The sequence below is a fragment of the Zootoca vivipara genome, chromosome 8 (assembly GCF_963506605.1).
Source record: "Zootoca vivipara chromosome 8, rZooViv1.1, whole genome shotgun sequence".
Taxonomy (NCBI): Eukaryota; Metazoa; Chordata; class Lepidosauria; order Squamata; family Lacertidae; genus Zootoca; species Zootoca vivipara.
Window position 1 is genome coordinate 61,456,249 of NC_083283.1, and position 124,636 is coordinate 61,580,884.

Here is a 124,636-nt window from a genome sequence, read left to right on the forward strand (position 1 = left end):
TAAAATGCAAGCACAGTCACATTTCTCTACCATCTTTCTTCCTCCTCCCTTACTTTGAAGATGGGGGTTTCCTACATATTATAAGCACTGCAAGTAATGCATGCCTGCTGAGCTATGGGAATAGAATTAAGCTAGGGACCAAAGGCTGCGTGCATGAAACTAAATCCAGGCAAGAGAGAAATTCTTCGGTTTGAATGTTCAACAAGTGCTGGAAGGGGTTCACTCCTCCTAAAAAAGAAGGATCACACATTGGGGATACCCTTTCAGACCTCAGTTGCAGCAAGGCACCACTTTATTGGATGTGTGTAATTAGCCTGCATCTTATGGCCTCAACTGTGATGCATTTTTTGTTAAAAGTGTTGCTGCTGTTGCTCTTCATGAAATTTCCAATTTTATTTCACAAAGGCGAGAGGCTGTAACAGCACTTTCTAGGATAATCAAAGATTAGGCATTAGTGGCCGATTTCCCTTACCATATTTAGCAATTCACAAAGGTTATGTAATATATGATACAGAAAGACCCTCCCCCCCCCCACCTGCAGTCTACAAATCTATGTGATGACTATTCACTGTCTGCTTCCTCTGGGATACAAAGTCGGTGGGAATACATGCTTCCTACTGACTTGCATCGCTGAATGAAATAAAAAGTGCTTTCGAAATGGAAATATATTCTTATTGTCTAAAATATTCACCTGTGAAAGGCTCTTTGGAAACTATAGGGGGAGCTTGAGAAGATTAGCAACTGAAAAAAAAGGCTACAGCAACGTGGTTTTCATTTACTCTTGTGAATGAAAAAAGTGAGACACAAAAGCTATTCTTTTCTTTCTTAACCATATTTTAATTTAATAAAACATGGCTTTATGCTTCTGTTGGACAGCAAACATAAGAAAAATAACACGAAGTTTTTTTCATAGTCACAAATGTAAATATGCTTTCTTGTGACAGGCAGGCTTCAATTAAAATAGCTTTAATTTTACTTAACAGGTCCCTCAAATATGAAAATTAGGAGACTTGTGTCCCTTACAAGAAAAGGAACATTTGTTCCTTGTGAATTTTTTTTAAAAAAATAATGGTGGAAAGAAGGAAAAATGCCGCTACTGGAAGTTCTCTTTAAACCACTGCTAATAGACAGGTTCTTTAAAAGCTTTAGAAAATGGATGAACTAATGGTTGGGGGGAGGGCGCTAAGTGGGAAGTTAATTATTTCTTGCTGGCTCACTTGCATGAAGAAGGCACAACTTGAGCAGTGATAAAGTCAGTAAACAAAATTTTTACTGAAATAATTCAATAACACAGATACGGGAGTTTGTTTTTAAGTGTAAAGCTAAAGTCATACACAAGAAAGATGGACATACCCTTTCCCCAATACTAATATGGATACAATAAATATGGAGTTGTACATACTCAAATCTGTACACACAAACTTCGCCCCACAGCCATAAAAATTTACATTTAACAGTGCAACATATAATTTAATCATTTATTTCATCCGACGTAAGATTTTTTTATTTATTTTGTTTTACTTACGAAACACAAGTAACTACTTGGTTTTAATATACATATAATATATATATAATTTTGACAATCTGTACAGTATTCTAAAACATAAAACTCCAAAAAAAAGGCACAATTGTCTATACAACATGTACAAAAATGGCCGGAGCTGACAAGAAACAACAATTATTGGTCAAAAATTCATGATTGCACAAAGATTAGTAATGAGTTTGTGTCAGAAAAAAATGTGCTTTAAGTAAAAGGGAGGTTTGCAGGAAAACCTGTGTTACTTTAAAAAAAACGAAAAACAAACACTCACACACACACAACCCAACGTAAAACCAAAAAACCCTAGGTTTCTATTATAAGTCTGTCCTCATCGTCGCTGCTGCCGTCACTAAACTCCACAGTATTTTGCCTCTCGGGCAACCCTTTCCGCCTATGCGCTTGTCTATCTAGAGAGACAGTCCGATGTCTGGGGCAATTGGGTAAAACGTCAGAATTCACCTTCATAGGAGGCTCTGAAGCAGAAGCCTGTTCGACCTGAACAGAATTGATATTGCACTTTGGTTTCGTATGACTCTGTGAGTCAGGCTTTTCAGTGTCCAGTTTACCTGGGCTATCGTGCCGTTGGTACCCGCTTGAAGGATCAGCCTCCAAACGACTTTCAATGCTGTACTGCTGGTCGGTGGGTCCCACCTGAGGAGATGTAGCACTGGTGACTGGAGCAGCAGCAGCATCGCCAGCGACACTTGCAGGACCCTGATGTAGACGAGTTTCGGAGGCCTTGCTACTAGAAGCTGGTGTTTCTGGAATGCCCTGCCCATCTGCAGTCACAGGGCTGACCGAAGGGATTAAAGTCGGCAGTGCTATGTTTAATATTTGCAGACCTGGAATGTGCGTCTGAGGGCTTGAGTTGCTCTGAGGGGAAGGATTTGCAGTCAACACTTGTAGGCCTACAGCATTCAGCGTTAATCCCGAAGGGTGTATTTGCGGTGTGATGTTGGTGTTCGTCAGGCCTAAGATGTTCACCGTCTCCATGCTCAACGACGGAAGAGGCTGCAGGGTTGGTGCGCTCAGGCTCTGGATTCCTGGCACATTGATCTGGCCTATTGGGATGCAAGGAACAACGCTGTTCATTTCAGCAACGCTGAGATGATTTGCAGTGCCGGACATTGCACATGCTGGGTCGCCAAGTGCACTTGTAGTTCTGTGGATCACGCTAACGGCGGGAATAGTGAGCTGTACTGGCCCAGCCTGAATGGGGAGGAAAGTCGAGTATGTGGCCAAGCCAGCAGGTACCACATGGATTCCCCCCACTGGAATCATCCCGTAAGGGGTCTTGGTTTGTTGCTGTGAATGCAAAGGGAGGTGGCTAAACAGGTGAGTCTGAGGAGGTGCTGATTTCATGATCTGTTGCTGATGCTCCTCGGGCTTCTGCAGTTGCATCTCTGGGAAAGGCGAGGCCATTGAAGGAACAACCGTGGAGGTTTGTGTACTCTGGTCAACGGGTGGAGAAGGAAGTCTTGTAGAAGTTGTGCTCTAGTGTAACAAAAAGAATATTTTAAAAACCATCAATAAGAAGATACAGCCAGTTCAACATTGTCTAGCTTTTTATTATTATTATTATTATTATTATTATTATTATTATTATTATTATTGAAGAAGAGGAGGAGGAGGAGTTTGGATTTGATATCCCGCTTTATCACTACCCTAAGGAGTCTCAAAGTGGCTCACAATCTCCTTTCCCTTCCTCCCCCACAACAAACACTCTGTGAGGTGAGTGAGGCTGAGAGACTTCAGAGAAGTGTGACTAGCCCAAGGTCACCCAGCAGCTGCATGTGGAGGAGCAGGGAATCGAACCCGGTTCACCAGATTACGAGTCCACTGCTCTTAACAACTACACCGCACTGGCTCTCCATTGTCTAGCTTTATTTCTTAAAATGTGAGAGCAGCCAACCACAGGAGAGTTGGGCATCCGCTAAAAAACACTCCTCCCTAAGTGCTGTGTGTTTATTATTTTTGACAGATTCTGCTGGGTCTCCTGTGTTTTAGTTCCATTTGTGGCTCTTCTGCTTTGAACATTTGGAGCATTCTTTGCCCTTGGCAGCCCAGATTGCTTCCTCTATTGGCTAAAGTACAGCCACCTTTGTTTCAAGTTAAATACAAGAAGGCCCAAACCATTCTCTCCCTTCCTCCATCCCAACACAGCTCAAAACCTCTTCTCAAAAAGAGATGTTTGCTAATATTCTACTATTGTTAAAAAAAATTACAAGTCAACCAGAATGTGCTATTTCGTTGCATTTGATTTCCAAAGAGTCACATAGGTCACATGGATATATAGCAGCTTTAAAAGTACATCTATATGGTATAGTTTTGCAGGCTCGTCGTTCTTTGCATTGCTAGCTATGACAAAATTCACACTCTTTCCCCTTCTATTGCTGGAAATGAGGAAGCTCTGTTTCCAAGCATGGGTCAAGCCTCGCTGAATAGTAGTTTGTGAGTATTTATACATATATATGGATATTTATGTAAAATACACATGGCTATATAGTTCTACAACAAAGAGTTACATGCAGTCACAGCAGTGTATTTATTGGGAGACGGACTCCCATTAAATTCACTGTGCCAACGGTCCATGGCTAATGCACAGAAGAAATTTAATCGTGCAGCCCATTTTCACTGAAATCCTTCTAGGTCAATGTACTTAACAGACTAGAACACAGGTAGCATTCTTTGCCTCCCAGCAATGAACTTGGAAGAGTGTGTGTTAATCTGCTCTACATGAGCATGTGTGTTACTCTATCAATGGCTACTAACCATGATGGCTATGTTCTGCCTCCACTGTTGGAGGTGGCATGTCTCCGAATAACAGTTTCTGAGGATTAGCTGTAAGGAGAGCCCTGTTGTGCTCATGTCCTGCTTGTGAGCATCCCATGTGGGCACCTGGTAGGGTCTTTTGCAGGGTTCGAGTTAATTCTATAATTTGTGCAATTGGTGTACAGATTACATCTAATACAAGTGAAATGAATTATCTGCTCACCTTGGAAGTTACTGTCGTAACAGTAGGAGCAATAGCAGAACTTCCCAATGCTTCTTCTGGGTAGTCCACGTACATCTGATGGCATGGAGACTTGGGAACAGTCTCAGAGGAGACAGCAGGATCTGTGCTTGTTGCTCTGTCTTGCACATTTCCTTCGTTTGCTTCTCTGGGAACAGCTGTAACCAGTGGCCCTGAGCTCCTGCAGTCCGACTGCACTGTACTAAGTACCGTCATCTTTGTGAGAAGTGCTTTGGGCAGCCCATCCATAGAGTCTGTGTGAACCCCAGCAAAGCAATCTGCAATTCTGATTTCTTCATCAGCACTTGAGATCTCCTGAGAAATGTTTCTAGATGGATGATGTTGTGGGCTGGCTGAAACGGAGGGAGTGGCAGATAAAACTGATTCAGCTTGGCTGTCTTCGTCATCATCTTCGTTATCATTGTCATCATCATCTGGCCCTTCTGAATCCTCTGCATCAAATCCGGACCGATCATAACCCAGCCGCTGCTTTTCACCTATGAGAGGGCAAAATTAAATGCACACATTTAGAGCATGATTCAATATAATCTTGTTGCCTAAAATTTAAGAGTCTAGTTATGTTTAAAAATTATAACAAGAGGGATGTAGTCTTTTTCATTTCGCAACTTAACTGCATGTTAGTGCACTTACACCCATAGTCACCCCATTCAGTAGAAGGTCATCTGCTATTAGACCCCTTAAATTTTTTTTAAAGTGCCCAGCACAAAACCCCTGAACCTACCATAATTGTCTGTAATCTGACAGGCTTTGCCAACCTTGGAGAAGCTACTTTGACTGAAATTTTCATTCATGTCTGCCAAAAGGAAAACAGTCATCTTTTTCTAATTATTATTTCCTAGTAACAAATTGGAGGGGGGGCAGAGGGGAGAGGGCAAAGCCTTGTTTCCCCAGGGACAGACTCGAGACCAGGCTGGATCGAACAACCCCACAGTGCCTTGGACTGAGATGGGCTGTTTCCCAAAGTACTGAACAGGGGTCCAAACTCTGGTCTGTGCACACCCCAACAGGTTTGCATTCATGCATTTGTGAATATAATTTCTGCACATCATGTTTTAGCTCCTTTATATGCATTAGCTGGAACAAGCCCAAGGAAAGCCCCCTTTCTTGGTCTTCCTCCTCCTGGGTGGTTGGAAAAAAGGCTTCTATGGTGGTCAGCTTCACTTGCCACAAGCCATGGCCTATGATTCATACAAGCCATGTATGAATGAGAGATCGTGGTTTACAACAAAGTGGTTGGTTAAACAACCCAGCTTCATATCCCATGTTTTTCTATCTTTCTATCTTTTTTTGTTGTTGAACTATTTGAAATGTAAAGAACTTCTTACAATATATTGCTGTTAATAGAAAAGTTACTAAGGAAAGCAGACTGAGAACTTTGATCACACAGCAGAAATGCTTTCACACCCAAAGGCCAGGAACTTATAGATTTCGAGTAGGAACAGAATTAAGCGCAGATTTCAATGTTTACTTTTCTCCCCTACAGATTTTAAAATTAAAACCTCACTTTACCGAAAAAGAAAGAAACCCCAAACACCTTAATTCAAGCTGTAAGTTTTTATAGTTCCCAGGTGCTCAAGCTCATTCTATACAGGAACTACTCACAAATCTATTCTAGTGACTTTTTAAAGAGACCATAAAATATGGATATGTAAATGAGGGAAGGGTTGTATGTTATCTTAAAGGTGATTTTCTACAGGTGTTGCAAATTACAAACCAGAACAAGTTTCATTTAAATTGCTTGTCCTCCACAGTGTAACATGTGACCGTTCAACTGACAATCAACACATTAAGTACAGCAACAGTCTACGTGGTTCCTTGGAGAAAACAAGAAGGAATGATAAAATATTTCAATTTGAATTAGCTTGGAGGGAAGTTAAATTACAACAGGCTGGGGGAAAAGACACATGGATCCTGCACTATTGAGAAATGGCTATTTATTGCTCACAAACCTAATCCTAAATCATCTGAAATGATGAAATGACCTTTATGTATATTGCTACTTGTATCTGCCATGACAATTCTGAAAATAAGAATAATCCTTTAAATGCAGCACTGTTGGGCAGCAGTAAGTTGTGAAGCTCTCTTCTTGCTGCAGGTGTTTCCACTGATGTCTAAACTAAGCTGCTAATAATGGTGTTCGAAGACTTTGAAGCCTGTTCTTCCCTTCCAACTGCCAAAGCAACCCTTACAGCAGAGCTAAAAACATTCTGCTTAAAATTATCAGCAAAGTATTAACGGCTTCTGTTAAGCATTAGCAAAGATTGACAAACACAGTGTTCAAGATATGGTATGTATACAAATGGATAAAGCAAATGGTGTAGTACAGTACTTATGTCTCTTATATTTTTCAACTATTTTGATAGAGCTCGCGAAGCTTTATTCTGTATTAAGGCTCTTTGCAAACCTCAATAAATTGAGGCATGCTATTTTTTTAATTTAAAAATCCCACGGAAGTGGAATCAAAACTTTTAAACACTGTTACCCTCATTTTATATAGCCATTAAAACATAAAATTACCTACAGAATATCAAAATGAAGGTGTGCAGCTACCAATAACTATTTCATTCTGTATTGTTAAAAAACATGTCCACTGCAAAACACTTGACTGAACAGCAAAAGAGCCGTGAACAAGACAAAAGAAGGATCAGGCAATGGGGAAAAAATGGCAACCCTATGTTTAGTCCTGATATATCCAGCCAAATATAACTGGCTAGTCAAGGAACATCACAAAGCGTATTCTCTCCCTGCCTGCTCCTTCATTAGTTGTATCTATATTATTTAGACCAACGTAGTGCCCTCCATAAGTTGCTGGACTCCAATTCCCAATCAGCATGGTCAAGATCATGAGCTTATGGATAATGATTGGGATATTTTATTTATGTTTAGTATAAAGTATACATTTTTAAATAAGGGGCAATGATGACAAACTTCCAGAAGAGTAAGTCAAAGAAACCTATTAGGCAGCAGCAGTCACATTAGCACCAGCAACAACGCCATGAATTTTGGACACTATCCTTTGAAGAGAGGACATGGTGTAACGCCCAATTTAGCTGATTGTAAATAAATTGGTATGTCTTCATATCCTCCAATATAAACAACATCTACTGTCATGGAAATATCTTCTCATGCATTGTTTTAGGCTTTCAAAGCAGGCCTTTTGGAATATCAGAATGGATAGTTTGGCAGCCATATCTATTCTAGAGACTGGTTTTGGTAATAAAAGTCTTTTCTTTCATACACATAATTGAATATACCTAACCACTTAAGATTACACTTACTTTTAAAGCCTACTGACCAAATTATTTATTTTGATATTATCTTTACTGCATCACAGACTTATACTGACATCTGCTAAGGAAGCCCAGACTGGGGAAAAACAAAAAGCCCCTGATGATTAAGAGGCTTTGATGTTTGCCTTGAAATGATAATAAATAAAGGGCTTGATAGCTGCAGAAACTCTTTTTCATAAAAAGGAGTTTAAAGAGTTGTTTGAATGACTCCCTACTGACTGCTCTGTGCAGGCCTGCATTAAACAAGCCAAGCCCTTAGTCTCCTCCAACACTGTCTGTGCACCTGGCAGATACGGATCTCCTCACATAACTGTCTTGGTGGGGAACTGCAGCATACCCCATATCTATATCATAGGCTATTGCTGAAGCTACAAACAAACAAACCATTATTTATACCCCACCCAACTGGCTGGGTTTCCCCAGCCACTCTGGGCGACTTCCAACCGAACATTAAAATACAATAATCTATTAAACATTAAAAACTTCCCTAAACAGCGCTGCCTTCAGATGTCTCCTAAAAGTCTAGGATTATCTACAGTGGTACCTCTGGTTAAGAACTTAATTCGTTCCAGAGGTCCGTTCTTAACATGAAACTATTCTTAACCTGAAGCACCACTTTAGCTAATGGGGCCTCCTGCTGCCGATTTCTGTTCTCATCCTGGGGCAAAGTTCTTAACCCATGGTACTACTTCTGGGTTAGCGGAGTCTGTAACCCGAAGTGTTTGTAACCCGAGGTATCACTGTACTGCCAGTTCTCTGCTGCTGCTGCTGCTCAAGAGTGTATCTGTACAAGATTATCTTGTAAAGAACAAATAATAAGGATCATATTCTGTTGATTTAGAGTCCATCTTTATACATATATTTTTTTAAACTGCCAAAGTCCATTTGTTAATTTACTGCTGCTACCTCTAGATGCCAGCAGCTCCTCCTCCAGGCCTGTGCACCCACTGGCAACTCTTATAACTTGAACCCCCTTCTCATTAATGTTACTGATTGCCTTCCCAAATGCATTTACATGCAAAATACAGCTGCCTTCATATCCTGCCAGCCAAATGTTCCCATCATTCAGTTCTCTTCCTCCTCCATTGGCCACATCCTTCCTTCCTTGGCCAAAATGCAAGAAAATGGCTGATTCCATACACCTGCACTGACAATTTTAGGGGGCGGCGGTAATGTTGAGGTATGATGTAGCAGCAGCTTTTTGAAAGTCAGACCATTTCCCCTAGCCTCCTAACACTGCAATAAATCTATAAAGGTCTTGTGGACCACAATAGGGACACTAAAAGGGCCTGCTAAGTCTCCTGGGCCTTATGTTTGACAGCTCTGCCCTAAACATTAGGAAATAAGTTTCCCTGATAAGCGCCTTTAAGCTGCGATCCTTAACATACTTACATTGAAGAATGTCAAGTTCTACCAAACAGGACATTCCCCCTCAAAAATGTACACAGGATTGGGGCATTAATCACCTAATTTAGAGGAACACATAATGAAAACTTGGGCCAGCACTGTGAAAACTGATATCCCTAAGCTGAAGTATGTCACACTGAATGGTTCACCTGGCCTGACAGCATAGTTCAGAAGCCAGCATTCCAAACATAGTAGCCCTGTATTTTGGGCGTAAAGGGCATTCTTTGGATTAGGAGATGAAAGATGCAAGAGTGATTTGGAACATAAAAGGTGAAACTAAGTGGTATTCACCAATACCCAAATGGTGGCAAATCCAAAAACAAACAAAGAACACCGCCACAATCCACCCAGCCCTGTTGCCATAAATCTCCAATTCATATAGTGCTGAGAAGCCTCATGGAAAATAAATGGAATCAGTAGAAGTGTTGTTAAAAGAGCTTCACATAAATGCTCTCCACAAGCTATATTTGCCCCCTTCTGCCAACTGTCTCTGACAAACTCACATTCAAATTCTGTGCAACCTACCAAGTTTAGAATTAAAGCTATTACACTACACTGCCTTTGGCAGCGAAAATCAAACAGCAGAAATCTGAGTGTGTTGGAGACATGTGGATACAGTTGTTTTAATTTCTATTATGGTTTTAACTGCAGTCTGTTCCTGTCAACCCAATATTTTGCTACTGGGTTAGAACTTGAGAAAGGAGATATTCAAGAGTTTTATGTATCAGTGTATTTTAATAAAGCAATATCATTAACATTTTTCATCCACTATGATGATGAAGTATTGCAGGAGGTCTAAAAGCTTCCAGGATACTTTAAAGTATAATTGGCTCAATAAAAATACTGGCAGCAATTCAGATAATTGCATGTGCAGCAGAATCAGATTGTTGGCTGCAAAAAAAGAACTTTGAGAGCAAAAAGCCATCCCATAGCTTACAATGGGAAAGCTCTAACTATGATCAAGATTCTCATCTTGTCAAATCGTGACCTATGCAAGCCCTCCAATATCTAACACAGTAAACTTGAGAAGGAAGCTAGTATTTTTTCGCTTTAAGGTGGAGGTCTCCTTGCAGAGTCATGAAAGTGCCTATTGGGATACTTTTCAGAATGCAATGCTTCTATTAGTCTCTAAAGGAATGGTTTGTCCACTTGTTTTAAACTACAGGTATTGTAGTGACGTTGGGATGTGGGTTAAACCACAGAGCCTAGGGCTTGCCAATCAGAAGGTCGGCGGTTCGAATCCCCGCGACGGGGTGAGCTCGCGTTGCTCGATCCCAGCTCCTGCCAACCTAGCAGTTCGAAAGCATGTCAAAGTGCAAGTAGATAAATAGGTACTGCTACAGTGGGAAGGTAAACAGCGTTTCCATGTGCTGCTCTGGTTTGCCAGAAGTGGCTTAGTCATGCTGGCCACATGACCTGGAAGCTGTACGCCGGCTCCCTCGGTCTATAGAGTGAGATGAGCGCGCAACCCCAGAGTCGGTCATGACTGGACCTAATGGTCAGGGGTCCCTTTACCGTAGTGACACTGTAGCCAAGGAGAAAGAGCTGCTTGCGCCTGACACCTTGGGATGCAACAGTATACAGTCATACCTCGGTTTAAGTACGCTTCGGTTTGAGTACTTTCAGTTTAAGTACTCCGCGGACCTGTCTGGAATGGATTAATCCACTTTCCATTACTTTCAATGGGAAAGTTCGCTTCAGGTTAAGTACGCTTCAGGTTAAGTACAGACTTCTGGAACCAACTGTGTACTTAAACCGAGGTACCACTGTACATGCACAAATATTTGCCCCAAAATCTCACAGGAAGTCGCCAAACCATTAAAAAAGATATGGAGAGTTAAAGAGCAGTCTCATCGTTCTGTAGCACAACTGTCTACTGTGTCAAGTGGAGTACAATATCATTTGACATTTACAATTTCTAAAGCTAAAAAACCCCTAATGATCAATACAGCAAAAATCCACTTGGGTCTGCTGCGTTCGCAAGCGGAAAAGATGTAACCTGAAGCAGACGCAACATGAAGTAAACAATTTAACACAAATAAGAAAAATACTTAAAAAGGGGGGGTACCCCCCCCCAGAACAGACCAATGGTATCATATCATATTGACAAAAGCATGCACCAAACACACTGTACTCGTGGTTTGTTCTTTGTTTATTGTCCAGGAGACCTAAACCACAAGCCTGGTGGATTCAGATGACATTCTAAACCAAGGCATGGCTTATCTCAGCACGGTGCAATACAAGACAACTAGGGAAGAACAGAGTGGTCAAAGTCTCCACCCTGGAGGCCTAAACACTCACAAATTTTGCTAAGCCATACCTTGGTTGAAAGTTGGTTTAGAATGCAAACCTAATTTTAAAGTCCTTATTTTATTTCTTAAATTTCAGAAAGGTCAGCAAAATAATGCAGGCCTGAACATCTTTTATTACAACCATGTAATAATTTTTATGTTCATACCCCATCGTTATGACAATTTAATTTATTTGAATGAATTAGAATGCATTTTTCACAGATAGGAACTGCGCCGTTTATATAACCACCCTACCAAAAATGTTATGCGACATGTATCCTCTTACATACTCTATTCTTCTCCAGCATTCTGGGGACTGTGCCAGTTTTCCAATTAAAATTCAGTGCACAGTAAATCCTACAGAAATCATTGCAGATGAAGAGTGCCTGGTCTACATGAAGTGGAAGAGTAGACCATACAACTCAAGACTTGAGGTAGACAATGCAATTTTCGAATGCTCCCCTAAGAAAGAAAGAAAATCGACTTCCGGTCTGCCGCGCTGGCAGAGGCGCGCAGAAAACTCGAGCTCCGAGGTTTCTGGCTTAGTGGAGGGGGGGGGAAATCTGTGGGGGCGACGCAGACCCCCATAGAACCCCGGGTGGAGCATCCCGGGGGCAAAATAGCTCGGCAGAGCTCCAGGAGCGACTCCTCCGCTGCCCGGTAAGCTTATAAGAGCCCCGAGAGCCAGCAGAGTTGTAGTTGCGGGAGCCATTTTGAGCACCAACGTTACCTCCACGAAGCAAAGCTCCAAGCCTACAGCCTGCAAGTGGCGGATTCTTCCCTTCAAAAAGAAGAGATTTGGATCAAGTAAGTCAAAAATTTGTGAATTGGATTGGATAATTGGCGCTGGGAGGAGGCTTAAAAGGGAAGTCAGCCCCCCCACTTGAGTAATGGACGATGCAGTAGGGCTGTGGAAAGCTCAGAAATTTTCTTTTAAGGACTTTTTTTCCTGATGCAGAGTAAGGGAAAAGGATAAATTGTGCATAAATCTCTGCAAAAGACTGTGATTTGACAATGGGAACCCCCCCGTGAACTTGGAGTCGGGTCAAAGGAAGGACCGGCTAGCAGATTTTATGGTGTCACAATAGAAAGGAATGTGATTGTCTGTATGAGTCTGAGACTGAGAGCTGTAAACAAGCGAAAGAGGAAGCTTTAGAAATAAATTTCAAGGCTACTCAGTGTTGAATTTGAGACTGAATAATAAGGAAAAAAAGTAAAGAAATAGAGGTTGGATCCAGTTCAGATGGGACTTTATTCTTTTTATACTTGGAAAATATAAAACAAGGACAACAACAATACCACTTCCTGCTCTGCCACAATTATGGAGGTGGAAAGCATCAACAGGAAGGAAGTGAAGGTTCTGGACTGTGAGAAGAATGGTACACAGTGGGACTTGATTTTGACAACAATTCTGGAAATGACAGAGGAAATTCGCAATCCTAAAGGTGTTGCAACAAGCATGGATGAGAGGATTGATGAATTAATAGAACTGAATTTTGAAATGGATGATCCATATGAATACAGGGAGGAAGAAGAGGAAGAAGAATCAGGGGAAGGAGTAGAAGAAGACGCATGCTGTGATTTGATTTTAGGGGAAATTCTGGAAATGACAGAGGAGAACTGCAACCCTGAAGGAAAAGCAACAACTACGGGAAAGAAGACTGCTGAACCAACAGAACTGAATTTTGAGATAGAAGAGGAAGAAGAAATCACTGTTTCACCGGTGGGAGGGGTGGAACAGGAAAGGGACTTGACTCAAAAGTCCCCCCAAAAAGGGAAAAACAAAAAGGTTGTTATCCCAGTGAGAGAGGGGGAGAAGGAAGCATGTGGGGGGCAGAAAGAGAATGTGATTGAAGATAAAATGTCGGGAATACAGCAGGGGGGGAAGGGCTGAGCTAAGTTTGGATTGGGACAGAGCAGGAGTGGGATGAGGAAGATTCGGGGTGATTTTTATAGGTGGACAAAACACGGCCTGAACTCGGAAAGTATTAAGGAGCTGGCTGAAATCTCTGGAGACATCGATTGCAAGGAAAGGGGGTAGATTTAGTTTTGAGGGTGGGAATAAAAAGGGGGGAAAGATTTTGAAAATTAATTATGAATATTTTTGGGTAGAGAATAATGGGTAATAAAAGTAAAGAGAAGTATGAAGGGTAATTGATTAATAAGAAGTTATAAGTTGGGAGAAAGAATGTTATTTTAGATTTGGAAACTGCAATAATTAGTTATTAATAAGGAACTCAAGAAGGGGAAATGAGGAAGTCCGAAATGTTTAGATTAGAAATTGGAAAATATAAGTATGTCTTTTATATTTTTATTTTGGCTTTTTCTTGATATTTCTCTTCCACTTTTCTATATTGAATAAGAATTATTTAAGAATAAGGTTATGAATTGGGAGATAGGATGTAATTTTATGATGTTTAACCAAGATTTGGAAATGGTAAGAATTAATTATTAACAAGGATTGTAAGAAGGGGAAGTGAAGTAGTTTGAAGAGATAAGATGTGATAATATTGTCATTTTTGCCTTTCTTATTTCTGTATTGTTTTTTAAAAAAATCTTTTTTTCTTTTTTTCTTTATGTAAAATTCAATAAATATTATTTTTTTAAAAAGAAAGAAAGAAAATCTACTACCTTAGAGATTGACTTATCCTTTCTATGCTAGTTCTTTACTAGCAGGGAAGTTAAAAAACAACAACAAAGGATAATTCAACAAAGGATAATTCAAAATCAGTATCCCCTCCCTCCTCTCCATCTCCTAAAAGCAAACAAATCTGCAGCCAGAAACAGCTAAGCCCATTCAATTCTGTTAACTGAGAATTCCACCACCTCATTTGGGGCTTGTGAATAAATAAGATAATTATCTGCAAATTTGGCTAATGTATTCCTCTAGACTTTTTAGATGGATGTAATCAGGCTACTGGCACTAAAAGGCTGAGGCCCAGTATAATAAGCCAATTGATACACATATTCCATAGTGCATAGTCCCTCTAATATGTTGTGGGTACATGGCGACATCATTAGGTGTAGAATATATTGGCTGAATTGAGAGATAATGAACATGGGTTCTGTTGTGATTCAAATGAGATCTGGCTTCAGAGGAATCTCATACACATATATATGTAGGATCTCCTGGTACCGACACTACAGTATATGTGCATAGGGACTGAGAGGAAAGTGGGTTCCCAAATACCTTCTAGAACGTTATCATACAGGGAAAGTTAATAGGTGAGTGAAAATTATAACTCATAAGGCCTGTTCTGTGAAAGCAATATAATAAAAGGTTAGAACAGAGGATGGGAAATATTTAGAAAAGCAAAGCAAATACATGAAAAGTTCTAAATAAAAAAAACTGAATTTTTTACCGTATTCTTCTACATCCTGATCATCTATTAATCCCACTGAGACTCCCAGATCCATGCATTTTTTGCTATGTGCCTTGGACTTCATATGTTTTGTCAAGTTTCCTTAAGAAAAAACAAACAATGCACATTTTTACCAAAACCACATGACCGTAACATTCAGCATGTCACTCTCTGCAGCCAATGACACTTGGGCCATTATTTATCTGTTATTTTATTTAAAAGGTTGACACAAAGCTTTTACAAAGCTTCCAGAGCAGTCGGTATAAACACACAAAATATATAATAGCATGTTAAAAATCATAAAATGCATTTGAAAACTTGGGAGAATAAAAAATGGCCTTGGGTTGCATCCAACTAAGTTATTGTATGGGCAGAACAATTTCCGCTCATGTGGTGGAAATCCCCTTCTCTCCTCCTCCTCCTCCTGGGTGGCCCTGCAACCCCCAAATGTTTTGGGTCCCCCCCCAACTCTCTGGACCGGGGGGGGGGGGAGTGCAAGGAGGGGAAGAGAGGGAGGGGAAGTTCCATTGTGTGAATGGAATACCTGCTTGTGCAATGACTTTGTTGGATTCAACCATTTGACTTTTAAATAAAGTTAATTTAGATTTAGCTCAGCTTTGAAGATGTACTAAGTGCAGTGGTAGACAACATGTCTTAACACTGATGGCTATATCAGAGAATGTTGTATTCATTCCTAAGAACGATGCATTAATTCTTCTTCTTTAAATGAGGATTTCCAAGATGTAATATAATTTACGAAAACAAGTTCCAATTTGCATTAATAAATAGCTTCAACAGATGTTCTGCTATTTCCAACAAAAGACAACATTGTAAGAATCCACAATGACCTAAGAGACAAATACTTGCTAGGCACATTCTCTTCTGACATGCTACTGTTGAATGAACACATACTAAAATGGCAGAAGATGGATGTGGTAAGAATTGATGTATTAGGTGTGTCTTGTTTCTCCCCTGGATACAAATAGCAGCTCTAAAAGATTTGATATATTTGATATGTTGTTTGGTGACTTAACAATGAATGACAGTATTGTTCAGAAAGTTAGAAAATGACTTTCGCTCAATGGCTGCAACATCCATTTTGTTAGAGTACATACATAAACACAGTAAGTTTGAGCTTGGCCAGAATTTAACCAGGAAGCTGGTAAAGGAAGGCAGCGAAGGCTACACACAAATCATTTTTGTGTGCATTAGTACATTAGATTGTACTGAGAATGGCAGTGTAATAATTATAAGACCAAATCTTACAGTGATATGGAATGCATATTAATCTACAATCGTATGAAATGTAGTTTATATTTATGTTACATATATGCCAATCTTTATTAATAATATTGACATGAGGAAAACGTCATTACGTTGAAGCCCTGATATCTATTTCATCAAAATTAAATCATTTTAATTTAATTTTTAATATTTAGGCTTATAGTTGAGCATATAAACACAAGCATGCCATTAACACCAGTGCCTGCTAAATCTGCTCACAGGATAATCCATGAGCATAGGGAGAATGATTTACCGTATATTCCGGCGTATAAGACGACTGGGCGTATAAGACGACCACCAACTTTTCCAGTTAAAATATAGAGTTTGGGATATACTCGCTGTATAAGAAATACGACCCAGGGTGTAAGACGACCCCCGACTTTTGAGAAGATTTTCCTGAGTTAAAAAGTAGTCTTATACGCAGGAATATACAGTAATACTGAGTTCCTAGTATACAGAAGAGTTGTACAATATTCATGACCTTTTATTTATAAACATCTTAGTAAGGTCAGTTCAATTAAAACTAAGAAACAAGGTATGTGACAAATCTAGAATCTCAACCTATTTGCAAAAAAATGCTATCTCAAAACCAGTTCTGAAGGTATGTCTGCTTAGCAGCTGTAAAGGTAAAGGGATAAAGGGACCCCTGACCATTACGTCCAGTCGTGACCGACTCTGGGGTTGCAACACTCATCTCGCATTATTGGCTGAGTGAGCCGGCATACAGCTTCCAGGTCATGACTCATGTGGCCAGCATGACAAAGCCGCTTCTGGCGAACCAGAGCAGCGCACGGAAACGCCGTTTACCTTCCCACTGTAGCAGTACCTATTTATCTACTTGCACTTTGACATGCTTTCGAACTGCTAGGTTGGCAGGAGCTGGGACATGGTGCCAATTAAAACATGATGTGTCCTGGAAAAAGACACTCTTTTTCTCTTCTGGGACACATCCTTGTCCCAACAACTGGTCATGCAAACTTCACAGCCTTCACTGGCCTCATCATTGGCATCATCAGTCAGGAAGGAAAAGGGAAGTCAGTCAAATTCACACCAGTATGAAACTCAAAGACGGCAAATGTTAAAATGCTTTCCTGCAGGATATACTGTAAGCATCTACTACCTTCCCTGCAAAAGGGCTTTTGACTGCTCATTTCCTCCCCATGTCCTACCTCCCACCTTGCCCAATCTGATCTAATGAAGAGATTTGGAGAACTTGAAAGCTTGCATTTGAAAGTGTTACATTTTATCTGGTCTAAAAAGGATATTGCCCTTACTCTAGGTTTTGGAATATTTCTTACAAGCCAACATGGTTCTCCTTTTATTTTTGCGATTTGTTTAAGTTCCCACAGCTTTATTTTATACTTCCAACAGGCTTATTGGAAAAGCAACTGTCAGCAGGTTGAAAAAGAAAATCTATAAAGTCATGACAAGCTCACTTACCTTTGGTTTTGAAGGAAAAATTGCAATAGTTGCAGTGATAGGGACGGACGTCTGTGTGTGTGCGAATATGTTTCTTCAACATACTGGGCTTTTTACAGCGTATTCCACATTCTTCACATATATATTTTCCTCTTCCTCTCCCACGAACATAGACATATTCTTCATTTGACTTGTATCTAATTTAATCAAAACATACCAATAGAATCTATAGCAAACAACAGTGCATTACAGGTCAAGACAGGTTGGACACCTAATTTCCAGACACAGGAACTACCCACCCACAGCACTTCTGTATTAACAGGATTCAGCACTTCACAGCCTACAGACCAGGGGTCAGCAAACTTTTTCAGCAGCGGGCCGGTCCATTGTCCCTCAGACCTTGTGGGGGGCCGGACTATATTTTTATTGGGGTGGTGGTGAACGAATTCCTATGCCCCACAAATAACCCAGAGATGCATTTTAAATAAAAGCACACATTCAACTCATGTAAAACACACACTGATTCCCGGACCGTCCATGGGCCAGATTGAGAAGGCAGTTGGGCCAGATCCAGCCCCCGGGCCTTAGTTTGCCTACCCATGCTACAGACAGTCCAACACCTTAACAGCCTCTTCTGATTCCAATACAATGGAAAGAGAGAGCCACATATCATCAATGTTTTGATGGCAACATCCTCTAAATCCCTGGATGGCAGCTCCCAGAGGTTTTATATATGGTAATGTTAACTAGCATAGGTAGGTGAACGCACCCACATGAAATCACACATTCTAAAAACTGAGCAACAATATCCTAGTACTAATTTCTGGTAGAGATCCTGGTAGGAGCAGAAACCACAGTTATAGTTTGCAGGTCCTGTTTTCTAATCACAATGCATTCCCAGGAAATCGTTCATTAGGTGACAATTTCCATTATTTCCAATGGGAACATTTCTAATCCATGATCTCTCTCACCATGGTTTCGTCCTAAAATGGCTGCAGCCAACCAGCAAAAAAAGAGGGGGAAACTTATTTGTCCAATCTCTCCTACTCCCTGATGTGTCTGTTCTCTCTCCCACATCCCTCTCTCCATGGTTTCTGCTTGAAAATAGGTGCCATTGACCAGTGAAGCACAAACAAGTAAGGAAGGGGGCAAACTCTGGTTGTTTGAATATCTGAATCAGCCATGCATGTAGCGATGTTTGGGCACAATTCTTTATTTCCAGATAATGGAATGTGCAGATATTGAGTGTTCTGATGGCGGGAGCTGCATGTTCCTTCAACTACCACCTCCAAGTCAGTGCAGAAGAACACCATTGTCAATACCATCAAAAGCCACTGAGAGGTCAAGGAGAACGAAATGCCCTCTTGTCTGCGTCTACTGTTTTGATCTAAACCACCTATGGCCTACCACACAAGTAGTCATGATCTGGTTTCATCTGGTAAATATTTGTAGAAAATTAGTTGTTTAGAACTAAGGCTCTTGCTGTTTTGGTTTGCATTTGGGATATTTGACTCCAAGCTCACTAAAAAATCAGGTTGAAGAATTAAGTGTTAAAACACCAGGAGGGAAAAATAGCTATGTGGGTGAGAGATTTGACATCACAAGTGCTGAACGAAGGCCAGGGGTGGGAGGCAGGGGATACTGTGGAGCAAGTAATTTTGAACATACCAAGCCATTTTGGTTGTTTGTATGACTAGAATCTGGATCACGATCTAATCAGGTTCACAATAACACCTTATTCTACTGAGCTACCAAGAGATAATGACTTCCATACAAAATATTAATAAAGTATTGCATTACTTTTAGGGGGGGAATACTTACCCTCCATCAAATATTTTCACTCTTCTTGGCTCACTTTTGGCTAAGGAATTATCATTATCTTGATCAGTGCTTATTTCAGAGTTTTCTTTATTGCTGAATTCCCTTGCTGCCTTTTGTTTAACTAATGCCCGCTGAAAAAAATGTAAATTGTTACATTTCTTATTATAAGCAGCTTAATGTATCTACCGAAGTAGTATTGCTAGTGAGTATCTGGCAAAATTGAAGAGTTGAAGATTACCATTTTCAGGCACAGTTGTTTATGTGTTGACAATAAAACTAAGTTTTATTTTTGTGACAATTGCTACACCCAGTTCAATATGCTCATTAGAGGGAGAACAGGAAGAGAAAGTAATTACAAAAATGTTTATATGGTTATATACTTGAAGGAACATGTGTTTATGTTTTTGCCCAGAAGTAGCCGTCTGTAAATGATTTAGGAGTTATTGGGGAGGAGGGGGGAGAGATTCCCCAATGCAGTTTTTCAAGCTTATATCTATTGCCAGAGAAAATCAACATGCCAGTTGTATAAGGAAGTGAAATATGTTTAATATACTGCATTTAGGCTACACAAATAAAAGAAACAAAAACAAGTTTGTTTGGCAGTTTTCAGTCTGTTTTACAGTTCTATAGTTTTCAGTCTAGCATCTATCTTGGAACTACTCCCAAGAACACAAACCCTGATCATGCTCAGTTCCAACCCTCCTCAAGAAACACTTTTGAATTGGGGCTACTAGGTAGCAACCGCATAAAGGTATCTTACACTCCTTCCCCTTTTGTTTATACTGTCAATATATACTGTAATCTATATATTGGTAGTAAGAATGCAGAAGCCAGTGGGAAAAACAGAACAAAACAATAATTTCCTAAATACGAGACACTGGTCTTAACCCACAAAATCCCTTGTTTTTATAAATGCAACCTCTCCCTGGGCTTGGGGATTCTGTCTGAATGGCATAGTGCAGGCATCCCCAAACTGCGGCCCTCCATATGTTTTGGCCTACAACTCCCATGATCCCTAGCTAACAGGACCAGTGGTCGGGGAATTGTAGTCCAAAACATATGGAGGGCCGAAGTTTGGGGATGCCTGGCATAGTGTAACTGTGAGTGTTTCTGGCTCATCCAGATGTTCTATCTCTGAGTGTGTCTCAGAGACACACCTGAAACAGTTCTACGATCTGATGCAGGGGCTGTGGACTGGCATAATCAATGTGAAGTCTTGCCCAAGGTCATTATTATCATTCCCTTGGGTGTAAGGGTGCTTTTGAAGGAGCATGACGGATAGATTGACAAGCACCACTGCACTGCACTCCTGTCTCAATCTGCTGGTGGCCATCACACATAAACTACATGCTAATCTTTTCATACAATGCCAGGATGGACTTCATGCAACAAATTCAGCACAGCAGAAATTGCATAGTACAATTCCCTGGTAGTACAACAATCTGAGAGCCCAATAATACTCATCCATCCTGGATAGCCAATGACTCCCTATGCTGATAATTGGGTGTTAATATGTGCTCCCCGCCCCCCCCACAATCCAACAACTAATTATCTTCACCCTCTAAATAATAGAGAATCTTGGGTCAGTCACCCGTTTAATATTTGCTGGATCAGGGATGTGGATAGCAGTTCAATAAGAAAAACGGTTTCAGTAGGCTGAGGTACTGACTTTGATCGATCTGGCAGTGGAAATCTGCTAAAGGGATCAGCATTACCCAGGGCTTGACCTGGCTTATATTCAAATTTGTAGTCCTATGCAGACAACGTCAAGCCCATCTTGGGATTCTAGCAGACAGCACTGGCTTGTTCTCTCCCTGCAGACCCCGAAGAGGTTTATGATCAGATTGTATGACAAAACACCTGCCATCTAGATACGAATGGGATTTCTTTTCAGAAAACACTGTTAACACTTTACATTCTAGTTGTGAATAGTTTTCTCCCCCTGCTAAGGCCAGTGACCTTGATGCAAACTAATGGAGTGTTCTGGTCCAGTAGGCATTTGGTGGGCTAAAAGTGTTTCTTGAGAAGAACTGGAACCTGTTTATGTCATTCATGCTCCTTATTCCTTATAATGCCCATAAAGGACCTCTTTTGTCTTGTGATGCTTTGCCATATGAAGTTCTTTATGGTTATTATAATGGATAAGGAGCTTGGATGACTTAAATACAGTAGGTTCTATTTTTGCCTTGTGGCCACTAGGTGGCAACCACATAGCATTCTCCTTGATTGATGTTTCTCTCTCTCCCCACCCCCACCCTCCAACATTTCTCTTTGTATTGGTCAAACTCTACACTGACAAGCATTTGTCAACTGAAAACTAATCCTTACAATCCTTCCATAAACTGTAAAATGTCCAATTATTTGTCATTCAACAAATCTGTTGAATTTAATAGACAAATAACTTAAATCCATTTATTTCAATGGGTCTAGTCTGAGTATCGGTAACACGGGCTATCTCCCCATGGACTTGCTCTGCATCCAGCATCATAAAACGACATAAAACGTGTTTATTAGAAATCTAGTGACAATGTAGACAAGAAATCCTGGTTGGTTGGATTCAACAGAATAGGTCATCATGTATTTCCATCTTCTGAACAGATAGCAGAAAGATCACAGGAAGCATAAACCTCAAGTCAATGTAGAACACAAGCTTTTGATGCCTTGCAGCGAATTAGACAGAAAGCATGAAGTGCTAACTATACTATACATGTTGTATATTTCAATGGTATGACTTATAGCATTTACTACTGGTCACTGATGGGGCTAGCTGTGAACATCAACTGGGAACATGCTCTTTTTGCTGCTGCATAGCTGATGTCACATATGACATCCATGTTTGGGGAGAAATGGTCTTGTGGACTAAATTAGGATCCCTACTGGGTCTAATGAGGGCCATGGGCCTGAGGTTCTCCACTGTTGGACTATACCAACCAATACAGTACAGGAAATTTCATGCAACAATGCATAAACTTTAACAACACTTACTGAGACTTACACATGGTTTCAGAAAATGAAACATCACAAAAAATGAACTGTTCATGTAAAGCACCAGTAATGTTCATTTTTACACCACCTTGTTAAGATTCAAGTAATCAGGGCAAATATTTTTAAGGGTTACATGACCAGGCTGCAAGTGTGTTACACTGACTTTTTTGGTCAACTATTCCACATCTCAAAGAAATTTGTCTTGAGCATCAATGGCTGATAACTTTTCAGGCCAATTCAGAGATGGTTATGATGGAGGACTCTCTTTTACTCAAAGTGAATTCCTTCCTCATCTGTTAAATACTGTGAACGGGACAAAAATTAACTGAACAAATGAAGCCAGTTTTTTTTTGCTTAACAAGGACTGAAGCAGGTTAAGGACCTTGGTTAAGTGAGGAACTTAATCTTCACTTCAACTAACTTTGGCTCCAACATATCCAAAACTAGTTAAAACATGAGAAGAGGTAACCTCATTCAGGAGATGATGTGTGTGAGCCACTCCTGATCTCAAAAATTATGTCTGAACAAGCTCTGCATACACAATTAAGATTTTGCCCACCCCCAAATTCTCTTCTGCATTCATGGTCCATAGTTATAGTTTATAACTGGTTACAATGCTAAAAGTTTCCCTGTTTGCATTCTGAAAAACCCTTAAATAGTTGCAGACGTAAGATCTGGAAAGCTTCGCTGCAGTTCATATGCATCAGACTACCACACTTTTTTCTGAGGTAGGGGAAATTTATGTTGGACATGTACTTGAAAATCTCTCTTTAGAATCTGAAAGATATCTGCTTTTCGTTAAACAAGTTTCGACCCTTTAGGGATGTTGAAAATATCTTACAAACATGAAACTTTGAAAATGGCAGACAAAAGAATCTTACAATTATTTTCTCGCATAGCTAGTGAGAAATTTGGCATGTTCCACCCAAACTTGTAAAAAATATGTTTATCTAATAGTGAAATACAACAAAGGCACACATTCAAAGATTCAGCATATGGCTCTGGCAGAAAAACTGCAGGTAGTTTCTGAAAGGAGGTTTTTCTCCATTTAGAGAAGCTGGAAAACAGCATCTTTTATAGATTTATTTGAAGGAGAGCTTAAATTCTCTCTTTCCATTTTCAGACTTGCACTAGAAAATGAACTAAAGACACCAATTATCAATAACTGTGTTTTACTGCTAAGATTCACTGGCTCTTGTACTCTGGTGAACATCTAGAGCTTTGTGTATGCAGGGCCTGCCCTATTCTTTTCCAAGTTAAGAAATGCTCAAAGTGTAGAATGTGAATTTCTTCTTGCATTTGTAGAGCATTTCTGGGCTTCTGGACCTTGTGTGAGGTCTGGTCATTCCTTCAAAATCTCTAAATGGCACATCCTACTACAAGGAAATACATAGTTTTAGATGCTACTCCTCATGTTGTAAGATCTGCAGGTGAAGTATTAGACTGGGTCAGAAAGTAAGAACGATGAGCTTATTCAATGGAAGTGCCACATGATGTAAATACAGTCATTGGAATATTAGATATTGGGATGAAGTAAATATAAAAGGATCATTGGATGCAGGAATTCCTTCTGTGAGCGCAAGTGGATGAATGCAAAAAGGGATTTCATTGTCCCACTAGTTTTCAAAACCCAAAAATCCAACTTTGGTTTTTTTTAGGATCAGGCAGGGATTTCCATTCATCTATTCCACTGGCTTCAAAATTAATGCCCACATTTCTCTGTAAAATAAATTCTATTCAATAATACAACTCCCCCCCAAAATCTTCTCTTTTCCTTTATAAAAATTTTCTACAAGCCAACACAGTGCAGTACTATAATAAGATGTAATAAGATGTAAAAATATTTTAAAGAAAAGCAGCCCATGCATGCCTTTTGTTGCACAGACTCATGGCAAAGCAGAATGTCAATTTTGTTTTAGCTATGTGCATAAAATGCCTATTGCATTTTAGTGCAACTAAAACTTTCCTCTTCTCTGAGGTTTATGTAGCTAAACCTCTTGACCCCAATGAAGTGTTCATACAGAAAACTCCTCTGCAGTTCTGACATGACAGAACACTGCTATTCCTAAAGGATCTCAAGTTATGTGTCACTGTGTGTAGGCCTTGCCCTGTGGGGAAATGAGCTGTGAAGAAGTATAAGACACCTTAACATTACATTCCATGAAATTCAATAGAGGAATTTTAAAGAATAATATTAGCTCTTCTGGGAATTTCAAGTATCTAAACAATATCCAAGAGCTCTTTAAACAATTTTTTCTGCACAATTTTTAAAATTAGGATATGGCTTTCATGAGATGTGATAAATCTCTAAAATTTTAGCTAGGTAAAGATAGCTCAACATTTATACAGCGGTGCAATAAAGCAGTATTAACAATGCACCAACAGAGTTCAACGAGTTTTCCTCCCAAATGCAAATAAGTTATCCACATTTTTAAGAGCCTACGTATATACTTTAGTATAAACACTTGAATTCCCCCCTTAAAATAAATATGTTTTATGCATAGTACCTTAAGTAAGTTGTTCTTCCACTTGCTCGAGTAGACCAGTATGTCAGATTTGAAGTTGGTACTTATTGCTAGAGTATAAGATGGTTTTCCAGCTTTCTGTTTTGAATTCAGAAGGGAAAGAGCAAGTTTTGTCGGCAAACCAAGTGGATTGGGATTGTCAGGACTGACAGACCAAGAAGAATAAACTGAAGTCTTTTGGTCATTTTGCAACAGATGCACAGGCTTCCTTTTTAACAAGTAACACCATGTAAAGTTTGTTGTAGTCTTTAGGCTTGGAAAAGATAGTCGCTGTATATCATCCGCATTCACGACGGACAAAGCAGCTCCAGATTTTGCTTGGCTCAAAACACTGGACTGCTTATCATCATTCACTTCTGGGGACATCCTCTCTTGACTGTTATCTGGAACCTTTAGAAAGGAAGTCTGACTATTCAGTGAAGTAGATTCAGCTGACTTTCTGACTGCAAACCTTCCAGTTTCAGAGATCGATGGGTTATCGTATTCTAAAGGCTCCTTTATGAGTGAAGAAGCCCCACACCGAGCAGATTCAGCTGAACCAGGCAGCAGAAGATCTGACGAATCACCAGCTCCAGTGCTTTTATCATCTAGATCTAATGAGAAACCTTCTAGGGGCTCAACTGTGCAGATCTGCCGCACTAAGAGCGGCTTTTTTTGCTTGTTAGGTTCGCTAGCCTTTACGGTCAAAGGATGCAGTGACATAGTACCTGTAGTGCAAGCAGCTCCACTTTCATCTTTAACACGCTTCTGGTGTTTTTCCATGGCAATGTCTAAACTATTGGCTGGCGAGAGCATGCGCTTACTTGAGGCTGTGGCTTCCTGCTGAGGGAAAAGTCCACCAACTGGCACTTTCTGAATCATATTTGAGGACCCCAGGGAAGCTGAATTTTTGCTTTCTGTCTCACAAATCAAATTTTCAAACACAGATGCTGGCTGTGAACTTGGCAAACACCTCAGATGATCTTTGTGGGATTTTGGCAGCTGAGTTTGATCTTTGACTGTTGGCACTGATGCAGTGTTTATTTTACAGAGAGACTGGTTTACCTGATCCCGTGTTACCAAAATTTGAGGAAGGGGTGCAACAGCAGCCAAACCATATGATGGAATATTACTGTGAATGCGCACGGGGATGAAGGGTGCAACATGATACATTCCACCACTGCAATTATTGGGAGCAGTTCGTTGCAAGGGTGGTGCCACATATGGCTTGGACACTTTGTCATTCAGTTTAGTATGTATTTCAAATGAAGACCCAGTCTGCTCTGTGCCAGCTGCACCTGGAAGACCTAAAGGATATTGCTTTCCTATGTGCAGTGCTTTAACTTGAAGCTGATATTTGGGAGCAAAACAGTCTTCTTGCATACTATGCTGACCAGCAACCATGCTCATGCTTTTCTGAGTTCCAAGTGATGATCCCTTGAAAGCTGATTGGGAATACTGATTGAGTGAAGCTTGCTGACCAGGATGATGTAAACTAGAGCCTAAAGACCGTTCACTAGAAGGCGGGTTAAGAGAGTTGTTGCTCTTCACTGACTGCGACTCACGCAAAGGCTTGATGTAAGTCTGGGGGTTCTGAGAACTTGAAGACAATTCCTCGGGTTTCCCAGAGCCCTGCAACCTCTGCAAGGACACTGAGGAAATATCTGTTGCAGGACTTATTTGAAAAGAAGTACTTGACATGACATCAGGCTGATTCTTTTCTGGAGCAATATTTAAAGATATTTGTCTTACAAGGGGGCCCCTTCTCCTTTCTAACAAAGGTACATGTCCACTGCCAGAAGTCAGTTTAGAAGTAGATATCTCTAGAAGTGAGGCAGGCTTGGATGGAACTGCACTTCCACAGTCAAATGACTTGCTTCTGTAATCGGCAACTTCCATGGACGGCTGGGTACAGTTAATTTGTTCAGAAGCAGCACGTCGCATTTCTCTGAAATGAGGACCAGGCACACCAAGCGTATTTGAACTTGTAGGAATTGTGAGAAATTCCAAGGATTTATTTGTAGGCTCTGCTTTGGAAGCAATCTCATTCTTAGATACGTCATCTTTATCAAAAGAATTTGAGAAACTAGATGCACGTGACAAGCTACTCTCCCGACTGAGACTTCTAGAAAGCGTAGATTCAAAACTTGACTCAGCAGAAGAATGCTCCATTTCAGCCAAGCGAATTCTTTTCTTTTTTGGTGGAAGTTTTTCTGTGGGTAGCTTTGATAAGGTTTCACTACGCTGCGGCCAGTTAAATTTTTCTGTCTTGTCCTGATCACTGCATTGGCTTTCCTGATCTCTATCAGGCTCTTCTGTCACCAGTATTTCAGGAACCTGGATGTTATGCTGGCGAACAAGTCTTAGTGGTTGCATTGGTGCATTCTTTTCATTAGAAGTGACTTGACGTTCATGCAGCTGAACTCTTGAGGCTTCTGCTACTTGAGGACGGTGGGAGGGACTCAGGAGAGAATGTTTCTCCTCTTGAGCTATAATGGTACTCAAGGAATGGAGCTTCACAGATTTGTTAGCATCCTGAAGGGAAACTGGCGATACCCTTTCAAATGAATCTGATTTTTCAAATGAACTAGGTCTGCTTAAGGAGTTTGTGTGCTGAATTACTGAAATCCCGGCTTGTCTTTTCAGTTCTTTTTTTTCTGGTGCCACTGGAACAGCCTGATTCTCCCCATGCAACATCAACTTTGGCCCCACAGTCTGCTCTGCGCCATGAGTCTCCAGCTCATCTTGTGCCAGTTTCTGTAGGGAAATACTACGTGAACCTAGAACAGCGGCAGTGTGTTTGGAGACACTGATTGTATTTCCGAGTTTGTTTTGACACTCTGACCCAGCTATGCTCTTTGACAAACTACTACTTGTATCATTTGTCTGCAGTTCATCATCATCATCTCCCACACTTTTCATTTTCCTCCTTTTTCTTATCTGAGATGTCTGCTCCCAGACACCGGTTGAAGTGGCAACTCGATAGTGAAGAATTTGGGGTTGTGTACTGTTCAAGACCGTCTTGTGCTCAGAATCTCGTATAGCTGCCTTGGTTTTTGGTCCATGTAACTCTGAACAATAGAACTTTTTGTGGTTTTCAAAGTTTTCCAGTTTTCTATATCTGTTTCTGCAAGTCTCACACTCAAACATTGTCCCTCGGCCTTGTTGTGACTTTTTTTTATCCATAGTTGACCCTTGTACAAATGATTTGCTTCTTGACATTAAAAATTCACTTGATGTGCTGCATCCATAACTTTCATCTACAGATCGTGTTTGTCCAAAAGTGTGCCCTTCACTGACTGAAGAATCTTCTATTGCTGCTTGCCGAACAAGGGTGCGAGGGTGTCCACCTTGGAGCTGTGGAGTAGCAGGTCCTGGCACAAAGACATCATCATACAAGGAGCCAATTTTATCATCGAAAGACTGACTTCCACGTAGGGGGTGAGGGGGAGGTATTACATTTGTAGGTACAGCTGAATAACTGGTAGTTGGCATAGAATTACTTCTCGTTATAGGTAAACAGTCAAGAGTTGGTACAGACAGCAGAAAAACCTGCTTTGATTTCTCAGTAGGTGTAAAAGGAGACTTTGGAATATCGGAGCTTGAGCTAGTCCTTCTACTCATAGGCTTTAGGTCAAACTGAAATGAGTCTTTAAAAATGTAGGACTTTGGAGAATCAATACTGCCTCTTCTTGAAAGGGATGTTCTCCGTGGCTTCACACTATCCAACTGTTTGTCATCCACTACAGCCTCATTATCAGATATTAACTTTGAAATGCGTTCTTCAAGTGTTTTTGTGGCCAGAGGCGGTCTCATCTGGCCAGATGAAAGCAAGGTCTTGTCAGCACAAATGGTTTGCACAACAGATGCCACAGTGGTGCTCATTCGTGGCACACAACTTTTACTTGAGTCTTTTTCGGAAGAAGGCAGTCCTTTCATAAATGGAGCTGGTGGACTCATGGTCTGATCAGCACTTTCTGAACGTGAAAAGTAGCCTGAATCAGTGCTACCTAAACTTCTGGGGCTCAAGAGACATTTTACTTGCTGATCCTGAGAACAATCTGTTGCCTGCTGTCTTTGTAGTTGTGCATGTATTGCTGTCCCTACAGGGGTCCCAAGCTGTTCCTCGGAAACGCTTGTTTCAGTTTTCTGATGTTGCTTAGCATCAGATTCATTTACCAGCACACGTGTTAAATTTGGTTTCACATTTGTTACTTTCAAGTCCCCTTGTTGTTGTGTTTTAGAAAGTGTAGAGGTGGGATCTGCTACTTTGGGGCTATCTGATCTCAAAGGAGATACATTAGCAGGGCAAACAATCACCTTGGGTAAAGCTGTCCTTGGTTGCATAGATGAGTCCTGGAATGAGGAGTCACCCAGCATATATTCCGGATTCCTTAAAGAAATGGGACTACCTTTGTGCAATGAGTCAGAATTGGAAGGTATTTTCACTACATGCACAGGTTCAATTTCTAATGATCCTTGGTCTTCTTGTCTTTCATCAGCTGTGCCTTCATCATCACTGTCACCACTTTCTTCCACATCTGAATGGATGCTAAGTGCTTTGTCAGATTCATGGGAGAGAAACCCACTAGAATCTGGCTGGAGGACAAGTCCAAGTTTGATAGCATGAGCATGAGACTTCTTGTGCTTATACAGATTGCTTTTGGTCTTAAATGAAAATCCGCAAGTCTCACAAGGATATGGTCGTTCTCCTGTGTGGGAGCGGATGTGCTTTAGGAGAACACTGGGCTTGGCACAAGCCCTATTACAATACTCACAGACATATTTCCCTAGTTTTTTAGGCTTCTGGACTTTTAGAAGGTTACATATTTGTTCTACACCATGGCTGACAACTGAAGCTATCTGGGCTGAGTTGTACAAGGGAGCTATAGATAACTGGGTGGTAGAGCTAGAGGGATGAACTGACAACGGAGATTTTGCTACTAGCTGGTTTTGAGAAAAAGCCTGAGTAACAGAGGATTGGGGGCTCATTATTGAAGAGGTTACTGCTATGCTGTATATATTCTGGACTTTGAGATTTTCCAGGTTCGGCTGTTGCACCAGAGAATTAGTGAAGCTCTGACATGGAGCAATTTGTTGGTTTTGTTGCCCAGCTTTAGCAAGAACTTGCTCTTGTGAGTGATCAGCTGAGGGCATCTGTGCTTGTTCACTCTTCCCTGATGTTGCTACATGCACAGTCTGTGAAGTGCAAGGAAGAAATTGAGATCCAGCTACAAATTCTGGCTGCACCAAAGCGACATGACTTTGGACACTCAGTGTATTGGATGTGAGACAAGAAGAGGCGCTTGCAGTTTTATTTGGTCTCAGTTTTTCTATTTGCATCCCACTGAAAGGGCACTCTTGTGCTAAGGTGTTCAGCTCAGGCTCCATAGCTTTCAGTAAGACATCGAATGCAGTATTTGTACATGAGGATGAATGACTACAATCAACAAAAGTAATACATTCATTATTGTCAGCCTTGGCTGCACTTGAGCTAGTGGAACCCTTCTTCACTGTTAAGTTTAACTGGGATGAACTGTGGTCTTCTACTGGCCATTTATTCAAGTCCAAGGATTGAGGTAACAGAGACAATTTGGGGTGCACTGAAGTCTCAGGTTTGGATGTTTTAATAGCTACCTCACTGCTAAGCACCCCCTCATTTTGTTTGTTTTGTTTCCCATTCTGCGTTGCCAAACTGTGCACTTCTTTTAGGAGCTCTGAAGTATCAGGAAGGATGTTAGACAATGAAGAAGGCTCTTCTACTTTTTCTTTAGGCTTTGCCCGAGCTGGAGTTCTCAAAGGCGATTTTGGTATTTTCGTCAGGTGATTCTCAGTTACAATCTTTTTACGTTTCACACCTTTAACTGTGTCTGTGCTCCCTCTTGTAGCAGCCTTGGAGATTTCTGTCAAACACAAAGAAATAAAAGTCAAATGGTGAGTCTGCAAATATTACCAGCATCATTTACATAGTACTTTCAACATATTAAATGTTGCCCAGTCTTTATCCACACCTTGTTACCTATTTAATGCCATTCCATTTAGCAATTTAGGAACTGAGGCAGAAGATAGTAATTTGCTCAAGAGCACCTAAAGTTCGTGAGTCTGACTGAGTTTAAGTTTAATACAGCATTTTACTGAACCACACTAGTTTTAAGTACATTCTTAATTTACAGAATTTGCTTCAGAGACCCCTCTCAAACTTATTTCAGTTCTTGTACATATTAATTCTATTCCATTTTCATCATGTTTTCATTACTACTATACAAACCATTTGCTCAGTTAACTGAATTATATATGAATGAAATTCATTAGGATGAATCTTGGTCCAACAATGTTCCCTCATCTTGTCTCTGGGTGTACTCAAGAGTAACTCCATTAAAACCAATGCTTTTAGCTCATGATTAACTTAATTATTTCAGTGGGTCTATCTTGAGTGGATAACATATATACTAGTTCAGTTTGGACACTCTGGTCCTTGGTCCCCTCCAAAATCTATTATACAGGCCCTAGGGTGATAGATTGATAGATTGTCCAAAAACAGTTTGAAGTCCATATTGTGAAATTGGTTTCATAATTTTTGACCCGTCAATATATTGCGAATCATGGAGTGTGTGGGTGTGAAAAACCGTGAAACCAGCTAATGCCTTTACATAGCTCTATCCTTATTTTGGACATTGTGATATATCACAAAGTTCAGCTGGTGATATATCGTAATGTTGAAAACCGGATATTGCCCAGCCCTACTGTTCACCTCTACACAGTTCCATCCTTATTTCAGGCATCATGATATATTGATATATCACAATGTTTAACTGGTGAAATGTTGTGATGTTGAAAACCAGTTATCGTCCAGCCTTAATGGGCCCACCTTCAGCACATGGGTCTGTTTCTAAGCTGCTCTATTCAAATGGAATACTTCGTGAACAAGAAATACTACGGCAAAGATGGGGAACCAGTGGTTCTCCAAATGTTGCTGGACTCCCACCATCCTTGATGGCTGGGACTGCTGGGAGCTGGTGTTCAACTATATTTGGAAGGCCACATTTTCCCCATTCCTAAGAGAATACAAAACATAATTCTGCAACCAAGTTTTCATTTGAGTTAGGTGGGGAAGGCAAATATCTAAAAGGCATTTGCACTTCTGGCCTCTAGACCTTTAAAATATTCACTTGAAAACATTTGATTGGAAGTTTCTTTTGTTGAGACGTCGTTGTACTCAGCAAAAATCAATGCATTCATGTATTCTTTCTTCATGTTTAAGACAGAATTGTCAGAATAGCTTTGAAAGATTAAGTGCTAAATTAAGCATACTCAGTGTGTTTTCTTCTCTATTGTCAAAACAATCCCAGCTCTGCTGGGTCTGGCACCCGTTACTGATTTTCTGAGTAGATTTCAGCAGTGAGAGATTTAAAGCATATGCACTTACAAATGTTATGTTTTCTTCAAGAATCATCAGCAGAAATTAACTTCTCCATTCAGAGAAGAAGTTAAGAGCAATTATCTTGAATTAGAATTCTATGTCAATGGTATGGAAACAACTAAGACACTGAATTTAGATGGGGGAAAGGCAGCCGGGACTGGATATCAAACAAGTTGCAGGAAGACATGGCCTCAGTGAATACAATTGTGGACAACCCAATGCTTCTGAAAAGATATGAGCCCTATTCTTCCTCAGGCACAATATGTTTCAGCCTAGAAAACATGTAAAGTTGAGCAGTCAAAGGAATGAGGACTGGCTGAAATATACAGCAATATAGAGATTCACCCAACAAGAAACAGAATGGGATGAATGAAGCCTGACTGAGACAGAAGGAACAACCAGCTTGCTGTAGCCTAGGTTACATTGGGGAAACTGATACCTGTCAAGAATTTATTTTGCTTTTAAAATTAAGCTATGATCTGGGTTAGCAGAAATGGACAACAGTACATATTCATGCTTGGATAAAGCCAGTGATGTATAAAAGAAAGGATTTGATTACCTAAATACCCTTTAAAGTATTAACAAAATAAAAAAATCCTTCCAGTAGTACCTTAGAGACCAACTAAGTTTGTCATAGGTATGAGCTTTTGTGTGCATGCACACTTCTTCAGATACCTCTTCAGATACTTTAGATACTTCTTCAGATTTCATGCATGCACACGAAAGCTCATACCTATGACAAACTTAGTTGGTCTCTAAGGTGCTACTGGAAGGATTTTTTTATTTTGTTTTGACTGCATCAGACAAAACACGGCTACCTACCTGTAACTTTAAAGTATTAGTTATCTTTACTGGGCCATCACTGTTAATGTGGCACTAAATAAAGGTATTGCTGTATGTAGAGGTAGCTAAGGCTTATGTAAGTTGTGCCCTAGTACTAAAAGTGCAAAATAATATAAGTTATTCTAGGCGATTGATTTTTATTGAGTACTAACAAAATGCTGTAAGTTATATGTATTTGGAGGCGAGGCTTGCATATTGCTGGCAAATCACATTGAACTTTCTTATGCAACCCCTTTCAATGAGAGCCAGGCAATCCAGTGTCAGATACAGAGGGCAGGTTTTGGTTTTAAACCTGGCAATAATTTACAACGTAAAAGACCATAAACTAAGGGCTGATTTCACTTTTTGTGCTCTGGGACATATAACCAAGTATTCAATATATGCTGGCCCTTACAAGATGTTTGGAATCAGGGGAGAATGTGTGTCTTAAATTTAAAAGCCCTGAAGTTGTAGATTGAGCCCTTTCTGGCAGCTGCTCCAAAAGGGTTTATTTGGGTGTATGTGTGTTTTTAAAGAGACATACACAATGCAACACTAATACCCTTACGCAGAGACCTCAGCATGGAGGCCTTAGTTTCCTTCCCTTTCAAAGCTCTGCGAAAAATTCCCTGTGATGATCATTTACCAGTAACAGGTTTTTAGGAAACTTGAATGAAAATGGTCAAAATTTAAATTCCAAATCAACGCCCAGGTTTTCAAGACTGGTGGATGCTGATGATGGAAATACAAAATAATGATTAAGGAACATGGTAGTAACAACATCAACATATTCAAAGCAGCTAAAAGTATTCCAAGCCAGTTCAAAATGACGCACATATGGAGAGAACTTTAATAATTAAGAAACTAAGCTCACTGGAAGGACAGATTGTGAAGCTGAGGTTCCAATACTTTGGCCACCTCATGAGAAGAGAAGACTCCCTGGAAAAGACCCTGATGTTGGGAAAGATTGAGGGCACTAGGAGAAGGGGACGACAGAGGATGAGATGGTTGGACAGTGCTCTTGAAGCTACGAACATGAGTTTGACCAAACTGCGGGAGGCAGTGCAAGACAGGAGTGCCTGGCGTGCTCTGGTCCATGGGGTCACGAAGAGTCGGACACGACTAAACGACTAAACAACAACAACAAGTTCTTTCAGTCCATTTAGCAAGAATACTTTGAGGATAAGGTAATAAGATTGCACCATCAACAGCTGCTTAAAATTTAGGGAAGAGAAAACTATCACAGTTACCGGTAGTTTATTAGTCATTATAGCTCAGTGAAATCCCCATCTTCTTAGACATTCTGCTCCTGAACAATTTATGGTGGACAAGAACAAGGGAGGCATCTGATTGGCTACTGTGGGGAACAGGAGGTCGGAATGGGCTAGTCATCATGGTGCCCTCCAGGTGTTGTTGGACTCAGCCGCAGCCAACATGTCCAATGATCAGGAATGGCTGGCCACTGTATCTGCAATGTGAGCTGATGGTGGTCTTTCATTATTAGTATTATTTGCATATAATTATTTATCATTATTATTATGGAATTGCTGGAGAAAGGCTGCAGGAAGAGAAACAGTGGTGTGTTTTACCTTTCTGTGAGTCTTCCGTTTCATTAAGTTCTTTTTGTGCTTCTTCAATTTTGTCTAATGAAAACAAAAAATCAAAAAAGAGGGGAAAACATACTTTGATCACAAATGGTTTTAATTTCTTCCCCTCACTTTGTTGAAAAAGCACTTGTAAAGAAACCCAAAAAAACCCACCACTCTTTTTAACATTATTGAACAGTTTACCCATCCTCATATACAATGCAAACACTGTTCATTGGAGGTGTGAGGAAGGCAACCAAAATGATTTTGGCAAAATGATGGATGAACTGAAGCAACTCCCCAATGAGGAAAGTTTACAAGGCTTGGGGCTTTTTAGCTTATTATTTTTTATCATTTATTTTTATTACATTTCTATCTTGATCTCCCCCCCCCCCCAAGGAGTCTGGAGAGACAAAAGCATGGACAAAATGGTAAGTGGGGGGGTATTGTGGGAAAAGTAGATAAGTACATAAAAGTGAAGGCCCATTAACAAACCAGAAAAAATAGTTTGCCATCTATCCACCCCAAATTTTCTGGATTATTTTCCAGGCCTTCACATCTCTAGACAGGGATATGCTTTTTCATCTCTCATAGTGCACAGTACTTCTTCACACAACACATAGTCAAACTATGGGATTTCCTCCCACAAGATGTTGTGATGTGTACCAACTTGGAAGGCTTTAAAAGGGAATTAAGATGAGCTCATGGTGGATAAAGCTATTAATGGCTACTAGTCATGATGACTATATGTTACTTCCAGTGTCTGAAGCAGTATGCATCTGAATTCCAGTTGCTGTGAAACATGAGGAAGAGAGGGTTATTGTGCAAACAACCTGCCTATGGGCTTCCTGTGAGAATAGAATCCTGGACTAGATAGGCCTTTGATCTTATCTAGCAATGCTCTTACGTTCTTAGGGAAAACCATCTTACTCCAAAAGCTTAGGCCATGCAGCCCATTTAAAACTACATTAATATTAATGTCAATTAGCGCAGCCCATTAGTGGCTTTGCTTCTGGCTACAAGTGTATGTCTGAAGAAATGGGGCTTAATGATGTATCCATGAAAATACTCAGGCTGTAATAAAAATCCAGGAGGCAGGAGTTTCATGTTAAGGAATAATCACAAAGACTGATGCTATTCAAACACATAATGTGGGTGGGATTATGCGGTGCTTTCAGAGGATGTAAAAGATCAGAATGTGACAAAGGAAAATAGGTGGTTACAAATATATGTAAGATTCAAGTGGTCTGGGATTTCAATCACTGATACTTAAACTACTGGAGTAAAATCTTCAAAGTCTTAGTCCTGAAAATAAGAGGTGTCAGAAGTTAAGGGCCCTTACATCTGGATTCTACAGGAAAATGTTACCAGATGTCAAAATTGCAAGTAAGATATAAATGGGGGGGGGGGGAGAAAAACTTTAAAAGTTCTCCTCTGCACATCTTTGAAAATCTAAATGAACATAAGGTTTAAATAAATGCCTCTTTTTCTGAACAAAACAGTGGGAAACTCCTCAAAAAAGTCCCTGTAAATTTACTGGGTAAAGATCAGTAAATGCTAGTATACTTATAACGTCTCAATCACAATTGTTCTGGTACTGGCCGGAGTAACCTCAATATATTAACATACTGATCTGAACATTCACGCTGGCACAGCATCCCACTTCAGGTTATGGTACCAGCATTGTTGTAAGCATGTCCTCATTGTAAACACTTTCTGGCGTGATCCAGAACCTCATTTAATAAAAGTAATATTCTCACCCATCTGTGTTCACTGAATATTAACTGTCTCCTTCCTGGTTCTGATTATGGCAGAGAACAGATATGATGAAGAGTGGGTTAGAAATATTAGTATCATAGAATCGTAGAATGGAAGGGGCTCCAAGGGTCATCTAGTCCAATCCCCTGAAATGCAGGAATCTCAACCAAAGTGATGGCCAGGACCGTCTTAAGCATATGCGGCGCTGGGGTGCAAAGATCCGCCCGGTGCCCCTAGGGAATAGTTGTTTAGAACAGTTGTGGGACACAGGGAATCACAGCGCCAACCAACGGGGGTGCCCCATGCACAGGGCCGTATGAAGGTGGGTGCAGGTTCCATGTTGAGGGGCAAAATATCGGGTGGTACAGTCACCATGCTGTCTGCCCGCTGCCTTCCCCCCCCCCCCAGCTGCATGGCGGCTAACTGTTTTGGCTGTGTGTGCAGCACCCAGAACACCATGTAATGTTGTGGGTGCTGTGTGACACATCCTGTTGCGTGTGCCGAGCTGAGGGTTCCTTTGCTGGCTTTTCTGCTGTCGGCGGACACTCCCAGCACCGCCCAACGTGGGCTGCCAGCGCAGAACGACGGGGAATGCAAGCGGCGGCAGATCCCGTCCGGAGATGTTTCCTCTGCTGCCGTTTGCATTCGCCATCGTTCTGTACTGGCACCCCACGTTGGGCGGCGCTGGTGATGGCCTCCCAACCTCTGCTTAAAATCTCCAGGGAAGGAGAGTTCACAACCTCCTGAGGGTGTCCATTCCACTGTAAATAATAATAATTAGAGAGAGAGAGAGCGCACTACCATTATTTGTTGTGTATGTTTTCCAAGTGCTTCTGTCCCCAAAGGGCTCCCTTTCTCAGTGACTTTTCGGCACTCCTTGCGAAAATGTTTAGCTTTGAAGTGCCCTCTTGCCTATTACAATAAAGTGACAGAAGCTTTGTTTTGATCCAAGCCAAGGAGTATCTAAATAGTTCAGTGAACACTTCTGGAGAAACTTTATTATTTCTTATTATTTGATTTTCTAGTTGCCTTGCAGTCCCTGTTCTAACTCATCCCCATGACAACCACAGAGACAGGTTGCTATCCTTTTCATATCACCTTACAGAGACCAAAGAAGACTCGTTCAAGGTCATCCATGAAATCCCTGTCTGAGCTGGGATTTGATTCAAGACCAGGGACCAATGTTCTTTCCACATTTGCTGTATATGTGAGTGTTATAATCTCATTTCCAGAGTATGTTCACATTTATAATTTTTATTGATTGATTGATTGATTGATTGATTACGGTTCTTGACCAGCACACATAAATATGCAATACATAAAACAATAAAAGAAAAACAGTAATAATCTAAAAATAGGCAATAAATATAAGTTTTTAACAATTGTTTAAAAGAAAACTGATTAAAAGGAGTGTTACTACTTAGGGAGGTAGACTACAGCAATTAATAACACTGGGTCCTCTTTAGCTAGTCCTGAAGATGTTCTGAAGATATTTGGGCACTGCTAATTAATTAGACCGAATTTTTATGACTCTAGCACAGAATTTGGCTACCTTCGAGTTAGCGTCGGAAAGAAGCCACTCTATATAGAAATTATCCGAGCGTCCAGGTAGCTCTGCCAGTATAGTGTGGATAAGCTCGCCTCGCACCTCCTCGTAGAAGCAGCATCGCAAAAGTATATGGCCGATAGATTCCATTTCTCCTGATCCGCACAGGCAGCATCTCTCACATAAAGGGATCCATTTGTACTTCCCTTGGAGAACTGCTGAAGGCATTATGCGGTTACGGACCAAAGTGAATATGAGAGGGTATTTCCAGGTGGAATAAATATCTGGCTGGGCGGGCCAAGTATCTCCTTTCCTCCTCAATTAGAAAGTGAGGTACTTTACTCAAATCCTTCGGTCTTTCTATATCTATAATCCTCTGTTTAATAAGGGTCTTTGCTGTATTAAGATCACGTGACATAAGGCTGGATGGATTGAGGCCTATACTCAGCATCTTATTCACTATGGTCTTGGTCCAGAGGGATTCATAGTTATCTTTCACTAGCAACAGAAGTAGGCCCTGAGGGTTCATGTTAAGTTTCAGCCATAGATTACAAGCCTGCATTCACACTCTGGCCTCCACGCAGGTCAGGCCTGTTTCTAATCGTATGGCAGCGTTTGACACACACGGGGGCATTTGTAAAGCCGCTCTAAGGAATTTGGACTGTACTCTTTCGGCTGTCGTCAGATTAGGTGGCGGGATGTTAAGGTTGGCCCCAAAGAGCAGCTGAGCCATCACCTTAGCCTCATACAGTTTTAAAGCCGCAGGAATATACTGTTCCCCCCTTTGTTCTAAGAAAGCTTAGAATGGCTGTAGAGGATTTGTGGGCTGCTGTTACGGACTGTATTAAGTGGGCTTTCTTTAGCCCTTTATCATGAAAGACGACGCCTAGATATTTTAGGCAGTGGATCTGTTCAATTTTCTGGCCGCTTATGCTCCATGTATACAGTGGAACCTCGGTTTATGAACACCTCGGTTTATGAATTTTCGGTTTATGAACACCGCAGACCCATCCGGAACGGATTAATTCACTTTCCATTACTTTTAATGGGAAAGTTCGCTTCAGTTTATGAACGCTTCAGTTTATGAACAGACTTCCGGAACCAATTACACCCATGTTTCAGTTTATGAACGCTTCAGTTTAAGTACTCCGCGGACCCGTCTGGAACGGATTAATCCACTTTCCATTACTTTCAATGGGAAAGTTCGCTTCAGTTTATGAACGGTTACTCTGCGGACCGTCTGGAACGGATTAATCCACTTTCCATTACTTTCAATGGGAAAGTTCGCTTCAGTTTATGAACGCTTCAGTTTATGAACAGACTTCCGGAACCAATTGTGTTCATAAACCGAGGTACCACTGTAGTTCTTAGGACGTTTGGCGAAAGACATTGTTTTTGTCTTTTGATAATTAATAGTGAGATGGGCTTCTGTACAGTATTCCGCAAATGATTGTAGTGCCCTCCGTAGCCCAATTTGGGTATAATTTTCATTATTTTAAATTGTGGTAGAGGGGGAAAGACTGTTGAAGATTTGGATTTAATAATTAAAAAGTTTTATGAACAGTGAAAACAGACACACTACCTGTAGAGAAGATTATAGTCTGGGATAATCAAATCCAGCAAAAGGAAACCATACCTCAAATACTGATGTCCACTGTGTTTCAATATTACTGTGGGTGTGTAGGGCAGATACAATGTGACAGCATTACATATCTGTTCAAAACTCATTATACATCACCAATGATTTCTGATGGCAGTCGAGAGCACAACCCATTCCAAAGTGTTGTCACTCAAAAACAACTGGGGTGGGGGGAGCCGTTGTATTGTGATACCCGAAGAGAGCTAATTTTACCGTTATTAAGGAAATTACCTAGCCGCTCAGAGGAAACTTATGCTAAATACCTTCTTGCCAATAAAGATCAGGATATCATCAGGCCTGTTGCGAAATTCTGTTTTATAGCACCAAGGACAAGACAGGCTGTGGTGACAGTGATGGCCAGCGAACGAGTACTGATTTTAATCTCTGGCATGCAGATTTTAACTGAAGGAGGTTTATTTTTAAAGTAAATAAGTTTATAGGAAAAATTTAATTACATCCCCTTCTTCATGTGGTTGTGGCATAAGTTGTTGTTGTTGTTGTTAACTTTGCTGTCTGTCTGGTCTTTGACCGCAATAAAGATTGATTGATTGATCAGGGGTAGGGGATCTTTTCTATTCTGAGGGTCACTGTCCCTTCTGTGAAACTTTTCGGGGGCCACATGCTGGTGGGCAGGCATGAACAGCAGAACAACAAATGTAATTTTTATATCTGTACAACAAGCTAGTTTCTATATTCTCTCTCTCTCTCTTTCCTCCATTCAAATAATAAATACCATGAGCATTATCAGAGTTCATTCTAGCCAGGTCGTGGGTTACTTCACTTGGGTTGTGAAGGAAGGCCAATGCAGGGTGTGGCCAGGGGAGAGCTCTTTTACTGTTCTTTTGAATAATGTCCAACACTTTGGTACCCTTTACCTGTATGTGTTCTAGGAAAAGTATATCAACAGCAGAGCGATAATTTCACTTCACAAGTCTTAATAATGCTGCTGCTGTGCTGGTGTAGCCTTTGTAAATGTCATTTTATCTCAGCATCATTTTGTCAACTTGTGCTGAGGTTTTTACGTTGTATGTCATCTGTATTTCTCGCAGACGGTCTGCTGCCTGGTCCGTGATTTGCCATATTATGCTTGTGAGTTCAATTTATTTATCTCAGCTGAAAGCATTTAAAATCAACAGGAGCACATCAGCACAGCTTTCCAGTTTGCTGACATCAGTTTCTGACTGAACCTCTAAAATGTCAGCACTGTTGAAATTACTTCGGAGTAGTCGTTTAGAGGATTGCACCTTCCTTTTTATCCATGTAATCTCTAGACCAGGCACCCCCAAACTGTGGCCCTCCAGATGTTTTGGCCTACAACTCTCATGATCCCTAGCTAACAGGACCAGTGGTCGGGGAAGATGGGAATTGTAGTCCAAAACATCTGGAGGGCCGAAGTTTGGGGGTGCCTGCACTAGACCTAACACACACCATGACACTAGTGCTCACAATTTGAGTTTCTAAGTTTTTTTAGAACGAACTTTGGCAACCTGGCACCTTCCACATCCTTTGGACTACAATCTCCAACAGCCCTAGCCAGCATGGGTTGGTGAAGGCTGTCCTTGTGTTTCCAGCAGATAGAACAAATTACACTAGCAGTAAATAGAAACGGTAAATGAGCAAAACACATACAGTACTTCCAACTTCCAGTGCCCATATCGCCTATGCCGAATTTTAAGGATGACAATTAGCAACAAAAGGTAAAAGATGTATTGGGAACTGCACTTTCAAACTAGCAGACTAATGAGCAAAATAATTAGTCTGGAAATGCTAATTTGTACTGCTAGACAAACATTTGTTATAGTTAAGAAGAGAAGCCAAGGGAAAATGTATCCCTCCTATGTTCCGTATTTCTGCTTGTGACCTTGAATAAACTCTATACAAGAAAACATGTGGACTGCCCACATACAGCTAATTTGCAGCTGATAAGCAAGCATAATCATTCAGAGAGAATTTGAGAAAAGTGGACTCAAAAACTTGACTGAACTCTGAATCTGAAATGTGAAATGTTTTGATAACATTTTTGTTGAAACAATGACAGATGAAACTACAATTTCTGGGAAAGCTAAACAGCAACATTTAACAAGTATCTAGTCTCATATGTACAAGTTATTTAAAGCAACAAAAACAACCCCTAAATAGACCATTGGACATAGACCAGTGACGATGATACCAATGTAACTATGTTGTCAAAAGAACTGGTCTTATATGTGATCATGGCAACAAGAACAGTAATTGCAACTCAAGGGAAAACAGCTCAAAATCTTACACTGGACACTTGGTACCACTTACTCTGGAATAAATCTATAGCAGAGAAAACCATGCATAATCTGAAATTTTGGAAAGGACTAGAAGCTCCAGACACTTTTTATGTGATTTGGCATTCCTTTATGACATCACACCTGGCAAATCTGGAACTAGACTTGATGATCTGATAAAACTGATAATCTTTACATGCACTTCATATGCAACTACTCACTCTATGTGCCTATTTCTTAGTTTTGTTTCTAATCTTTTAATTTTTGTCTGCTGTTATAATGAAAAAGATAACGAAAAAGAAAAAGAAGATAAATCACTGCTCATTCTCATTGGTTTAGAAATGGAAACTGCAGCATCTTCCTGAAAGACACTGTGTCTGTGTTAATTGTTTTTTAAAATCTGACAAGCAGCCATTGGGTAGCAACATGGTAGCAAAGAAGGTGAAAGGTCACTAGTTGAATCAATAGATTAAGACATCCGTTTACAGCACACAAGTAGCATTACGTAACGGCTTTACTTCTCATTACTGTGAGCAACTCTTATATGTTTCCCAGAATAGGATCTGTTACTATATTCAATTCAGTAAGATATTATCTATGGCAACAAATGTTTTTTATTGATAATTTATTTTAATATTATTTCGATAATATAAACTACTCACAAAACTTCAAGGGGAGGGGGGAATTACACATGATAATGTATCAATCTATCTCCTAAATGACAAGTGTTTGAGAATAATGACATCTGGATGATTCCCAGGCTATAATCATGATTCCACTTGAGCTCATAGAAGTTCTATCGTTGATTACTGTAGCAATAGGAGTGATTCTTTGGTGTTTAAGAATGCACAACCAGGATGTACATCTGTGCGGGTTCCTTCCTGTGCTTACATTTGCTAACTTATTTTTAATTATATAATAAATCCTATTTGTGAAACGACAGGAATGAATTTCCTGGTGACATTACAGTCTCTCCAAAGCCAGGTAAGCTACCTGCAAAATGTGTAAACCAGCAAAGTAAAAATAAGCAATGTGACTTTTTTATAAAGAGCAGAAGGTATCAAAATGCACCTACAAAGGTCAGGCAGGCATCTGCACAATTTATGATGGAAAAATTCCTACATGTGTACTGGCATATTAATGATTTTGTTAAGTATACAACGTCTGTTACTAAGATGGTCTCATGTCTCTGTGGTATGAGACTCAAGAGCTTGTATTCCATTAGCAAGAAGGCTGTCATGATTTGTGGATTCAAAAGCCTTCTCTATCCTATTGATAGCAGGTTTATCAGGCCCCATATGGATTGGTAAACTCATCTTCTAATTTTTGAGGGTTCTAATTTCTGCCTTATGTCAAAGGTTCTTCTGAGAAGAGGAATAGCAGTCTACCACCTAGGTCTTAAGTATCAACTTTTGGCACCTTAATTCTTGAAGATGTTGTCCTAAGGGAGAAAATGATGTTGTTTTTAAGAACTGCATATGAAGGCTTAATTACGGTACGTTTTTGATGGTGGAGAAAATAAATTAGTACCTGTATAGTTCCATGGGAAACTGTGTTACAGTTGACCATGATCACAATATTATTACATTTTTTGCCCATCTTTCCTCCAGGGAGCTCAAGGTGGCTTACATGATTCTCCCCCTCCCCATGTTATCCTCACAACAACCCTGTGAGACAGATTAAGCTGAGAGACAGACAGTGAATGGCCCCAAATCACAGCTGAGTGGGGGGGGGGGGTTTGAATCCTGGACTAAACCACCATACTAAACTAGATTTGAAATATTTCATATGTAATTTTACATTTTAAAAAATAGTCCCCGTTGCTACTGGGTTGGCCTTTCAGATGGAGTTCATTTTCAAATACTAGCATGCCACATAAATGTGATATTCATCCATGCAGCTTCCCTTTTTCCTATAGAGAATACAACTTTGCTTTCTAATCTGAATATATATTATGCAACTTTGCTTTCTAATCTGAATATATATTATGCAACCTACTTGATAACAATCAAGTGCACATCACAGACGTATCTTACAATCCTACTAACACACATAAAAGTTACCTTGAAAACTGGCCCTCAGTTCAGTTTTATTAGCATTCAAGAACATACACCAAGCAGTCTCCAACCTTTCACATATGAAAACAGGGGAACTCCTGTATTCAAATGAATGGGGCTAGAGTCTATCAGCCCAGTTTAGGCCAATAGTAGGCTGAACACAACAGCAGGCCAAAGAAAATCCAGGCTTAAACATGCCAAAATCATAAAGTGGGAATTAAAAGCACAGACAAGCAGGTGGTTCATTTTATTAACAAAAATTTGGATTTCATTTGTCTCAGTAGAAACATATGTTTGGGCACCATCAGAAATATAAATATATCTCACAAATGCTTTACAGGGTTAGTTAGTCCCTTTGTGATGCCTGCTTTCTGGGCTTTAGCTACCATGTGTGTTTATTAGTATAAAAAAAGATTTAAAAATCAACAGGCACTTGGCTCGCTATAGCATCAACCGGTGAGAAGGGTGGAGAACCACCCTGCCAAAATTCAGCAGAAAGGAGGGCTGAGGAGAATTGCATGTTGAAGGTGCATCACAAAGAGTCCACCTAGATCAAGTGGAAATAGAAGGCCTAATTCTATTAATCTCATTATGGAATTTCTTAGGAAAAAAGCTTATTTCTAAGAGGAAAGTATCAGATTCACTATGATCAAAGTGGCTACCTGGCAAAGCTAAATAGTCCAAATCAAGAACCTGCCAGCTATTCTGTACATGAAATACCAAGGGCACTGACTATTTTGGAGCCTTTTCAGAGGAATGTTTTACTACTTCAGTGTTCTTTTTTCACCAAGGGTAAAATTGTAAATATTTGTGTAAGCTTCCCAGAGCCCTTCATAATAGCCCCATCAATTAGTCTAAACAAGCAGTTGTGTGCACATAAAGGAAGCAAAGGTTTCCATCAATGACATTTACATCTATATCTTCCATCTCAAAAGGTTCCAAATGGATATATACAGGAAAGAGTGAAATAAAATGGTGCATCAGGCCAATATCTGTAATTTTACTGTTGTTGGTTCAGTTATTGACCACCTTAAGTACAGTTTCTGTAGAAAGGCAGAGTATAAATTGTAACAAATTAAGTTATGAAGGAGGAGAATTACACTGAGTACATTTCCCTATCCTACTTACTATAAACATACATAGAAATGTTATACTGCATTTGGACCACCCCACTTTGGTGCTGCAAACACAGCAAAAACCACATGGGAGGCAGCAGTTATGAGTTACCAGTCTCTGCTGCCACAGCAGGCGCTGTGATTCTTCAGTGGTTTGACTTCACCCCCGGAAGTATGGTCGTCTCTCAAGACAGATGTCAACAAAAATTTGATGCTATTCTTGGTAATCCAGCAAGGTGTCAGTGGTCTGGTTTGTATATAAACCATTGGTTAATATTATGTATGAACCTTGCCCAGCAAATTAACTATGATTTATTAGCTATGGTTAAGGCTTGCTTGTTAATTAAGGTTTGCTGGTTGATAAAATTTAGTTACAGTTAACCGTAGCTTAGCATTTTGAGAACCCGGACATCCTCCTTACTTATGGGAGCTGTCGCCACTCAAAAACTACAAAACCTGTGATGGAAGAGAGAGAGAAAAAATATTATTTATTGAATTTATATACCATCCTAAACCAGGAGGTCTCAGGGCGGTTCACAGAACAAATTCAAACCACTCTCAAGGCTTGACTGCTCTTGCTGCTGTTCTTAATTATTATGTGATATACAACCTCAGGTTTAACTCTGGTTAATATTAACTATGGTTAACGTTTACCATGGTGTTGTTATGTGTGAACCAGGCCTGTATCTGCTAGTCACCCAACCCTCATTACTAACAGACCATAGGGAGGGGATTTCTGGCTTAGCATTACAGTCATGTGGCTACCCCCTGGCCACAATGATAATGATATTTGCTTTAGTCAAATATGCAGGGGTTTCACATCACTGGCCACTACCTCTATTTACAGATGCTTGGTAATTGCAATCTAAACGGAGTATTTAGAATTGCACTTTTAGTGATTTGTCACAGGTTGAGGGGAAACAGATGGGATCAAACAGATGGTGCTTCAAGAATATCTTGAAACTCTCATACCGTCAAGACGCATAGGTTCTTGTTTTAATTCTGTTTCTCCAAACAGGATTTCCTACACCATTGTGATAGTATTTATATTTTAAAAATCAGAAGATTAGCTCCCCCCCCCAATCATACATAACACACTGACAAAATATGCTCTCTGAAACCTGAAAAGGAGATGGTTCAAGTTAACCAGAATAATGTAACTTGGATCTAAATCCAAGTGTAGTGTAGTTATTATAAATTAAGACTTCTCCCGTGCCTATTGAAGCATTTGCAAAAAATTGTAAACTGCATGTATAACGTGCATGTTTTACTTAAAAGCTAGGATTTAATGGCTGTATTTGTGTATAATACAGGAATTAAAGATGGTATCCAAAACAGACCTGACTCTGGAAACAAAGAAACCTGTACCACCTTAGATTTACCACTAGGAGTCAGCTTTGCACAGGTCAGAATGAGCACCAGGCTCTAATGTACCTAATATATGAAAAATAGTGAATAAGCTAATAGTACTGAGCATTTAATTAGAAACTTTTTACACACAATTCTGTTGTCTTCCTAGCACTGTAAAGAGATTATCAGTCTACACTCGACTGAGCTCTTTGCCAAAAACACTCTTAAATTCCTCATCTAGTAGAATTCATATGCCAATTCAGAAGCAGATCATGTCCACAACTTAGCTTAAATCTGCTTGAGACAGAATGCGCAAAGTTTGCTTTGAGACTAAGTAACTTGCCCAGTTACCAAACTGTGGGAGGCAGTGGAAGACAGGCGTGCCAGGCGTGCTCTTGTCCATGGGGTCATGAAGAGTTGGACACGACTAAACAACAACAACTTGCCCAGTCTGGTACAGGAATAGTCCTGGGGCAAAACTGGTCATTTCAGTTGCAGAAAATTCTCTTTGCAGGGAAGAATTGGGGTGCTTAACTCTCCCCCAGTCAGGCATTTTCCTCCTGAAACTTCCCCCCGTTTCTACTTATTCCTGGCATTAGTGCTACAGATTGGTGCTGACCTCACAAACATAGGTACAGAACTTGGGGTTGGGGGCAGCATTTGGGAGAAAAAAATGTGGCAGAAAAAAATTCCAGCCTTTCTCTGCAACGAGAGATAAAAGACTTTCAAGCTAATGCAGGTTTCCTCAACCTTGGCCCTCCAGATGTTTTTGGCCTACAACTCTCATGATCCCTAGCTAGCAGGACCAGTGGTCAGGGATGATGGGAAATGTAGTCTCAAAACATCTGGAGGGCTGAGGTTGAGGAAGCCTGAGCTAATGATTACATGCCCAAACAGTGTAATATGTAGTTTGATCTTTGCTGTGAATACTGCTGCAGTTCTAATAAATAATAATTATTTATTTATTTATACCCCGCCCATCTAGCTGGGTTTCCCCAGCCACCCTGGACAGCTCTCAACAGAATTAAAAAGCTATAAAATATCAAACATTAAAAACTTCCCCAAACAGGGTTGCCTTCAGATGTCTTCTAAAAGTCATAGTTGTTTATTTCCTTGAAATCTGACGGGAGAGCATTCCACAGGGCAGGCACCACTACCGAGAAGGCCCTCTGCCTGGTTCCCTGCAACCTCACTTTTCGCAGTGAGGGAACTGCCAGAAGGCCCTTGGAGCTGGACCTCAGTGTCCAGGCTGAAAGATGGGGGTGGAAACGCTCCTTCAGGCTGTTTAGGGCTTTAAAGGTCAGTACCAACACTTTGAATTGTGCTTGGAAACGTACTGGGAGCCAAGTCCTTGATGGCTAAGTTTGACATGATGGCCAGTAAGCTGAACAAAACATTGGACCTATACTAAAACCCCAATACTCTACAAAGGAGAGGTTATTCCTAGGAAGAACATTCTTGTTCCAAAACCTATTTCCATATGAGTTTCACTAAAGCAATAAGTTACTTAGCAGCAGCTGTTACATGAGCACACCATGAATGTATGTGTACTAGCTCTAGCAGAATCATGGATGCAAGTACATTATCCCTCAACTGAATGCATCTCTAGCCCTAACTGCCACCATAAGCATTACCACAGCCTCTGCAGCTCCTCCATCCATGGCTTCAAGGTTTCTCCTCTCCAGGGGCCGATGAGCTCTGGCATCATGAACGGATATCAGAACTCCAAACGTGTGCACGTGTTGTCTGACATGCTTTAAAAAATCCTAATTAAAAATTGTCAAGCCTGCTAGAGTTGTTTCTTAGAACGGGTGATTTTATATACACATGTACAGGCAAAAGTGGGGCTCAAAAGCATGAAGGGCAAGTAGTATAGTCCATGGCAATGCAAGATAAGCCTAAAATTGTCACAGGTTCTTCTTTGCTTTTTTTTGTTCTTGTTGCTATTTTGCCATTTCTCTCTCAATTTCCCATGTTTTTTCTGTATGTACATACAACATGATAACATTTCCATGCATCTGATGTGTATGAAGGGGATTCTAGTGTACAAAAGCTTTTGCCACAATCTATTCGTGTTCAACGCGCCACAAGCCTTTGTTTTAATGTCATAGAGAATGCCATGCTAGAAATCTCCCTAAGATGCCTAGTGTGTGTAGGGAGCCTTTTCAAATGGGAAATTGCTCAAGCATTCCAAAGTGGTAGTGGTTCTCCAAAGGGCTGTACCATGCAATTTCCCCCCTCAAAAGTACAGATTGTTTTTTACCTTTTTCAGCCGGTCCAATGTACCTCAGACCATGTGGTGGACCGGACTATATTGGGGGGGGGGAAACAAATTCCTATGCCCCACAAATAACCCAGAGATGCATTTTAAATAAAAGGACACATTCTACTCATGTAAAAACACGCTGATTCCCAGACCATCCATGGGACTGAGAAGGCGATTGGGCCGCATCCGGCCCACGGCCTTAGGTTGCATACCCCTGGGTAACATTCTGCTGCAGTTGCCACTGAATTACCTGTGCTTCTAGAAGACTAAGATGTAGTCACTCCCTAGGAACTCCCTTTGGTTCCTATGCCTTTTTAAATGTGTTTGTGGGAAGGGATAGGGGAGTTATTTGTGTGTGTGTGTGTGTGTGTGTGTGTGTGTGTGTGTGTGTGTGTTTGTTCTTATTATGCATTTTGTATTTTTATGTTGTGAACTGTCCTGATATCCACAAATGAAGGGCGGCATATAAATTTAATAAACAAATAAAACATAATTAAACATCACAAGTTGGTGCTTTACAGCCTGCACAAAGGCAATCTTTAAGCCACTCTTTAGACACAGACAAAATATTGGAAAGAAGGCAGATGGACAAGGTACTTGTCCTTTTGGAAGTTTATTGTTTATTTTATTTATGAATTGCTCCCCACGAGGCATCCCAAAGCAGTGTCAGAAACTCAGATATATAAGCTAGGCTCCAAATGGCTAATTAAACCATGGTAACAATTGCCAAAATGGAATGTCTAGTTGCCATTTGGGGGCCAGTTGGCTCAAAAGTCGTATTTTTCAATACAACTGAAAATTGTTCTGATTGTGGAGACAAAATATCACAGATAGGATTCTAAATGATGTGTTGTTAGTGTGTGAAAACAGGAAAGAGTCAAGGATCCCCAGGCATGCACTTCCAGATGGTGGAAATATCAGGTGCCATCCTGGCACCCGGGCGTCTTCACTTGGTTGGAAGTGGCTAATAGCCAGATGCAAAATATGCCTGGTACCTGGCAAATTTTGAACAGTGTCTCAAAGTGAATGAAAATATAGTAATATAAATAAAACAGTTACTAATATAAAAACAATTAAAACATTTGCATTTATAAAAAAGATTTTAAAACAACAACGGCACATACTTAAAATCAATTCAAATCCCAGTTGGGATAAGGATTTTAAGAAGCTTGTTGAATGAAGAATATCTTTAGCAGGTGCTGAAAAGGCAATAAAAATGGATGTGTAATATGCATTACTGGGGAGTTCCAAAGGATAGCTGCTGCCACATTAAGGGCCTGATTCAGACATCATGCGGAATAGACCTCCTGAATAGGATGGTATATGCAGAATGCCCTCTCTTGCACAAGGCAGCAATCAGTTGTGTGTGTAAGGGATAAGGTGATCTTTTAGGCAAGACGTTAGTGACAGGAATATCATTCATCCACTAGTGGAAAGGCTCTCCTGAGAAAACATGCATTTTGATGTTTATATCCTACCTTTCTATTAAAAAAATTAAAATCAAGGCACCTATCAAACATAAAACTAAAATTAAAAACATTCCTAACAAACGAAACTGGAATTTTCATATAATATAAGTTAGAGGCCACCTTAGGGTTACCCTATGGTTGCAATGGAGGCAAAGTAATCCTCCTTCTCTGTTACCATTGTGCCTGCACAATTAACAAGCAGAGCTATTAGTTGTCCTGTGGACTTTGATAATATGATTGACTAGGAGCTCTTCTTCAGGAAGACATCTTCAAAATTAGGGTTGCATCCTAATCTCCTGAAACGGTTCTTTCTCCCTGTAACTGATGAAAATGTAGGTACAGAATGACCAAATTTAACATTCATGGTTACAAAAGGAGTTAAAAGTAATTGGTAGTCCGGTATATGAAATGTGACAACAGAGTGGAAAACAGCTGGCTATGAGAGTAGATTGAAGGTGCCAATAACTTTCAACTCTTGATGGGCATTTTTATGCTCTGGCCAAAACCTGAATGGAAGACCTCAAGGAAATGCAATTTTCTATTTTATTTCCAGATTACCAAGTAGAAATCTTTCTAATGCAACTTATAAGTGTTACCATTGAAATTTAAGCTTTAGATGAACAAAACAAATGGCAACAGAATAAAAATATGAAGGGCAACAAAGCCCAAACTGATTGCTAAGCTGGACAGAACAGGATGCCTGCCTTTATTTAATAGTTTATGCTAAGTGGGTTGTTGTTGTTTTTACTGTCACTTCATTAGCAGTGTATCTCTATAACCAGCAGTGTTAATTTGCATAAGCAATATATATTTCGTATTAGACTTTTTGTATATGTTCACAGCTAAAGCCAAACCATGGCCAGAGAAGATGCCAACTTTATCTTTGACAGTACATATTGGGCTTAAAAAAACCAGTTTATTACAACATATGTCTAAGCCTTTTCATTCCTTTTACATCATACAAATTTTCTCACTCTTCTCCTCCAACTCATTCACCAGGCACACCCAGCATGAACTAAAACAGACTGTATACGCAATAAATATATGATGAAATATTATTTTCAACATGGTTCATCAGATCCTAGTTTTAAAATATTCCAATCATGTTAATCGATTAAGGACCCCTAAGCATCAAGGTGTCTTCACAGCTGTTAAGGCAGAATTCCATAGAGAATGTGCATGGAATTCCCTTCAGACAAGTTTGCAGGCTGGCAAAGGATGGAGAGAACAATCTCTCCCACCTTTACCAGCCCGTGGCTTCTCTCCTGGCCTTGGAGGAAGGGAAATAGAACGTCATTGGATTGGCCAAAGAGCAATGGATTGATCTGCAACTCAGTTGTCAGTTCACTGAGCTTTTATGCATATAAATCAAGTGGGCTACTGAGAAGGCAAAGAGTGCTCCATGATTCCTCCACCACCCTGTTGCATTTCTAGTCCAGTCAGTGCCTGCTTTTTACTCATAAGAAGGGCCCACATTTTGATTAAAAAGCAAGCAAGTAAAAAGTGTGCAGCAAGTCATTTGCGGGGAGCTAACTAGCAAGTTCCGCAGATTTTTGGCTTCATCTTCTGAAGTCTACTCTTATGTTCTCTAACTCTCAATTGTTTGAATGCACACATATTAAACCAACCTACCTTTCTCCAGTCCATTGACCAGGAAACTTCTAAATTGATTAGTTCAATAAATTTGTATTTGTGAGATCATTCATACAGTATGCAACTAAATCAAAAACAGGAAATGGGTAGCAAGTTGTGACAATAGGGGCTTGATATTAGGTAAAATAGGGACAGGGAGAAGAGGGTTTCTTTTATAAGGTCTGAAGGGTTGATATACTTGATAAATTGTTCTGTTTCAGGAAAAAAATATGGTGCTACAACTAACAGCATAATTTTACAAGTGTGCTTGGAAATAATCCCCATCGAATTTTGTGGGTTATACTGCATACAAAGATGCCTGCAAGATGAAGAATAACTAACACAGAGAGACACTTAAGTATTGATAATCTGAAACATTAATAAATGTTATTAAAATAAACCAAGCTTCACAAAAGGATAAGATACACTGGTCACAATGTTCATCTGGTTACATAACTTTATCGAACACATAACAGATGAGACATGAAATTCCCAGAAGACCCCGTTTATTAAGCTGATCACTCATTATATATTTGACTTTATAAAAATTAGGTCAATGGCCTCCCCAAATGATGATGTAATCTAGAGAAACACTTTGACCAATTACCTTTATGTGGGAGGAGATGGACAGATGACAGGGAAAGTATGCAGTTCTTATCAATTCTGACCTAGCTGTGCTGTAATTAGACTAGGACATGAAGCATTTTCTTAATTGTTCAATCAGTACCACTCACTCATCATTCTAATGAGTGTTTTTCCTGTTCCAGGAAACAGTAGTCGTACATTTTCCATATACTTTTTGCTTCTCCTATTGGTCAGAGTATGCTATATGTAATGACTCTTCCCCACCCCTTTTCTTTTGACCAACATAATTCTGGGTCATGAATAAACAGTTGGCATGGATAGAAATGTCAATCTTTATGAGAGATAATTTGGGCAGCAGTCAGTTGTGGTGATGCTATTTTAATTTAGGGATGCTAACCATGAGAAATTTGCACATTTCTCTTCTATGTGAAAGGCTAAATAAAAAGGACACCAAGTCCCTGTGCCCCACAAGTACCTTGCAAATCAGTAATAAGATCTCCAACAAACTTGTAATTTCACATTCCCCTGTATGAATTCCAACTCTAGCAAAAGAGTCAGATTTTTAACAACTAAAAATATGTACACTTTCTTTACAGAATAAGAATATTTTTGCTCACATTTATGCTTTTAATTCACAAATTCTATCAACAATTTTTCTGAAGAGGCACTTCAGAATTTGAAACTTTCGGGAGTATGTTCAGGGGGGTGCAAGAACTGGATTTCTAGCTTCTTAAAATGGCCTAGAGAATGGCAAGTGCATTGACCCAGGATGACAATATTTGTATGGTACACTAACCAGGCACTTTTTGTTTCTAAACTATAGCAAATAAATTCCCTGCAATTATTTGTTTTTCATTAGGTCATCATGTAGTCTAGGTACAATCTGTTGTTGTTTTTTTAATTAAGATGAAGTTCTAATACGTTCTGCTAGAATGCCAGAATTCACAATTTACTATTTGCTATTCAATCTCAATTAGATCTGCAGAACTACCTCTTCAAATATAATATATAACATGGACAAGGACCTTCGACAAATCCATTAAGCTTCAGAGGAACTTTGGAACTAAATCAGGAGATGTGTCATGCATTGCTTCCTTTCCACAGGAAGTATTTACTGAAATCCTACACTGTCAAAGGTCACTGTCAAACAAACAATTCATTTTTTGCTTTCAGCTGTATAGGGCTACTGCAGCCAAAAATAATTTTAAGGTCAAGTAACACAATCTTGATTTTGATCCATTTGCCAAATAACTCTCATAACCCTAGCTAATATTCAGTCAAAAATACTTAACAAGAGATGTATCCCAAGAAAAGCTAATATCATAGAACTGTGTGTCCTTAACAAGCGTTGTAGTAGAGTATCCTGGCTTTGGAAAATGTTATATTTAAAAATGAATCTTCCAAAGGTAACAATATAATACAGACAAATGAGTTATAAAAAAGGAGCTAGTCGATAAAATAAAGCAGTGCTATGTTTCATAGAACTACACAATATCCCCCATCACATCACTGAAGCAGAACAGTTGGATATTAACCTTTAAATAGCTGGAAAGAATCACACCACCAAGCACCAACCCCCACAGTATTTAAAATGGTAATATTCCTAATACTAGTTTTATACTTGAACAAGTATCTGCAGAAATGATAAATCTGATTGTTACTTAGGTAACTTGTTGAATGACAAGTAAAAGCATACATTCTGCTTTTAAACAATTATCTATTAATAATCTCAGTCTCTTTACTATATCATCCCACCATAACCAAACTGTTCCTTCACTTCTCTTCCACACTACTTAGACCATGAAATATTGCATAACACTACTGCAATAAATCAAAGAGTTTCTGAGCCACCTTCTTGCTAAGATTCATGCACCTTTGTCAACATTTATTTCATCCTTTTAGAAGTATTGTCTATTAAGATCTTCAATATGGCTGGAGTGGCAGGGCAAAAAGTAAAGCAACTTTGGGACATTTATTTATTTATTATTGTGATTTATTGTTATAGATTTTTATTCAACTTCTTTCTAGCTATAAATACCACCTATTTTACCGAGAGAATTTCAGAAGTCTACACTTGTTACTCTCCCTTTATATATATTACATATACACACTGCACAAATTCAAATATCACTTTTCACATGGAGCACTGGAAGGTTCCGTCAACAAGCAGCATGACACTATTCCACACAACAATTTTAGTACAATGAAGTCCTACTAGTGACTGTTAATATATAGACAGTGGATTAATCACCATGCATTTCACAAAGTTACACCTGCACTGTCTACAATATTTCTCAATATTTGTAGTAAGGAAAGCAAAAGCTTTCTAAATCCAGGATGAAATGCTAATATGCTTAACCTGCAGTTTCAATCACACTGGGAAAAGATCGGGCAATTAATTGTCACCAACAGGAACAACAAGGTTATAACTAATGTACAGTAAAATGCTATGTGCTCTCAAGTTTATTGCCCACCATTCCATACCTTTTTTCATCTGATTGCCACCATTCCATACCATTTTTCATCTGATTGCCATAGGATTAATTTAGTGTTTTGCATTCACTTATATAGCAAATCAAAGTGGTATGAATTTGCCGTATGCTTATGTTATACCCAGGAATGCCCAAGCCACAAGATATGAAGAACTGATTCTGATTAACATCAAAACAATTTAAAAACATTCCTAACTAATTTTAGATACACAAGGCCAGTGTTCTGTTGTTGTTTCTACTGTTACTATTTCAAGAGATAGCTACTGGAGAAAAAGGTTACAGGGAAATAATTCCCCCAGACCCATAATAATTTTGAAGGCAAGAATTTACTCATGACTGGAGAACTCAGAGCTTTAAAAAGATCTGATTAGCAACAGCTATTCTTATTCTAACGCCCAGCCAGAGCCCAAGTATATGACTGAAGAATTCAAAAAATGACCAGAAAAACTTACCAAAGCAGACAAAGCCTTCCTCTGTTCCTGCTTCCATTCATGCTACAAATCCCTCAATGACTAGCTCTTGGGCTGGCACAACATTTGCTGCACTGAGATAGTATTTACTAACAGCCTCCACATAAATAGAGATTTATTTCGGGTTACATGCACTTATAAAACTTTCACTATAGGCAATTACCAAATGTAACCTCTTACGAGATTGAAAACAATTGAACTACCATCGTAAAATCTGCAGATTTTAAAGTTTGACCATGTGACAGCCAAATCTATAACAAGTACAAGATAGAGGCAACATAGGTGTGTTCTCCTTTTCCTTATACCCACCACAATATTGCAAACTTCTCCATTTTACCCAAGGAATGCAACATTGTTTAAGAGACACCCACCAACACAACAATTCATAATCCTCTCCCTTTTGAAACCAACTCATATGCACGGCTTTATTCCTTTCCCCATTTTCTATTACAATAGAGCATTTGATAGTCACATTACCCAACAGCTGACAGGTCATTCCCCATTATCAGTGCCATAATACACCTGAATTGCCCTGCCACTTCTCATGCTATATTCGGAGAGCAATTCTAAAACGTAATCTCTCACAGGCTTAGGGATCCTAGGAATCCTCCCCCGCTATCTCTCCATGGCAACAGTAGCTACAGTAGAGCCGGTCCACCTCTTACGCAAGCGAAAGGAATATGAAACACTGCCAAGAGGCCACAAATGCCAGCAGTCAAAACATTACCCTCACCCCTCCCTATTTAATTGTTGCCTTAAAGAAACAGCAATCTATTTCTTTTCACAACAAATCTGCATTTGAGCAGATGGAAGAAAGCATACCAAAAGATACTTGCAAATTAGGGCTGCAAGCACTTTCAAAGTAAATAAACCACATAAAGGGGAAGAACACTTGGGTACCAGGCGCTTCAAATCAAATATATTGTACCCTTTATGTGTGATTATAATATTAATACAATCTACTATAGTGTGTTAAAAGATTTCAAAGCACAAAACCAGAAACTGTATTTATATTTTAATTTGACAGAACAACACCTACTGAATTATTATTTCACTCCAGATGTTGTTGGTCTCTAGCTCCCATCAGCCCCAGTCAGTGTGTCCACTGGTCAGGGAGTGGTAGAGAACATCTGGAGAGCAACAGATTTGGAAAGGCTGAACTTGCAGACATCAGATGTTCTCACAAGAATTTGCCTAAAATAGAATGTGGAGCGAGAGGGAAGTCCCAATTCACATTGTAATCTACCTACAAAAGATAGCCCATTCATTCTCACCTGATGAAAATAAACTGCTCTCATCTGGCCACTCATTATCTGACCATACTTTTCCCTATTAGTCATGAGCATTCCGTTTGTTTACCACTTTAATTTTTGTGAGGGTGGAGTTGAAGCAAGGCAGTGAAGCAGAAAGGAACAAAACTGGAAAAAGAGAAGACAAAGTTGTCCAGTGTACAAGATAGAATAGAAATAGAAATACTTTATTGTCACTGTACCACTTGTTTACAGTGAGATTAAACGAGCCCCCTCCCCCCACAATCTCTCAGTCCTTGGTTGGGTAGGATGGGAAGATCCTATATTCCCATACTTAAGTTGAAATTCTGGGAGTAAGCCCTATTGACTTACTTCAATAGGGCTGTGGTGCTAACCCGGGCATCCCCAAACTTCGGCCCTCCAGATGTTTTGGACTACAATCTCCATCATCCCTGACCACTGGTCCTGTTAGCTAGGGATCATGGAAGTTGTAGGCCAAAACATCCGGAGGGCCGCAGTTTGGGGGGATCATCTAGTCCACGGGTCCCCAGACTTACCCGGCTTTGGGCCGGTGCCCGCCGCGCCGATTGCGCAGCGGGCCGGAGGGCGGGGGAGTGCGCGCCCGTGCGCATGCGCACACACACACTTACTGGCGCAGTGGCGCGCTTCCAGGTCAGAAAAATCGCCGAAAATCGTTTGTGCACATGCGTATGGGCCTCCCCCCGACCCAGAAGTGCACCGAAAATGACCTCTTCTGGGTCGGGAGAGGCCCATACGCATGCGCACAAACAAATTTCGGCACTTTTTTCCGATCTGGAAGTGCGCTGCCGCGCTGTGCACCGCAAGAGCGGGCGCCGGCAGCGGGCGGCAGGGGTCGTCGCGGGCCGGATTGGGAGGCCAATTGGGCCGCATCTGGCCCGCGGGCCGTAGTTTGGGGACCCCTGATCTAGTCCAATCCCCTGTAATGCAGGAATATGCAACTGTCCCATATGGGGATCAAACTTGCAACCTTGGCATTAACAGCACCATGTTCTAACCAACTGAGCTATCCAAGCCAGGATATATTGCATTTTAGGGATTTGCCTTGAAACAGAAGCCCCCAAAAAACAAAAACTTGTTAATAAAGAATACTCAGTTTGTTATTTTTTTTAATAAAAAAAACTAACCACAACCTGGTACAAAAGACAAAGTCATACCCAGCAACATCATTTCAATCTACCGTAATATAGACACACTTAGCACTACCAGCAGCAGTTGAAGCTTTAAGATACTGTTCGCTGCTATGAAAGATTTCATGCCTGCTATGAAAGATTTCATGCCTGCAGTGCCTAACAGTCTATGATTCACAATGACATTAACATTAGGGCTCCCTCAGACTCTCCTCTGAGTTAGCTGCTGTCATCATCAGGCATTCCAGAAATCAATGGCTTTATCAATGGCAAGATAGCACTGCAGCCGGTGTCCAAGGCAATTCTTTCCCTCCAACATAATGATAGGCTTTTCTAAAGTTCAAAAGTAAAAAACCTGTCTAGTCAGTTAAGATCTCTACTACACCAACAGTACATAGCAGTGGGGTGGATGAGGGGTCTTTTGAGGGGGGGGGGTGAACCTTATCCCCATCATCCTAGCTCCCACTGGTGTATCACTCACCCTCTTTAAAAATCAGATCCCACCCTCTACCCACTTCTCTGCCTTACATATAAAAAGGGCAGACTAGTGAACAACCAACCATGTCCACCCCAAAGTCAAATGGAATTTCAGACCCAGCTAAAAGACATTTAAATTATTCAGACACAAAATACTTAAAAGTGTTTTAAAATTCTGGTCCACCGGCTATTAAACATCCCCAAACAGAAATACAGTATACAGAAAGAAAGAATTTGGATTCTTACATTTGTTTTCCATAGTATGATTCCAAGAACAATAATCCAAAGCTGCATGCTTAACACACTAAGCAAGTCTCTTTAAAGAATATATTACATATTTTAAATATTTCATTCTGCATTGGCCATCTTTCCTTCAATCAATATACAGAACTTCTCAAATATTTTAATTGCACCAAGCCTAGCCAATTCTTGGAACTTTTGATTTGCAAGCAGCATATTTTCTTCTAAGTGTAACTTTCTACTTGAAAAAAGAACTGTTCCATGCAATAAATCTTAAAACTGACACAGAACGGAACACAACAGCACTGAGCGAAAGATTTTCCACAAGCTATGCAAATGCTTGCTTCTCAAGGCATAGGGCCGGAGACTGTTTTGCAAATTTGGTGACAAAACAAGTTATTGCTTTGCAATGCCAACAGTACTAAGAAATACATTGTAGGTGTGATTGTCTACAATTTTGCCTTTGAGAAGAGGCAAGTTACTGCTTCTAGTGTTCCCTCAGTCTTTAAGTTTGTTTATATTTCCAGTGTAGTCCACATAGTTGAACAAGTTCCCCATTACTCTTCTACATCTGGGCTGCCCGAGTGTCAGGTGCTACAAGAGAACATAGTCATGCTACTAAAAACAGCTTTCAGTTTTCACCATCAGATGTATATGTCTGTGTGACATTATACCGTATTTTAATTGGCTGGAAGAAATGCTGCCATAAGTACTGCTCCACTACTTCATCTGGGTGACAACACTAGTCTAATTGTGTGCTTTTGTCCTTTCGTCTGAATTTCTTGAAAATGAAAGCAGTGATGGGAAGAGGTCTATTAAATTAAGTTCCAGTAAAGCTCAAGGTACTCCTCCCACTAACTACAGAAATTAGTATGAGTAGCTTCTACCAAATACCCTCAGGCTATAAGAACGGGAAACTTCAGTGAAACAAGCCTTGCTTTATAAAACAAGAAATACAAATGTAAGACACTCTCAAATTGCACCACGGTGATAAATATCTAAGCAAGTGCTTTTCATTAATACCCAGGAGAAAGAGTTATCTGGTGTTTCACATAAGCAACAGATAATGGAAATAAAGACTCTGCAAAGCTCTTACAATGATGTAAAATGCAGGCTGATCCTTAAAAGCAGATACAAAATGCAAGGAAGACTGGCAAATGGCTAAAGCTCAGAGATAGAGCACATACATTATTTTCAAAAGATGTCAGGCTTGATTCCTGGCTGGGGAAGACCTCTATGAAACCCTGGATAACTGTGGCTAGTAAGCAACAGTGAGCTAGAAGAACTATGGGTCAGACTTGCTCTAAGGCAGCTTCTATGTTCCTATGAAGCATATTCTAAGAATTTTGCAAATGACTGATTTGACAGATTGCAAGTTACAACCTATAAGGGTGGATTGCAAAGTTTGGTCAGTGACTTCAATGCTATTAAGAGCTGTCTTCCAGAAAGCAACCCCACAGGCACATACTAAGTTGAAAAAGTTTACAATCTCAATTTGCATGCATCATAACCACATTGGATATTGCATTCTTTTTTGTTTGTTTCAAAACATCTGAGTGATGCCTACTTGATTATATAATAATAATTTATTATTTATACCCCACCCATCTGGCTGAGTTTCCCCAGCCACTCTGGGCGGCTCCCAGTCGAGTGTTAAAAATACAGCATTAAATATTAAAAACTTCCCTAAACAGGGCTGCCTTCAGATGTCTTTTAAAAATAGGATAGCTGCTTATTTCCTTGACATCTGATGGGAGGGCGTTCCACAGGGAGGGGGTCACTACCCGGAAGGCCCTTTGTCTGTTTCCCTGTAACCTCACATCTCGCAACGAGGGAACCGTCAGAAGGCCCTTGGCGCTGGACCTGTGTCCGGGCTGAACGATGGAGGTGAAGACGCTCCTTCAGGTATACAGGACCGAGGCCATTTAGGGATTTAAAGGTCAGCACCAACACTTTGAATTGTGCTCGGAAACGTACTTTGTGAGGAATTGTGCTACAGCCTGACTTGCATTGTTTTGCCAACAACCTTTTACTCAAAGTGTTACAAGTGTCACCTACATTCAGATACAAGTCACAATGACACAAACCTTTTGGGTGAATTTATGCAGAACTAAAATTGATGATATGTGGCAAAGATGCAATATGGAAGCAGCCATTTGCATGGAATGCTCCAAGTCTGACTGTACACAGTAATGGTTACAGGTAGGTAGGTAGCCGTGTTGGTCTGACGCAGTCAAAATAAAATTAAAAAGTGTGCATGCACACTTCTTCAGATACACTGAAACAGAAGTCACATTGTATGTATATATATATGTATAGCCTGGCGTGCTATGGTCCATGGGGTCATGAAGAGTCGGACACGACTAAACAACAACAACATGTATGTATTTTCTTTTGTGCAATAAAATTTAAAAAGAAGAAGAAGAAGAAGAAGAAGAAGAAGAAGAAGAAGAAGAAGAAGAAGAAGAAGAAGAAGAAGAAGAAGAAGAAGTCCCCAGACTTCCCATCACCCCCCACCCACCCTCTGACTATACATAAGGGCCTGGTGACTTCTGTTTCAGTGTATCTGAAGAAGTGTGCATGCACACGAAAGCTCATACCTATGACAAACTTAGTTGGTCTCTAAGGTGCTACTGGAAGGATTTTTTATTTTTATTTGTACACAGTAATGTGATGAAATCACAGTCCATATCCTAGCTGGCTGGGATAAACCAGGAGATGACAAGCTAGAGTCTTGCCAGACACCTACAATGTGACAATGGATTCAGATGAATGGTCACCGAAAAAAATCCTATGGTGGCTTCACTATCACTACTGCCTCTCTCTCATTTGTTGACCACCAGTAATCCTGGCTCTAGCCTACAGCTTCCCAGAATGTTGGTGCTTAGTTGTCTCAGGAATCAGCTTTGTTCATATTCCTAGCACTGAGTTTGGTAAAAATACTGCAGCGGTGTGAAGAAAGAAATAGTCTGCTACTAAGATTCAGTACCCACAGCAAACAAAGCCATTTTAAGTACAGGTTTAATGAATGCCCAAGATGGAGCCAAGAAGAACAGTAGCATATCCTAGCTCATACTCTTACTGACTGAACTTGGGGAAGGATTGGGAAAGTAAACCCTGAAAAGAAGCGACCTACTTTGTCAACTTGTAAAATGCTTCAGTTTTCAGATCAAGCTACTACAATGTCGGAGGGGGGAAGTCTGCTCAGGCTCCCAAGAGAGATTTTGCACTTTCCAAATAAAATTAGGTACAAACTCAGTATTATAGCTCCACATACAGAGTAAATTCAGTATATTACAACAGAAAGGGAAAACTTGTACCACAGTGGAAGTATGCAGAAGCAACCTAGTATATTTCTATACCCATCTCAGACATCTGCATGCTGCCCATAATGTTAATTTATCTGGGTGACTTACAAAAAACAATAAATGGTGTGTGTGTGTGTGTGTGTGTGTGTGTGTGAGAGAGAGAGAGAGAGAGAGAGAGAGAGAGAGAGAGAGAGAGAGAGAGAGAGCTTTGCAATAGCTTCCAAGGCCAGATTTTAAGGTTCCAGGGAACTAAACAGTCCCAAAGGGTTCAGTTCAATAAAGGATCTGTGCAATCCCTGAGCTTGCCTAACCAAGCTCAGACTAGTTTCCTGATATAACAGAGCTAAAGTTTAGGCAGAGTCCCTTTCTGTAACTCCCTCTCCCAGATCACCCAAACTTCCTACAATTGCATGGACTTGTAGCCAGACACATAAAGAGTCTATAAAGTACTCTGCTTAAATTATGGTTAAGTCAGGTTGAAAACTTGTCCAAGCTTGGTCTGAGCGGTTCAAAAATCACAGTTTTTATTGGCTCTTATGGGACTGTTCAAGGACTACAGAGTTCCCAGGTGTCTTTAGAATCAATTTTGGGGGGGCTCACGTGTTCAGAAACTGGACAGATGTCATGGGGGATGTTTTTCAAAAACAAAGCCTAAAAAACCAAATACAGTTTTGTCTTAGCTCTACTATACAGGATGCAGGCTGGACCTTCCAGTTGCCCAAGGCAGTGATGAAAAATCAGAAGAACTAGGTTAGGCATTAAAGATAGCATTTCTGTAATTCTCCCAAGGCAGCTATGAACAAAGCATGCAAATGAAGTCAGAATCTTTTCAAACACTTTCAAACTGCTCAGTCTTTAAGCAATTAAAGAAAACTATAGAGGCAAGCAACAGCTCTATAAAACCACAAATACACTCATCCTGATGTGCTTTCTTTGCAGTTCTATTCAGAATCCCATGAGGTGCTGATCTGTCTAAAGTCACCTAGTTATGAAAAACTGCCCACATGAGAACATTTTCAGCTGTGCTATCAAAAGAGACCATCAATTCACAACAAATACATTTTTTTTAAAATGGACACAAAATAGATTTATCTAATAAAACCCTAGAGACTGCACTTCTGAAAAGTAATTACCCCTATAAAGTAATCTTTAAAAAACCCCACTGACATGCTTTCCCTTATTTTCTGCCTTTCCCCCAGCATGGCAAAGGGTGGTATCATTGGTCATGCTAACCTCCACACATGATTACCATGGGACTTCAGTTGAAGATTGCCTAGAAGCTATAGGCAGCATTTTAGCAGTTGCATTTTGTACTACCTGAGATTGGATTAGCTGTTGGGAACATATATGGTATTTAACTTATGCTTAAATAACTCCACAAGCTCGTTTCAAAGCACTGCTGTTTACCCTTAAAATCCCTAAGTGGCTTGGGATCCAGGTACCTAAAGGTCTGTCTGCTTCTACATCAAGCTGGAGAGGTCCTTCTCTGGGTGCCCTTGTGATCAGGGAGAAAGCCTCTTCTGTTGTGTCATCCCATTTGTGGAACTCTCCCTGGGGAACATCACCCAACACCTACTTTGATGTCTTTTTAGGGCCAGGTACAGATTTTTTTAATTTATTTCCCCTGGGCTTTATCACCCAAGGAGTTTCTCACTTGGTCCTTTTACACTACAGTTTTGTTTTGTTTTATTGTACAGTATTTCTATTATTACTTCGTAAACTACCCTGGACATTTTTAAAATAAAAATGGTACAGAAGTCCAATACATAAACTTTTGAACCAGGAGACTAAATAGAGCCATACATACAGACATGTATGCAAACATGAATAGATTATGGAGCGCTGCTGTGGAACAATGAAACAAATAGGAAAGGGTCAGTGTATGTTATGGGTATGCTATTCGCACAGCAGTTAAGGTAGTGAAGTAATGGTGGCCTGTCAAATGTTTTTGGACAACAACTCCAGTCATTGCTGACCACTAACTATGCTCACTGTGGCTGATAGGAATCAAACAACATCTGGAAGACTGCCACAGGATCCTCATCTACGGGGTAGGAAGCAATTCACCACTGTGAGCAACACTGCCTAAGAGAAACAGCCAATGAAGGGAATATACAGGTGAAACTCGGAAAATTAGAATATCGTCGAAAAGTGCATTTATTTCAGTAATGCAACTTATTATTTTATTTTAATTTTAATTTTTACAAAGCTTTCTTTTGGAAATTCCACAGTAATAAAACAAATAATTACAAAAATACAAAAATAAACAAAAATAAACATCGCTATTACATTTCATTAATTACATTCCATTTATAATTGACCCGCCTAACAACAAATAATTACAACAAATAAAGGCTTGACATATCTTGCTTTGCATGTCATGCATCTATCTCATATATTGGTTTCACCTTTTAAGTTGCGTTACTGAAATAAATGCACTTTTCGGCGATATTCTAATTTTCCGAGTTTCACCTGTAATATTATTATGGGACCCCCATATCCTTCAATTGCATTTCTACACAAAACTCCTACGTTGCTAGTGTATGTAGGAGTTCATGAATGTACCTTCTAATAAAATGTTCATACCTACAACAATATAAAAACCCCAGAGAGTACTCTCCATAAAATCGCAGAAAGTACTCTCCAATAAATCCTTAATACATCTACCATAAAATTCCCCTTAGATCAGGGATAGCTAACCTGTGTCCCTTCAGGTGTTATTGGACTCCAACTTCCATCAGCCCCAGTCAACATCATCAATGGACAGAAATGATGGGAGTTGTAGTCCAACAACATCAGCAGAGCCAAAGGTTAGTCACCCAAGCCATAGATCATGGCTGGAGCATAAATATTTAAATTATCCAGGTCTCTCCAGATTTTATCATCCTAGTCTTGTGGGATCTGGAAACCTGCTGATGGAAGGAAGAACTGCTGCAGCATTGCTACGCATAGTCTCAAAGTGGTTGGCAGATTTTTATCTCCCTAAATAAGGCACAAAAAGGCACACATGGACCCAAAAACTCAGGCTAGGAGGTCTCAAGGCAAAGAGAAAAGAGAAATCTTGGGAAACCCACCAGCTGGTATGTAAGGGGTCACAACATCGGGAAAAATGCAAAGAGCAAAGTTAAATGAGATTTTCTCCTCCCTTCCCCTCATTCCTCTGTTTGCTTTGCTACAAAGTTCCTGTTGCATAAGCTTCTGAAGAAAAGGTCAGGGAAGTTCCACTACTTCAGCTAGGAATCATATTTTAAAAGGAAGAAAACTGTAATGACTGTGCTTAAATGGCAGGCGAAGGTCACCATTTAGAAAGCAATACTTAAATGAGTCTTGAGAGAGAGAAAATCCAACTAGGATCTCAAAACACGTAAAACGAGTAACATATTAAGGAGCAAACCAAATTGGTCTTGTACATCTAAAAATATTAACACTGAGGATGTTTTTGTTTTAAGCCAAAGACAATGGCTTGCATCTCAACTTTCCTTCCTTCCACAAACAGAACAGAGTTCACATTCATGCAACATGCCTTCCCTGCTTCCCCCTCTCTCTATGGCACCCTGCCCCATCTGCTCCTAGGGGACTCTTGAAAATGGTGAAGGGTTTACCGTGGGGACCTGCAGGTGGAGGTGAAGTTGTCAGAACCACCACCACCCTTTGCAAGTACAGAGGAGCAACTCGGATCTAACCCAAAAGTGTAATGTGGGGAAATGCTCTCTCTTACTTACACACACACACACAGGCATTATCCAAGGAACGGAGAGGACAGTCATACAAATGTCTGTGCATGCAACTCAGCTCAGCTATAAGCAAGCACACACACACACACTCTTTCAGCCCCAAGATGTGGTGTTTTGACTTTGCATCTGTTTTACCTTAACAGCTGAGAGGAAATGTCCACAAGCCCTCTAGAAGTTGTGGACAACAGTTCTCATTAGTCCCTGGCAGCATATCCAATGTCAGGAAGGATGGGACTTCATAGAATCATAGCAAATGGTTAATGAACAGCAGCTTATGATTGGAGAGGGGGTTGAAAATAAGAGGATTGGAGAGACAATTTTGTAGATTGGGATAGAGGTTGGGAGAATAGGTTGGGAGATAGGGAGTGGGAGGAGAGAGTTGGTTCTGGGTAGAAAAATCCACTTTGAGGAATATATCACAAGTTAGAAAAAGGAGTCTCTGAGCTTAGTGTGAAGGACAGTGTATGGTGTCCAGTAAGAGTAATAGCCCAGGAATTAACTAGGAGGCTGAGGCTGACCCAAGAGAAGTAGAATCGGGAAAGATACAGTCTACCTAGGTCTCATTCCAGTCAGGAGGGGAGAGATTCTTCTACAAAAAGACTCCCAAACCAATTAAGAGGGATATGGTGATCCCTTGTGTTTGTTACTTGGAGTACCTCAGGAGTAGGGTTGTCAAAGGGGTGTGTAACTGACAGAAAATACCACCTTGTTTAAGAACCAAAGTATTAAGTGGCAACAGCTATGCAACAACTGAGAAAGAACTGAAGTGAAATAACATTATAATCTGAAGTATCTTATGTTTTACCCATTTTGTGTCATAAACTTCCTTTATTTAATAAAATCATTCTTGTTTATTTGAACAAATCCTGCCTGAGACTCCAAATTATTAAGTTTTCCCTCATACAAGTCACCCACAAGATAATCTGGGGTAGTTTGTAGGAATTCGTGGAATTGGTGTTCTGTGAGGTGGGTGCACTATATTTAAGTGGGGGCGGGCCCAACTGCGCCAGGGGGAAAGTGCCGTTGCAGGGACCATGAAGGTCTACTAGTCCAACCACCTGCAATGCAGGAATCTTTTGTGCAACATGGGGCTCAAACCCATGACCCTGAGATTAAGGGTCTCATGCTCTACTGACTGAACCAACTCTTGAGATTCTGGCCCACAACATCTGGCACCACACTGGCTACTCCTGCCCTGAATTCTTGCATATTCCTCCTATCCCTTTGATTTTTAGTATTTGCTGTTTATCAGCATAGTTTAATAAGTGTTCTGGGAACCCACACTTCATTTATAATGGAACGGAATCAACTATTTGATTCAAGAGGAACTAGATATTTAGAGACAAAATTTGGATAATTTCTCAAAAATGCCAAGAGCCTTTCATTTAGAAAAGACTCTCCCCCACCTTGCCATCCTAAACTGTCTTTGTTACTATTGTCAGTGTTGAGTTTCTAAAGCCTGAGGGAGAGAACACTGATTAGTTATAGTACTGGCTCAAGAGACACATTTGCAGCAGTGTTTACTAGAAACGCAGGATTCAAATTAACATGCAGGTACAAGTCCATGACTGTATCTAGCTGCCTGTTTCTTAAACTGTGAGGTGAGCCTCCCTAAGGACGTATGAGTAGTTGCTAAGCAAAGACAGAGAACGAGGCAGAAAAAGGAAGAGAATGCAAAAAGCAGATTCCAGAAAATATACAGGGGTGGGGGGTGGAGAATAACAGAAACAGAATCTCTGATAAAAGAACATAATTAGGAGTATAAGGAACTGCATTGTGCAGTTGTCTTTCCTCCCTATTAGAGTATGCAACTGACTGCCATTGACTGTTCATCATCTTCAGCTCTCCCATCAACTACTGCCTGATTCTTTTCAATGGCAAATTATGGGAACTGAACTTGGGGCCCTTAGCATGCTCCATGTTCTCTGCAACTGGTCTAGTTGCCATGGGGGGGGGGGTCAGCAGTACTTTTATTAATTTGATAAGCATGAACTAATACACAATTCACATAAATGACACATTGTTAATATCACATTTTTAACAGAAAATGTTAATAAATATTTAATTCGGTGTTTACAATAAAAATATTGCTACCATACTTCAGTATTCAAAACACTCTACTCTTTATTGTTAAACGCCTTAACATATTGTCTATCCTTAACATATACTTCCAGGCTTCGAAACATACACATTTCAGTAATCCTTGAGTGTCAGCCAGGTGCAAAAAAAAAAATGGCACCCAAACTTTTTGAGGTGATCGCAAATAGAGAATCTTTAGGCACAAAATGCCTGTGTCGCCCTGCTAGTTTTTAACCCTGAATGGGGACTAGGATCCTTGCAGGGCAAGCTAGTTAAGAGGTTCAGCCCATGTTAAGACCTGCTGAGATGAGTAACACATTTCTTTCCATGAGGAGTCCTTGTTTCAGAGTCCCCTTGATTGAGCGGTCATCATACCTGCCAAGTTGCTGTCAGAGAAATAAGGGACCGGGTGGAAATAGCAGGCCGGAAGTAGCGCTGCCGCCATTTTGGAACTGGGCGGAGCATGCTCAGAAGTGACTTTTGATGCTGCTTTGCCCAGTTCCAAAATGGCCGCCACGCAGGAAGTCGCACTGCAGCCATTTTGGAACTGGGCAAAGCAGCATCAAAAGTCGCTTCTGAGCATGCTCCACCCAGTTCCAAAATGGCCGTCGCGCCAGAATAAACCGGGGAAAACAAAAAAAAATCCGTTTTTTCAGCTAGGAACAGCTGGAAAAACGGGGATTTCTCGGGGGAAACGGGAGACTTGGCAGCTATGGCGGTCATGTCTTGCTGAATGAAGATGTCTCCTGGCTATCTGAGTCTCTGTGCATTTGCTGGAGTAGCTCCAGTTGTCCCCACAGCTAATCTTAAAACCCTTAGCAAGCTCCACACTAGGCAAAAGATTCCTGCACTGCGGAGAGTTGGACTAGATGATCACTGTGGTCCCTTCCAATTCTACAATTCTATGGTTCCATGGTCCTGATTCTGACCTTTAAATGGAATACACATCAGAGTTGTCAGCAATATTTAAATTAGCCCTGACTAGATTTCTATTTTTTGTACTAAGGCCCACATTTAGCACCATGAAAGTGCCAATTCCAGATATGTATACAAAAAAAGGCTTAAGCAAACAAGACAAAAGACAAAAAAACAAAAACATCCTTCATCTCAATGAATTAAAAGTCAATAATTTGTTTTGTATCCTTTTGGTTTGGGTTTAATTGTTTACTTGTGTTGTATCTTGTATTTTATTCTGTGAACCACTCTGAGATCTTTTGATGAAGGGCAGTATGATTGATTGATTGATTGATAAATAAATACATACATACTTACATACAGTCATACACACACACACAAACACATATTCTGTTTTCTCAAGAATTGAGAGATGGCCCAATGCAATCCCATGGCCAATCACAGCTTTTCCACAAGTTAGGGGGTCAAATCTGCAAACAAAGATTTTAATAGCAGCACATGACATTTTCCCTATGCGTGTATGCCAGGGCATGGGAGAACATGAGCACCAGGGACCTATACAAGCACTTTACACTTCCTCATGGAAGTGAGAGCTGGACCATAAAGAAGGCTGATCACCGAAGAATTGATGCTTTTGAATTATGGTGCTGGAGAAGACTCTTGAGAGTCCCATGGACTGCAAGAAGATCAAACCTATCCATTCTGAAGGAAATCAGCCCTGAGTGCTCACTGGAAGGACAGATCGTGAAGCTGAGGCTCCAATACTTTGGCCACATCATGAGAAGACTCCCTGGAAAAGACCCTGATGTTGAGGGCACAAGGAGAAGGGGACGACAGAGGACGAGATGGTTGGACAGTGCTCTCGAAGCTACCAACATGAGTTTGACCAAACTGCGGGAGGCAGTGCAAGACAGGAGTGCCTGGCGTGCTATGGTCCATGGGGTCACGAAGAGTCGGACACGACTAAACAACAATTTTGCCCTCTAGAACTTTGTTTGTCTCAGACACAATGACCCAATTAAAAAATGAATTGGCAGACACAGACAATCTAATATGGAATCTAACCCCTTCCTATGGAGATTATAGAATTCTCCATAATCTTTAGGCCCAGTGCTGCCCTTAAACTACAGTATATTGTACCTAGGAATATTGCATTTATTTATTTTTTAAAAGGACAAAATAGAGAGAAGCTCCATAATCAATTCTGGTTGTTGGAGGTGGGATGATTCTGATGGAGAATGCAACTGGGAAAGGTTAACCCTTCCCTCCCCAGTTGCAGAGGATACCGGTAGCAACTATCTGGGGTGCAACACCTTTCCCACATAGCATTTAGGAATGAAAGCTTTATTGCTATTAGGGGGGGGGCACGGAGAAGCAACAAGGAGGGGAGGCTGTGGGACCAGACTGGCAAGCCCCACAGGCTGCATTCAGGCCACTGAAAATCCATCCCTCCCTTAGAAGCTGCTTAAGCAGCAGCACAGCAAACATAGGTTTGTTCTGCTGTTGCTAAAAAGCATAGCAGCAGACTGTGAGACTGTTGCCCAGAGTTGTTTACAGATAGTTAACCTTTTCTGGAATGACATACATTAGGATATTGCGGATCTACAGTCTGGAACAAACACCATCCTAATGCAAAAGCATATTCTTTCCTCAACTGCAGACAGGCCTTTAAGTGGCACCTCTCCCTTCTGTTCTTTTCAAGGGCTTCCTCTTCATTCCTCTCATTTCTGAGAAGATACAAAACAAGAAGCAAGTGTTTGTAGGGTTTTGGATAGCACAGACTTCTTTTGCTCTACCACATTAATGCTGGAACTGAAACACTGATTATTTCGGCTTTCCCATTTTGGAATGAGGGCTTTCCTTTGCTCCCTGCTTTTCAATCCTATATTCCCAATTCAAAACAGGACCACTGTGCTATAATTCTCCAAGCCACCCAACGCAAAGAGTTTCTACTAGTACAAAGTTTTCCTTGAATATTCAGGGTGATCTCAAAATATACATACTTATTGATTCTCTCCAATAAAATGACTGTTAGAAAGGAACTTGAGGTGCTTTCTTTGAGCCTCAATGAAGCTTTTGGACTCTCGATTTTCCAAGTTTTCATTTTAAAAAAAAACCCATAAACTATTATTGGTCAGGAAGTTACTTGGGAAATTTAAATTTATTCTCAGAATGTACTTTTTCCAATTCTCAGGGAAAGTGTTACTCATTATTTCTCCAGCTTCACTACCAACAAAGCCTTTACGATTCTCATGAGGCATGAACTGCAAAAAGAAACCACCTTGTTAAAATTTTGCAAATGCTTTTTAACTCTTTCCCCAGTGTTCTTGATTAATAAAACCACGGACTGTTTAATATTATACCTCATTTCATAACAAAATTTCAGTGGAAAACAGAAGGTCTTTGAGACAAATTGTACGCAGCTTTGAGAGATATACAGCTTATGCAACAAATCCACAAAGAGTCATAGGGCTAGCCTGCAAGACTTCAAGCTACCAATCTATTATTGGGGGCACAAGTCCTACAGTGACCATCACACTTTGCAAAACTGACTCTATACATCATACAAGACACATGCAGATATTTTGGGAGATCAATAGCACTACAGGCACAACTGCTTTGACACAACACCTGTAGGGGAAAAAGATCCTCTCATTTATATAATATTTTGTTACAGAACCTAAAAGGCTTGCATATTTATTGTGGCAAAAAATTTCATAGACTACAGCATCTCACTAGTTTACAAAAGCTTATGCAAGAAATATATATATCAGTATTTAGGATGTCAAAATACTAAGTTGTTTTTGCTGCAAAAGACTAATACAGAACCCCATGTGAAACTCATTTTACAAGTTAAAAATATTTAGCATTGGAGTTCCGCTAATAAATATTCTCTACCCACTAACTACCTATGAGATTAACAACCCCTCCTAAATTCTGGACCACTGGCACATTTAAATGTTTCACAGTCCCAGTTGACCTTGGCATTGTCTTTTGGAGGAAAAGAGCCCTCCACATATAGAAATTTAAAAGAATGCATGAAGCGTTAACATTAAAGTATCCAGTCCAGGACAACTTACATAAGAATTGATGTGAGGTAGTGGCTAGGAGCATGAATGAGGACTAGAAATACTCATCCTGTGTCTCTGCTCAGACATGCACCACTGATCTCAGGGAAGCCACTACGCCTCTCAGCTGCAGCTCTCCAGGATGACAACACTGTTATACACGTCAGCAACGTGTTTAACACTCCAGTAGTGCCCATGAAGTGCTTGGAGCTCTTGGTAAAATGAACCTGTGTTTTTTTTAAAAAAACAAAACAACAACCCTGCTCCTGTTTTAGCCCTGCATCTCAGCTCTATCCTTCCCATTGGGGTGCTATTATTCATTCATAGTGGTGAAAGAGACATCCAGTTCTTCCCAGCCCTTACGTTGCCTCTTCACACACATTCTTCTGGGTCCTGAGATCTGGCCTGAAAAGGCTCTATGAAAACAGTACACACATGTCAATATATGAAATAAAAATATTGATCCTAACAGGACTAAATATTTCCCTCCAGACTGAAGCACAGATTTTGCAATAGAGCCTAGACCTGATCCATTGCAAGCACAGATGGGGTTGCATCAAGATGTTCCACAGTATGTTCACTCCAAAACTGAAATATGTTTATACTGGAATCAGACTGCCAAAAAGAGCCTCCCTAGCTTTAATATTAAACAACCATTTTTTTTAAAGCCCTTGTCTATATAGGCTGCCAGTATACATATATATATACCGGTATTTCCCCATGTCATGACTTTTTTTCCAGCTTTTGCAATATACATGTTCTCTTTTAGCCGAGTGTTAACGATGCTAAAGAAACGTTAATTTCTAGAAGCAAGACTGGCCAAGTAACGTGACCAAAAAAACCCTGTTTGGCATACTGATCAAATAACGGCCCACTGGCACGCCTAATCCTTCAGACGATTTTTGCAACCCATTCCACAGTCCTTCCTTTGGTACACAGTGAAGAGTTCAGCCAATCCAGGATCAGTATCTTTAGTCTAGACAGCACCATGCCCACAAAAAGGGGCAGCCTTTTATTTTGTTCGGGGAATAGCACTACCCAGATTACAAGTGGCGCAACAATCCCTCCTGCTGCTTTTAGCATGGACAGTGCTTCTACCAAAGGAAACAAAATATGCACTGTAGAGACTTGCACATCATTTCCAGCCTGCCAGACACTAATCTCAATGCCACAGATGCTTCTGAGCCACTGCAAATGCTTCCACTCAACCCCAAAGCAGACAGCACACTGCTTCTCAAGAGATGAGAGTACAGTACCATGCAAAATGACAACACTGCTACCCTGTTCTCTTCCAAAAGGAGCCATCCTAGCTGAGGAGAACACCAGCATCACCACCAGGCATCCTGAACAGATTGGCCTTTGTGCATCCAGCCTCCCAGGCCGTAGGTGTATTAAATTTATAATAACTATACTGGAGAGATTTGTGCTACAGTGAAATTAAATTCTGAACGACTGCAATGAATTAGTCACCAATAATGGGCATATTCACCAATAAATGCATATTAACAATGTTCTGGTGGAAACATACAATTGTAGGATCTGGAAGGGACGCTGAGGGTAATCTAGTCCAACCCCTTGCAATGCAGGAATCGCAAACCTCTAATGGAGGAGAGTCTGTTCTTCTTGATGTTTAGTCAGAATCTCCTTTCTTATAACTTGAAGCCCTTGGTTTAGGTCCCACCCTTCAGAGCAGGAGAAAACAAGCTTACTCCATCGCCCATGTGACAGGCCTTGAAATATTTGAAGATGGCTATCATATCTCATCTCTTTCCCAGGTTAAACATACCCAACTCCCTCAACCGTTCCTGGTAAGGCTTGGTTTCCAGACCCTTGATAATCTTTGTTACCCTCTTCTGCACACATTCCAGCTTGTCAATATCCTTCTTAAATTGTGGTGCCCAGAACTGGACACAGTATTCCAGCTGTGGTTTGAGCAAGGCAGAATAGAGCAGGACTATGACTTCCCTTTATTGTGACACTATACTTGTTGATGCAGCCTAGAACTGCATTCACTTTTTCGCTGCAGCATCACACTGCTGACTAAAGTTAAGCTTGTGGCCTACTAAGACCCCTAGATCCTTTTCACATGTACTTGTGGCAAGCCAGTTGTCCCCCATCTTATATTTGTGCAGCAGGTTCTTCCTAAGTGTAGAACCTTACATTTGTGCCTACTGAAATCAATTTCATTACTTTGGGTCCAATTCTCTCTCTTTTAAAATAAGATTTTATTAAAGCTTTTTCAGAATACAATAGGATAAAAAACCTTATCTTAAAAAAAAAAAGAAACAGAAAAGGAAAAAAGACAGAGTCCTCTCTCAAAGGCAGTTCTTAACCCTTGTCCTTTCTTCTGCATCCTGAGAGATCTTCACTTCCCTGCCTCTCACTCAGGGTCCTTTCACCAACCATCTATCACCTTCCTGTCTGTGTAATCCTTGGACCCCAATAACAGTCCAAAGCAGAGGACACCAAGGGGAAAAGAAAAAAGAGAAGAAAGGAAAGGAATAAAACAAAGAAAAAAAAGAAAAAAAGGAAATTAAAATAAAAAGGGCTTTTTTATTTATTTACTTGATTTAGGGGGGCACCTGCCACCACCACCCTGACTACACCCATGCATCCTTCTCTAAGTGCTCACAGACCGACTAGTAAATTATCTGTTCTAAGACCTTTCCTGGTATTGATGTCAAACTCACCAGTCGGTAGTTACCTAGGTCTTCTTTTTCTCCCTTTTTGAAAATGGGGACATTTGCCTGCCTCCAGTCTGCAGGGATCTCACTCATTCTCTAAAAATTCTCAGAGATTACTTCTGAAAGGTCCTTTTGTACTGTTGGGTGCAGCTCAACAGGCCCTGGAGGTCTGAATTTACTGAAAGCAGCTAGGTGTTCCCTTACCACCTCTCTTCTCATATCTTTGGCTGCAGCTCCCTCCTTGCCTCGTTTATTCTGCTATCAGCAGGTATCCTTTCGGTTGAAGACAGAGTCAGAGTAGGTGTTGAGCAAAGATACCACCAAAGTAGGTAGCATTTTAACAGTTTCTCTTAGCTTCTATCTCAGCAGCCCAAATAGTTACCATTAAATAAATAAATGCAAATCAGTACATACATATCAAAATGCATACATACAAAAGGACATGACTGGGTTTTTTTTAAATGCAGATATAGTAACATCACATTCTAAAGTGAGGACTAACTGAAGATAGGATAACTTCCTGATTCCTGAATGACCAAAGCAGCAGGAATTCTCACTTTTACTCTATTTGGTTGGTTGAAAGTCGCTTTGGCTTGCCCTGGGCAAAAAAAAAGCAACTGACAAATTTAATCAATCCATCAATCATTTAATAAAATATTTGCATTCTGTCAGATGCAAATAGCATGTAATAAAAAAGGCTGTCTACTACGTCTATACAATGGCTGTTAGAAAAGATGACGGTGCACTGTACACTCAATTTCTAATATATTTAATCAGTCTGCACTTTTCATATTCCATTGCTATTTCACTCCATGTTTCCGTTTACACCCACATGTATATATAACTGCCAGCTTATGACTACACTTTATGCATCTGATGTCATGGAGTCTAGTCCACATAAGCTTGTGCCATAATGAATTTGGTAGTCTTTAAGGTACTGCACTACTCTGGACCTGATGGTCAGGGGCCCCTTTACCCCTTTACCTTTTAAGGTACTGCACTACTCTGCCGTTTATATTTGACCTTACAGACCAATACACTTAGTCATTTGTTCAGTCTCAGGGATTAGCCGGTACAACTGTGTACTTCAGTCAGAACCTTTTCGGACAGTTAGATTTCATTAACTCAGCAGTTATCTTTAGACCCAAGAAACAGCAAAACAAAACAAAAAATACTGCAAGATCTGCAAAAATCAATAAGAAAGCTAACAAATATTGGGTATAGGCTTTAGCAAGAAAATTTTGCACAATATCCTAGGACGTACAAATGGAAAATCTGAGAAATTTGCTTTCCTTCAGCTCAGCCAGTATTTTCATATATAAAAAAAGGAAAAGTGCGAATGAAGCGGAAAATGAATAGATGGGGGAAATGACAGCAGAAAATCTTCACTTCTATTTCAAATAAGAATCATTGTACAAAAATTTCTTATTAACACTCAAGTACAGTATATATTTACAGAACACACTGAAAGCAATATTTCGAATAACTGGGTATTTATATAAATTGGTCTGAATGATTCCATACTATAAATGCTATGATGTTTTCATGATTTTAAGACAAAAGGCTTAGGCTATAATCAGGATTATATACCTCACAGAATCTTGAAGAATGTGCAAGAACTTTTTAATATGTAGCAGAATTTACCCTTTCTTAACCTTAACATTAGCAAGAGATAGAATACAGTGGTACCTTGGGTTACAAATGCTTCAGGTTACAGGCACTTCAGGCTACAGTCTCCGCTAACCCAGAAATAGTACCTCGGGTTAAGAACTTTGCTTCAGGATGAGAACAGAAATCACGCACAGGTGGCGTGGCGGCAGTGGGAGGCCCCATTAGCAAAAGTGGTACCTCAGGTTAAGAACAGTTTCAGGTTGAGAACGGACCTCCAGAACTAATTAAGTTCTTAACCCAAGGTACCACAGTATTATTGTTTTAATTCTGTAAATTGGAATGGAGGCTAAGGGATAATGATTTGCCTCTGGCTATGCAGACAAACACCAAAAGCCAGAAACAACGGGCACCTCCAAATTTTACCTGGCAAACAAGATTGCTTCAATAAATACTGGTGTACATGGAAGCAAGCCTTTGGGATGTAATGGGTTTGAAATTTAGCAAATGTAAAGTTAGAATCTAAACTGACAGACTTCTGATGAAGACCTTATTGGTGAGCATAAGGTATTCCTATAGGATGGAATGTAGAGAAGTCAAAAAAATTTTGAGAGATGATATATAATGAATTGAAAAAAATGTTTAAAAGAACATTTGTAAAAAAAACCAATGCATTTTTATTAGGAATTTTGGGACAAAACCTGCCAAGGAAAATGAAGAACATATTCATGTATGCTACAACAGCGGCAAGAGTCTTGTTAGCACAAGGATTGAAGAAGGAGGAAGCCCCAATGAAAGAACAATGGCAAGAAAAATTGATGAGCTATGCGGAACTGGCAAAGTTAACATACAAACTACGAGAGAAGGACAATCGTGAAAAGACAACAAAAGGATTTGGACTCCTTGGCAGGTTTTGAATAAACATAGTAGAACATAGCATATATAAGGCAAGGATATGTACAATTTTATAACATGCAGAGAACAACATATGTAAACAAACCGGGGGGGGGGGCTGAGGGAAGTCTTGGGAGGGAGGGAGGGGAGGGTATAAAAAGGGGGGAAATGTAATTGGCTATATTGATTGATGGTATGTTTTGTTAAATTTGTTTAATAAAAAAAAGATATTCCTATAGGGTAAGGAGAAAGATCCCCAAAATATTCTAAAATACTTGCATTCAGAAAGGATTTTTAGCATCAGGGCAACTTGTAAACAAGTTGTCCCTAGTAGAGTGACTATTATTAGAAGTACTTCTTAGCAGCCTTCCTATTTTTGATATTATTAGAACAAATACAAGCTAAAAAACAAAATGTTTAAAAGGAAAAATTAAGAAAAAAATAGTGTCCTACTGAAGCTTAAAACAATCCAAGTTTTTACCTAGTCTACTTACATTCCATTTTGTTCATCTGACACACCTTCAGTTACATGTTTTCTTGGTCTCCTCTGATTAATATACCGCACACACATACAATATAGCTGATGAACTCCCTTCCCAAAAGGTAGTTGCAACAGGCAAGTTTGTTTATTAACATAATAACATCCTTAAAGCATCATAACAAACTCTTCTGTAGTTCTAAGAATTTTTGTTGATGGCATTTGAGTTTACCCTTAAGACTAAAGACTTAAATCACTAGTTAAAATTAGGAAAGCATTGCATCCTTGTTTGCTTCACTTAACAACTTCAGTTCAGCAAAATATGAACTTAAGACCTTTTCTAAAGTGTCAAGGTCCAAAATAGAGCCGTGGTGACTTTTAGGGACTGGTCTACAACCAAACAAATTTTAGCTAATAAAGACAAGCTTCAAAAGGCTGGACTGCTGGTGATCCATCTCTTTGAAGAGTCCGGTGACCCTTTACCGCTCATAGAAACACACAAGTTCGTTAGACCAAAATCAAAACCAGTAAAGTCTAACACTGCCGAGAATTGCAAGCCGGTTTTAGACCCGGCAGGTCCACGTTAGATCACTGCCTAACGCTACAACACCTTATAGAAAAATATAACTCAGGGGGGCAGGCCTCACTATATGCAGCCTTTGTTGATCTAAAAGCAGCCTTTGACTCAGTCCCCAGAACCAGCCCCTGGGACAAGCTTCCGGCCACTACCATCAATAGAAGGCTACTATATTTAATTCAGGTAGTACATTCAAACACGGCCCTCAGAGTCAGGTGCAGCCGGCTGGGGGACTTAACAGATCCCATCAAAACATTTAAGGGTGTGGGTGGTTGTTAATTAAAAATAATTTTAAAAAAAAACCATTTAAGGGTGTTAGGCAAGGATGCCTTTTGGCCCCTTTATTATTTAATTTTTATTTAAACAACATGGTAACCACTCTCCATAACCTCAACTTCCACCCTCCAAAGTTAGCAACCGGCACATCACTACTCAGCTTTACGTAATACTATCCAGAACCCCTATAAGACTTAGAAGAGCACTAAGAAAATTTGCTGCCTATTGTGAGATGGAATGCCACAAAATAAATTACCAGAAGACCAAAATTCTTGCTTCTGGGGAAAAAACAAAGCTCAGAAACTGGAAACTTCAAGACCAAAATTTAGAACAAGTCTCGAATTATAAATATTTAGGAATGGCGGTCCAGGAATCAGAATCCAACAAAATGCATACCAACTCAAATGGGTGTGCCGGAGAAAGATCTGCAAATGCTCTTCTTAAATTTTTTAGAACTCAAGGGGGGGTTTCTGTCCCCACGGCACTAAAATTATACAAAGCCAAAACACTGGCACAGCTCCTTTACGGATCCTTTCTGAGTCCGCCTCCCTCCTCGTCCATTCCCCTTGAAAAAGTGCAATCCAAACTCCTCAGAGCCCTTCTACAAATTCCCAGATAAAAACCACTTCAGTCCCTATAAAAAGCAATGCAATGCAAGTGCAAAGCTCCACTGAGGTAACATTAAGTATCAACCTGCTAAGTGCCTACGGCTAAAATCCTAATCACACTTACTACAGAGTAAGCACCAGAGCAACACAGTGGGACTTACTTCCAAGTAAGTATAGATAGCATTGCACTGAGTTTATGGAATAATGTCTTAATTCTTCAACTGGCATCATGAAGAGGCATAAATACAGTATGAGGAACCTAAATGTGACACATAAATATTAATGAAAGCAAAGGCTGTTAACAGATCCTAAAAACTCATGCAAATCTGCTTATCAGATCCAGTTATCTCATTTGATCTGCCACAATACACTGTTCTCAAAGTGGTGAATATAATCAGGATTTGAAAAATCCTAAATGCCTCAATAGACAGGTCGACTGGTAATTTGGAAATACTCATTTGACTGTATGCAAGGCTTGTAGCTAAAAATGGTACACTTGCCGCCTATGAAACGGAAATACTTTTCCAGCTCCAAACACAACGTATGTTTTGCAATGTTCCACTGACAGAGCAGACCGTGCCCCACACCCCTGTTCTCTGGCTGACAGTGCTTTTAATCCAAAAGTAAGGAAAAACTGGCCACAAAGTCCATTCCCTTCCCTTTTTTTTTTAAAAAAAAGATGGTACAATATTCATGCCATGTGGCTACAAGTAGGTTCAAAAGCCAAAGAACCACTTCAGTCCCTATTAATATCTATATGCCCATAATATTTAACTCACAATATATAATATAAGTATATTTCTGAATGGTTCCACCCTAGGGACTTGAGGCAACTTGCAGCGTATTAACAATGCAATAAGGAGTGTGAAGTAAGATAATTAGTTGCTACATAAAACCAGGTTAAAACTACTCCACTGTTGGTTAGGCTCCAGTCATCACATACCAGGCCAAATCAGAAGTTACATTACTTTTGGAAGATGCTTGGATTCAAACTCTAGTAAATGCCCAGATACATTTAAAAGCAGAGTGCTTCCAAATTGGGGTTGGAAACCCTTGAGAGTTTTATGTAAGCTGCTGGATCCTGTGAGAATCCAGTGAACCACATCTTCACTTAAAACACATGCCTTGCTGTCCTAAATGGTTACAGATTTCAGTATGGACACCTTGCTGAAAATGTTGCCCAGGTGTTGACAGTGTACGGTGCATTGAAAAATCCTAATATCTGAGTTACAGTTACACAGAGCAGATGGCATGCCCCATCTTTATCTAAGCAAAATATCAAAAATAAGATATTATACAGTGCATAAACATTACAGTGGCATTAGAGGCACAGAGATTCACAGTTGCAAATGTTTAGAATCAGAGTGCTAATCTCAGTGAACAAATTTGGGCTCAAGTTTATACCAGGAAGATTTTCTTAATTTAATGAATGACAGCTGTAGAGCAGCATGGCAGGAATAGCTTTTGAACATTAAAGGAAGTGACTGAGAAGGTACAGGGAATGCAACCAGTACAAAACCAAGCTTTGTAGATGATTTTCTTCCATCCTCCAACTCTATTTTCCACTGCAGTTACTTAAATCAACTATCCAAAATTAATTTAAGCTCACTGGCCCTAATCTGGAGAGCTGTATGTGTGATGTTCCTAAACACTTAACACATGTTCAAGGCTAATCAGCCAGACCAAGAGGAAGAAGGATCTAATTTAGTTCCCACCCATCCAAACAAGGAGCTGTGTGCACTGTCAAAGCTGACAGTACTGAACACCTGCAACTGCATGCATGGCTACTAAATCCAGCAAGGGAAACTGCATATGTAGCCAATCATTGTTGAATGCAGGGCCAGGAAATCTTATAAAAATCCAGGTGACTTTGGTGGCATGTGTCATATCATCTTTTGACTGTTCCTTCAGCATAGTTTAACTGAAAACAGGATGGCTTCTGAAAACAGCAAAATCTTTTTCAAATGCCACAGATGCTTCAAGAAAAACCTTAAGAAAGCTTATACTCAGTAAATGTCAGGCCACACACCTATTTTGACTTTAGCAGAAACCTGTGACAATTTGGCACTCTAATAATTATGCTTTTTTAAAAAAGAAGTTATCACCAACACCAGAGAAGTGATAAACTATCCCACTATCATCAGTTAAACAGAACCTACTTCATTAACATGCATGGAAAGTTTCTACCAGTCCTCACAAATTTCAGGCTACTTACCGTACTATGAACCAGCCAACAGAAACACAGAAGAACCAAACAGATAAGGGAAAGAGAGAGAATTGGTATTTCAACTACCTATCATCCATGTGTGTAAAATGCTATGAAACTGAAGCTGGATCTAGGAAAGAGCCCATGTTGAAAGTTTTGAGTCTGTGTGTTTGAAAGAAATGGAATTTGGATTACACTGCTAAAATGTAATTTAAGTTTTTTAAGTCCACTGATTTCAATGGGTACACTAGGAATATGACTTAGATATCATTCAATGAACATTTCTTCTAAATTATTTTAAGTACAATGATCAATACAGTATCTGCAAGCATTTCTACGCTGCACTTTAGCCAGCGTTCACCAGGCAATTCACATCAACACAAGAAAAGCAATCTAATTTGTTAAGGTCTATGATGATTTGATTTGATTTGATTTTTTACAATGGTTTCGGTTTTGTGTATTTTATCTTATCAAAGCAGAACTCTTTTCTTACCTCTCAGATTTCTAGGATTTATTTGTTTTGTTCGAGGCATTCTCATCCAGTCATAGGCGGTTTTCCAGAAGTGGAGAATAGACCGAAAGCAGCTCCATAAACATGCCAATGGGGTCAGTCAATCCACATACTGGGGGGAAAGATGATAAGATTAGGTAAGGTCATAAGCAGATCTAGAACTATCATGTTGATTTAATGAAGTTACCATGGGCTGCTATTAATCAATCACATTAGACTGGGTTAAACTTTTTACACACACAAAAGTCACTATTTCATACTCACAAGTTCGGACAGAATATTAGTGGTATGCAAAAGCATTTAGAAATATATATCCCAATCAACTATCCCACCCCCCAGTATCATACAAACATTTAGAAATGCCACAAAAGGACTAAAAATAGAACTATGGCAATATTCTAGCTTTACCACTTAACATGCTTTATTTATACAATACTAAGTCACCTGCTCAAGTCAGGACCATGGTTTAAAACCACACTTGCAACTTAGCAAATACATTAATCCTGACTTACTAAAATCATTTATTTAGAACAATCCCAAACTGAGTCAACTCTTTTGGTAAGAACTGAAATAGTTCTACTTGTTGCAATTCATAAATAATGTAGTATCTGGATAGGCTAGCCTATTTCCACTGTCATGAGCTATGCCTTGGCCTTCAAAACTTAACAAATGCAACTATAATCATGCTAAAAATGTAGTAACTCCCTGCTCAATTGGGCCAAAGGGTCATCAAATCTAGAATACGCACTCCTTCCAACAAGCATCTGTTTGACAACTTTTGGAAGCTCCAACAGGGCATGAAAGAAAGGTATTTCTTACAGCATTTAAAATGTTGTGGTCCAAACACAATATTTACTATATAGACCTAATGAGCTATCCAACTCAATCATACAATTTTGTCTGGCTGCTGTTTTCCAGGGTCTCACACACTATCCCAAGAAAAGAAGTGCTGACAACCAACCCAGATATTCATAGATTGCATACCCTATTGAGCTACAGCTTTTCCTTTAAAGTGCACGTGTGATAGGTGACAACCTGTCTTTTTTCTCTGGCAGGGTCCCTGTGCCTTTAAGAGCTGCAACAAGAAGCAAGAAAAAGGTGTGATGGGGAAAGGTAGATCTGAAGAACAGAATACCCTAGCGATAACAAGCTGACAAATGAAACAAAGTGCAGTAGGATGAATTCACTATATATATTTTGAAAACAAATAATTTTCAATATTTATATACCACCTAATGACAAAGTTCTGAGCAGTTCACAAAATTTTAAAACATAAAATACAATAGGAAACAAAAATCTATCACAGAATAAAGCTAGCAACAGAGAATGACATAAGTACAACAAATGTAAAAAAGCAGAAAAAGAATATCCATGACTGGAAAATGTTTTCAACTGGCACCTAAAAAGGTCATCAGACCTCTCTGGGGGTGCAAACCCCGAAAGGGCACTCTTTTATAACTTAGAGCTAAGCAAATATTTGCTTAGAAGCACATTCATTTCTCGCTTAATACAAATACTCATTGTTTTAAAGAAGGAATACCACTCTAACCCACACACCCTGTCACAGAAACACAAGAAGAGCCTGCTGGATCAGATGGTCCCTTCTAGTCCAGCATCCTGCTCTCACAGTGGCTGATGATACCCATGGAAAGCTTGCAAGCTGGACATAAGTGCAATAGCACTTTGCTCACCTGTAATTATAATACAGGTAAAAATACAACAACAACATATATTGTGTGTAAAAAAAAAAGTCACAAGATCTCTGCTTTGTGAATTGCTAGGCTCACCCTACTGGTCTTTGGACAGCATGTTACAAAAAGTTAAGAGGGTAATAAGTTGGCTATTAAGTTGAAACAGGAAGATCTTGGAGGGAGACAGAATGTCCTTTTTGTTTTTGTTTTAAATGAATGAGGGCTATAAGCAGTCAATCTGAAAATAATCAAGCAGGGTGGCCAGTGTCTGTACCTAACAGGCACACTGTCACTAACATCATGCAACATTTATTCATGGAAAGGATTGCAAATATAACATGTATCAGACTCCTTTCTCTTGGGTGCTATTTGTTTTAGCTGGATGAACCATTTTGTTGTTGTTGTTGTTGTTTAGTCGTTTAGTCGTGTCCGACTCTTCGTGACCCCATGGACCATAGCACGCCAGGCACTCCTGTCTTCCACTGCCTCCCGTAGTTTGGTCAAACTCATGTTCGTAGCTTCGAGAACACTGTCCAACCATCTTGTCCTCTGTCGTCCCCTTCTCCTAGTGCCCTCAATCTTTCCCAACATCAGGGTCTTTTCCAAGGATTCTTCTCTTCTCATGAGGTGGCCAAAGTATTGGAGCCTCAGCTTCACGATCTGTCCTTCCAGGGAGCACTCAGGGCTGATTTCCTTAAGAATGGATAGGTTTGATCTTCTAGCAGTCCATGGGACTCTCAAGAGTCTCCTCCAGCACCATAATTCAAAAGCATCAATTCTTCGGCGATCAGCCTTCTTTATGGTCCAGCTCTCACTTCCATACATCACTACTGGGAAAACCATAGCTTTAACTATACGGACCTTTGTCGGCAAGGTGATGTCTCTGCTTTTTAAGATGCTGTCTAGGTTTGTCATTGCTTTTCTCCCAAGAAGCAGGCGTCTTTTAATTTCGTGACTGCTGTCACCATCTGCAGTGATCAAGGAGCCCAAGAAAGTAAAATCTCTCACTGCCTCCATTTCTTCCCCTTCTATTTGCCAGGAGGTGATGGGACCAGTGGCCATGATCTTGGTTTTTTTGATGTTGAGCTTCAGACCATATTTTGCGCTCTCCTCTTTCACCCTCATTAAAAGGTTCTTTAATTCCTCCTCACTTTCTGCCATCAAGGTTGTGTCATCTGCATATCTGAGGTTGTTGATATTTCTTCCGGCAATCTTAATTCCTGCTTGGGATTCATCTAGTCCAGCCTTTCGCATGATGAATTCTGCATATAAGTTAAATAAGCAGGGAGACAATATACAACCTTGTCGTACTCCTTTCCCAATTTTGAACCAATCAGTTGTTCCATATCCAGTTCTAACTGTAGCTTCTTGTCCCACATAGAGATTTCTCAGGAGACAGATGAGGTGATCAGGCACTCCCATTTCTTTAAGAACTTGCCATAGTTTGCTGTGGTCGACACAGTCAAAGGCTTTTGCATAGTCAATGAAGCAGAAGTAGACGTTTTTCTGGAACTCTCTAGCTTTCTCCATAATCCAGCGCATGTTTGCTATTTGGTCTCTGGTTCCTCTGCCCTTTCGAAATCCAGCTTGCACTTCTGGGAGTTCTCGGTCCACATACTGCCTAAGCCTGCCTTGTAGAATTTTAAGCATAACCTTGCTAGCGTGTGAAATGAGGGCAATTGTGCGGTAGTTGGAGCATTCTTTGGCACTGCCCTTCTTTGGAATTGGGATGTAGACTGATCTTCTCCAATCCTCTGGCCATTGCTGAGTTTTCCAAACTTGCTGGCATATTGGGTGTAGCACCTTAACAGCATCATCTTTTAAAATTTTAAATAGTTCAGCTGGAATATCATCACTTCCACTGGCCTTGTTACGGTATTAGCAGTGCTTTCTAAGGCCCATTTGACTTCACTCTCCAAGATGAACCATTTTTATTAATCTGTAATGCTTAGAATAGTAAAATCTTTGTAAAATGTTTAGAAAACTGGGTTTTGGCCTCCAAATCTACATAATGAACAAACTGAGGACCAGCAAAATCTCAAGGGGGAACTCTGTCCCTTGTTCCCTGAAACAACTGTTGGGAGGGGCAGCTCCACAATCATAGTAGTGCAGGGCAGAGAGTGTGGTTTTGCAGCTGGCTGCACAATTCCCAGTCTGAGGAGTATAGTAGGGATTACTCCTTTTTCCTCCTCTTGTTGAAGGGGTGAAGAAAAAAGCCCTGGACATGTCAACTGTTCACCCTTTAAATGTTTTAATTGATTGGAATAGTTAAAAGGTGAGCCAGTTATTCAATGTTATTTTCCTGGGACTAGACTGCACTAAGTTCCCAAAACTCCCTTGATGGGACTCTCTCTCTCTGTGTGTGTCCCATTACTCTGTCAACTGAGCAAGGCCCCAACCATGGAGACTCCCATAGTACCCATCTGTTCTACAGGGGTACTATGTGATGTCAACAACCTAGAACAAATAGCAATGCCTACAAATTTCAGCCTCCTACTTATTGTAACACTCAGTACCACTGGTTAATTAAGCCCAACTACTGGATCACCAACAATTAATAATAAGAACTGGCATATGTTTGCTTAACAGTAATAATTCAGGGGTGTTTGAATACAACATACAAAAAGCACATTACATAATATTTACACTTTAAAAGTAGTACTTCCGTCGGCCACCAGCAGGATCCTCCTCCCACCTTCTCTTTTCAGACTCTGGGAAAGCATAGCAGGCGCAAGACAAACAATCATTTTAAATACGAAGAGATCAGGGATCTCTTTTTCCGTATTCATTAGTTGGGGGAGGTCAAAGGGAAGGACGGGAGAGGAAACCCTGCTTTGTTTAACAAGACAGTGTTACGGAAAAGATGGAAATGAGAACGAGAGAGACGCAATGACGGCGGGCAGCCCTGTGAGCAGTACTGTTGCAAAGGGAAAAACATGAATGAATAAAGAAAGAGGGTGGAGCTTGGGAAAACCCCTCTGCAACGCTGCACTGAACAAAGCACAGCACACATGCCAGGAGGTGGAGGAGAACGAGTGCAAACCGGGACCGACCCAAGGGAGGGGAGGGATCATCAAGAATGCCTTCTCACCACAACACAGCAAAGCCCAGGCGCGAAAGCCTACCTTGCAGGATTTGCAAGCGCCAGCGAATACAAACGCACGCAGCCGGGAAAAGGACAGAAGCAAACAGGAGCGTGCACGCAAATGCAAGCAAACACAAACCTCGCCAGCCGGAGCCGCCAAGGCAGGCAGGCTTCTCCCCGGGCCCATCTCTTTCGCCACCCATCCCCCGACTCTCCCCTGCCCCGCTGCGCTCCTTATTAAGGGAGACTTTGTGGAGGGCTGTCTGCCCCCGCCGTTGCAAGCAGAAAGGGCTCAGGAGGCGGCTCTCCAGTCTTATAGCGGGGATGTTTGCACAGCGTGCGTGCGCGCTCGGGTCCCTTCTCTTTCTCTCCCCCTACCCCGCCTCCCACCACCCTTCCTGGATCCCCCAGCAAACCTGCTCAGAAGGTAGCCGGAGCTGCTGCTGCTGCTGCTGCTCTTGCTCATGGCGGCAGCGCTAGCGCGAAGGAGCACCGGCCGCGGCGGCAGCAACAGCAGCAGCTGGGAAGCTCAGCGACCCCTGCGCGGCGGCGGCGGCGGCTGGGATCCTCCTCCACTTGACAACCTCCAACACAAACATGACCCGGCGCTAAACCCCCCTCCCCAGCATCCTCTTCTTCCTCCCCCTCTCCCTCTCTCTCAGACACACACACACAGTCTTCGCCACAACCTGATTCCGCACAGACACAAACACGGCAGCGCCCCCGCCCCCACACGCGCAGGAGGAGCACCGAGATCCCTCTCTCTCCACGCAACTCTCGCCCCAGCCAGCTCCTGAGCATGTCAAGATGGGCCAGCGAGACGGTTGTCCTCGTGAAGGGGAAGTGGGCGAAATCTCATCCCCGGCAGATGCCCGAAATCTCCAGCCAGCCTCGAGCCCATTGTTCACCCTCCACACCCGTTTCTGATCCGGCGTCAGGTGGCCGCACGGCGGTGCCAGCTCTGCCCTCTCTTTCCTCGGCAGCCCGGGGCCCTCGCCAAAAGCCTCACCCAGAGAAGCCGTCGAGGAGGACATCCATTCTTCCCACCTCCCCACGCCAAGTCCGACACCTTTCCCCCACCCCCTGCGTGCCAAGCGCCACCGGCTCTCCTCGCACATTTTCACCAATACACCCCCCCACGAGCTTCTCCCTCCGTTTACCTCACCACATACACACGTTCAGTAGTGTAACGCGCGTGTCAAATCGGCTCCCGCTATCTACACAGATAACAATCCCTGCACCTCGCTCCCCCTGAGGAACATTTCAGAAATTAGCCTCTCCACACCCGAATACTTTTCCTTTCACTCCACACAGCGTCAAGTGCGAGTGCACCCACTAGTGTTTTCCTCCCCTCAGAGAGACTCCGAATATCCCGCCATTTCGCAAATACTCTACGCGGCCACGCTTCGGTAGAAAGCCGCTGTTCCCAACCTTCCTCAGGGAACTTGTAATTCCTCTGTGGGGTGCCCTTCGCCCAGCCCCACAGCGCTGACCCCCCAAGAGGGGGCTGTCCCCCACCTCCCCTCTGACAACGCAAAACCACCACACACCGTCGCCGCCCCCTCGCTTCCATCCTTCGTCTCCCCCAACCCCAAATTACTCAAACCCACCTTCCCAGCCCCCCCATAAGCCTCTTCCCCTCCCCCCTCAGCGAAACCCTGATATGTGAAGGGGGTGTGTGAGAGCGAGTGAGATACTGTTGTGTGTGGGGGGGGGTCACACTTAGGCACTAGGTGAGAAGGAAGTCCCTGATTACAGGGGTCGGCGGGGAGAGAAGGGGAAGAAGGGGGGGCATATGTGAGGCAGACACCGTGTTGCGGGGTGGGGGAGAGATTAGGGTCTGGGCACCCGAGTTTAAGAGATAAAGGTGGGGAGGAAGGCGGTTGTAGGGACGAACAAGCTGGAGTAGTTGGGGGGTGAGATGTGGGGCGTTGAAAGAAGGGGTCAATGGGCGGGGACGCGCCGGAAGGCGAGGGGAGCTGGGCAGGTCTCTCTGCTGCTGCTTCCCCCTTTTTTCTTTCTTCCTCCCCCCCCCGTCTCTCCGCGCCCCCCGCCCCCCGCGTTACAAGGAGGGGAGTGAGGCAAGCGCGCGACCGGCGGCTGCACCTCCGCCCCCCCCACGGGAAGGGGGGAGGGGTGAAGGGAGGGAGAGGAGATAATTGGAAAAGGGGGTTGCTTTACCTTCCCTCACTTTCTATTGCAGGAAGCGGGCCGGGTGACGTCAGCGGGTCTCCCGGGCCCCGCCCCCTTCGCCCTGTCTGCCTCGCCGAGGAGCGAAAGGGGAGGGGCTTGGCAGAGGGAGGGGGAGGGGTCGCCGAGGGGGTTTCCTTGTTTCCTCACTCGGGCGCGTCGAGAAAGCGTAGAACCGAAACTAAAAAGGAAGAAAAGTTTATAACAGGAAGGAGGGGGGAGGGGGGAATTCCTTCCTAGCCCGTCCACTTCCGCAACGCAGAAAGGTTTCAGAAGCTTCTAGCGTTTTCACAGCCGCGCGCCCCGACGCTGAGGGAAGGTCTGGTTAGGAGGGTTGCTGAGCACCTTCTTGGGCTTGCAATGCCCTCTGATCAGGTGTCTTGCGGCACCTTCAGATTAATCATTGGCGTCTATTTGGGTTAGGATCCCAATTCCCACCCCCGAAAGTTTTTATTACTAATTTGTTCTGGCCGCCCCCACTTCTTTTCAACAGGTATCCCCATAGTCTGCCAGTATTGTTTTAAACGAAGCAAGCGTCTGTACTGGAGATTTCTAAACGATTAAGGCATTTAAAAAAATTAACCTGCAAACTAGTTAAAAGAACATAGTGTTTTGCTAGATCAGATTAAAGCCCACCATTCTATTTAACAAGAAAGCCACCAGTCCACGAGTGTTAACAGTGGGGAGGGGTGATTGTTTTACATGCATAAAATCTAGCATAGCCTTGGGTTAAAAGCATAGGATTCCACGCAATTTTTCAATGGCACAACATGGAGAAGAGCAAAAGATGGGAAATTGTGGAAACACTGAAACACCGGTGGGAAGCAGCAGCGTTGGGTAGCTTCTTCTGCTAGCATCAGTTATATCTAGTACACTAAAAATATTGTAACTCACCTTGAACGTTCAAGAAATGAGTGGGGTACAAATCAAAATAAGTAATAAGCTAGTATGTCATTTGATGCATTATAAGGAGAATGTTAGGATATATAGGGGCAGACAGCAGGCTAATCACACAACCCTGTGAGGCACTTATATTTGAGTTAATGCTCCCACCAGACAGCTGAACCAGGAAAGGATACATTTGTGAAGCTAAGATCGGATTAGGCCAGCAAAGATAGATGCCAAGTTTGTTACCTGTAAGGCCTTGGTGGACAGAAATTCAGAATCAAGGTGAATTGTGTCAGACCACAAGACTAACTCCCATGACTCCTGACTATTAGCCGATAGGGAGTTGGAGGGCACCATGTTGGCTAGCCCTGAAAGTGAGAAACTGTGTCACGCAGTACCTAAATGATTATGCAGGTGAGCCCTTTATCTTCTAACATGGAGCGGTCCTGCCCAACGACCACTTTGACACCTGTGCAAAACTGCAGTGTCTACACTGCAAGGTTGTCAGGTTCCGAAGTGAGAGGCACCTAGACTTTTCTGTTAGATCAGTGTTTCCCTAACTTGGTTTTCCAGCTGTTTTGGGACTACAATTCCCATCATCCCTGACCACCAGTCTGCTAGCTAAGGATGATGGGAGTTGTAGTCCAAAAAACAGCTGGTTTGGGAAACCCTGTTGGATCAAGGGCAGGCAACCTGTGGCCCTCCAGATGTAGCTGGACTCCCAACTCCCATCAACGCTAGCCAGCAAGGCCAATAGTGACATCTGATGGGTACTTTAGTCCACCCATGTCCAGACGGTCACTGGTTCCCCATTTGTGTGTTAAACCACAGCACTGTGGAATACTGTATGAAAAATATTCTGCAAAAGAAAATACTTCCCTTCCAGTTTATGTTGCTATTGTCGAAAGGGGAGGGCGCTTCCACATACTTTTAATATCCTGCTATTAGTGCCTTCCAATATTTATTCTGCGTCAGGCATATCTTAGAGACAGTAGAGTGGACCATATTCTGTTGCAGATGGTGCTAGCTTCAAATACCACAACAGAGGGAAGTCAGATAAGGCATAATTTCTGCAATTGCCAGAGCTTCCCATTATGACAGGGACCCAGGTGGCGCTGTGGTTAAACCACTGAGCCTAGGGCTTGATGATCAGAAGGTCGGCGGTTCGAATCCCTGTGATGGGGTGAGCTCCCGTTGATTGGTCCCAGCTCCTGCCAACCTAGCAGTTCGAAAGCACGTCAAAATGCAAGTAGATAAATAGGAACTGCTACAGCTGGAAGGTAAACGGCGTTTCCATGTGCTGCTCTGGTTTGCCAGAAGCGGCTTTGTCATGCTGGCCACATGACCTGGAAGCTATACGCCGGCTCCCTCGGCCAATAATGCGAGATGAGCGCGCAACCCCAGAGTCGGTCATGACTGGACCTAATGGTCAGGGGTCCCTTTACCTTTACCTTTTACCCATTATGACCACCACAACCAACCCCCTTCACACAGAGCACATGCCATGGCATTGGCGTAGCCAGAATTTATGTTTGGGGGTGCAGGACTTTTGTTGGGGGGGCAGAACCCAGATATCTGTGACTCGATTGGTCAGTTAGCTAAGGATTTTTATTTACTTAATTTAGGGGGTCAGCTGCTGCCCCCTCTGCATGGCTACGCACATGTGGCATGTCACGTTTCCTCAGACCAAAGTTCAGCTGCGCTCCTTCCCAGCCCCAGCTAAGCGGGCACAGAATCGCGCTTCGGAGATCTTGACAAGTGCACCCACTTCAGTCAGGGAAATAAAGGCTTGAAGCAGTCAAGGCAAAACCTATCTGCGCCTCCCGTCCCGCACCTTTGCAAAAGAAGGTGGGGGGAGGCGGACACAAAACCACCCAGAAAAAACTCGACGGGCAAAGTTCTTACCAAGTAAGCGGAGCCTCCCGCGCAGATGCCCGTCGCACGCCCCCCTGCCGAGGCCCGTCCCTCCAACGCAGCCACACGCGCACCCTCCCATGTATGCACATAGCTGGGGCTGTTGCTGCTGACGCGGAGATCCCGGAGGTTCCTCCTTGTTGCTGCTGGAGGGTCATGCAGGCTGCGTCCCTCCTCCTCTTCGCCGAGGCGCCTCCTCCCCCTCCTGCTTCCTTTTGCCCTCGCTGGGTTTTCCCGTTCGCTCCCAGCCACGCTTGAATCCCCTCCTCCTTCCCGTGGCAACAGACCGAGCAGGCGGCAGCCAGAAATACACACCCCACAATGCAAGAGGGCGCCTCGTGGGTGAGGGCGCGCAAAGCCCGGCTTCCCACCCCCCTCCACCGCCACCCAACCCCCCTCTCGCTCCCCTCCAGCCTCGCCCAGCCCGGGCCGCGAAACGGAGAAATAAACTCACCCCGGGAACAAAAAAGAAAAGAAAGGGAAAGTCCGCGCTGGGTCTCGCCGGGGAAGTTTTCACAGAAAACGAGCAAAGCCGAAGGCAGTCCCCTCCGCGCTTGGAAGTGGGCGTGAGAGGAAATACGAAGGGGAGGCGCCTAAGGCTCGCTTTTCTTTCTGGCTCGCTCCTACCCGCGCTTGCTCCCCTTCTTTGGCCCTGGCTGGGGTTTCTTGGCTGCGCTCCTTTGATTGGTTTGCACCCTCGGCTGTTTCTAGGGATGGAGCGAGTCGGGGGGCGTCTGGGGCGGTTTCCTTCTGGGCAGGAGGCGAGGGGCACAGCAGTGACGAGAAGTCCTTGCTAAGCAGAAAGCATTGTTATTTTTCCAAGAGGATTCCTGCAACGCGTTGCCCCGGGTTTGCAGCCGACTCGGTTGCATGATGCTAACGGTTCTAGCACTGCTTTACGAGTTATCAGATTATATGTGTGTGCGCGTGTGTGTAGAGAGAGTAAATTAATGCTGGTACATTTCCAAACAAATCTCAAAAATTACTCCGAGTTTACATTTCCCCCCTTTTAACTTGCTTAAAATATTTTATCCTATCTTTCTGTAAAATGGCCAAGGCAGCTAACAGCAGCCAAAGCCAATAAAAGGATAATTTATTTCAAACTTTCATTCTGCCCCACCTCCCCACACACAGATTTTGCATGGCATAATGTGATTTATTTATGCCACCCCGTTTAAGCCTTTGGACCACCAAACTCATCTCTTCCAGACTGCTTTTACTTAAAAGATTTTAGGTGTTGATTTTTGAAAGTGCTTCTGTTTAAAATGGTTTTATGCTAACTTACTGGAAGAAAAACCATCTTAATTGTACCTTCTCTCTATTTATAGGAATATAGGTTTACCTAGATGGGTATAATAAAGTCTGTCAGTTTCAGACATCCCATAACATCTCAACTCTCATTCTCTGGTATTTTGGACAGACTGAATTTTCCTGATACTGTACAATTAAGCATCCTGTTACCATCAATAAATGGGCCCAATCAAATCCGTAAAGGTCTATTTCTGTCCCTGCATAGAGAGCCAAGCTCTTGGCTTTGTGCAAGACCCAGCCCAGTGTTTGCATTAATCATACAAGGGCTGCTGTATTCTTTCCCTCTTGAGCTAAGCCTTTTTCAGGTGCTCCACCTCATGTGATAACCTGTCGCTCATCATATTACAGTTGGCATGCCTGCAGCCCTCTGCGTGCTCAGTCCCAACTTCTGCAGGAGCGAGCCCTGTCTACTTACGCAGCCCCCCCCCCTTGCAATTCAGAACCAGTCTTCCAGGGTTCTGAATTGTACAGGGAGCCCCCACAAATAGAGCAAGCTTCCTGCTGCAGAGGTTCAGCCCCAATGAATAGAAGGCAGGGAGAACAGCCCGATTGACAGGGAGTATGCTTCTGTTCTCATGACGGTAATCAGGCAGGAGGTGGGTTGGGCGGGGGAGAATAGGCCTCAATCTAGTCATGCTCTTTTCTGTTTTGTTGGGGAACATTTTATACACTGATAATTGTAAATCTCAAAAGTAAAGAATGAGTTCTACAACATAATTCCATTCATTCAAGAGGCTCAAGAGATTTCTCAAGGCCTTCACATGAATAAAGTAGATTAGGATTGCTCTAGACATACGATTTGAAAAATACTTCCATTCACATTTTTTGAAGTATTATGGTTCTGAGGGTAAGCTTCATCGTGTTAGGCAGCTTTGAGACTGGAGGCGGGGAAAACATGCATTTGGAGGTTATCGTTTAGGGGGAAAGACAAGGGGACAGGATAGAGATGCATAATATTACACTGCTGTTGAGAAAGCGGAGATTGTTGTTGCTGGCATTGTCGAGAGACAATGGAGTGTGCCTCTGGAGGTGAAGTCAAACTGCTGTGTTAGCAGCACCAAAATGACCTCCCCAGGGCGCAAGCCTGGGCAGTGTGTATAGAGGTCCTGGGCTGCCCAGATGACAAGACCCCCCCTCTTTGCCTCGTTGAGGTGGCCCAAAGGAAAGCAGAGCAAGACATTTGGCACCAGCTTGGCTGCAGGAGCTGCTGGAATGAGGGACTCCACTTCAGATTCGTGTAGGGTTTACTCCTTAGTCTTTTCTTCTCCTGAAGATATCCTGCAGGGCAGCAAGGGTTTAGAGTCAGCGCAAGGAGCTGCTATCGGGTGCTGCATGAGTGCTCCATCCTTAAGCAGTACTGAAAACACTCACCACCTATAATAATAATTATTTTATTGTTTACACCCCACTCATCTGGTTGGGTTCACCCAGCCACTTTTGACCTAAGGATCTTTTAAAATGGAAATGCAACATTAAAAAGTACACAAGCATTGGAATGAGGGTAGCTGTGCTGCACTTTACTATGTCAGAAGCAATATTGAAGACATTTCTATGAAATATAACCACCAGCCATACAGCATTCACAACCTCAATGGATACACTGTCTGAAGGATTGTTTCCCACCCCCCAGCAACAAATTTAGAGATGAGTGCAACAGGCAGGTTGATTTATAATTAATTTGGCATCTCAGATTAATCTTCTTGATGTCTGCTGGACATCCAGAAAATCAATCTAGGATTTTGAATTAATTATGAAATTAGGTCAGGCTCACTGAATCTCAGGGCTGATTCACACACAAATGTATCATCACTCGATTGCCCGTGTCACAGGGAAGGTGGCATCATCTGATACTCAACTTCTGTCTGCAGAAGCTCCACAGTGACACATGTATGTGGAAGTCACCTCTTGATGTTGCAGTTAGTAAGAGAAGTGCATATGTGAACTATCTCAGAGATTACATTTGCGTGTGCCTGACTCTCATCAAAAACTATCTTTACAACACAGACCAACATTCTCTTGACCCCAGTCCCACGGTTTATGGATCATCTGATGCCCTAAGAATGAAGTAGATCCAAGCATTACGTTAAAATATACAGGTAGGTAGCTGTGTTGGTCTGAGTCGAAACAAAATTTAAAAATTCCTTCAGTAGCACCTTAAAGACCAACTAAGTTTTTATTTTGGTATGAGCTTTCATGTGCATGCACATTTCTTCGGATACCTGCATGCACACGAAAGCTCATACCAAAATAAAAACTTAGTTGGTCTTTAAGGTGCTACTGAAGGAATTTTTAAATTTTGTTAAAATATACGTTTGTATTCCTTTAATATTAATAGCCTGTTTAAAAAACCCAAGACCTTACACGACATCATTTTCTCCTGGCGAAATTCAGTCATGTGTGGAATTCACATTTCTTGTTTTCCAGTGTTTTATATTTTATCTCTCAGACTTCCACTGATTTCTCAAGGTCTATAAACTAGAATTCATCTGAACTTTGGCTTTTCCTTTCAAAAGCTCACATCCATGCCCATATAGAATCTAACACAACTTACTGTACTTTTTAGCCATGGTATTTGTCTGGCTTTTGTTTGTTCAAGTTACTCAATCGACAGGTTCCTCAGCAGGTTTTGTAGCATTTCAATGCACTCAGAATGTATCCAGTCCAATCATCCACAGTCCGTACCAAAACATTAGTAAGCTATATTATTGAGATGATAATGTGTCAGATAGAGGAGAGCTGGGATGCCCAAGGATTGCTATGATAGGAGCAATTTAGATATATTTCCCCCATGAATTTTTTAGAAAAATCATTCTGTGGTATTAGCTTAAAACGGTATTTTAATGCTATACTTTCCTTTCATCTCTTGACCAGACAAACTCATCAAGTGCCGGAAGATAAAATCATTGAGCAACTCACAGAAAAGCCCAAATCAATTCTATAGAAATCTTATGACTTCAGTAACCCATCGAGATCACAATCTGTTACATCATTGATTTTTCTTCTGCATATGAACAAGGACAATGATTTTAAAGCCGTAGCAGGGGCAGGGGGAAAAATGGCTAGACTCTTCTACCATATTTGTAATTTTCATTAGTTGGGCACTTAACATAGTTGTGATAATGGAAAACATAAGGCAAATTTTAGTAAACGTTCCTTGTGAAATACCAGACATGCAGAGAAAATGCATGTTTCCTGTTACAAAATTAAACGTTAGAAATGAAAGGGTTTGCAGCCTATCTCTCTCAAAGTGAAATGCAGGCCCTAAATGGGTGTCTTGCTGTGGTCTGTCAGAAAGTAGTAATAAGCCGTTTTGAAGGGTTGAGCCTGCATGTTTGTGCCATTTCCCACAGTTTGTGTTATAAAGCTGCTAGCTGGTCTTCAATTAAATAGAGAGGGGGAGTATTAAACCACCGTACATATGTATTATTTCATTTCAGACCATCTTTGCATCCCTTTCTCCGTAACTGTTAATTTATTGCAATGATTTAGTACCCTGACAATTTTACTACACCTAACATTTACTACACCAGTAATACACTAAGCATTGCAATGGACACAGATGAACCCCACCATCCTTGCCCTTTAGGCTTCTGAATCTGATTCAGAGCTCCGCTATGCACACCTTTTATTGTTTAGCATTGTATTTTTAATAATGGCTGATATTCATTTTTTTTCCAACATACTTTTTATTAATTTTACAAAATACAAAAAACGGTACATACATAAACACCTTTTCCACCTCCTTCCTACCCACCCACATGGGTCCTCCCCTGCCACAGAAGTATCCCATGTATGTGAACAGTCCGAGATGGTCCATTTTATGCTTGGATTTCTGTCCTCCTCCCCCTCCCCTGACCCCAAAGCCCCCCCCCTGCCACCAGGGAGCTCCAGCAAACCAGGGCAGTACGCAGGAGGCCATCCATCCAACCATCTATTGTCATACCAAAAAAAGAAAAAAATAGAAATAGGAAAAAAGAGAAAAAAGAAAGGGCAAAAAAAGAGAAAAAAACAATACAAAACAGAAAAAAATTTCTTACATTCATAATTGTAAAACCATATTTTGTGGGCTTCCCCTCCCCCCCCTTCCCTGGTTTTCATCCCTTTTTTATCATCTGCAACAGTTTCTTACTTTATAAAAATACACCTTTGTATCTTATACAACTTATAAATCAATTGTTAACATTTTCATCTAATATTCAAATCACTGAAAAATCAAACTCCCATTTTGTCTTCCCGTGCCTAATTTTTACTCCCTCTATAAGCCTCCATATTTTCACATTTTTCCAAAATCCATTCACTTTTAAAACTATAACTATTCTCAGTTTAACCTTACATCCCCGATTACCGGCTCCACCCCCCCAATCCAGCAAATTCCATAATCAGCAGACCAGTTATAAACCTGTTAATCCATCCTTATAATCACAACATCACTTTCCCTTCACCCCACCCCCTGTTTATAGTCTTTTGCCATCCAGGCCACCATACAAGACCCCTGAATTTCTTTTCTTCTCTGCATATTTTTTCCTTCTTCCCTGTGGGCGTTCTGGAGTTCCAGTAATACCAATCGTGCCCTCCTCAAAGGCAGGGCACTCCATCCAACTTTTTGTAGGGTAAAGTCATCATTTTTTCCGTGGTGTGTTTCATTTTGTGTTGAATCATCACAGTCCTCATCTTCATCTTTTCCTTCCAAATCACAGTCACCATCATTGTCATTCTCACACTCATCTTTTTCAGTGTCAAAGGCTTCATCTTCTAAAAAATCATATTCTGCCATCACCATCTGAAATTGTTGCTGTAACTCTTGCCGTCGTATCTCCTCTTGACATAGTTCTATTCTTGTTTCCCACATTAAGGTCAAAACAGACCGCTGGAACTCAGGGGAACACTTTTTTGTTGACATAGTTCAATCCTGCCAAGGTCAAAACTTGTCACGTGGGGTGGAGTATGATCACAGTTTATTTTCTCGACTCCATTTTAACAAACTGTCTGCATTCTTCAAGTCTTATTAACAATAAAGTTCGAACTCACATTTCACAAACATTTAAACCAAAAAAGAAATTCCACAAGGTCCAGAAATACAAAGTCCAGAAATACAAAGTGAAATAAAAATTGACTTATAAATCCTGATCAACTCACTGGGTTGTCTGGGCTGCCGGCTCCCAAGGAAAAGAAAGGTTTTTCTTAGTCTTTACCTCTTGCTGCAGGGCACTCACAACCACAGTCTCTCTCCCCTTTCACCCTGCATCAAAGGGGCGATTCTCTTTGATGCCTTTGAGGGATCCTTTTGAATTGCAAATCGTCTGTTTACGGCTTCGGGTTTCTATTTACTGTCTCTTTTATTGCCGTGGGGGGGGGTGGCTTCCTCTTTTCTCCCCTCTCTCCCAGATCCAAATTGTTTTATAATCCAAATCGTGAGGTTACTTACAATCTTGTTTCCAATCGTTTTATTTTCGGAAGAATCCAGCGCTCTCCGCCTTCGGCTTGAAGCTTCTCCCTGCTAGAATAACGTTGCCGCTCAAAATGGCCCCCGCGACTTCTACCCTCCTCGCTCCGGAGCTCTTATTAGAGCTAGCCGAAGGGTTGGGGAGTCCGGATTGGGGCTGTGCCGAGCAAATTAGCCCCCGGGACGCCCTTCCCGAGGTTCTAAGGGGCGCAGCGTCGCTCTCGCTGCCCTCCCCACTCCTAGCAGGGACGGGCCGTCTCGGAGACGAGACGAAACCCCGCCGATCGGCGCTGGCGCTGAACCCGGAAGCCAATAATGGCTGGTATTCACCTGCAAGCAGAACAGACTGCAAACAGATTGAGGCTTCGCTTTTCTTTCCTCCCCGCCTTTAGCCTCCCATGCGATCTCCCAAAACCTGTTCTAGAGGGTCGAGGTGCCTTCTGGAGCAGAAGCAGAAGCCCTATTTCATGAGTGGACTTCCATTCACATCATGTTGGTTATCGCTCATTCTATTTTATACTCTTAGTTTGGGTGAACTACCTAGAAAACATGTTACTGGGCAGCCATACAAATATAGTATGTAAGTAATTTCCTACACACACACACACACCCCACCTTTTTATTTTTTCTAAGTTAGATTGGCTCTCAAGTTCAGTTCTGTTAACAGACAGGCAGTGCCCCACTTAAGTCAATAGGGGAAATGTGTAATAAACTTTCACCAATGCCAAAGCCACCTACCCACCTTAGCTATTGAGTTGCAGAAAACTCTGCAGCCACAGCAAAGTGGGCAGTCAAAGAAGCAGGAAGCAATGCCCCACTTTCTATCTAAACACTCCCTGTAGACTGACTAGAAATTCCTGAACTAGTTTGGCTACCAGAATACAAGAAGGCTTCCCATAGAAGCCAGGGCTGGCCCATGACATTTTGCTGCCTGAGGCAAAGGGCTAGAGGGTGATTCCTTGCCTGGTACCCTGCCCACATATACATTCTATGGATCCAGCACAACTGTGTGAAGCAAGTTACTTAGGGGGAATGGTCAGAGATGTAGATAGGGGGGCGGGAGGGCACACCGGCGTCACATATCCAGGTGGCTTCACTTACTGCGGGGCCTGCAGCGCACCCGAGCCACGTCTCTCCTGGGAGTGATGCAGTTGCTCAGGCGCCTGCAAACTCCATGGGCCCTGCCTTTGGTCACCTTGCCTAGTGGGTGGCTCGCCCTGCCCCCGGGCATGTGCACCGCCCCGGGCACCCAAGTGGCTAGCTACGCCGCTGGGCATGGTCGTAGCCATGGGGCAGGGGAGGCAGCTGTCTCCCTCCAAATCAATAAATAAAAATGCTTAACTAAAATTAGAAATAATCAGAATATTTTAAAAGCTCTCTGAGGTCACTTAAATGATGGTGTGGCACATTCTAGTGACACAACTGACAACCCAACTGAGCAATGGGTATGGCTTCCGTGAACTGACCAATTGTGTCACAGGTAGCTTGGTTCTGGAAGTTTATAATAGTTTCTGGCATTTTCTCTTAAGAGTGTGCACCTACAGGGCTTGTCTAGAAATGACTGTAAGTTTCTCACAGCCTATTTATAGCATAATGCAAAAAACCCTCAGACCTCAGCCAATGATATAGTTCAGTTTATTCAAGTTCACAATTTAGATCAGTGCAGAGCTCATAGCTAATGTTTGTTGTGAACCAGTATTTTATTTCATTATAATGTAGTTTCCTGGCTATCATTGGTGTTCAATTGTTTTGAATGGATATAAGAAAGTTGTTTACTGCCTCTCCCAACATAAATCCTGGCTGCACCCATGTTAGGGGGTGCAAGACAGGTTGTGTGGCTCATACAGTTCTATCCTACAAGAGAGGGGGAATGGCTGGGGGATGTGGGAGAAACGGGCAGGTGGCTGCTGCCCCTGCCCCACATTACCTAATGCATGAGGCAGTTGCCTCCCTCTGCCAAACGATACGGCTCATCCTGATACAAATTGATAGAAACAATAAAGGGCATGATGTGTTTGTCCACAGACAGCTTTCCAGGTCATGTGGCCAGCATGACTAAACCACTTCTGGAGCAACGGAACACTGTGGGTTAAAGCATAATGAGAAGTTGAACTCAGCATATAAGATCAATTTAGAGAAAAAGTGTTCATAACTTAAGTCCTATGTTTCATTTAGAAGCTGTGAGTGGGAAGTGGAAAAGAAACTACATTTGCCACCCATCCCTTAATTTAAAATAAAATCAAAGGACAGAACAGATTGCATAACAGCAACAAGCATACCAGACGAGGCAGTAAAATAACCTGGAAATTCCTAGCGGAAATACAGCAGGTAGAAAATTTAGGAAGCCAAAACTTAAGTAAAACCAAAAAATGAGCTGCCGTAAATTCTCCCCTTTACATATCTCTGAATGAATCACAGTAATGTGCAAGAGGAAGCTCATTTTACAGTAATGTGTAAGCTGAATGAACCCACCCAATCAGTATCAGAAATATCAAGGAAGAGGAATCTGTGGGCAGGAAGAAAGCAGCATTCTGAGACCAGCTTTTTATGAAAAACAATGGGTCAAGTAGACAAAACTATTTTCTACAAGTGTTTATGTTACGTCACCCTACAGTTGTGGTTGTGAGTGAGTGTTCACTCAATATAGCCTCTGCAAAGAAGGAAACCGTTTCCTTGTTTGGCCTTGTCTTATATATCTGTATGTATGCTTAGTAAGTTCATGTATTTGTAGGGGACTGGTTTGGCTTTTGGAGAAATTCCTGGTGTGCATGATGTTTAAATTGTCTCATGAGCAGACCAATAAAATTTCTGACATTTTCAACTCTGCTGGAAATGAGTATTTAGAATCAGTCTTTTTATAGAATAAAGTCAGGCTAGACCATTTTCCTGCAACAACTCCTGTTGGTACCTAATGCGGAGCAAGAGGAACAAGTTACACTGCCATATCTTCAGCTGAGCTGGAGTTGGGGACTGGCTGAGCCCAGCTGAGCCAACTCAGATGGAAATCTGCTATATCCTAAGCTACTCATTCCAGTGGATCTTGCCATGCGATTGCTCCCTGAGCCTCTGAGAAAGCTCCTTTCTGGGTGCTCATCTACTGCCACTTGGAAAACACTGAAAATTTATTGAAAATATGACATGACTGTATGCTGGGTTAATAGCTGTCAATATGTCAAAATACCTTTTATGCCCCTTCTAGGTGTGCTCAGGACAGGAGCACCTGTTACCCAGCCCTCTTTACATTTCCGATCAACGGGATCCTGTGGGACCGGTTAACCTGTCGCGGCAGAAGTGGCTGTTCCACAGGCATTAATACAACTTTCCATGTGATTGTAACATTTTGTGGTTATATTTTGTTTGTTTGTTTTTAGACACAGAGGAGAGACCTTAACCAACCATTCTGTGACCTTATTATGTCACATGTATCGAACTAGCCTTGAAATGCATGTCCCCTCTCCACTCTCCGAAATGAAACATGGTTTTAAAAAACTGAAATCATGAATGTTGAGAGATAGGCACTTATGTCTCATTCAAACTCATCTTTTCCCAATACAGCTAAGTGCTATTGGGTAACAATAACGTTTACCATGGTTGGAAATTTCCACAAGTGTATGGAAAAGCAGTAGGTCACACAGCAGAGTAAGATCATGTGCAGAGGTTCGGACAGAGGTTGAATATTATGCAACCACAATTTTCCTTATTGTACATCCATAACTGCCAGTTTCATACCATAACTGTAGTAATGATGTTGGACCACATGCAATTGCTTTAACTGTGCAATTATGCTCATAACCACGTGAAAATGTTTTATGTTAATAAACTGTTAATTAAAAGCAGCAGAGGGAACTGCAGGATACAACTTACATGAACTCATGAAAATATGTAACCTTTGACAGCTATGTTTCTAGGGCTGCAGCAAATTTTTGCCTAAGACATTTTTCAGGTTGAAAGGGAAGCTTACGGCAGACAGAAAATCTTGTGCACCATGCCCTTTGCTTGCTTGCTTGCTTGCAGCTTCTCCTAATAGAATACATTGTTAATGTTATGTTTACTAATATAGTCATTTTTAGGCACATTTCCTCCAATATTCTTTTGTGAAACATTGCTTGGCTGGAGAACTACATTGCAAAATTCAGATAAGTGTGAATCCAGAGGGTATGGCTGGATTTCAGTTCTCATATTATTTTGGAAAGTGCAGATTTGATAAATTTGGTTTTAAATTGGAATTGAATTGACTTTCTTCTCCATCCCCAGTCATGGCAAACTGAAGTGTGTTGATTTCAGTGTGCCTCCTTTGAGTTCGACTTTGTCAGATATCACTCGTTGTATTCAAATATTTCCACCTTAACAAGCATGGTGTGTAAACAGTTAAGTGATTTAACGACATCACTGACAAGTAAAGTCTAGAGTTCCATTATGTCATCTGCAGAATATTCATTTCCAGTTTACTCAATTTACATTGGCTATATGGTATATTTCAGTGTTTCCCAACCAGTGTGCCTCCAGATGTTTTGGGACTACAACTCCCATCATCCCTAGCTAGCAAGACCAGTGGTCAGGAATGATGGGAGTTGTAGTCCCAAAACATCTGGAGGCACACTGGTTGGGAAACACTGGTATATTTGGTTGGAGCTATTGCATTTAGTCAGTTTATTCATACTGGTTTGCCTCTGTTTTCCAAAAAGCCATCATTTCTGGAGTATGAAACAATGCAGATCTCAAGTGTAATTTGGATTGGTTTGGATATCTGGCTTAAAATTAAAAGTGCATGCTGTTTTCCACAGATCATCAAGGATGTTCAAAATTTATTAAAGCAGTTTAGCTACAAATGTGCTTTCCTATAAAATTCTATAACATTGCAAACAGTGTCATCCTAATTGAATGGTGGCTAAGCTGGAACAGAGATGTTAATGGGAGATAGTGGCCAAAAGCAACGGAAGATAATGTCCTCTGTCTCTCTCCCTGGTAATTTGTGATGTACTGAGAGTTTTCCTGCCCCTGTGTTGCTTCATGGGCTGCTGTTTGTGAGAAAGGGAAACTGGGAGTGTGTTGATGTTGGGTGTTTTACTGCATATTGTTGTGGGTGGTGGAAGGGGAGATGAGAAGATGTGGGGCTGATACTTCCTAGTTCCACCCTCAGAATAGCTGTACTCATGCAACTTACAAATGCACACCAGTAAAGGGTGTACAGTAGCAATTCATTAAAACACACAACTACAAGAATGATGCCAATGTGAAAAGCAATAATTAAGTTTAGAAATACATAGAGTGGATGCAAGTGTTCACTAAACTCCTGGGGAAGTAGATAATTTACATCCACAACCTCAGCCGCATAATAAATCCCCCAATTCAAATCTCTTTAGACTGTGACTCTCAATAGATTTCTAAAAATGTACACTTACGGAGTAAACAGAATGCCTAATGGCTTCCAGCAGCACATCAGATTTGTTACACTTATGGGAGGTCTGGATATCAAATATTCATGCCTGCAGCTCTTATGCAACACTAGGAACTTTTTCACTTGTGGAATAAATAAAAAAGTTCACCAGCTGTAGGAGATAAAGGGATTGTTTTATCTGACATGGATGACCAAGTTTTCTTATGGATTATTAATGCCGGGAATACTCTGAAGGCATGATCTAGCAAACATTGCTCTTACAGAAGTCCCCGTAATGAGGATGTGAAGACTCCTTGGCAGGTATACCCACAGCTATATTCCTAATGCAAACCAACAAAAGTAACAAATAATACCTTTCTAGCTTCATGTAAAATGAAAGACATCAGTAAGTCAGCCGTGCTGTATTTGGGGACCCTTTTGCTCATTCTGCGAAGAAGAGCCCAATCGCAAGGTCCTGCCCTGATGACAACTCTACTAAGCAGTGATCCTGGGCAGGGAAACTTCCATTCATGGTCTGACTTCAGGCACAGCTGCCCACAGTCCCTGCCTGCCCCCCGAACCTCTCACACCTTCCTTCTAGATGGACATTTTGCATTCCTCCTGCTCAGTGCTATTTTTCTAGAAAAAGGGGTGCCGGAACTCACCATGAACACCTCTCTTGTTCTCCTATAATGGCAATGGTGCCCACCTGAAAGGTGCCGGAACTGAGATCTGGTGAGCTCTGGCTGAAAAACAAAAGTCCTGCTCCCACTCCATTTGCCAGTTGGGGAAAGAATTACTGGACCCGAGTGTGCAGCTATTTAACTCTGTTGTCCAAAAGAACAAGTCCATCTTCCATAGTGAGGTTTATAACTACCACCTCCTTTCTGGCAAGAAAAGGCCTGCAAAGAAAAGCAGGTGGAAATTAAACAGCAAAATATATCCATTATCTTATTTTCCCTGCCATTAAATGAAACTTGAGGCTTCCCATAAAAAGAAGTGGCAACTTTTCTAAACCAGTCTCCTGCTGAAGCTATTGCATGAGAACAATATTGGGGAAGAGGATTGTGCAACAATTTCCACAAAATAGTTAACACTGCAGATCGGTAATCCTTCTATAATCTGAAATATTGGCTCTGTGCCAAACACTGTGCTTTCATATACCTCTGAGGAAATTGTGGCCTTTCAGTTTGTGGAAAAATAGAAAAGCTCCCCCCCCCCCCTCTTTCTTTTCTTTAATGAGTAAAATATCAAGCATTTTGCACAAAGCAAACTAATCACCTAGAAGAGAAGGCAAAGTATGCAAATGAATCTTTCCACATGGCTGGGCAGGTCTATTCAAGGTACAGTTGGGGACAAGAACTTGATTTTGCCAAAATGTATAACTATCTCATCCTCTCACATTTCCTACCAATAATTCAAAATAAATGATACGGTATCAGAAGTAAAAAAAATGCATTAATCTGTGCATTAACAAAATAAATCCAGGAAATAGATCAAAAGTAGTGCTTTTAAAAAACCAGGCAGGATAATATACAGGTATATACTAGCATTGTCAGGATTTTAAGCCTGAGTTGTGGACATTTGGTTTTACCAATATGAATTAAAGCTTCAGAACTCCAAAGATGTATACACACACACACCTTTGGAGATCTGAAGTTTTGATTCAGTTTGGTCAAACCAAATGCTCACAGTCAAGGCTTTTTTTTTCATCCAGAACTCACTGAAACTCAGTTCCGGCACCTCTCAGGTGGGTGCCATTGCCACTCTAAGAGAACAAGGGAGGTGTTCATGGTCAGTTCTGGCACCCTTTCCCCCAGAAAAATAGCATTGTTCACAAGTCTGGTTACTTGAAATCCTGGCATTCCCTAAAAATGAAGATCTTAAGAAGTAAGGAGACCCTTCATTTTTTTGTTCAATGGGTCAGGGGTAGGGGAAACCTATGACCCTACAGATGCTGTTGGTCCTCCCATTATCCCCAGCCAGCATGCAATGGCCAGGGATGATGGAGCTGTAATCTGACATCTGGATAGACAGGTGCCTTACCCTGATACAGCTCCCATCAGCCTCGGCAAACATGGCCAATGATCTGGGATGATGGAAGTTGCAGTTTGGCAACATCTGGAGGGCCAAAGGTTCCCCACACCTGCTTTAGGTTAATTGAGGCCCTGCAGCATGAAATAATTTAATAAATTTAGATACAAAAAAATGGAGGAATTCCAAAATGGCTGCATGTAAGGAATGGATTAGTTGACTATGACAAATAGCACACATTAAGCAAAAATGTAAGGTGTGCAAGAGGTGAGTGTGTAAAGAAGAACCTGTTAAAGACTGGAGAATTTTTGTTTTTGAAAGCAATATCATTTTGATGCTCTAATTGTTTTGTTTTTTAAAAAATAATAATATTAGGAATATTTATAGCCAATCCTTCATCAGAGTAGATTTCAGGTAGAGTATAATGCAGAATATACAACAAATTACAAAATATCAGTTCAAAGAGGATTTTTTTATATATATAAAAAAGACATCATCAACAACTCTTTGCAATATATTTAGTTTATAAATTCATGCTATTTTCCTGTTACCATTTACATTTTTGAAAAGGAAGAGATTCCTTGGTTGCTAAGTAAAGGCAAACTCCTAGCTGCCAAGTTATCCCTTTTTTAAAGGGATTTTCCCTTATGCTGAATAGGCTTCCTCGCGAGAAAAGGGAAAACTTGGCAGCTATGGGCAAACTCTAAGTGGACTCCACTGTTGCCTATATGAATACAAATATGAATATTCATGTGTAGGCAGTCTGGTGGGAAACAACCAAAAGGATAGTATCAGACTCCTCCAATCAATGTAACTCACATCAAGAACGTGGTGTGTATCTGACAAAGAATGTTCTAACCTGCATTCATTCATGCATGATTTTTTGCCTTCCTTAAAGTTGGCACATTTGGTGGAAATGCCAATGAAACAGGCCCCACTCACACCAAATATGTAATTAACTGTAGAGATAATAAATGATGTACACAGTCAAACCAAAGACCATAATATTCTGGCACAAGGCACATGCAATTTGAATGGGTTGTTAATTTCAGCACTGCATACTTTGGTATCGCTTTGACCATTGTTCAGATCACCGCAGTTGTGCCTGGTTCTGAAGAAAAAGCAATGGCAACAATCAAATCACATGCTTTCCTGCGCAACAACTGAACAGAAATACTTTCGTCATGATGACTCAGCAGGCTTTCCCATCCAACATGTTTATTCAGCATTCTTTGATTGCTCCTTTCAGTATATTAAACAGCAGAACATGCATGTATAAACTATTTATTTTGCAAGGCAGGTGGCCGGATTCATATCTCACTTGTGGCAAAGTACTTGGATTTAAGCAGAGCAAACCTATTATTGATTTACTGTGGCTGAGGAGGCATAGGTCTTGCCTCCAGTATAGCACTATGTAAGCCTCCTATCAGCACAAGGATATCTGCACAACAGAACTTTTCCTCCTCTCTCCTTCCCCAGTGTCACCCCTAAATCCATTCTGGGGTTCCCCCAACCCTCTACAGAAGGCATAGGCAAACTCCAGCCCTCCAGATGTTTGGGACTACAATTCCCATCATCCCTGACCACTGGTCCTGTTAGCTAGGGATGATGGGAATTGTAGTCCCAAACATCTGGAGGGCCAGAGTTTGCCTAGGCCTGCTCTAAAGCACATTTGGAAAGGTTGCAGAGGGAAGAGATGGAGGGAAACACCTGTTGCACAAGCAGGTATCCTTGCGCTAATGGGATGAGGGAGTTGCACACTGCCCATAGGCCTTACCGGAAGCCCCACTATGCTGGTGGAATGCAAGGTATGCTTCTAGCACAAAAGGTATCCAACAGAACACTCCGATTTGCCAGTGGAACATGGTCAAATTCCATTCCATCCCTCTGTCCAATTAAAACCCACTTTGCTGTCTTGGCAGAAGGCTGGGACTTCCCTGCAAATGGCAGAGAGGAACAGGTGTGGCTGGAGGTGAGAACAGAACAGTGACGCAAGAGGGGAAGCACCAGTGGCATCTTCCTGATACTGTCATCTACTTTCAGGAGGTGTAGACAGAGTAGACGTTTTCCAATAAAAAATAATAATAAATGACCATATTATCTAAAGAGAGGGAGCTGGAATAGCCAGAAATTTATCGTATAATACACTAAACACATCTGTGGGCCTAGACAAAACAATGCAGCTGTCCAGTGGGTTAGACAGCAGTGCAAAACAACATGTGAAAACAATATTTATCAGCATTTGAAAGACCATTGCTATTACAACTGGCATTACTCTTATACTACCCTGTTTCTCATATTTTAAGACATACCCATAAAATAAGCCATAGCAGGATTTTTAAGCATTCAAGGAATATAAGCCATACCCCGAAAATAAGACATAGTGATAGGCGCAGCAGCAATGCCGGCCGCGGCAGGAGGAGGAGGAAAAAAATAAGACATCCCTTGAAAATAAGCCATAGTGTGTTTTTTGAGGAAAAAAATAAATATAAGACGTGTCTTATAATATGAGAAACACGGTATTGTAGTGGCTAGAGTGTGACCTTGTGATAAATTCTGCTCTTTGTGTTCTTCCTCCTACCCGCAATCACTTAAGAGGGGAAGGCTTCTCCTCCCTTCACTACCAAGGTGACCATTGCAAACGAGGAATTTGAGCTCAGACACAGGCAGTCCACATTTGGTGCAATGTTTCTAAGTTTACCCATCTCCCCTGCCTTCACTTTGGAGGGGAAGGAAGACCACATGAGAAGAGGGATTTGGGCCAAAGGGTGTACTGCCTGAGTTAGGTTCTCCTGCCTCCCACGAACCCTTCAGAAGGAAGGAGAGGGCTTACCGCATTTTATCTCTGAGGCAGTGGAGATGATTTTGCTGGTCCTTACATTGGCTGAAGTAAGGGATCATTCCTTGATGGCAGGATATTCCCTGATGGTCAGCACTTGTGGGGTGCAGGCCTCTTTATATTTTCCTTTAATGATAGCAGGTATAAATCTTCTTCAACTGTTCCTTCTTCCTAAGTACTAAAGAGAAAGGAGGTTATGAATCGGATAAAAACAACAACACCTGGACCCATTTTTTCTTTTTATTTAAGAAAAAAATAGCTAGCATTTTATCGTAAAAAAAAATACCAAACAAAATCTCAAAGCAATATACAAAACAGAAACCAATCTGATGAAAACCTATTCAAACCATATTTTACTGTTCCAAAAGTAACAGTGACAGAAGCCCAGGATTATCCTTGTGAGAAAGGTCTTCAACAGATGCCAAATATTTCTCTAGAATGCTAGAACCTGTTTAAGCTGTTACTTGTGGTCACACAGGCAGGGCTTTTCCAACAGGAACTCGCCAGAACTTAGTTGCGGCACTCAAGCTGAGCGCCAGATACAGACGCTCACGAGGAGTATGGGCAGAGAGCCAGCGGAAAGCTCTTATTACAAACAGGTGAAACCCAGATTTGTTTCAACATGAGAGGAAACTGAATTCAGCCCAGCAGTAAGTTGTCCCAGTGAACTTTGCTCAAGGTGCAGTAACCAGGGGGAAACACAACACCAGTGGAAATCCCCTCTCACTAAAAGGAATGAAGGCTCTTTAAGTGTTTAACCACAGTGCTGTGTCAGAAAGAGGAATGTCCCAACTTAGCCGAGAGGATCAGCTCCACCCCGCGGTGTGCAGTGAGAATTTCAACCCTAGCTTTGCGAAGCTAGGGACCTCTGTGTATGAAATCCCGTATCAAGCAGCTTGGCAAACTCCAGAGAGGCAGCTTGGGAGACAAACAAATGGTTGCATTTCAGCAGAAGTCACCAACATCTACGAGGGGGATTTTGCGAAATAAGAGCATGCCTGACAATTTGCTGACACAATCTTAAGAGACACTGTTGAAGCAGAACTGTTACAAACAAAACTAAATGCTATGGGTTCATATCTGAATGCAAAATAAAATTTAATAAATAAACTCATCTCTTTTCTAGGTGCAATTATAGCTGCAATATTTCGGCAAAAGGTTGCCTAACACTGTTAAATGACTGTAAAACTATTAATATTATTATTTTTAAGGTGTTTTTTTTAAGGCTCTGTACAAAATAATAATATCATGTTTAAAATATGTATTTAATTCTAGGAATAGAACACATTACAATAAATGTAAGATAAAATATTGCAAATACAATATATCTAAGGCTAGTATCTCTAACACTTTCAAAGTAATTATTATCTAATAAAAATGGTCTCTGGGAAGCATTTATTGTACAGCACATCATAAAAAAACAATTAAATCATAAAACTATGAAATGCGATTTTAAAAAGCAGCATTAAGTGGGTGGGTTTCCTTAGAGTATGATTACTGATTAATGTTGTCTATCAGCCTTAAATTAGTACTTTGCTAAAAATTATTCAGCATTGTCCATCAATTAATGAGAAAAGAAATTGATTTACAAATTATTAAAGGGGAGAAAAAATGCCAGTGAAATTTTCATGGGTGGCTGCAGGGATATGTCACACATACTTCTGAGGTGGCCAAGGGTGTTTGTTTGTTTGTTTCATAAAATGTTTATACTGCTTGATTATAAACAAACAAAGAAACAAACTTTAAAGTGGTTTACAAAAAGATAAAACAATAAAGTCACACACAAAAATTTACCACCACACTTTAAAACATTCAAAAGTTAAAATACTAAAACAGATTAAAATTACGTCATCTTTCTAAGCACCTGGGCAGGCTGGTCTAAACAAGAATGTTTCTAGCAAGCACCAAAAAAGAGTACAGTGAAGACAGCTGCTTGATCTCAAGAGGCGGGGAGTTCCACAGGTGCCACCATACTAAACAACTGAGTTCTTATAAATGTAGAACGAGTGTTACGTGACACCTCTAGAAGTGCCAATTCATTCTTTCATTTCGCCAACTGAAGCGGCCGAGTGGGCACATGTAGGGTAAGGCAATCCCAAAGGTAAACCAGTCCTAAATTGTTAAGAGCTTTATATGCTAACAGTAACACCCGGAACTTGGCTCAGTAGAAAACTGGCAGCCAATGCAACTCCCCGAGCACAGGTATTATATGCTGACAGGGCCTCACTCTTGTTAGCAATTGCGCTGCAGCTTTCTACACTAACTGTGCCTTCCGGATCAAGCACGAGGGAAGCCCTATGTAGAACACATTGCAGTCATCCAGTTTTCAGATTACCAATGCATGAACTATGGTGGCAAGGCTTTCCTGGTCCTGGAATGACCGTAGCTTCTATCTTTACATCCATTCAAATATGGCGCCATTGGCTGAGTGGGACACCAGACCAGCTGATTTTCAATGGGGAGAATAGGGTGCAAAAACAAGAGTGCTTGTGGTATTTATAAGGAAGTGACAAAGTCTTACATGCCTGAAGATGAAGTAGAGGTTCTGGCAAAAAAAGAAGAAGGTACTGTATTTTAATATGGTTTGGACAGCTAAAGTTTCGAAATGGAGGACCTTTGTGTAAATACTGTCCCTGAATGCCTGTCATTTAAGAACCATATTTACTCGAGTCTAATGCGCCATCAAATCTAATGCGCACCTCAATTTTCAGAACCTTGAAACCAAAAAAAGTACAGTATATTCCTGCGTATAAGACTACTTTTTAACCCAGGAAAATATTTTCAAAAGTCGGGAGTCGTCTTATACGCCAGGTCATTTTATTAATACGGCGAGTATATCCCAAACTCTATATTTTAACTGGAAAAGTTGGGGGTCGTCTTATACGCCCAGTCGTCTTATAGGCCGGAATATACGGGTATGTAAATGTGCCATTGAATCGAATGCACACCTTTCACAACATAATTTGGCTAAAAAAGGTGAGCATTAGATTCGAGTAAATACGGTACTTAACACCCACACCTAACCAGTCTAGTTTCTCCCCCTCCCATTTTTCCAACAGCATGTTATCAGCTTTCCATATTTTTTCGCAATGGCCACATATTTTTCTGCAATGGCCAAAGGTGGATTTAGGGAAGCACGGCCAGTGCTTAGCTGAGAGGGTGCCACAGGGGGCTCTGCAACAATGACTTAGAATGGGAGGGAGAGACAATGGGGCATCAAATGTGGGTGTCTCACAGGGTGCTGCTGCAATTTTATAGCCCAAAGCCCACCACTGCAACTCCACACTAAAAAATCCCCTGCTTGTGGACTTTCTATGGGTTGGCCACTATGAGAAGAGGATGCTGGACTAAATGGACTTTTGGTCTGATCCAGCAAGTTATTCTTAGGTTCTTTTTGGTACTCAAAATTTGGCATTGCTACTGTGGTTTAGTATCCTGGATTAAAGCTCTCATTGCACCTGAACCGCTGAACATCTTTCATTAGAAATAAACTAAATGGCAGGATGTTGTTCTGTATCCCTGACACCCACACATTCACTTGCATTGCTGTGATCATTTCCTGGGGGGCTGGGAGGAAGCACTTTGGTCACATCCTCTAACCACTTTAGAGCATCTTTTGCATGGTTTTTAGCTGTGACTCACACACTCCTAAAAGTGTGGGAGGGATGTAATGCAACAGCATGTGTATGTTATTGACTCTATTTTCTTGGCATGAGAAGTGCAGGTGAAGAGACTTAATCACCAACTATGGGGGGTATGCATCAAAAATTTGCAAAGGAGGAGTGAATAATCAAATTAAGAAGATTCCCTTTTTCTTTTCTTCACGAGGAACATATTCAGGAGGTTGGCAATGCATTGTCGTTCCACTTTCCCTTCCATAAGTAGGAGAATGCTCAAATGCTGCAAACATGTTGTTGTTGTTGTTGTTGTTGTTGTTGTTGTTGTTGTTGTTGTTGTTTCAGTTCTGCTCTTCTCAGACCCATTTTTCTTCTTTTTCACCCCTACAATCCTCAGCCTCATTTGCTGATCATTCTGATTGGCTGTGTGACAACAAGACATGCAATTTTGTCAAGGTCACCACACCATTACAACCAATGTGAGAGCCGGTGGTGGTGCAGTGGTCAGAGTGTTGGACTAATATCTGGGAGACCAGGCTTCAAATCCCCACTCAGTCATGAAACTTACTGGGTGACCTCAGACCAGTCACTCACTCTCAACCTAATCTACCTCACTGGGTAGCATAAAATGCTGTGAGAATAAAATGGGGAGGAAGAGTACTATATATGCCACCTTGAACTCCTAGGAAGAAATGTAAAAAAAAAAAATCATTTAAAAAATTGTCCAGGACACTAAGAAAGAAAATCACAGCCAACTGCATTTAACAGCAGTATGAGCAAGTAAGGCTAGGGAAAGTGAGGCCAAGGGATAATGGCACCACAAGGATGCGAAGAAGCAGTAGCAAAGGAAACAAAATGAGCAGAACAGCCTCGAAATGATTAATACTTTTCACCATTTTGTCCAAATGTGCTCCTTCCCAAGCGGCTATCAAAAACAGCGACCTGGCAGAACCATGCCCCAAAACATTTCTGAGTTCCCTTCTGGCTCTGTAGGTTTCACTAGGCATTTCCCACATAACTAGAATATTTGCAGGTCTAGGCACTTGTTTTGCTTCTTCTAATGGAAGCAGGGATTTGCTAGATGCCAGGATCAGTGTCAATTATTGTGCTTTTTCTGCAGTTGTGCAGTATTACAGGATACATAAAGTCCTGCCTTTGGCCTACAGGGGAGAAGGAGCAGTACCTGACAACGAGCCTCTGTTCCCATTGATTCACAGATGTTGCCTGGTGATCTGGTCACAGGTGTGATACAAATTTGCTGTGATGTCCGAGTGCTACAAATGCTCTTCCCTTTTGGCTTCGTTCTTGTAGCAAAGAGGCTGTTAGGCTATTGCAATCCCGACTTCGTGTTGCATTTGACCAGACAGGATCATCTTTGACTCTTCTGACAGCTTGCCAGTTTCCAGAGAACCACACAAGAGCGAAGACATTGCTGTATTAAGTGACCACACTTGTCGGTCCAAACACAAGCTGGCTGGCAGGTTTAATTTTTCGGCTGTCTCTGACAGGGCCACTTTAAGTTCTTACTGCCTTTGTCGGTTTGCATCACAGAGCTAGCATTGTTTAAATGCAGCACATTATTTCTGGCCTGTGTGATTCAGAGAGCCCAGCCACTCACACAGAGAAAGCTACAGCATGTGTATGCTACTGCCTCTTATTTTCATGGCATGGGAATTACCGCTGAAGGGGACTAATAATCAGGTACGGCAGATTTGCTTCATAAATTTGCAAATTAGGAGTAAACGATCAAATAGCTTCTTGCAGCTTTAAATCGCATGGCTCCTGCTGACTTTAAATGGGAGTTTGTGCCATGAAATAATAACATTCCTACAGTTGTAGAGCACCTTTATGCGGGAAAATAATCAAACAGCGCCGCACGCTTAACTCACCAAGTTGGCAGACTATACTGTACAGGCTTCTGTTTGCCTAAGAAAATAAAATGTGGGGGGGAGCCTACGCATAGGCATTTCATATTTGCAGGAGTGAGGGTAGTAGCTAGGCTATAAACCACTGGGAACTTGAAACACATAGCTGAAACACATACCACACCCTCCCACATTTCTCTGATGAAAATAGGGATGTCCTATTCAATAATAATAATAATACATTTATTTATACCCCACCCATCTGATTGGGTTGCCTCAGCCACTCTGGGCGGCTTCCAATATATGAAAACATAAAACATGAAACATTTTTTAAAAAAATCCTATACAGGTCTGCCGTCAGATGTCTTCTAAAGGTTGTATACTTACTTATCTCCTTGGTTTGGGGGTCACATAACTCCATACCCTCTAACATTTCTCCGATGAAAATAGGGATGTCCTAAGGAAAAGTGGGACATTCCTGGATCAATTTAGAAACTGGGACGGCATCTGTAATTCTGGGACTGTCCCTGGAAAATAAGAACAACTGGAAGGTCTGCACTACAAACTTAAACTGAGTTAACTGCCATGCCATCTTGTTAATAAACTTTGGGAACTGTACCTCCATTTGGATAGCTAGGGACCCAGTGAATCCATAGCCAAGATGAGTTTTGACGGAAGTAATTCCACACTCAGCATTTAGTCCAGTAGGCACTCTAGGTCTCCAATTAATTTATAATAAAATGGGAATTAAGAGCAAAATGCCCCTTCCCAACTGTAATTATAATAACTTATAATTTGACTGCAGGTATCACTGGCTATATTTTCTCTGGGTGTTAACTTCTAAAGCACCACGCTTTCCCAGATTTCACAAAACAGGGGATACAGACAGTTCAAGATGGAAAAGGAAAGCAACTCTGCAGCCAAGGAAATGCTGTGCAACTGTGGTTCTGGTTTTTGGGAAATCAATGGTGGTCATGCATCCTCCTGGACTTTTAGGAGTCCAGCTGCAAATAAACAGCCAAATGAACTCAAATTACATTTTTTAAGGCGGTGGGAGGGGTGAAAACAAAGTCTTGCCAAACACCCCGTGGCTCATTTTCTCCTTGGAGAAAAAGGAGGCAGAGGGAAGGGAAGGTCGGAGCAGATTGCAACACAGCCATGAAATCGCTTTAATAGTCTCTGAGGAAACAACTGCAGTAAAAAGGGATTTCTTGGAGGGCCAAAAAGCTTTATAACTTTGGCTCTGTCCGAAGCCTCCTGAGTTGATATGGCTCTCACTTCTTTGCTGCAGCATTACAAACTCACATTCCTATGAGGGCACCTTTGAAAAGTTGGGTTTGAGTAACTGGCCAGAGGCTGGAAGCTCACTTTGCTGCATTTTATTATAATAATAATAATAATAATAATAATAATAATAATAATAATAATAATAATAATATATTAATTATACCCCGCCCATCTGGATGGGTTCCCCCAGCCACTCGGGGTGGCTTCCAACAAAACATTAAAATACAGAAATCCATCAGTCATTCAAAGCTTCCCTAAACAGGGCTGCCTTATGATGCCTTCTAAAGGTCTGGTAATTGTTGTTCTCTTTGACCTCTGGTGGGAGGGCGTTCCACAGGGTGGGTGCCACTACCGAGAAGGCCCTCTGCCTGGTTCCCTGTAACTTGGCTTCTCGTAGCGAGGGAACCGCCAGAAGGCCCTTGGCACTGGACCTCATTGTCCGGGTAGAACAATGGGGGTGGAGACGCTCCTTCAGGTATACTGGACCGAGGCCATTTAGGGCTTTAAAGGTCAACACCAACACTTTGAATTATGCTCAGAAAAATACTGGGAGCCAATTTTGTGAAAATCATGTCATTGAGAGGACACTCCTGGAATGTCCTGCCTTGAGTTGACGAATACCAAATCACAACAAAGTTTTCTTTGATTACTTGATTTCCCCCTCCCTTGCCTGGCACCTGGTGTGGAATGGATTCAGATGACCATTTGAGAGTTAGTGCATCCATAGTTTGTGAATTTGCAATAACCCTGTTCTCACACGGAGGGTTCTGGAGATGGTTCTTGCCCAGCTTGTAAGCTGCAGTCATTTGTTCTGCAATGGCCTTTCCTTCACTAGAAAATCTTTCTGTAAACTGACCATAACAGTTAATAATAATAATAATAATTTATTATTTATTCCCCCCCCATCTGGCCGGGTCTCCCCAGCCACTCTGGGCGGCTTCCAACAGAAGAATAAAACACAATAATCTATTAAACATTAAAAGCCTCCCTGAACAGGGCTGCCTTCAGATGTCTTCTAAAAGTCTGGTAGTTGTTTTCCTTTTTGACATCTGTTGGGAGGGCATCCCACAGGGTAGGCGCCACCACCGAGAAGGCCCTCTGCCTAGTTCCCTGCAACTTGGCTTCTTGCAACGAGGGAACCGCCAGAAGGCCCTCGGTGCTGGACCTCAGTGTCCGGGCAGAATGATGGAGGTGGAGACGCTCCTTCAGGTATACTGGACCGAGGCCATTTAGGGCTTTAAAGGTCAGCATCAACACTTTGAATTGTGCTCGGAAACGTACTGGGAGCCAATGTAGATCTTTTAAGACCGGTGTTATGTGGTCTCGGCGGCCGCTCCCAGTCACCAGTCTAGCTGCCGCATTCTGGATTAGTTGTAGTTTCCAAGTCACCTTCAAAGGTAGCCCCACGTAGAGCGCATTGCAGTAGACCAAGCGGGAGATAACTAGAGCATAACTAGAGTTTGCCCTTAAATAAAATACTTACAATGTTTCAGCTCACGAAGTATCTTGCTGTACTTATTACAGAATAGCTGAGACTCTGCATTATTGATGGCACTTATGGGACCATAGGAGAAAAATAGTGCAGCCAACACACCCAACATCTAGCCCTAAGTCCCATCTAGCCCTATGCTGGGTCTACACTGTGACTAACAGTAGTGCTCTAGGGTTTCAGGACTACCGGTATTTCCCTAGTCCTCCATGGAGCTGAAGCCATGAACTGAACATGGGACCTTCTGCATGCAAAGCATGTGTTCTGCTATTGAGCTACATGAATGCATGTAAATGCATGGCCACTGGAGTCAAAATGCATCTGCACCCCATTACTCAATTTAACAAGGAATGGGTGGAACCATCTGGTTCTGTTTTGGAAAGTTCTGGTGGGAGGGGAGCGGAATGAGATCATTCCACTCCAATGAAATAATGGAGTAGACCTTAGAATCAGGACTGACTTGAAATTCACTCTACATAAACATCTTGCTGACTGTGTTGATGTCTGAGAGTGGGGAAAGGTATGTTCTAGCATATCCAGGAGCAATGTTAGACCCTCTCCCATACAACAGCCAGAGATATTGGCAAGAAGGTCTCCTTTAGGGTTGCCCCTTGCACATCTGAACGCAGCCCTGTATTGGGAAGTTTTTAATGTTTGATGTTTTGCTGTGTTTTTATTACTTTGGAAGCCACCCAGAGTGGCTTGGGCAACCCAGTCAGATGGGTGGGGAATAAGTAATAAATTATTGTTATTATTTATCAAAAAATAAAGAAAATGCATTCTCCACAAAGGATCAGGTTCGTAGCTTGAGAGTACTCTTGCTGTCATTGGAGAGCACAAGTAACCTCCATGATGTGCTGTACTTTCTACCTGCTTGGGCTGCCTACTAGCCCAGCTCTACTGCTAACTGGGTATAGATAACCTTACATCAGTGGCCTCCTGTGGGGATTACTGAAATGCGTTGTGTGGGGGACTGCTTTTGAAGATGGTTCAGAAGCTTCAGCTGGTGCAGAAGTTGGTAATGAGGCTGTTAATGAGGACCAGGAGCATATTATGCTGCCCCTCACTCCCTTGCACTGGCTGCCAGTGCATTCCTTCACCCAATTTCTGGCGTTAACCTATAAAGCCTTACAAGTCTTGGGGCCCCAGCTCATGTGAAGAGCTGCCTCTTCCCATGTAAAGCTATCAATGCCATCAAGTTATCTACAGGAACCCTCCTCAAAGTTCCCCCTCCTACTGAAAGTCAGAGGGTATCAGCAAGAGGGCCTTTTCAGCTGAATGCTCTCCCAAGGAACACTCACCCGGCTCCCACTCTGCAAACTTTCCAGTGCCAGGTTTAAATTTGTTTTTGTCGTCTTGTTAGTTAGTTTTAAACTGTACATATATGTTGCGTGAAATGTTCTTTTTATTCACACCTTTGTACATTACCCAAGAATCTTCTGCTGAAGGGCAGATCAGAAATATTCCAATAAGTTTAACATAATTTTTAAATTAATATTTACAAAATACATGCATATTTTAAATAAAGTAAAGATTATGTTTCTGCCTACCCAAACCATACCTTTACTTTTTTACCTTTTCTGGTTTACATTATATGTATTATAAATCAATATTGCAGCAAACCCTTTTGCCAATTTGGTAACAAACCAGTGTAAAGTGGTTTGATTTTAAGATGGTCAGATTAACTCACAATTTCTACACTTTTTGTGGTACGCAAGTGAACTTGTAAGCATTCTTACTTTTCTCTTAAAACAGGTTTGCGCATCTCTGAATTGAACATGAAAGTACGGTACAATCAGACTTACGTACAGCAAAGTTTAAGGAGACCCATTTTGTTTTGGCTTTTTGTAATTCCTACTAAGCTTCATTCAAAGATTTAAATATATTATCCCTGCATGGGCGTAGCCAGGGGGGCAGGGAGGGGCAGCTGCCCCCATCAAAAAAATACATAGCAAACTAAGGTTCTGCTCCCCCCCAACAAAAGATCTGTCCCCCCACAACAAAAATCCAGGCTATGACCAAGATCCCCTGCATAGCTTTGCATTGATATAACAGCAGATATAAAAAGCGCCACTCATAAACCTTTCCTTATCTAGCTGGAGTGCTTTGATTCCCTTGGCATGCTTATTGCAAAGAACTAACACTGCTAATTCATTAGGTGGCAGTGAAGTTCTTTCTTGCTGCAAGGAATGCTGTGGATAAAAATCTTTTTTACAGGCCTTCCTAGATCATGTATTTCTGCCCCAAAGTACAATGCAGTTAGGTAATTACAGCCTTTGGACTTAATGGCCTTATCTGCCCTTCTTAATTTTAGTTGGCAGCGTGTACTTTACTTTAAAAGGTGGTAAGCCAGGCCTGGTGTGTTCAGAGGCTCTCCTGTTCATTCCCCTAAGGTGGACCCAGAACCTCTGTCCCAAAGTACTGCACTGATGGCACCAATGCACACAAGTCTAATCTAGCACTATTAACACCCTCTTCTAGCTCTGGATAAGAGTACCTTGCTGCAGAGGATATGGTGCCTGATGCATTTTTTTAAAGCCAGAAAATACATGAGTCCAGCTCTGGAAAGGAGCAAGGGGCGCAATCCTAAACCCACTTACATTTGTCTTACTTTTGAGGCAACAGACCTAGAATTGTGCCAACAGCCTCTACCTTCTCGGTAGTGACACCCACCCTGTGGAACGCCTCCCATCAGATGTCAAGGAGATAAATAACTATACAATTTTTGAAGAAACATGAAGGCAGCCCTGTATAGGGAAGTTTTATAAGTTTGATGTTTTATTACACTTTTATATCTGTTGAAAGCTGCTCAGAGTGCCTGAGGCAATCAGAAAATGTCCCAGGGCCAACACAAAGATGCATATATTTGGAATTTCCAAAGGAAATATTTTTGCCATGTTTAATCTACTTTTGAATTTGGGATAGAACAGCAGTTAATTTGTGCAATATGTCTCTACCTTCCTTCCAAGGTCTTGGGTACTGATCACAAAACACTAACACACAAACACACACATACTTGTAGGGGTGAAGTGAATGTATGTTCTATAATTCTATTGGAGGTTCTAATGGCCATCTGTCATGGGTGCTTTAGCTGAGATTCCTGCATTGGAGGGGGTTGGACTAGATGACCCTTGGGTACCTTCCAACTCTATGATTCTATGTACCTGTAATGCTGGATAACCATGCATTTGATGAATTGGACTTACTAGTTTTTAAGGTCTCACACAAGACTTTGTTGTTATAAAAGGGGCACCAATTTGTCGGGACAGTTGCAGCTGGACACCAATCTCGCTTTAGTATATGCTTCTGAGAAAACGAGAGTGCAGGAGAACCATAAAAAGACAGCAATGAGACTTGTAGCCCAATAACAAATAAGATGCTGCATCACATTTATAAATATTGTTTTTCCTAACCCTTTTCTAGACTTGGTAGTGAGATCCTCAACTGAAGATCCCAGTAACTGAGCTAGAGCTTCAACTGGTCCAGACCCAAGATCTACCTTTGACTCCCGAGCTGCATCACGGGACCCCCTTTCACATTGGATATATACTTAATACTGGTAGTAATGCATGTTATTAATCCTAAAATAGCAATTCACTGAACAATATACATAGTGTTAACTCAGAATTACTACCAAATAAAAACCAGTGCTGTAATGTGGCAGGAGAAAGGCACAAGCATAAGATTGGTCAGAAATATGTATCTTAATAAATAATAATAAATGGTATATACCTTTCTACTGCCACATTGCAGCACCTGTGGAAACTGATAAAATGAACATCTCCTCAGAACACATCCTAGTCTAGATACATATGCACTGCCCCTTTTTGGTCTGGTTATATGAAGCTGGAATCCAATCTTCTTTTCTTCTTTGGCGATCACTGGTTGCCGAGTAAGATTGTATTCCATGAAAATGGTTGTCACAGTGAGTAAGTGACCCCGGAGGCCAATTCTGGATCCACACGTCCTTCCACAGTGGGGACATAGGTTTCTGGGTGGGAGTTGATCATGGTGAGGGTTTGCAAATGTGCCTTCCTCCTAGCTCGTTTCTCCTTTTTGCCCCGAGTTCATGCTTCTTCAAAGTCCACAACATCTTTGGTAAAGGCTGTTCTCCAAGTGTTTCCCAGTTATCAGTGCTTATATTACATTTTTAAAGATTTGCCTTGAGGACATCTTTAAACCTCTTTTGTTGTCCACTGTATTTCACTTTCTATTTTTAAGTTGGAAACTGAGTACAGCAGTCGTTTTGGAAGACAATAATCAGGCATCTGAACATGACCAGTCCAACGAAGTTGATGTTGAAGAATCATTGCTTTGACACTGGTGATCTTTACTTCTTCCAGTACACTGACATTAGTTTGCCTGTCTTCCCATGTGATGTGTCAAATTTTTTGGAGATAGGCCTACTATTGATGGAATCTTTTGAGGAGTTGGAGATGGTGTTTATAAATAGTCCATGTTTCACAAGCATAAAGTTGGTAGTACAATGGCTTTGTAAACAAGTATTTTGGTTTCCCTGTGAATGTCCTGGTCCTCAAAACACTCTGCATTTCAATCGGGAGAAAGCTGTGCTCGCAGAGCTCAGGCGATGCTGGATTTTGGCATCCATGTAGACCCTTGTGGAAAGATAACTGCTCAGGTAGGAAATGAGGTCGACATTTTCCAGTGTTACACCATTAAGTTGGACTTGTGGCGCTGCAGAGGGGTTGTTTTGTGCTTGCTGGTGTAGCAGTTTGGGGTTTTTTTTTAATATTGAGCAATAGGCCAAGCTTCCGTAAGCTTCTTCGAAGATATGTAGGATGGTTTGGAGGTCTTCCTCTGTGTGTACACACTACACTGCCATCAGCATACTGAAGCTTTATGACAGAAGTTACAGTAACCTTACTCTTTGCTTTCAGCCCACTTGGATCCTAGTCTACACATCCCTTATAGTGCCCCTTTTTGGTCTGGTTATCCAAAGGTGGAATCCAATATGATGGCAACAGCTTTGCTCTGACCCACCTAGTATGGGCTTGTGATCCACCTGCAGGTCACAACTCACTTGTTGAAGACCTGTGAAGGGGGCTTGTGCATGAAAAACATACTCTGCCACTAAAAAACAAATGATTTCTACATCTAGTCCAGTATTGGGTATTGTGACTGGCAGTGATGCTTTAGGGTCTCAAGCAGAGGTCTTTGGGCCTTTCAACTAAAGGCCCCAGTATATGTGTGAAGCTATAGCCTTTGACCTGTGAAACAAAAATTCATTCCAAAAAACTGATGAAAGAAACTTGTAGGACAAGTTTGCTAAGCTCAGGCTTCCTGCTTATTGAGGTCAGCTGAGAGAACAGGAAGCTTAAGTGGAGCGCTTGAACAAATGAAGAGTCAGACTGTTTTAATCAGAAAGAACATGGGAGAATTCAGAATGGCTGAGCAAAATATTGATTTGCTAGCACTGAACAAGCTTTCTCCTTTGATGATTAATTCAGTGACTAAAAATCTATAAGAACAGCCAGAATTTGCTGGTAGGAAGAAATCTGAAGCATGTGACAAAGAAATCTAGGAATCTTTGAATGCTGCACAGAACTTGAAATTCTCTGCTGGGAAATTAAAAGAAAATGCAAAAGAATCTTTTTTAAAAGCCAGCCTCATTCCAACATCAAATAGACCACAATTACATGGCCAACAGGCAGCGTAGGCAGCTAGTTGCCAAATCAGTCTGCCATGCTGCTACATGCTTAACAACTTGATCTGTTGAAATAGGGGTAGGCTGGGTGGCGCGCGGCCAAGCCGTGCGGAAGCCGTGCTGCGTACTACGCCTGCCCACCAGGGCGGGGGCGCCGGAGCAATCTCCGCTCCACGGTGCCAGGGCGCCCGACATGCTTGACATGGCCCTGAAACAGTCAATGTGTCCTAATGTGCAGGCGTGCCAACTTGAATAAAGTAGGGGGGCAGGTGAGCCCCACCTTGCATAATTGATCACATGATGTGGCGCATGCACACCATTTGAATGGCAGCGCCCATCAATTTTTGGAGAGGGCTCAAATATTTTATGGGGTTTTTTACAGGGGGGGGGGCTTGGCCCCTAGGAGTTTACTCCTATGCTAATGTGTGTACAGTATATCCTGTTATTAAAGATAAGGAACATAAGAATAGTCTGCAGAATTACTGAGAAACCAGAAACCATGCCAGCAGAGCCATGAAGTACTGAAACGAAATGAAATTGTATGATTGATTGTGGAATCTAATGTTAGAAATGACTCAGCACTGAAATGAAAACATGGGACTCATTCTTGCATGTAAATGCATTAAGACCCTATGACGCTTCAATATACATGTGAAGTAAGGGGGGTATGTCCCTTTGAGCATCACTTTACTTCCCCCACCCCTAGCTCCACATTGAATAGCATTTCTCATTTTAATGCCCATTCATCAAATTTGGAGGGCTTCTTTTGGAGCTCCTTGCAACCTCTTTTTTTTATTTTTACCATCCTGGATAATTGGGTGTCATTAGCAAACCTGCCCTCCTCACCCCTAGCTCCAGATCATTTATGAGAAAGTTAAAAAGCACCACTTCCCTAATACAATTCCTTGGAGAAACCCATGTCTTAATCTCTCCTTTGCGAGAACTGTCCATTTATCCGTACACTCTGCTTCTTGTTATTTACCCAGTTACTGATCCATAAGAGGGCACTTCCTCTTATTCCGCAACTCCTCAGCTTACTCTGAAGTCTTTGGTGAGAGAGCTTTTCAAAAGTCCAAGTACTGTGTTACTCCATCCACATTCTTATCAATACTATCAAATGAATCTAACAAATTAGATTGCAGCACTGCATGGGAAGTGCATTTCATAACAGCATTCTTCACCGTCACAGAAAGCAAGCCAAGCAGTGAAAATTCTTTCTTTCACCTGCCCGGAATCAGCAGGGAGGGGTGGCAATGCATGCTGGCTTTGCACAAGTTCCACATTCAACACTTATTATGTGAACCACCCTAAGATCTTATGATAAAGGGTGGTATATAAATCTACAAAATAAAAATAAATAAATAAACAATCACAATGGTGTGCAGGAGGCTTCCTTTGCCATATTAAAGCAACCATCCAATACACCCACAGTGATATCTATGAACATACACATCCTTAGCATATGCTAAGGATGTGAGCTACATCTACAAGTTATGGATAAAAAAGATGCTTGACCCTCACTGATTCATCCAGGAAATTATCATGCTTCTCACAGCCCTGCATATGAGATGAAAAACAGACACTTGTTATGTTCATAGCTCTGCACTAGAAAATCCCTGAAGCTGGGCAGTTGTATAACTAACATTCAAATCTCACGCTGTAGATACAGCCTCAAAACTACAGCCTCCATTATTAGGTGTATACGGACTTATGGGGTATACAGTGCAAACAGTGTTAGAAATTCAGATATATAAGCTAGGTGCAAATGCCCCCTTAAGCCAAGGTTACAGTCGCCAAAACATAATGTCTAGTTGCCATTTTGGGGTAAGGCAGCTCTAAAGTCTTATTTTTCAAACGACGTACTGACTGTGATTGATTCTCAGTTAAACATCTGGCTAGTTCAGATGACAACCTTGGGCTAGGTTAAGAACTTTGAGAACTTAAAGAAAAGTCACTTGATCCAGTGACGGTCCACATATATATTGGCCTATTCCTACCTCTTTTTCTTAATGGCGATACAGACCATTCATAACATAAGAATACTCTTCACAACTGTGAGCGGGCGCCAGGGCAATGGAGTGGCTTGAGTGAAAACAAGATACAACAATTACGGTAACTAAAGCGTTGTTCACTGCTCCTGCTCAGGCTGCACAGAAAAAGCATTTTGGTTCCTGAAACTCATTCCGACCATGCAGATAAAATGTAGCTGATAGAATTCTACAGGATGGGGTATTAGTGTGTCAAGATCCAATAATCCCCATGCATGCACCTCCAGATGGTGGAGATGTCAGGTGCCATCCAGGATCCTGGGCATCTTCACTTGGTCACAAGTGCAAAATGTGCCTGGCACCTGTCTAGTTTTGAACACTGAACGCAAAGGCTAACATTTGGGGGGGGGGGGCTCTGATAGGCTGCTTGCTCTGTTAGTCCTCTGAAAAAGTCACAAAGCCGTGAATAAAT

The 124,636-nt window shown here is 41.4% G+C and overlaps 1 protein-coding gene across 13 annotated transcripts; it reads right to left on the reverse strand.

The window, feature by feature from the left end:
- Nucleotides 1-1,248: 1,248 nt before the first annotated feature.
- Nucleotides 1,249-96,212, reverse strand: HIVEP1 (HIVEP zinc finger 1). 13 transcript variants are annotated; one of them, XM_035124479.2, is made up of 11 exons: nucleotides 95,112-96,212; nucleotides 91,704-93,838; nucleotides 82,466-82,556; nucleotides 81,464-81,593; nucleotides 34,769-34,822; nucleotides 24,941-30,840; nucleotides 19,449-19,579; nucleotides 17,649-17,824; nucleotides 14,925-15,026; nucleotides 4,536-5,050; nucleotides 1,249-3,034 (listed from the first exon to the last, which is right to left on the reverse strand). In XM_035124479.2, exons 4-11 carry the CDS (start codon nucleotides 81,507-81,509, stop codon nucleotides 1,844-1,846), a joined length of 8,115 nt encoding a protein of 2,704 aa, XP_034980370.1. In that variant the 5' UTR covers nucleotides 81,510-81,593; nucleotides 82,466-82,556; nucleotides 91,704-93,838; nucleotides 95,112-96,212; the 3' UTR covers nucleotides 1,249-1,843. The 13 variants fall into 13 exon arrangements, with proteins under 13 accessions (XP_034980370.1, XP_060133952.1, XP_034980372.1 ...); XM_060277969.1 differs by lacking the exons at nucleotides 91,704-93,838; nucleotides 95,112-96,212 and adding exons at nucleotides 83,039-83,172; nucleotides 85,819-86,637; XM_035124481.2 differs by lacking the exons at nucleotides 91,704-93,838; nucleotides 95,112-96,212 and adding an exon at nucleotides 88,439-88,631.
- Between the last annotated feature and the right edge of the window lie 28,424 nt (nucleotides 96,213-124,636).

Coding starts and splice junctions, on each gene's coding strand:
- HIVEP1 (XM_035124479.2), bottom strand. CDS start 81,509: ATGAGAATGCCTCGAACAAAACAAATAAATCCTAGAAATCTGAGAG. Junction 30,841..34,768: donor AACGGAAGACTCACAGAAAG/GTAAAACACACC, acceptor TGTGTTTGACAG/AAATCTCCAAGGCTGCTACA. Junction 5,051..14,924: donor TCAGGATGTAGAAGAATACG/GTAAAAAATTCA, acceptor GCCCTCTCATAG/GTGAAAAGCAGCGGCTGGGT.